The sequence below is a fragment of the Cucumis sativus genome, chromosome 7 (assembly GCF_000004075.3).
Source record: "Cucumis sativus cultivar 9930 chromosome 7, Cucumber_9930_V3, whole genome shotgun sequence".
Classification (NCBI taxonomy): domain Eukaryota; kingdom Viridiplantae; phylum Streptophyta; class Magnoliopsida; order Cucurbitales; family Cucurbitaceae; genus Cucumis; species Cucumis sativus.
This window is the reverse complement of record NC_026661.2, coordinates 5,076,404-5,202,763: the sequence shown is the minus strand read 5'-3', so window position 1 is coordinate 5,202,763 and position 126,360 is coordinate 5,076,404. Positions and strand designations below refer to the sequence as shown.

At 32.1% G+C, this 126,360-nt stretch overlaps 23 protein-coding genes and 1 pseudogene across 33 annotated transcripts in view; 10 read left to right on the top strand and 14 right to left on the bottom strand.

The window, feature by feature from the left end:
• Positions 1-5,818: 5,818 nt before the first annotated feature.
• On the top strand, positions 5,819-8,356 carry LOC101222066 (cyclin-D3-3). Its single transcript, XM_004136917.3, has 4 exons — positions 5,819-6,532; positions 6,626-6,830; positions 6,924-7,057; positions 7,801-8,356. Exons 1-4 carry the CDS (start codon positions 6,035-6,037, stop codon positions 8,092-8,094), a joined length of 1,131 nt encoding a protein of 376 aa, XP_004136965.2. The 5' UTR covers positions 5,819-6,034; the 3' UTR covers positions 8,095-8,356.
• A 12,932-nt stretch (positions 8,357-21,288) lies between these two features.
• LOC101217259 (formin-like protein 20) lies at positions 21,289-23,533 on the bottom strand. Its single transcript, XM_031888497.1, has 2 exons — positions 22,303-23,533; positions 21,289-22,191 (listed from the first exon to the last, which is right to left on the bottom strand). Exons 1-2 carry the CDS (start codon positions 23,486-23,488, stop codon positions 21,473-21,475), a joined length of 1,905 nt encoding a protein of 634 aa, XP_031744357.1. The 5' UTR covers positions 23,489-23,533; the 3' UTR covers positions 21,289-21,472.
• Positions 23,534-25,862: 2,329 nt separating this feature from the next.
• On the bottom strand, positions 25,863-29,658 carry LOC101221830 (cyclase-like protein 2). The gene is made up of 8 exons (XM_011660589.2): positions 29,591-29,658; positions 29,351-29,420; positions 28,133-28,493; positions 27,918-27,962; positions 27,715-27,787; positions 27,087-27,184; positions 26,927-26,997; positions 25,863-26,214 (listed from the first exon to the last, which is right to left on the bottom strand). Exons 2-8 carry the CDS (start codon positions 29,393-29,395, stop codon positions 26,089-26,091), a joined length of 819 nt encoding a protein of 272 aa, XP_011658891.2. The 5' UTR covers positions 29,396-29,420; positions 29,591-29,658; the 3' UTR covers positions 25,863-26,088.
• On the bottom strand, positions 29,078-32,841 carry LOC101221604 (cyclase-like protein 2). Its single transcript, XM_004136915.3, has 7 exons — positions 32,264-32,841; positions 31,972-32,016; positions 31,549-31,621; positions 30,956-31,053; positions 30,204-30,274; positions 29,591-29,726; positions 29,078-29,420 (listed from the first exon to the last, which is right to left on the bottom strand). Exons 1-6 carry the CDS (start codon positions 32,661-32,663, stop codon positions 29,601-29,603), a joined length of 813 nt encoding a protein of 270 aa, XP_004136963.1. The 5' UTR covers positions 32,664-32,841; the 3' UTR covers positions 29,078-29,420; positions 29,591-29,600.
• A 1,566-nt stretch (positions 32,842-34,407) lies between these two features.
• On the top strand, positions 34,408-35,851 carry LOC101221363 (polygalacturonase inhibitor 1). The gene has a single exon (XM_004136914.3). The coding sequence runs from the start codon at positions 34,563-34,565 to the stop codon at positions 35,733-35,735; it is 1,173 nt and encodes a 390-aa protein (XP_004136962.1). The 5' UTR covers positions 34,408-34,562; the 3' UTR covers positions 35,736-35,851.
• A 4,964-nt stretch (positions 35,852-40,815) lies between these two features.
• On the bottom strand, positions 40,816-44,972 carry LOC101217017 (ADP-ribosylation factor 1). Of its 2 annotated transcripts, XM_031889159.1 has the most exons (6): positions 44,749-44,972; positions 44,476-44,613; positions 43,888-43,958; positions 41,587-41,706; positions 41,325-41,443; positions 40,816-41,100 (listed from the first exon to the last, which is right to left on the bottom strand). In XM_031889159.1, the coding sequence occupies exons 2-6, from the start codon at positions 44,558-44,560 to the stop codon at positions 40,998-41,000; spliced, it is 498 nt and encodes a 165-aa protein (XP_031745019.1). In that variant the 5' UTR covers positions 44,561-44,613; positions 44,749-44,972; the 3' UTR covers positions 40,816-40,997. The 2 variants fall into 2 exon arrangements, with proteins under 2 accessions (XP_031745019.1, XP_031745018.1); XM_031889158.1 differs by having other exon boundaries at positions 44,476-44,972.
• Positions 44,973-45,106: 134 nt separating this feature from the next.
• On the bottom strand, positions 45,107-47,072 carry LOC116405220 (stress enhanced protein 1, chloroplastic). Its single transcript, XM_031889160.1, has 4 exons — positions 46,903-47,072; positions 46,694-46,798; positions 46,060-46,235; positions 45,107-45,423 (listed from the first exon to the last, which is right to left on the bottom strand). Exons 1-4 carry the CDS (start codon positions 46,946-46,948, stop codon positions 45,319-45,321), a joined length of 432 nt encoding a protein of 143 aa, XP_031745020.1. The 5' UTR covers positions 46,949-47,072; the 3' UTR covers positions 45,107-45,318.
• A 576-nt stretch (positions 47,073-47,648) lies between these two features.
• On the bottom strand, positions 47,649-48,788 carry LOC101221124 (NtPRp27-like protein). Its single transcript, XM_004136913.2, has 2 exons — positions 48,363-48,788; positions 47,649-48,257 (listed from the first exon to the last, which is right to left on the bottom strand). Exons 1-2 carry the CDS (start codon positions 48,712-48,714, stop codon positions 47,926-47,928), a joined length of 684 nt encoding a protein of 227 aa, XP_004136961.1. The 5' UTR covers positions 48,715-48,788; the 3' UTR covers positions 47,649-47,925.
• A 1,774-nt stretch (positions 48,789-50,562) lies between these two features.
• LOC101216784 lies at positions 50,563-52,352 on the bottom strand (annotated as a pseudogene).
• A 64-nt stretch (positions 52,353-52,416) lies between these two features.
• LOC105434420 lies at positions 52,417-54,350 on the bottom strand. The gene is made up of 2 exons (XM_011660588.2): positions 53,069-54,350; positions 52,417-52,938 (listed from the first exon to the last, which is right to left on the bottom strand). Exons 1-2 carry the CDS (start codon positions 53,418-53,420, stop codon positions 52,538-52,540), a joined length of 753 nt encoding a protein of 250 aa, XP_011658890.1. The 5' UTR covers positions 53,421-54,350; the 3' UTR covers positions 52,417-52,537.
• Positions 53,928-54,248, bottom strand: LOC101216547 (hypothetical protein). The gene has a single exon (XM_004137054.2). It carries the CDS (start codon positions 54,246-54,248, stop codon positions 53,928-53,930), a length of 321 nt encoding a protein of 106 aa, XP_004137102.2.
• A 1,691-nt stretch (positions 54,351-56,041) lies between the features above and the next one.
• Positions 56,042-57,535, bottom strand: LOC101216297. Its single transcript, XM_004137053.3, has 2 exons — positions 57,150-57,535; positions 56,042-56,618 (listed from the first exon to the last, which is right to left on the bottom strand). The coding sequence occupies exons 1-2, from the start codon at positions 57,499-57,501 to the stop codon at positions 56,281-56,283; spliced, it is 690 nt and encodes a 229-aa protein (XP_004137101.1). The 5' UTR covers positions 57,502-57,535; the 3' UTR covers positions 56,042-56,280.
• Positions 57,536-61,379: 3,844 nt separating this feature from the next.
• On the top strand, positions 61,380-62,330 carry LOC101220889 (22.0 kDa heat shock protein). Its single transcript, XM_004136912.3, has 2 exons — positions 61,380-61,559; positions 61,696-62,330. The coding sequence occupies exons 1-2, from the start codon at positions 61,433-61,435 to the stop codon at positions 62,160-62,162; spliced, it is 594 nt and encodes a 197-aa protein (XP_004136960.1). The 5' UTR covers positions 61,380-61,432; the 3' UTR covers positions 62,163-62,330.
• Positions 62,331-62,477: 147 nt separating this feature from the next.
• On the top strand, positions 62,478-67,732 carry LOC101220653 (triacylglycerol lipase 1). The gene is made up of 9 exons (XM_004136911.3): positions 62,478-62,791; positions 63,382-63,492; positions 64,159-64,299; positions 64,720-64,830; positions 64,914-65,057; positions 65,148-65,188; positions 65,294-65,370; positions 66,093-66,188; positions 67,224-67,732. Exons 1-9 carry the CDS (start codon positions 62,612-62,614, stop codon positions 67,544-67,546), a joined length of 1,224 nt encoding a protein of 407 aa, XP_004136959.1. The 5' UTR covers positions 62,478-62,611; the 3' UTR covers positions 67,547-67,732.
• Positions 67,733-69,247: 1,515 nt separating this feature from the next.
• Positions 69,248-71,588, bottom strand: LOC101216061 (gallate 1-beta-glucosyltransferase). The gene is made up of 2 exons (XM_004137052.3): positions 70,579-71,588; positions 69,248-69,778 (listed from the first exon to the last, which is right to left on the bottom strand). The coding sequence occupies exons 1-2, from the start codon at positions 71,578-71,580 to the stop codon at positions 69,323-69,325; spliced, it is 1,458 nt and encodes a 485-aa protein (XP_004137100.3). The 5' UTR covers positions 71,581-71,588; the 3' UTR covers positions 69,248-69,322.
• Positions 71,589-74,374: 2,786 nt separating this feature from the next.
• Positions 74,375-75,793, bottom strand: LOC101215819 (limonoid UDP-glucosyltransferase). Its single transcript, XM_004137051.3, has one exon. The coding sequence runs from the start codon at positions 75,791-75,793 to the stop codon at positions 74,375-74,377; it is 1,419 nt and encodes a 472-aa protein (XP_004137099.1).
• Positions 75,794-80,235: 4,442 nt separating this feature from the next.
• Positions 80,236-82,014, top strand: LOC101215344 (putative UDP-glucose glucosyltransferase). The gene has a single exon (XM_004137049.3). It carries the CDS (start codon positions 80,374-80,376, stop codon positions 81,862-81,864), a length of 1,491 nt encoding a protein of 496 aa, XP_004137097.3. The 5' UTR covers positions 80,236-80,373; the 3' UTR covers positions 81,865-82,014.
• Positions 82,015-89,065: 7,051 nt separating this feature from the next.
• Positions 89,066-90,910, top strand: LOC101215099 (putative UDP-glucose glucosyltransferase). The gene has a single exon (XM_004137048.3). The coding sequence runs from the start codon at positions 89,232-89,234 to the stop codon at positions 90,723-90,725; it is 1,494 nt and encodes a 497-aa protein (XP_004137096.3). The 5' UTR covers positions 89,066-89,231; the 3' UTR covers positions 90,726-90,910.
• A 1,052-nt stretch (positions 90,911-91,962) lies between these two features.
• Positions 91,963-97,120, top strand: LOC101214863 (RNA pseudouridine synthase 4, mitochondrial). Of its 7 annotated transcripts, none has more exons than XR_004218518.1 (12): positions 91,963-92,361; positions 92,572-92,640; positions 92,774-92,911; positions 93,244-93,291; positions 93,383-93,463; positions 93,622-93,735; positions 93,864-93,971; positions 94,126-94,234; positions 94,817-94,863; positions 94,961-95,369; positions 95,457-95,516; positions 96,298-97,120. XR_004218518.1 is itself a non-coding variant. In XM_011660587.2 (10 exons), exons 1-10 carry the CDS (start codon positions 91,999-92,001, stop codon positions 95,297-95,299), a joined length of 1,416 nt encoding a protein of 471 aa, XP_011658889.1. In that variant the 5' UTR covers positions 91,963-91,998; the 3' UTR covers positions 95,300-95,796. The 7 variants fall into 7 exon arrangements, 1 of the variants encoding a protein (XP_011658889.1); XR_004218517.1 differs by having other exon boundaries at positions 96,295-97,120; XR_004218516.1 differs by having other exon boundaries at positions 95,442-95,516.
• Positions 97,121-103,544: 6,424 nt separating this feature from the next.
• On the top strand, positions 103,545-105,703 carry LOC101214622 (cinnamyl alcohol dehydrogenase 1). The gene is made up of 5 exons (XM_004137046.3): positions 103,545-103,782; positions 103,893-104,006; positions 104,153-104,380; positions 104,547-104,986; positions 105,293-105,703. The coding sequence occupies exons 1-5, from the start codon at positions 103,691-103,693 to the stop codon at positions 105,487-105,489; spliced, it is 1,071 nt and encodes a 356-aa protein (XP_004137094.1). The 5' UTR covers positions 103,545-103,690; the 3' UTR covers positions 105,490-105,703.
• A 1,411-nt stretch (positions 105,704-107,114) lies between these two features.
• On the bottom strand, positions 107,115-112,546 carry LOC101220418 (protein unc-50 homolog). Its single transcript, XM_004136910.3, has 10 exons — positions 112,226-112,546; positions 111,545-111,612; positions 111,385-111,410; positions 110,152-110,242; positions 109,673-109,768; positions 108,567-108,635; positions 108,023-108,081; positions 107,817-107,939; positions 107,664-107,735; positions 107,115-107,582 (listed from the first exon to the last, which is right to left on the bottom strand). The coding sequence occupies exons 1-10, from the start codon at positions 112,313-112,315 to the stop codon at positions 107,518-107,520; spliced, it is 759 nt and encodes a 252-aa protein (XP_004136958.1). The 5' UTR covers positions 112,316-112,546; the 3' UTR covers positions 107,115-107,517.
• Positions 112,547-113,213: 667 nt separating this feature from the next.
• On the bottom strand, positions 113,214-118,794 carry LOC101220179 (protein TIC 21, chloroplastic). Its single transcript, XM_004136909.3, has 4 exons — positions 118,356-118,794; positions 115,271-115,528; positions 114,568-114,771; positions 113,214-113,716 (listed from the first exon to the last, which is right to left on the bottom strand). Exons 1-4 carry the CDS (start codon positions 118,656-118,658, stop codon positions 113,603-113,605), a joined length of 879 nt encoding a protein of 292 aa, XP_004136957.1. The 5' UTR covers positions 118,659-118,794; the 3' UTR covers positions 113,214-113,602.
• Positions 118,795-122,020: 3,226 nt separating this feature from the next.
• On the top strand, positions 122,021-123,825 carry LOC101219943 (probable carbohydrate esterase At4g34215). The gene is made up of 2 exons (XM_004136908.3): positions 122,021-122,741; positions 123,506-123,825. The coding sequence occupies exons 1-2, from the start codon at positions 122,187-122,189 to the stop codon at positions 123,731-123,733; spliced, it is 783 nt and encodes a 260-aa protein (XP_004136956.1). The 5' UTR covers positions 122,021-122,186; the 3' UTR covers positions 123,734-123,825.
• Positions 123,826-125,074: 1,249 nt separating this feature from the next.
• LOC101214381 (DNA repair protein REV1) overlaps positions 125,075-126,360 on the top strand; it is a 12,056-nt gene continuing 10,770 nt past the window's right edge. For 2 of the 4 annotated variants that reach the window (XM_011660584.2, XM_011660583.2), the window contains exons 1-4: positions 125,079-125,423; positions 125,680-125,824; positions 126,086-126,201; positions 126,295-126,360. The exon at positions 126,295-126,360 is cut by the window's right edge and continues 11 nt beyond it. In XM_011660584.2, the coding sequence (XP_011658886.1) occupies positions 125,227-125,423; positions 125,680-125,824; positions 126,086-126,201; positions 126,295-126,360 (524 nt within the window). In that variant the 5' untranslated portion in view covers positions 125,079-125,226. Of the gene's footprint in view, positions 125,424-125,679; positions 125,825-126,085; positions 126,202-126,294 lie in introns of all 4 variants that reach the window. The other 2 variants (XM_031888612.1, XM_031888611.1) reach the window with 2 other exon arrangements.

Here is a 126,360-nt window from a genome sequence, read left to right as displayed (position 1 = left end):
ACGTCTAGTTTGTAACTCTTTCGTATTTTGTTCGTAGTAGGACGAACATGGACCATAATAAGAAAGTTTTCTTTTCTTATTCTCTCCTATTTCAATCTCTCCATCCTTACAAGATTTTCCATGTTGAGATTCCCTCTAGAGAGTTTGTAGGAATCAAGTTAGTAAGGAAAAAGAATTCTCGATTGTTTTATTTTATCCCGTTTAACAATTTTTAAAATTTATTCTCTAACCTTAATAAATTTTCATGTGTTCCTATAAATACATATTTATTTGTTTGAATGTTTTTTATATTTTAACAAAATGCACTACGATTTAAACATAGTCAAACAAAAAGGAGAGACGATATATATTATCTTCGAACCAAACATTGTCTAATTGAGAAGAGAGCGCTTATGTATTCAAATAATATGCTACATGATTTCTTAGGGAAGGAAACATAAAACACTAGCACACACGGTAGGAAACTCGTAAACTTGTCATTTTATCGAAAAAACTAGACAACCCAATTAAAAAACATTGTTGAGGAAAGAAGACGCACAAAAGGCAACCCAACTCAAATCAAAATATTTATTCTTTTAAAAATAAATTTTCAAACAAAACCATATGTGAAAATAGTAACATTATCTTTGTGGAAAAATGCAACACATATATCTAAGTTTGATGAAATTGAAAATTGAGAAGGTTTGATATAATTTACTTAACATTTAACAACCTTTGCTGACTTTAATCTCATGTGTTGAGAATAAAGACATATATATTCTCTTTAGATAAACTTTCTAATAACAAATATCCAAATAAAATATATATGTATTTATTTATGAAGAAAAATAACCCCAAGAGAATTAAGAAAGGAGTTGTAAAAGTGGAAGTTTATATTTTTAATTTTCTCCAACTAATATTAAATTATGATGCTTTTAATGCAATGTGTTGGGGAGAAAAAAAGTGAAATATGAAGTTGATGATCGAGAAGGCTTTTTATCTTTGGAATATTTGAGTTTGAATTCGATTTGATTCTTTCATTTTTATTTTGATTCACTTTTTAAAAAGTTTATTTTAGATTTACTTTGAATAAAAAATTGTATTTTTACTTAATAAAGCTAACATTTTACTTCTTGAATTTTAAATTTAACTTAATATAAATTTCAAATTACTAGTAGACCTATGTTTCTCCTCTCTTCACTGCTCCACTTTTTTTAAAAAATAATTACATAACTTTACAAAATATAATACTATAATTATTATTTGTAAATACCAAATAATATTTAAAAGTCTATTAAATATTATTATTTACTACACTATCCATTATTTGTTACCGTTTTGACTATTTAAATAATTTTTTTAAATTATTTTCAACAATATCAAAACGGTCTTTAATAATAACTTAAAACTATAATAATTGTTGTAAAATAACCATGAAAAAGTAGATTATTATAATTAGTTACCATAGTTATTATAATAATAATCTAAAACTATAATAACTCATTTTTTTTTTGTTTTTTTATATCTAATTTTAGAATTTATATGGTCATATATTTTTTAAAAAAAGTTTTAAGAATCTTTAATTAAAAATAAAAATAAAAATCAGACTTTTGAAGAGAAATGATAGAAATTCGAAATAATAAACAATAATAAGGAAAAAGAAAAGAAAAGAAAGTGCCACGTGGGCAAATGAGTTTGGTAGAGTAAATGAGGTGTGGAAAAGTCAAAGATCGCCGGCGCGTCTATTTCACTCTCTTCTATTCCTTTTCTAAACACAATCACATGTGTGGGTCCCTAAGACCATAAGAGAAAAGAAAATATGATTTCATTTTCTCTCTCTCTCTTAAATTAATTTAAGATGCTTCAAAAAAGAAAATTGGAAAGTTAATGTATTTTAACTTTTTTGGAGAATTTTAATTTCATAAATTTAAGTTTTATTTATGTTTAATTCAATTTATTAAAAAAAACTTTTTAATATTTATACATTTCCAAAGGTGAGATAAGAGGTTTCAAGAAAAGGGATTTCGAGATTGCGAAAGAAGTATACTAAGATCGAATTGAGCGAATTAAGCGAGCTTTGATAGCATGTACGAGATTTGATATATAAAGAGTCAGTTTCTTATTCGTCAAGTAAGTAGTATTCTAGTTAGTTGTTGTAGAAGTCGCAATACAATTTTCGTTTGTTTACTTGAAGCATGTCTTATTTAAACGAAAGCACAAATGACTATCGATAGTAAGAAACGAAAATCCCTAATTTGAAAGGATTTTTTTTTTTTTTTGAGTAGTTTTCAAATAAAAGTTATTTGAATACTTTAGCATGTGTAAATGAAAAATAATATAATTATGTATTAAAATCTTTAGAACTAGCCTTTTAAATTAAATTCAAGATATGAAAATGATGGATTGTATTGAAAATTGAGAATGGCATTAGTCCTTTACCAATATAGTATCATTCAAACTATTAGTCCAATGTATGACAGTAGGCTAAATACATGCCATATATATATATATATATATTAAAGTTATATACATTTTTTTTTATTACATCAATTCTAATTTTATATATTTTAATTATTAAAAAGTAAGAGTTTCAAGTTCTATACATTAAATTAAATAGTTTGAAATCCATGTGTGAACTCTTCAATGAGATACTTATTCTTTGAAGTAATAAAATGATGGTGTGAGTGAGATATAGATTTTGGTTGAAATGGCATTCCAAAAAATAACATTCATAAACATAAATATAAAGTCGGTTTGACCTTATAATTTACTTTCTTAATTTTGATCTTCTTGTTGAAATTAAATGTGAACTATGGCTCACATTATTAGCCATAAGATGTTAAGATACCTATAACATATGAGGGAAGGTAGCTAGCTCCATGACTTTCTACGTAGATGAAGATTAAAATTATAATTATGTATTTAGTGATCTTAAAACATTTAATCTTTTGGGAAAAGATAATGTATAAATCAATTGACCTATAACATCATTAATAATGTAATAATGAGAGTTATTTTTCTAACACAGTAGCGAAGAGTGTCTTCCCATTTTATATGATATTGATGTTATATTTATATAATTATTAGTGTGTTTGGTTTTTGAAAGAAAAAGTTATTTTTGCAAAAGGTTGGAGTTTCTGTTCGACAACCATTCAAAATAGTTTTCGATGGAGTTTATGAAATAAGTTGGTTAAACATTAACAAATGAAATTTAACTTTTAGAAAAAATGATTTTAAATATTTTGATAGTTAAATCCTTAATTTCTTAATTTGTATAAATACTTCAAATTTTACAAAATATCATAACTTTCTCTATGGTTGTCGTCGGTTACTATTGTTGTCAACTCTGATAACCATTTTCGGTGATCAACTATAGTGGCCAGCTCTAATGACTAACTTTGATATATAATCAATTCCATACATTACTAGCAACCAACTACAACCAACTCCTACGACTAGTCACTCAACGACCAACTTCGACCCCTTCTTATGCAATGGTCAACTTTGCTAGCCACCCCTTATAACCAACTTGAGTTCGCTCACCACTAGTAGCCAACTTTCCTATATGACCAACTACATCCATTATCTTAGATAACTAATTAACTCTAATGACCAATTAGATCAATCTATAAGCTAAAAAAGTTTGATTGATAAAAGTGTTTTTATTTAATTCATAGTGTTTAATAACCATACTTTATAGTAGTATATACACTATTGAAGTCAACAAAAATATTGAAGTCTTAACTACTATAGAACTATCAATAAAATGTCAATGGTGACGAATATATTCACATTACTGATATTTCATTGCTTTTTTTTTTTCTTTATCTTTTGTATTTTTTTCTATGATATAATAAAAATATTTACTCTTCATGTTAATGTCAAACCAATGAAAATATCAAATATGATGATAAACACGTGAACAACGTATAGTCAAATACATACATATTTTGATTCTAAAATAGTACTGATTAAAAATGTTTAAATAAAATTAATATCTTTTTAAAACATTTTTTTTTCTTATTGCATTATTTTGTTTCTTATTATCCATATTTTGAATAGAAGACACACACACAACTCCATTTAAATTAAAGTTATTTAAAAAAGAACTCACATTTTAAAAAAGAATAATGCAAAAAATGAAAAAATTATTTTCGTTTGAAACAAAACAAAATAGAGTCATCAACATATCTTCTCCTAAAGAACAATTTCTTTCTATTATATATATATATATATATATATTCAAATGGTCACTTTTGCAAAAGGTAGATTTAAATTCAAATAATAATAACATGACTTGACTCATAATAATGTGTTACAAGCTAGCTTCTCAAAACCATATTGTATATCTCATTTTCTTGAATGGTTGAAAGTTATATACATATATATACTCCACATCACCTAATATTAAAAATCCAACTAGTATTTTCATGTCGGTTCCAAGCCAGAAGAGATGGGGTCACTCTAATAGACTTTTTAAGTAAATTTCAAAAATGAATTTCATATTTTTATTTCCCTAAACAAAAATAGCTACATGAGTATCATTAACCCAAAAAGAAAAAAAATGAATTTGGCAAACAAATCTAAAAAAATAATGGTAGTCGTGTCGGTATGTTTCAATTATAAAAAAAATAAATTCTAATCACGGACATGTTGAGAATCTCATTACTTATAAGATAGATAAAGTTAAGAGTAAATATAAATAAATGATTATTTTAACGAAGGAAATATAATTTTAAATTAGAAAAAAGAGATGGAGTGGAAATTAGCATTGAAGTAAAAAAGATGTTTGTCATATTATTAATTATTAGTCCATTATTTCTTTATTAATTTCAACGACAAATTTGAATATAAGAACAAAGAAAAGGAGTGATATATATTCAAACATCAAAGTATGTATTTAAAAGCTATCACAAAGATGTATTGATGTATCTAATAAACTAAATTTACTTTTGCTTTTTGAAAAAAAAGGAATTTATATAACACAAATATAAAGGTTTGAATATTCAGTACATTTACCCATTGTAAAAAGAAGTTCTTCAAAGAATATACTTTAATACACAAAACAAAATCCCATGCAGAAAAAGTAGTCTTCCACTAAGAAAAAAAGAGCCCTCTTTTATTTTATTTGGCTACCATAACAACAACAAATCGCTTCAGCTTCTATGTATCCTTGAACTTGGTGCTTCTGCCAATTGTCAACACAATCACACCCAAACCACAAACCCCATTATTGTTATTATTATCATTTCTCCCTCTCTTTCAATTCAAAAACAAACAATAACTTTACTTTTACCCCATGCGAGGATCTTCTAACCTGACTAACCTTCCTCGAGAACCTATCCTCCTCCTCCTGCACTTCTCTGCATTCAATTTATGCAACCATATAGAGTAGTACATGGCTAGAGTAAGAGATTTTTAAATTTTCAATTTCAAGAGAACTTTCTTTGAAGGAGATGAACATCATCACTATGTGACTAACAATGTTTTACATTATTGTTGGATGCATGGAAGATAAATTGTGAGAGATATTTTGAATTTTATGCAAACAATTTTAATTCTTTTGTTATGATTCTTAATTCATTGAATTATGCTAAATTTTGTTTAGAAACACAAGTTGAATTATATTTTGGAATTTAATGTATCAAAGTTTTGAAATTTAAACTTTAAAAACACGTCAAAATTTAAAATGATTATTTTTTTTTTATAAATATTATAAAAATTAATGACTAATAATATGTATAGTCAACCTAAAAGAAGTATTGAAAGGTTCATAAATACAAATTTAAAAGAATTATTTAAGTTTTGATTCCACAATCTATTGTATAAAAAAGACAACCTTGAAACTCACTCTGCTCAAACACTCATCTCTATCAATCTCTCTCTCTTTTCTCTTCTCCATCTCCAATACTCAAAAAGAACAATAGCCCCAAACAGAAAAAGAAAAAAGGAAAAAAGGGGAAAAATGGGGGTTCTCTTCTTCTTCTTCTTCCTATAATGACTCTACACAACTCAATCCTCTTCTTCCAAGAAGAAGAAGGAGAAGAAGAAGAATATGGCTTTACACTCAAACAAACACACAACGACTCAACGCCTCCATAACTCACTCTTCTTCTTCGATTTACTCCATTGCACTGAACAACAACACCATCAAACAGAGCTTCCCATTTTCCTTAACAATGGCGCCACCACCACTACCAACTTCCCCCTTTCCCATTTCCTCATTTCCGAAGACGAAGAGCTCGCTTATTTGTTATCCAAAGAAAAAGACCAGAATCTCCAACACCATGCTGTTTTGGAAACCTTGATTCAAACAGATAATGCTCTGTCTCTCGCTAGAACGGAGGTTATCGACTGGTTGCTTAAAGTTAATGCCTTTTATGGCTTCTCATCTCTTACAGCTCTTTTAGCTATTAATTACCTTGATAGAATCCTCTCTGGGCCTCATTTTCAAAGAGATAAGCCATGGATGCTTCAGCTTCTTGCTGTAACTTGCATCTCTTTAGCTGCTAAAATCGAAGAAATTCGTGTCCCTCTTCTTCTAGATCTCCAGGTAAACAACAAAAGAACATAGATTTGTGATTTTTGAAGAGAACCCATTTTAATAAATTGATTTTTAAAGACACCCTATTGATGGTTTTTGTAGGTGGAAGATTCCAAGTACATTTTTGAACCGAAAACGATACAGAGAATGGAGCTTTTGGTTCTTACTGCTCTACAATGGAAGATGCATCCAGTGACCCCTGTTTCATTTCTTGGTATCATAACAAAAGAGTTTGTAATGAAGAATCAATACATTCAAAAAGAGTTCCTTAGACGTTGCGAGCGTGTTCTTCTCTCTATCGTCTCAGGTAAATTGAAAATAAAAACTGCCATTTTTGTTTTCTGTAAGAATGAAAAATATTTCTGTTTTTGTTAAGTCTTGTGGGGTTTACTTTGAACAGATTCAAGATCGGTGGGGATTCTTCCTTCCGTAATGGCAGTTTCAGCAATGGTTAGTGTTGTTGAAGAGATGGGAAACTGTAATCCCTTAGAGGAGTTTCAAGATCACCTTCTTAATGCCCTCAAAATAAACAAGGTTTCTATAATTTCACCCTCTCTTTCTTTTGTGTGTATGTGTGTGTTTATGAGAAAGACCCAAAATCTCTTTCTTTTATCTCATCTTGGAGAGGAAGAAAATAAGGAAATGTTTTGTATTTTTGTATTTTGTATTTTATTTCATTTAAAACGTATAAATTTTTTGTCCTACGTTAGATAATTATATTAAGTGTTCAATGAGAATGCTACACGTGTACTTTCTTAAAATTAAAAAAAAAAAGTTCAATGCAAAAGGTTAAACTTATATATATACTTATTATAGCAATTTTAACTTTGTGTTACACAAAGATAGATACCATTTATAATGCATTTTAAGTATTTTTAATATAGTTTTTATTTCATAAATGTTTGGATTTGGTTTATTTTGGTTCTATAACTTTTAAAATATATCTTTTGGTAGCTGAGTTTTAAAAAAGTGAATATTTTGGATTCAAGAATTTCAAAATGTATTTTTGTTATGGACTTTTATAAAGTAGTAGTTTTGGCTTTTGCTATTACTTTGTCATATGTGACATTTTATTTTTGTTGTTCATACAAAAATGATAATGAACTCTTTGATATCTTTAAGCTTGGGTGATTCCTTTAAATACATATAATTGAAATGTAAACAAAACATTAAAAGAATGAAGATATGATATTGAAACTTGAGATTGGTATGTAAGTAACATCACATTATACTTTGGTTAAAGAGGAGAGATAATGTGAAAATTGGATGGAAAACAGGGGAGAGTGAAGGAGTGTTGTAAAGTGATAATGGAGGCAAAAGCAAAAGGGTCAATGAAGAGGAAGCATGTGGAGGAGAAAGCAGAAACTGGAGAATCATCAGAAGTAGAAACAGAAGAAGAAGAAGAAGCAGAAGTAGGGAGTCCAAATGGAGTAATAGAGGCAAATTTCAGCTGTGAAAGCTCCAACGATTCGTGGGATATGGGGACGATTGTGTCAGCATCAACATTATATTCACATTTTTCTTCTTCTTCTTCTTCTAATTCTTCCAAAAGAATCAGACCCACTCGATGATGAAACCAAATTTGTTGAGATCCAATACCCATGTGGGTGGCCTTCCCCCCCTGTTTTTGAAATCGCATGCAACACACAAAACAAGAGACAAAAAGAGAAGAAAAAGATAATGAGAGATATGAAATGACGACGAATGATGATGATGATGATGATGAGAGAGGTTGTCCTTCTCTTTCTGTTATGCAGTTGATTAATTATGTTGTATATGATGAAAATTCTTGAATATTTGCTTCTATTATATATTCTCTCCCTTTTCTCTTCATTTCCCTTCTAATCTTCTTTATTTTAATTTTAAGTAATGCTTAGGTTTCATGCCATCAATTTTTATGCATTATTATTTCTTTTCCTTGCACAAAAATATCAACGTTAAAATGTTTTATTATAGTATAGTATACGATCGTGTCAATAAAATTGAAAAAATTGGTCTTTGCATTTAGTTGTTTGGTTTGGTTGGTGATATATTTTTTTCTTTTATAATTAAAGAGACATTGATAATCAATGAAAACATATTTCAACATGCATCATCTTTTATACTAAAATAAATAGTAAACAACTTAAACATATCTCAATTCTTGAAGATATGAAAGGATTTATTTGAATGGTTTCTTATTTCAAAAGATTAAATGGATTGTGATGGAAGGGAAGATAAATTTAATAGGAAGATAAATTTAATAGGATAGATATATAGATAAAAGATTAATGATGTTGGTGAGTGACATTAATTAGAATGGAAAGGGAAGGTTAGATTGGGGCCATGAGGCTTGGGAGTGTGTTTGTTTTTTTCGTCAGCATGTGAGAGGAGGGACCCCGTGTCAGCCATACCCATTTCTTATCAACCATTAATACATTAATATTATTCATGTTGACTAATACATCATATCATTTTCATATTCATATTCATATATATATATATATATATATATATATATTGGTGGTTTTAGGAATTTGTGTTGGAGACCAATTTTGGATACTTTCTCTCTCCCGCCATAGCAATCAAAATTTTGTAGTTAATTTCGAGGTCAAAAGTAAGAACAAAACTATGCTCTCTATTGTTCAACTAAATCCATCCTTCCTATATATATAATTGTTTACATTTACATTTCCTAAATATGCTGATTGATTGGTTCAAATTATCTCTCCTCCCGTGGCCAACTTACTCTTATTTTTAAAATGGGGTGATTTTGATTAAGAACTCTTTGGATTAGGTCAATATTTCTTCTACATCTAGAAGAAAAGTTTTGTTATAGTACAATTGAGAACATAGGGAATTCGAATGAATCATAAACAACTATATATGTAGTTACTATTCGGTTCAACAATGCTTACTTTCACAAATAAAAGAGAGGTTAGAAAAAAAAAAAAAATATTCAGAGAGAAAATGTGTAGGGGCCAATATATGTATATGTAGGGGGTTTGTCTCTGTAGAAAAAGAGAGATTAAATTGGGTGGCAGAATGGGGAATGGTTGTGGTTGTGGTTGTAGAGGGAGAGAACAGAAACACCATTTTCTCACTTTATGATAACCTAATCTCTCTCTGACCTTTTTCTGAAGCAACCTCCCCAACTCTTCATCTTTTCTTCTTCTTCTTCTTCTTTTTTAAATTCCAAAAACACTTTTTTTGGCTTTTGTTTTTTCAGTTTTGGAGAACTTCTTCTGTGTTTCTTTCTTTCTTTACCCATTCTTACTACAAACCCCCCCTCTCTTTTTTGTACACTTTCCCCATACCCCCTCATAAAGTCATTATTCATATTTCCCTCCCATCATATATATATATATATATCTTCCTTTTTCTCTTGTCATGTTCTTGTCTTCTAACTACATTCATCTTTTGAGGAGGTGTGTATTTTGTTATGTCAAATCCTAACTTTGTGTTCTATAATTTGTTTTATATCAAATATAAAACATTATTCATCATGAGCACACGTGATTTATTATTATTACTTTGTCTGCATCTAAATTGATTATCACTAATTGATACAACAATGTCTATAATATGTAAGTTTAATTACAAGTTACAACCTATATATATATATAGAATATGAAAGGGACTTATATATGAATAAATAATTGATGGGTTTTAAGATAAAGAAACTAAAAAAGGTAAACTATTCCTCTTTTTTTTTTTTTTTTGGTTGGTTTTTGTAATTCAGTAAATAAGACGATAAATTCAAACATTAGAATGGTTTATCTGAAAATCACTTTTAATAATTAGAGTGAAATATGAAAAAAATATGTGGTTCCTTAGCTTACACATATTAATATACAAAAGTAAAACAATATCATATATATATATATAGACTTTTCTTATACTATTTAATATAAAAAAATAATATATTCTATGAATAACAATCCTTAATACGTAAGAAAAGAAAAGAAAAAAGGACAGTGGGAATTGCATTTGTAATATTAGGGCAATAGGTAATGGGATATAGAGAAAAATGCACTCAACAAAAATTATTGATCAAAAACTCACTTTTGCTTTTGGATCTCTCACTTTTTATTATTTTCTCAATGCCCTAGACATTGCCCTTTGCCTTTTCTAATTCACGTGCTTCAATGCCTTCACTAAATAATTCATATATATCAATTTCAAGTGAGGTCAATTTTTATTATTTCAAAAAAGAAAAGAAAAAAAGAAGAGGTCAATTTTTATTTTGGTTAAATTTTTATTGGGACGACTCATCTTTTTATTTCTCCCCCCAAAAAGGTATACTTTGTTTATTTATTTATTCAATGTCGTTTGAAAACATGAGTTCCTTTAGTGGTAAGAGTGTCTTTCTTTTGTTTTGGATCAAACTTTAAATTTGGTATGAATATTTTATTTTTTACTACATTTTCAAATTCAAAGAGAGATATAGTTCACCTCTATACACACCAACTAATTTTTACCAATATAGAATAAGCAAGTGGTAAAAAAAAAATGAATCAACACCTAAGACAAAAGCACTAGAGCTTAATAAGGGAATACCAAAAATGGAAAATTTGGCACCAAATAGACTATCAAATTCAATAATAGACAGTGTGTTTGTTCCTTTTTGTTTTTTTTTTTTGTTTTTAATTAAGTATATTAATTAACCTCATTAATACAAAAAAAAAAGGCTAATTAAGTAAGAAAAAATGGTGACATCTACCTCCAAACCAAAACCCAAAAACCCAAATGTATAAATCATAGGAAAAAGGGTTTTTGGAATTATGTCCCTTATTGTCAATTCATTATGCAAAATTTCTAGTGGGTTCTCAATGGCTGATTCCCTTTTGGTTTTGTTCTATTTGCTTTTTCTGTTTCATTTCTTTTAGCAATAAATTAAAAAAAAAAAAAGGAAAAGAAAAACCCTTTGTCTTTCTTTTTGCATATTCTATAGTAACAACAACAACAATAATAAATAATAATGATAATAAGATATTGGGTTTTTGTTAAAATGGATATATAGCAGAATGAGAAAGAGAGAAGAAGAAGGGAAAGGATTAATTTTGGGATATCAAAGTGTTGAAAAGCCAAAAAGGTGGGAAATTTTGAATTTGGGAGACAAAATCTTTGATAGTGTGGGGAAGATCAAATTTTGGCCCTCCTTTTTTATATTTTGTTTTTTTTCTTGTTCTTTACTTTAGAGATGGTTGGTATATAGTTTTATACAAATGCATATGCTATTCTCATTATGATTCATGAAAGAGAATAAACAAAAAAGTAAATAAATTGTGATTTTGGTAAAAGGAACACAGCTTGCTCCCAAGAAGAAGCAAAGATTATATGGGTCACATTGTGTTCCCTCTCTCACTCCAATAATTGTAGAATAATATTTTATAGAGTTTTTTCTTGTGTTAATTCTATTTTATTTGAGAAAAAAATATCCATCTCACAATACATATTCATCTTATTGTTTCTGTGTGTCAACTATTTTTTACCTTGAGGACATACTCGTGGATGGATCGATATAAGAAAGCTTAAAGGGAAGAAATGAATGTAAAAGGAAGAACAAAAAAGTGTATATATATATATATATATATATATATATATATTTAAAAAAAAATACTATTTTTCATCCTTAGATTTTAAGTTTAGATTTCATATAGGGTTTAGATTTGAGAACATTATATATTTAACACCAACTATCCAAAGTGAGAATCTAGTCAAAATGAAAGGTTAAATTTTGAAGTCTAGGAAGACCAATGGTAATAAAATTGAAAATTCAAATTAATTAAGGTAGAAACTTAATATTTGATACTTAGAGAGAAAGAAATTAAGGTGAAATTTTTAGATAGAATCTATCGTGTCAAATATCACTCTAAGTACATCAATTTTAAGAATTAAACATGAAGTAAAAAAGTATATATTTTAGTTTGAGCATCAAATAAAATACGGTAAAAATTAAAGAATGATTAGATTGGTAGGTTTAACAATGATACATAGTAATATTTAAAACAAATAAAACCTTTGATATTTCTTTTAGCTTTGACTTGGTCTCAGTGATTTCACAAATGAAATGATTTGAACTTAAAAATGTTTCACAATACAAATATTTTTCCCTCTCTCTTTCCTTTGTCTTTCTTTTAGCTCTTTCACCCAACAGGCTGTAAAGCTCAAAGGACAGCAGAAGTAAGATCATATATATATGCACACACACACACACACACACAGGACCATTTGCCTTTCTATATACTATAAGGTGGGCCTTTCTCTCTCTCTCTCTCTAAGAACTCAGCTAATTTTCAAACCCAATGAGAGAGAAAACCCATCCATATATAAAGAATTCCAATATATATAATAATATTACACAATTTATTTATATATGAGCAACAGCACAAACACATACATACACAGTTCACACTTTCCTAGTCTCTGCCATGTTTGGGCTCTACCTATCACAAAACTAGTGGTCCTCTTTGATATTATAAATACACACTACTATACACATTAACACACATCATCTCGTTTTTCATCTTAATTAATCTTTCCAATTAACATGTCTTTTCAACCTGTAATGAATCACAAAGCACAATACCTTAAAAACTATGATAGAGAGAGTATTCAAACATTGATATACAATTAAAAACATTTACTGTACGTCATGTAACTCACGATCAACTTAAACTATCTCATACAAACATAGTCTAAACATTTGGTAATTTTAACTAATTAACCCTAGTTTCCATATATCACATGTTTCATTTGTTCTAAATTTGTAAACTAATGATGCTTTCAAATGATGTAGAAACGGGTGTGTGTGTGAGAATAATGTTGAGCTACCTAGATAGATAGCAGTACAATGATTTAAAAGTGTTAGCTAACAAATTTTTACAACATGAGGTGAAAAAGTGGGGAAAAGGAGAAAAAAAAAAGGTTGAAAGAAACTTGACACAAACTAAATATGAATACAATGGACATAGGGAAATGGCCTTTCGCAAGTTTTAGTGAAAGCTGCCCTTCTACTTCTCATGTCCTTCCTGTATTCATCATACCATTTAAAATATATATATATATATATATATATATAAAGCTGTATTAGGGTTTTATTTCATAAATATATTTCAAATTCTGATAAATGGGACCCCTTTTTAGAAGAGATTTCAATTTTTCACAAAAGGCAAAGCATAACATATTTAACATTTACTAGGGAGGGGAAAAAAGGTATGGTGGTTGGCAAAGTGTTATTGTCTCTACTTTGTTTTTACTTCTCTACACTTTACTTGTATATATTGTTTTGTTTATTTAATCTTTAATTTCTTTTTTGTATATATATAAAACTAATTCAATATTTGTGGATCATCATTTAATTAACACAAAACTCTTACCAAATATTGAATCTTGAGACTTTGAGTGCTTGTGTTATTACTAACTATATGGATAGGAAACTATATGATAATAACAAAATAATAAAGTAGCATACTCATGATGATAATAATAACAAATTGTGTTTATGAATTACAAATCTAGTGTTTGAACTTCTTAATACGTTTGAAAAACAAATATAGAGCTCAATTGACATATGATTATGGCTTAAATCATTATACTCTCATTTGTATGGAAAAAAACATTTTCAAATGATAACTCATTTTTAAATTTTAGTATTTTATCTTTATACTTATTTTAATTTGATATATTTTATATCTCAAACTTTTTAAAATTTATAAATTTTAAAAAATCAACCAAACATTTTCTGTTTTTATATTCATCATAGATAAATCGATAAGTATTAGACCTGTTTTACTATTTTATTATTTGGTTAATCAAAATAATTCGGTTGGAATATTATAAATCATTCATTCAAATAATTATTATTTATAAATAAAGTGTACTCTAATGGTAATTATTTTATTATTTTGTTAATCACAATCCAACTGAAATAGGAAAATCTTAAATCTAAGACTTAATTAGTAAAAGTGTTGTTATTCTAATATTTTTTTAAAAAAATATTTAGCTAATCTTGATTTCTCAAATTAGCTAATATATCATAATAATAACCATCAATTAAAAAGAGCAAACGGGGAAATAAGAAATTTCTCCTCCAACACTCCTCTTAGATATAATATAGATAGCCATGGATAGAGATATATATATATAGATGATCTTGAAGCTCAATATCTTGACAGAAAGAAAGTCTCAAATTACAAAAAGATTAGTAGAACCAAATGTGATAACAGGGTCGAACCTTTGCTTTAAAATTGTAAGAAATAACGTGGTTGAGTTTCTGTCTTGCACTCACATTTTGTAAAAATTGTTTGAACAGTTTTTAACATCGACCACCCATGCTAATTGCCATCAGAGAGGAAGTTTACTTTTGCCTTTTAGATTAGTATTACAATGTTGTAATTTCTCATTTTCAATACCGACAATTCCCTATGATTGGGAAGATCGAGATCGAATATTATTATTATTTATTTTTCTAGAGTATATGGTATACATATCTGTGTGCTATCATTATTTCGTTATTGTTCATCATGAAGAGTTTAGTCAAAGAGGCCAAAGTCTCAAGAACTTTAGTCTATTTTAATTAATGTGGATGGCAAGAATGTCAAAAAACAAAAATATCCCATCACTTAATTATATCAGTTTTAATTGAAACACTTTGAAATTTTTGCTAGCTCTTATATTAAATAATTATTATACACACACACACACACATATATATCAACACAAAAACAACAATTCATTTATTTTTTAAAATAATAGCAAAGACTAATTTTCTCTCTAGAAGTTCTTCCATTCTATATAATGAAATCTCTCAATTCCAAAACTTTTTAGTTTTTTTTAGAAATGAAACTATTTTTTTGAATTTCAGTGTTATTTGATAGAGACACAGTGCCTAAATTCAAACCACCATACTACATTTTCTTCCCTTTGTTACCTGCCATACATTGACCTTTAGCTCAACATTTCATCAAATTATTTTTCTCTAAATAAATTCTTAAAAGTATATTTTCACTGCATTGTCTTTGGTCAAAATAATTGTATAAGGAATGAATTTGATTATAAAGTCATATTATTTTGACCAAAAAACAATGCAATATAATAAAACTTGAAGAGAATGAGTTGGTGAATCTAGAAACTCTTTGAACCTAACTTCAATACGAAAGAAAGATAAGTTTAATCAAAATTATTTAAGTTTTTTATATATCTTTCTCTCGTTAATCACACCATTAAAGAATAACGTATTTTTTAAGACTATTATGGCCCTCTCTTGTCCTCTCTTTTGATCTCAGAAGTACTGTGTGTGTGTTGAGATGTTGATTTTGTTTAACATTGACTTCTGAAGTATGGGTTTAGATGAACTCTGTGTGTTTTCATTATTATTTATATAGAGGGGACTCCAAGAAAGGCTGTTTATTGGCACTGCAACTTCAAACATGGCCTTTGTACCAAAATCTTTTGGTCTTCTTTCTTTCTTTGGCCCTTCTCTGCATTGCATAGTTAGTGATTTCATGATTGACAAAAATGGCATCCAATGCTTTCTCCATAATACAAAAGGCCTTCTCAAATTCAAATCGTGCCAAATATATTGAACCCAAAATGAACAAATCAAACAAGAGAGACTAGAAAGCATTATGAATACTATATGTATTAAATTTTTATTGACATATGGAAGATAAATTTTTAAATTTTGATATGTTAACATCAGCATTTTATCACTATTTTCAAACAAACCCTTCCATCTAAATCAACATTTTAAACTTTGATTACTTCCAAAAATAAAAGGAATGATCCTACGATTTTATTTCAAAAACTAATTAGCTAGTAATAAGTGAAGTAATAAATGTAGCTTATAAAGATTATGAGTTCTCTTGAAATTGTGAGATCTCTTCATCTACCATCTACAACATGTCCCATCAAAACGGTCTTCATTAGGGTTCACCGTTGTTAGGGCCGATGCCAAAGTTGTTTTTCTTCTTTGATACAATACTCTCATTTGGATGCTTAATTACCTGATAATCCTAGGAGACCAGAAGAATCTTATATCTTCATGAAACTTTTGAAAAAGTTGGTTTCGTTTTTCTATTATTTATTATTCTTAAAATCTGTTTTTCTTTTTATCATTTAATTCGATTTCAAAGCTAAACATCATTTAAAAAAACAAAAAACCCTCATTTTCCATGTTGAAAAATTGTCAAACATATAAGCCTGCCAACTGGAGAAATAAATACTGAAACTTTCTATGATAGCTTCAATATCGTAGCATGGCTCAACCAAACTTTATAACTATTGTTATTTAATACTTATAACATTTGAATATATAAGAGGAAAGAAGGTTGATATAGAGTAATTAAAAGCAAGAGAAGAACATGCATAAATTAATGAAGTTGAGAAAAACAAAGGGTACAATTACAGCTTAGTATTTGAAAAAATATATACATATAAAGAAGACTTTATAATTTTTCAGAAAAGACATTTAATTTTTCTGATACCCAATTGAAAAGATCTTATGTTTTTGTCCTTTGGGCCTCTCCCACGTTCATAAATCTCTGTCATATTTACAACCAAATGTGAAAAGCAAAGATAAGGCATTAAATATTCAATGTTTTTCTAAATTGTTGAAAAAAGATATTGAATGTCATAAACTTCATTCTCAGAAGAATTTAATTTGGCTATAGCTACAAAGCTGTGTGTCGTTGTTAGGAATAATAATGTATGCTTCATTTTAGGACACAGTTGTTTTGTTTAGCACTGTTTTTATATTTATGTGTGTGTTAATAAAAGAAAAGAAAACAACTATTGTTGGTTATTCCATCTATATTATTTATTCCTCATAAACAAAGGTTTCTTACTTTTAATCTTTTTCAAAAATACATTTCCAATGTTTATTTTTGTTAGGTTTACCATTAGCTTTCAGAAAACCTAAGTATACTGTTATGAAGTAAATAAGTTTGGTAAAGTTCAAATCTATCTTTTAGAGAAAATAAAAAAGGGATTATGAGTGTTTAAGGGTCAATCTCTTCTCTTCACTTCATGTGTATTAATTTTTTCAAAATTTCCTAAGATGTTCTTACTTGTCTTCTACCTTACTTTCGCGTCTCTTATTGGTGAGAGATTACCTAAAGAGAAGGACAAGAGATCAATAAGGAAGATAATCCATTTTAGCACGTCGAGATGTTCCTACAAAATAAAATAGAAAGATTTCACAATTTTGATAAGATACATGAGTTACTCAACGATAATATTTCATGTTTTTATATATATAAAAAAAAAGATCCTACTTTACCTCGTAAAACTTTAAAATTTATTAAATAGTGAGTTTTGATCCTATGAGAGTTTGATTTTAAAAGCTAGTAGAGAGCAGAATTTTAAAAAGTAACCATAAGCCTTAAAAAATAATTTAAATGGATTAATTTACGACCAGTTTCTTTTCAAATAAAAAGTGATTTAAGATTAATATTCTTTCGTTATTATCACTTTCAACCTTCCCAAAATTTACTTCAAGTGCAACCCAAAACTATATTCGAGAGGTGTTCTTGCCATATGGTTCTCTTTTGTCCTTCCAAAATCAATCCTATTCATGTCAAATCTGTGTTAAAATGTGTAAATTAAACATATATATTAAATCGATCGGAATAATTAAATCAACATTTCATAGTGATGTTGAACACATGATCATATTGTGTATGTATACGTAACTTACATTATTTGAAGGACTGCATAACCTTTAGAAAATAGATGCATACTCTTCTCATCTATTGGTAATAGAGAACTTGGACGTTAGCCTACCTGCATGATAGTACATGCACACACACTAGTGTGATGTTGAGATGAATATATATATATATACATTCTAATATATCTAAATTAGTACTACAAGAAATATTATTAGTTCGGTTTCTGTCTCTCTTTTTGGACCTAAAAACACTATGTTATCTAATATTATAATATAAAACAAAAGTGGTTTTTGAAAAGGAGAATAGAAAAACAAAAAACGTGTCTCACTATTATTCTTTCCTCCAAACATTATTCCTAAAAGATATCATAATCAAGAGTTCATTTTGAAGGGTATAAGATTTGTAAACCCAAATTATTGCCAAGAGAATATGATATGGTTACTGTTTCAATTTGGACCTCAAAAGGAGGAATCCTCCTTTTAAAGAGTCAAAATGTTATAAGAGGAAGCATGTCCCTGTTGCCATATACACACACACACATACATATATATGTATATATATCTGACTTCCTCAGACAAAATTTGGGCATCATTTTGACAGCCACAGAATGACCCTTTAAACCCCGCCATTCATTATTTGTTCAGACATATTCATTCAAAAGCATGTAAGACTATTTTGGTGTTAAGAAGGAATCAAATTTTATTAATTACCTCAAAAGCTGATTCTAAAGAAGAAAAGAAAAGAAAGCATAGGCATGCAGAGTTATTATAGGTAATAAAAATGCATTTTTGTACAGAAAAAAAAATAATGAGAACTGTTGTTGGAAGAAAAAAGTACAAAGATTCAGAGCCTGCCATGACATGTAAAAAAGAAAATGAAAGGTACATAAATTTTAAAAAGGGACTTTATGATATTTGATAGCAAATGAGATTATATGGAGGGGGCTTGGCCAATATTATTATTCATTTATTTGGAGGCATTATGGATGATTACAACATCATGGAGCTTAGTGTTAAGGGTACCACTCGAATTCATTGCTCATCAGTTTGAATAACTTTCTCCTTTCCTTTTCAAAAATTGCTTTCCAATGAGTTACGTTGTTGGTCACTTCTCAGCTGCTTCGATTCTAATGGTGAAGTTTATTATACATTCTTTTGATAACGTTTCTCATCTTTCATCATGATCAATCTTTTTCTTTTAGGTTTGACTATTTGATTATTGGACGTTGATAGAAAAGTTGCAAATATAGCAATCATTGCCGTAAAATTTAGATCTAGCTATCAAAGACATCGATAGATATAGATTATTATTAGTTTGTAATTATCTTAAAAATTTTAGATTAGTGTTATCTTTTAATCTTAAAAGTTGGAAGCTTGAAAGAGATGTTTATGTATACCGACGTATATATAGTTAATTAATTGGGCACCGAACCGGGCGGGGAATATTCTCGATCTTCGTCTAGACATTAGATAGAAAAGTTTTTCCACTCCCTATTTTTCAATTAACTGTAGATTATTCCCTATCTTGTTCGAGATGGATTTCTGGAAGAGTGAAAAATGGAGATTAGAATATTATTTTGAAAGAGAAACAGTTATGTTATACAATAATCAATCAAAATACTTGTTTGATCTCTAGAAAAAATGAATTTAGAGATGCAACCACACAATGGGAAGGGCATCAATCCAACCAAGTCCCCTACCCACAAATAATATGGTGAAAATACAAGATGGGCACGAATATAGCTAATTTATGGGCTGGCCCATTGTACAAAAGTGCTTCACATCAGAAAAAAAGGGAAAGATACAAACTACGAACTTGGTAGTTAACTCTAGCACAAGCAAAGATTGAACTACTCTTACTTTTAACAGAAAACAACAAAAAAACAGCAGCATTTTAATATATACAAAAGCCCTAAATTGATTATTAAAATGTTGAGTGAATTTGATAAATTAAAAGTGGAGTAACCAAGAAGAGAATTAGAAGAGATTTGAGCCAAAGTTCAAGAAGGAGGCATATGTATATATCAATGTTATTCTCCGATCCAAAAACAATTGATTCGTAGTGACTTAACTTTGGTAAAACCATCTCTACTGTATGTCTCACAAAGTGTACTGTATATAGTGACGGATTTTTTTGGAGGAAAAAGTTGACGCACTTCACATTTTTACCAAATTGGAGAGGGTAAAGAGACCCCATCGATAATCTATAATCTACTTTACAACATTATATATTATATATTACATTAAAACTTGAGCTTGTGGTAATCATTTTTGTGTTCATCACTAGCCACGTAGTTCAACAAGATCTTAGCCTTTCTTCTAAAACCCCATCTAGAGAACTATGACATCAAACTGGTTGCGTTCATACTAGCAGTAATACACCAATCCTATCAAACCTCCACAGTTAAACGTGCTTGGGAGTTGGGGAGTTAGTAAAGTTGAGTGACCATGCATTTAAAAAGTTCTCTTATTGCACCCCTATAGAAAGAGAACTATAACAAACCCTAATCTCGTTTAAAATGAAGGTCCACCCTCTGTAAGCAAGTTAAAGAACAATGCAAGAATTAAATGGTTGTTTAATTATATGACCATGGCAGTAAATTAAGGGGCAAAAATGTTTTTTTAGAACGATAATGAGTAGAAGATTTGAAGCATAGACTTCTTAGTCATATATAAGTATGAAAGCTAAACAACTATATTTGCTTTGGCAAAACTGGTCATTTCTATATTAGAGATCACACGTTTGTTGGAGCATAAGACATGACATAGTTACCAAGCTTAAGACATAGTTTTTGATCTACTTGCATAGTTATTATAAGTCCTTTAATTTTGATATATTATCAACCACATGGTATTATAAAAACTAAAGTTTAGATGAAGAAATACCTTTATCTAATTTGATCAAACTGTTGATTAACTTAGATCTCATGCCAAATCATTATAATCCAAGTTAAGTTAAGATGTCTATTGTTTATATTGTTGCTTTTTTTCTTTTTTTTTCTCACGTTCCAATAGAAATATTGATTCCCTTCTTATGACAAAACCGAACCTTGAAAATATCGGCATGTCATAATAGTTTTTGCTCATTAGAATCAAAATGCAGAAGAGAAAATTTAAGGAAAGAAAAAGTTATATAGTATTATTATGTATTACTTATAGTAGTAATTAGAATGATATTTCCATCGGAGATCTTTAAACAAGTTTCCTTCCAATGCATTTTTATTATTCTTACAAATCATATAAAATTCCTTTGTTCAATATAATTCCCAATGTTTATGTCTTCAAAACCCAAAACTTCATATAGTCTCATCTCTACCGCCAACAATGCCGTCGCCGCCAAATCTAGAGACAGCGCAATCTGCCGCAAACAAGCTAGAAGTTTCGAACTCCTTCCCTCTCCCCATGACTGCCATAGCTGCCTTCACATTGATACTACTCACATACCCAGCTCCATAAGTCTGCCCCAAAACCCCATTCACGTCCTCACTCAACTCAAAAAACTTAAACCCTACATCCAAATGTGCAAACGAATCCCCTTCCTCTATTCCATAGTTATGAATCCTTGAATCCTCTTTTGTTATTGGCACCACCTTGGCTGTGATTCTAAACAGTCCTTTGGCTTCCACCATCACGTGGTTTGTTGCCGCTAGTCGAACGATGATGACAGTGGGGTTTTCGGTTGGGTGTTGTACTTGGCTGCCTTCCGATATTGGGAGGGCCATTGGGTGGTCGTCGAGGACAATATTGAGGCGGTCGATGGAATCGTCCCAAACATCAGTCTTTTGGGCGGCGATCAAAAGACGGTGGTTGTTGAAGAGGATAGCTAGGGATTCTATCCAAGTGAAGTCTCGTTTCAAGGAAGGGTTTCGTTTTCCAATGAAATGGGCGTTGATGTGGAGGTTGGGGTCGGAAACGAGACAGAAATCTTTGTCCTTTTTGCCGTGGAAGTAGAAGGTTATACCGTCGCCGCCGACAAAACGTGGGTCTTGGCATACAGCTCCTGGTCTGTCACAATCTGATATTTTCAACCAAAAATTTAAAATTCATCATTTTAAAAGAAAAAAGAAGAAGTTAGGCATCAAAATATAATTTTTTTAGGCGTTGTTTGATTAATATATATACTTACGGCAGACAGGTTTGCAAGTAACACAATCAACTTGACATCCATTAGGGCAAGCGCTAGGACAATTGTGAATCATGTTGTAACATTGAGGATATTTTGCATTTTTGCATCTAACTCTCTTTGTTGCACCAGCCGATGAAGATGGTGGAGTTGAAGCTGGAGGAGATGGTGTTTGAGGAGCCGGCGAAGGAGTGTTAATAGGTGGGGAGTTGGGAGTTTCAGATGGTGGTGTCGACGGAGTGTTGGGGTTTGTTGGAGGTGTTGATGGAGGGTTGGAATTTTCAGGAGGGGTGGGATTTTCTGGAGGTGTTGATGGAGGGTGGTTTGTCGGAGGCGATGCCGGAGGATTAGGATTTTCAGAAGGTGGTGTTGAAGTAACTGGAGGAGGCGGTGATACAGTGGGAGGGGTGGGGTTTGATGGAGGGTTGGTATGCGTTGGAGGCGGTGGTGATGAAGGTTGGTTTGTCGGTGGAGATTTCGGAGGATTGGGATTTGCAGGAGGTGGTGTTGAAGTAACAGGAGGAGGCGTCGAAGTAGTCGGAGGGGTGCTTGGAGTTTCAGAGTATGGAGGAGGAGAAGGAGAAGGAGTTACCGGTGGAGGAGGAGAGGGAGAAGGAGTTACCGGTGGAGAAGGAGAAGGAGAAGAAGTTACCGGTGGAGGAGGAGAAGGAGAAGGAGTTACAGGTGGAGGAGGAGAAGGAGAGGGAGTTACTGGTGGAGGAGGAGAAGGAGAAGGAGTTACCGGTGGAGGAGGAGAAGGAGAAGGAGTTACCGGTGGAGGAGGAGAAGGAGAAGGAGTGACCGGTGTTGGTGTCGGTGAAGGTAATGGGGGAGAGTGTGGGGGACTAGGATTTAAAGCAGGAGGGCTCGGGGTTACAGCCACCGGAGGTGGAGGAGAATAATAAGTTTGGGATGGTGGAGTGGGAGTATCCTCCGGTGGAGGATTAGCATCATCACCACCACTACCACAAATAGGCTTACAAGAGGCACATTCTACGTAACATTGATTAGGACAGAACTTTGGACAAACATGCACCAAATTATAACAATGTTTATACTTTTTAATCTTGCACGTCGCATGGCTTGGATTATTAGCGATCCCTGGTGGTGTCGCTTCTACCATCACCACCAACATCACCATAACCACTACCCACCACCCATGAACCCCAAATGTACTAAAATAAGACATCGTTTACTTTTGAAAAAAACAGAAGAATAATCAAGTTTTGAGATATGGCCATTAAAACCCAAAACCCATCCAATTTATACACAACATGATCACTCCTAAATGTTAAAACCCCACATGCCAAACCCAATTGAAAAATCAAAATAACTCTGCAACAATTTAGGTCAACTTTAAAGTATATATCTCATATTATATTTATTGGCTCATTGCCTTTTATATGTTTGCTTCTAAAATGAAAAAAGGAAGCATTATATACTAGTTCCCACTTTGTTGTAGCTTTGCCATTAGAAGAAAATTAATTAGTGAAGATCATCATCAAGAGAGAGTAACTTAAGGCTGATTGAATAATAATTTGCTTTTCTTGAAAATTATATATTCTATTAATCTCATATATGTATGTAACTTGGAAATAAAGGGAAAAGTACTTTTGAATAATTGTATATTGTTTAATAGTTTTTGTATGGTTTGTTTTAATTATTATTCATATACATTGAATAATGTACAGTTCTCAGGGGTTTCTTCTATAAAATGATTTTTGTTGATGATATGAGATTGCTTTGAATAATAGTCAACTTGTAGAAAGTGATTCAACTTTTTTGTTGCGAGAAATGGAAGAATACTATGACTTGATTCCTCAACGCTCTCATAAGTCTTCAAAGGATTGTTTACTTTCTTTTATGTGGTCTATTATTATTGTTATTAACTCATGTAAAGTCAATTTTTTCTTTTTAATATTAAGAATCTACTTTACAGATGATTTCTAACCAAAGTTTCTCCAGGCCGAGTACTATATTTATCCTAATTTAGAGAAAGAATTACTTTGTTCTCAAGTTTAGTTTCATATACTCATATACTTCTATGTTTTGCTATTCATTTTTGTTTGTAGTTGCAAAAATCAAGTCAAGATTTTGAAAATTTGAAAACCATGGAGAAAAAATCAAGCCAAAAACTTGAAAAACTACAGACAAAATCGTTATTAGAAGAAACGAAGGCAGTAAAATAACTTCGCAAAATCACGATTTTCTTAGGCTCTACTTGGAAACCGTTTTTGTTGTTGTGCTTTTCATTTATTACCAAATAAGATCTTAGAGATACAAATTGATTAACTAATGCAAATTCATATAGTTTTCATCCAATTGAACAAGAGAATGAAAGAGAATACAACAAGGATGAAATTATAACTCAAAATTATCTAAAAATTAAATGAGCTAGTAAAATAAAATGAAATAACATACCAATTTCTAGGATTAATAACTAAATGTATAACAATTTTTTAAGAATTACAAATATAGTAAATTTATTAGCGATAAAAGACTCTTAGTCTGATTAGACTCTGAAAACAGAGCAAATTTAAAATTTGCTCTCCTTGTCTCTATATATATAATTAATACTTTGCTTTATCTATCTCTATTATATTAAAAGTACAATAAACATTTACAATAACCTCTTGTGGTGGTTCATATATATTCTCTACGTAGATTCACACATATGAATAAATATTATATAATCAAAAGAAAAAAATTATTATATAACCAAAAGAAAAAATATTTCTTATAGTATAGAAGAAAATACATCTTATTCCAAAACTTTATTGATTGTGTATAAAAAAAATTTAGCTATGCTTTTTATAGAGCAAAGCAATATAAAAAAATAAGGAGCAAATTAATACTAAAAAAATATATGTACACAAACGTATCATATAATTCTAATTTTTTTTTTATTAATTATACATTTAGAAAGAATTAAATATTAAAATAGATAATGCAGGAGCTTTTAAAAAATAAAACAAAACACAACGATATTTACCCCAATATAAAATAAATTGAAAAAAAAAGTCTCCAACCCCATAACTTGAAATAACACAAAAAAAGTCTTAATCGTATTTTATCACTTATCTATATAGGATGCCATCATGTAATGAAAAAAGAGAGAAAATAAGACAGAGAGAACAAACAGAACAAACAGGAAAAAAAAATTATGAAGGAATTAAATACTCGTCTCGAAAAAATAAGACCAACATAGGTAAATCTGAAATTTATGTAAAAGTGACTTTATCGATTTATTATTATTATTATTATTATACCAACCATAAATATTTCACGTTTTGTTCTACATGTAAATTAACCTAATGCGAAAAAAAATATAAAAGCAATTATTGTAAAATACCATAATCAATCCATGCAATAGTGTAATAGTAATCTACTAACATCTATCGTAGATAGAATTTCGACTATATTTGGATTAATTTTATTATATTTGAAAAAAGCGGAGTTGTTGAGATAGATGAAATCTAACAAGAAGAATAGAAAGGATTAAACTGATTTATGGATGGAATTAGTAAAGAGCTCAACACTTTAGGGGCCTTTTGTTAGATGGGTTTGGAAGCTCATGTTTTTGGTTTGATTGCATCATTTTTGTATGTCTTCAACAACATTTTTTAAATAAGAACATCTTGAGCTCTTACCAATTAATTAGATATAACAGTCTTTACATCTAAACTTGATTATTTGAGCATGAAAATATTTCTACTGTGTTTGGAACTAATTATTAACTCTATCAACTAAGAGAAACTTTTATTGTTAACAGAACTCGAAATTACTATACTACTTAATTAGAATGCATCTGATAGGCGACCCCTCCGCACCAAGCAACCTAAGAGGTAAGCAATGGATTGAATATAGACCCGGCTGGACGCCATCAAGCTTTAAACCTTCCACCAGAATGGTTTCCTGAACCAATAAAGGGAATTACTGTGATCTTTGTTCATTTCTCAGTACAGCTCAAAAGGAAACAATAGATGTGTGTAAGCTGTAATCTTTAAGAGCAATTACAATAATTACAAAATATATTATATAACTCATCAAAACATAACAAATGCAAAACTCTCACAATTAAACATGTGATAGGAAAAATTGGTATTTTGTAGAAGACTTCCTGAACTAATTGGGATAAGATAAGGTGGGGGTGACATTATATCCTATCTTTTTCGGTAACTTCCGAGGGAGAAGGGAGAGGGAAGAGGGGAGAGGGGAGAGGGGAGAAGCTTAAGTCATTTGTTTGAATAGGCAACAAGAAATTTCTCCCTTCTCATAACAATTGTTGTCAGAAGACAGAAGAAACCAACGCTCTATTTCATAAAAGAAAGAATTAGATCAAAGGTGACTCAGAGGTGAAAATTTAATGGCCATCAGGAAAACTGTAAAGCAAACATCATGCTATCGACACATTCATTAAAGAAAGTGAATATGCTTCATTTTTCACATAGAAGCTCTATCTCGAAAAATACCATTCCTATTCTCAATCTAGTGAACAGAAAGAAGAAATTCAAGACCCTGTGTAATTGGTTTAAATAATAAAGATACCTAAACAGGTATATATAGAATATATTCTCTAGTAAAGAAAAAAGAAAAAAGAAAAAAGAAAAAAGAAAAAAATCCTTACCCTGCCTCTTAAAAATTCAAGATGAGATGGAATAAGATCTTTAAAGGCAGCAACTGATAAGTAGTCAATTCCTGCGTGATTGAAGAAGACTTCAGTTGAATTATTGGAGTTTCAGAAACTATAAAATTCGACTTCAAATTAAAAGATTAATCTCTCTCACCAACTAGTTTGATATCAGTGTTCTCTACAAGCCATTTTGCCCCATCTTTCATAAATCCTACATAACTTGTGTCAAACTCCTTTTTCCACATGAGACCTCTGCATTGGAATGGATCAAAGGTGAGTAAAGTTTCTTAGTTGAAGTTTGGAAGACTTTCTTCACTACAAGACCATGACTCTACAGTTTACAAAACACATTGCTAAATTGACCTCCCATAAACAAAAACAAACGAGGATTAATGGTCTATTGCATTTGACACTTTTAGACATTAAATCTCAGATAACATAAGATGGCCTTTCCAGTTTAAAGTTGATTTTTAAAATAAGGAAAAAAACAGGGCCAAAAAGGAAGAATTGGCTAATTAGACAGTAACATAGGTATGCCCAATAATAACATTGGAAGTTCAGAAATTCAGAAATTCAGATTTGGGTTGCCCATAATAAGAACAAGACATGTGAAATGAAAACCTAGAAGAACAAATTCCTAAAAATAAAAGTAACAACGATTATATCAAACAGATTGCATCAATACTTAAACAGCTGAAGGATTAAATTCAGATGATTCCTCTTTAAAAGCAAATGAACAAACTGAAAGTTCTTCATCCTGATGACAACTCAAAAATCTTTACCTATCTGTATTTAATGTTCTGAAGAGTACACGACGAACTCCTTTGGGAATATTTAAAGACTTCATCACCTCAGCTGCAACAATAAAGAACCTCAAGATTCATTCAATTCATGAATTGTTAAATATATCCACACACTAACGCAAAGCTAAATTAACGAGAAACATACAAAAGAAAATCAACGAATAATGCTAGTAAACGCGTACCAGTAATGTTCTTATCCCTTGGAACGTCCACCAACAGTCCAGGACCTTACAAAACAGATATATAAGACGATTAAACCAATAATCTAACTCATCATTTAAAGCAATTATAGTTTTCGTACTAAATTGAGGCTTCAATTTAAGATAGATTCAGACCATATCAATACCACAAACACACACAAAAAATAAAAATAAAAAAAGAAATTAAAGAACAATACCATTGAGAACTTCCAAATCGAGTGTGTCAACATCGAAACCAGCGTCGAAGTAGTGATCAAAAACATGACCAGGTGCATCGACGTGGGTACCAGTATGAGCCGGAAGCTTCATTTCAGAATTGTTAGCAAGCGAGCCATTCTTCATGCTCTTAGGAAGCCAGAGGAACTGGCCAAGGCCTTGGTCAGATTCCCAAGCCGGCATATCTGTAGTGAACCGATGACTGATGTCGATGATTCTTCCATTATCGTACACCTCCCGGCGAATAGGAGTGAGGTCGCCGTCGGAAAGTGAGCAATCAGTGGGTCCGGTATCGACGACGGAAGGGTAGGCTGTGGTGGAAGCGGCGGCAAGGAGGAGAGCCTGGAACAAAAGGAAGAGGAGAAAAGAAGACCGGGAATTCATGATCGGCAAAGCCCCGAAGGAATTTGTTATCAAGAGATAAAGGGAAGTTGAATATATTCGGACTCTTCGAAACAATTGATATGGAAAACCACAATATATTTTTGTAAATAAATTCATAGAAATTATTTTAAGTTAATAATTTAATAGAAACATGTATTTAATTTTTGTTTTTATGAGCATAAATATGATTTATTTTAGCCTTGGCAACATATTAATTAATATTAAGCTCTATTATTGTTTTTTTTTATATTAAAAAATTGTTTATTTCCATTAATATATTTTTCTTTCAATCTTAAAAGAAGTAAAATAAAATAAATCATATCTACTTTTTAAAAAAGATTTGAGTAAAATTAATTGAGCAAATTACAATTTAGGTCTTTTCATCCAACCCTTTGAAAAAAATCTTTAAAATATGGATTTTGTACTCACGATGCTTGACTAACTTCTTCTAAATTTCAAATATCTTCGGTATGGACAAGTCTTAAGTATTTATTGATAGAATATCTTCTCTTGTTTGGTGTAGATTTTCGATTCTATTTTGCTTTTTACAATTCTCAAAGGTGTATGTATAGATATATATATAAGTCTTTTACTACATTAAACAATATAGGCTGTCCACATATGCAGAACAACAAAGAAGATCCTTAAAACTATACATATATACATCATTTTGGAACTAACTACTAAATAGTTGCACCCGAGATCCGAATCGAAATTTCGAGTTGATGGTAAATCCAACACGAATTTAATCAACACAACCCAACCATCTTTTATTCGACGTTTTTAATACTCCTATGTACATGCATCACATTCACCTGTTTTGGAGTTTCTCCATGATTTGAAAGCTGAAGGATTCCCATGATGCCTTAATTCAAACTTAAGATTCTGAGACAAAAAGAAATATCATTGATGAATTGGTAAAATAGTGTAGAAATAGAACTCAAGTTTATGGATCATATTAATCACAACCACCAAACTTGAGTATCCAAAAACAACTTAGCACACTTACTAATGGATGATTGATTAAGAATCAATTCTATAAAAATGGGACTTACGAGATAATTTTCATTTGATTAGAATGCATCGTATTGGTGATCCCTCTGCTCCTAACAACCTCAAAGGTAAGCAATGAACCGTATATAATCCAGTCTCAACGTCGTCCAGTTTTAGGCCTTCCACCAGAATGATTTCCTGAACACAAAGAAAATTTGATCTTACACTGTTTACATTACATCAAGCACCAACAAAAGGAAACTAGTTTGTAATTCCAAGTGAAGTTGTAGAATGAGTTTTTACTCATCCTCAGAACAAAGTGGTCATGCACTGAAATTATCTTAAACTCAAGGTTGTCTGTAACTTTCTTAAAATGGCCTTTCCTAATTTATCATCTGCATTGGCTTCATCTTTGAGTGTAACATTACTAGGCAACATAGCAGATCAATAAATGAACTGGCATGGTAGCTATCATTCACAGAAATCCCAGATCATCAGCTCATGTACAGCACACAAAAACAAGAAATGTTTATTTCTAGTAATCACTTTGATTTTTTTTATTTACACACTTGAAGGTACTTTTATCTTGCCCCAAAGATGAATTTTAATGGAGGTTGTTTTAATGAATAGATAGAGCAGTCAGAAAGGTATCGTTAGTAAAATTGAAAATCTTACTCTGCTTTCCAGAAGCTCAAGGTGAGCTGGGATCAGGTCATCATCAGCTGCAACTGATAGGTAATCAAGTCCTGTTGTTAAAAAATATGTCTCATATAAGTCATCATATTCATCCCAGTTTAAAGAATAAAAACAAATACTTTATTAAATAGCATCCAGGGGGAAGAGATTGCATTTAAAGTAGGGGAATTCAAAACAAGAATGGTAATTCTAACTATCTATTATAGTTTCGATGCAAAATAGGAAATCTAATTTGAATAAAAACAAAAAAAAATAATTAATCATTGCCGAATTGCTCAACTAACACCGACCATATCAAGCTTCATGGCAACCACATGATTAAATGTTGGATTCCCCCACCCCATACATTATCAAAACTTCATGGCAACCACATGATTTAAATGTTGGATTCCCCCACCCCATACATTATCAAAAGAAAAAATTACTCATATGATATTTCTGAATCAAATCAGCTAATCCACTTTTCACCTTCCAAGTACACAAAAGACGGAAATCAGCGATGAACAAGTTACAAGAGTGACGTATGTTCTCCAGTTAGCTAACTATAAGAGTGATGAGCGAAAAAACATTCAACATATAATTGATGAATTTTTGTAGTACTTCCAGATAGAACTATTTTACTCTTTACCTTGAGTCGAGTACATTTCATTGTTTATCATATCAAACAATCACCATAGGCATTTTTAGTCGTAAGATTGCAAAAGGAAGGCATTGCCTATCTCAGTTCTCACCAACAAGTTTGATGTCAGTATTCTCCACCAACCATTTAGCTCCATCCTTCATGAATCCAGTATAGCTTGTGTCATATTTCTTTTTATACATGAGCTTCCTGAAATGGCAACTAATTTCACATTAGTACAACTCCATTGGTTTCACATTAGTACAACTCCATTGGTTATAGAAGCTCAAGCTAATACTTATTTTATTAACTTGGGATTTCATTTTACCAACAACTAGTAATCGTAGGAGTAACCTCATCTATCTTATAAAAATTGTTAGATCTCCACATCTTTTCGACGTGGGATCCTCAACAATTCTTGTCATGTCCTATTATCTTCAATGAACAAGATAATTGAACAGTGGTCAATAATTTTGTAATGGTAAGCATAACAATGAGGCCTTTAGATGGGAAGTAAAAACAGAATTTTTTATGTTGCCTATCAGATAAATATAGTCGTTTTATACTGTATACATGTATGCCTTCCCACAAATTAAACAGATAAAAAAACAGTAATTTTGTTAGAGAATTAAAAAACTAATGGATTTTGAACATATTGGATTTTAGTCTAAATCTGAAGACATGTATAAACATCAATGATTTTACCTGTCAGTATTTAGTGTTCTGAACAACACGCGTATTATTCCTTTGGGGATATTTAAGGACTTCATAACTTCAGCTGTAAAAATACATTTTAAAGTTTACAAATATAATAACACAAATTCTTAAGTAATTAATGATCAGAAAGTAAGAATTTATCTTGTTCAAGCCAATCTATTTATCCCAAGTGACTGGCGTTCAAAAGTCCCCATGTCCCAAAATAAATACTAAGATTGGTAATGGATTCTCCTAAAACTAGTTTGGTACAATCCAAACCCACCCAAATTTTTCTTAATTGAAAACTACCTCATATTACTTAATATAAAATAATAAAAGTAGACATATATTCAAATTCTACTTTAGCAAATGATCTCTTTATGAAAATTGGCATTTGGTACTAATCCCAACTCATATTTTAAGAACACACACCTGTTATATTTGCGTCCCTTGGTACATCCACCAACAGTGCAGGACCTAACATACAAACAGACATCATTATCTATTGCTCCAAAATGCAGGTAATTAAGCAAGACAAGACCCAATCCTCCATAACCAAATAGATAACAAAATAACAACTTCCCACATCCAATTTTTGCAAGAATCACATAATCAAACAACAGAAGGGTGGAGTAAAAGATTAAAACTCAGCAGTCTTCAAAAACTTTCATCTCTAATTAGAAAAGGGGGGAAATGATAGAAATATATTCCCCGTATTACCCACCATTGAGCACTCCCAAATCGAGCGTATCGACATCGAATCCAGCGTCGAAGTAATGATCGAACATGTGACCAGGAGCGTCAACGTGCGTGCCGGCATGATTGGGAAGCTTAACCTGGGAGAAATTGGCTTCGGAGCCGTTCTTCATGGTCCTCGTCAACCACACAAACTGGCCGAGCCCATTTTCCTGGAAGTCCCAACAGGGGGTCTCTGGGGAGTATCGGTGAGTGATATCGAAGATTCGGCCATCGCCGTAAACCTCTCTACGGATAGGGAAGAGATTTTCGTTGCTGCTGGACAGCGGAGCTTCAATTTCTTGGGAAACGGAAGGAATCGAGGCGGAGGAAATTGTGAAGAGTAGTGAGTATAGTAGTAGTAGGTGGAGTGGCAGTGAGTGGTTCATGGTTTCAACCGGAAATGGCACCACCGGATGTTCTCGATAATGCCTCACATACAAAAAAGGAATATAATATAAAATAAGAAATTGCCAAGTGCACGACTTCTTCTTCTTCACTTCAATCACATAACATCAATTTTACGTCTTTATCAACTCAACTTTTTAGAGCATTTGGAGCCTTTCCAAAGTGAATGAGTTATTATAATCTATTATCATTATAATTTATATTTGAAAAAGTGAGAGATAAATGAAAGAACAACCAATAGTGATATATAAGAGAGATGAGGATGAGAAACACCGAAAGGATGGAGGAATATGAGAAAAGAAATATAATAGCATGATTTTATTATGATAATCCTAAAAGCAAACATGAACTGGGCTACATTTCACTTCTCCATAACATGAGGGTCAAACAACCGACTTCATAACTCTTTATTCCCCACTATTCTATCTCTTACCACAAATAAACTTAAAAGATTAAAAAACTTTTTAGATGTATTTTAAGTATTGAAATATCGATTACAAACGAAAGTTAAAAGTTTACAATTCTTTCTTCACAAACTCCATAGATACCATTTTAACAATATTTATGAATTATAAGGTTCTTTAAAAGAAAAAAGAAAACATTTTATTCAGCTTTACTACTAATATCATTACTATATGAATTTTTTACTATGACCAATTGTCCCTTAGTGTGGGAGCCATATGACATTGGATGCAATTGGAAGAAACATTTGGCCTTTGTGTATTGACTATAGAACTACTTTGTGTATTGACTATTCTCTAATCAAATACTCTTAAAATCAAATTAGTTTTGATATTTGTACACTATTAGAATAGATTATCATAATCTAGACTCTAATAACAAAATGAATGTCTCAAAAACACACTTATTGGCCCATTGATCATATATTGTCTTTTGGCTTGGAAAGAGTAAAGAGTGCAATTAATGCTCATAGTCACAAATACCTTTCAAAAGTTATTTTGGGTTGCTTTGTGATATTGATTTGATCCCAAAAATATTAAACCTATATATGTTCATTGCCGACATTCTCCTTTTTCATGGATGCTTTCGTACTTTACTTCATTGCTATAACATTAGAGTGATTTGATCTTCACTATTTATGGTGCATATGGCCATCTCTTTCATGGTTTAATTATAAAAAAATTTGGATCAGTTTTTGTTTTTCAATCTTTCTATTTAACTCTGTATTTTGATGTCAAGTCTATTCTTTTTTTTAAAAAAATAAATTTCAATGATAAATGGTAAAAATGAAATCTCTTTAAAAGTTCATAATGTCATGAGGCGTGAAATTACAACATTATCATTTTTTATCAATTTAAGTTGTTCATACATTTCTTCTAGCATTTTCTTTTCCGATAACATCTTTTTCTTCAGTACATTTCTCCAACTTCTTCTTCAACATTGAGTGACACCAATCGAGATTAACTAGCAAGAGCGACACCAACAAACTTGATTGTCAATAGAATTTGCTATACTTGTCATTTTTAAAAAAGATATTGGTATGTATTAGTCTATCATGGACTGTGGAAAGAGAAGAGTTTGTTGTAGTTGATAGCTAGGTTGATGTGGTTGGCATGAGGATGAAATGCATTTAAGTATTAAAATAAGGAAACATGTTAAAAAGTTTGTAAGAAGAGAAGCGAACTTTATAGTTTAAATTATTTAATTTTAGTTTGAGGTCTTTATTAAAGAAGAAGAAAAAGATGTAGAAATGTTTATGTGGAAGTCCCAACTTCTTTTGCGGATCCATCCATCGACACACACATACCAATGCCTAATTAAAAAAATATCTCAACACAAACACACACACACACACACACACCTTCCATCCATTCTTCCATTAAAATCTCTCCCAAAACCCCTTCTCTTCACCATAAATCATGATTCTCCCTTCTTCCTTCCTTTCTCTCCTCCTCCTCCTCTCTCTTTCCTCCTCCGTTCAATCTCTCACCTCCCCTTCTGATGTCTTCGCCCTCAAAGCCTTTAAATCCGCCATTAAACCTTCCTCCATTCCCCCTTGGTCCTGTTTAGCTTCTTGGAATTTCTCCACCGATCCCTGCGCCCTCCCTCGCCGCACCTTCTTCTCTTGCGGCCTCCTCTGCAACTCCGCTGCCACTCGTGTCACCCAACTCACCCTCGACCCTGCTGGCTACTCCGGTACTCTTTCTCCACTTATCTCCAAACTTACTTACTTAACTGTTCTTGATCTCTCTGATAATTCCTTCTCTGGTTTCATCCCCTCTGCAATTTCCTCTCTTTCTAATCTCCAAATCCTCACTCTCCGATCCAATTCCTTTTCTGGATCCATTCCCCCTTCTATTTCCAATCTCAAATCACTTGAATCTTTGGACTTTTCTCATAATTCCCTCACTGGGAATCTCCCCAAATCTCTGCATTTTCTCTCTCTTTTAAGACGTCTCGATCTCAGCTTCAATCAACTCACCGGCTCTCTTCCTAAACTCCCACCTAACTTACTCGAACTCGCCTTAAAACGAAATTCCCTTTCTGGGTATTTGGATAAATCGTCTTTCTCCGACTCCACTCAATTGGAAGTTATCGAACTAAGTGAGAATTACCTCGCCGGAACCTTACCGTCTTGGTTCTTCCTCCTTCCCTCTCTTCAACAGATCAATCTCGCTAATAATAGTTTAACGCATATCGAGATCTCCCCTGCCACCGCTGGTGGTAGCGATCTCGTTGCCATCGATTTGGGGTTCAACAGAATCGAAGGGAACGTGCCGGTGAATTTCGTCACCTATCCGGCGTTGTCGTCGTTGTCGCTACGGTACAATCGGTTACGTGGCGTGATCCCATTAGAGTTCAGTAAGAAGAAAACAATGAAGAGATTATACTTGGATGGGAACTTCTTGACCGGGAAGCCACCGGCGGCATTCTTCTCAGGCGGTGAAGATCCAGTTTTCGGTAGCTTGGGGGATAACTGTCTGCAGGGATGTCCACAGTCATCTCAGCTGTGCGCTCCGTCGCAGAAGCCGAATGCGGTTTGCAAAGAAGCGTACGGAAACGGGAGGGGAAGAGGAAAACCGATGACTTGAAACCGACATGTCGGTCAATTATATTAATTATATCGGTTCCTTTTTCTTTTGAATTTTACGATGCATCGGCCTTTGTATAGTTTGGGTTTTTTTTTTTTTTTTTTTTAATGTACTTTAGAAATTAATTATCAAGGCAGATAATTGTTTAAAATTATAAATTAGAGGCATAAGAAATAATCTATTTATTTAGAATTTGAACTTTTCAAATTTTAATAAATAAATTATAAGTTTGAACTCTCAAAATATTATGTGTAATGTAATAAATAGCTCAGTCTTTAGTTTTTCTATTATATATATATATCATTTGAAGAAAAAAAAAGAGTATATGTTACATTAAATTTTAAAATGTTGAGATGTAAATCTCAAAATGAGAATATAATTAACTTTATATTAAAGTGACATATGTAGATAAATATGTGACATTTTAATAATTAACAAATAATTACTATATATATATATATGTTAGACGAAGATTTAGTGATATTTTGTTATATTTTATAAATGTTTTTATTCATCTTTTTCATATTTGAGTTTTTTTTATAAATATTTTGATACATGTAAATCAAATTTTTAAGAATTGAGTTACTATTATAATTAATATGAACCATTTTTCTAAATATGGATGGTTAGATTTTTTGTTTTTTTTTTTAAATTGTATTTTAATATATTATTCTAATATCTTAAGAATAATTGAAAAGAAAAAAAAGATTATTTAGAGAAAGGAACATTAAAAGATAAATTTTGTGGAAAGTTTGTCATTAAAGAAGCTAAAAGAGGAGCATTTAATTCTAATAACAAACAATATACTTGTCTATACATAAAATAGTAAAAGTTTTTGTTTAACTTTTGATTTTTTAAATAAGGTAAAATATATTGTTTTCTCGACAAGAAATAAATATTTTTTTTTATTTGAGAAGTAATTTCGTGAGGGATAACATTGTAGTGATGCTTAACAAATAGAAACCTTGAATAATAATACACATTGACATGTAAATCACACAGAAAATCTGTTGAATCTCGTTTGATTATTGAGACATTGTAAAAAAGCTCTATAAAGTCAACGAATCAATTTTCGTCAAATTCTAAGATCTTTGAAATGACCTCATAGCGATTAGTTAAAGCTTCAACAAGCATCGTAAAACCACAATGAAAGGTTAGAACTTTCCCGTGACCATGAGAGTCACTATTAGAATATTTTCGGAGATATCGAAGGATAGTAGTTCAAGTAGTTTTTCACAGAGGGATTGGAAAGATCGATCTTCGAATCGACAATGCCCAACAAGCAAGAAATGTTGGGTTGACTATCAAACGATTCCATAGTAGAAAATGCCTAAACAACGTGATCTTGAGTTAAATGAATATTCCACCATTTAACAACAATGAATCGGGACGATGCAAATAGATATACATAATCAATGTAAATCACACACAAAAATCCACAAATCCTTAGAATTGAGAGCCTTAATTTTCCCTACAATAGAGTGACTAAGACCAAATATATTTTTTACTTTTCTTACAAAATCACATATCATAAATATCAAATTCAAACGGGGATGACATAAGGATTAAATTAAGATTTTATAAGTTGTAAACTAAGATTAAGTACTCAGCAAAGATATGAAAGAAGGTGGTATGTAATGTGGTATTGTGATGTGTACCACCACACACACACACACACACACACACATACATTAATGTGAATGAATGAATGATTGAAAGAAAGCTAAGGTGTGTGAACACAAAGCCAAAGCTCCATTGGAGGAGGAGAGTAGTGTAAGTAAAATCATTACCCTTATTTACTTTTTATATTTTGCTTTGGATCTTTCAACAATGTCAGAACTTCACAAGACTTTCCTCCCCCACACACTAACACTTTTAAGTACAATATACATTCCTACCACCATCACAACCACTTCAACTCCTCCTCATCCTTACATTTCTCTTCCACATATTTCATCATACAAAACCATTACAATTACAATAAAAGATTTGTAATTCTATCAAAGATTGATCCTAAACGGAAAAAAGTATCGTGTACGTGTGTATTAATTATAAGGTTATTTTATATTATATTTATGATGGTTTTTATTGGGGGGTACATAGTGGGGAAGAGGGAAGATCATGAGAATGATATTATTATATGGTGAGTTGGTCATTAAGGACCTTCCAAAGTGCCTCTTTGTGGCTGCTCTCAACCTCAGTGCAACTTTCATTTCTTTTTTCTTCTTTCAAAGTAAAATAATGTATAGGTATGAAATTTTAAATTTGACGATCATACTCATGTACTTAAATTAAATTAGCATAAATTAGAAAGTTGGGTGTTATAACAATTTGTGAGGTGATAAGATGGTTCTCAAATCATGTTATTAGACATAATTCATAGCATAATAAGGATACAATAATGTTGAAAACAAATGTCAATCATTATTGTGACGTGAAAACTCTCTTTCTTGAAAATAAAATCGGACACGACCTTAGTGCTAAATCATATATACTAGTTGTTCACCAAAGTTGACACTTTTCAATTCAAGTATACACTCATCGGAGACTAAAGAATGGAATCGAGGAAAATATTGCTCATAGAGGTTTGAAAAGAAGAAGAAGTACGTACAACCAAAACCAAAATGATCTTTTTTCTCAAATATATACAAAAAAAAATAATGGTTTTAGATCGATCTAAGTTTTTTCTTAAATTTGTGTATTGAAACAAAACATTGCACAGTTTAGAAATTGAGAGAAGAATTTGGAATATGTTGATTTTCAATTTTGGAAATTAAGGGTTAAATAAGTTGATTTTTGGAAAGAATTATTTTGTAATTTAAGATGAAAAAAAAAAAGATATATCCACCAAATTTCGCCAAACTTATTGAAACACGTTTAAATAAGATCCATCGATATTGTTGAGATGTACGTTGAAAGTTTGATCCTAGAAAAATCAAATAGATCATGTGTTACTCTTTTCATTGTTAAATAATTTTGCAATGGAACCCTAACCGAGAAAAGGAAAATTACCTCCAATATCACTATGTATGAGGATTTTTTGAAAGTTGTAGTTGTGTGAAAGGCATTGAAGGGTTATTAGATTAGTCAAAATCATTGAAGACCCTTTTATTTTTCTACTTTTTTTTATATCTAAAATCTAAAAAAATATATAGAAGAAAATAAGTAAAAGGAATAAATTGAACTTTTTAAAAAGATGGAATTTTCCAGCTGGAGCTTTGAATTTGATTGCTTTGTGAAAGGTTGAAATTGAAGGAATTATTTAACTTACTTTTTCAAGTAGTTATATATATTATGGATAAGCCATACAATTCATTCATTATATTTTTGTTATTAATTATTATAAGCTATTGGATGGTCAATTCGATAATAAGTATTGTTTTGAAAAAAGAAATATTAGCAACATTCCATTTAAATTTAGAGAATTTATTTTTGTCGTTTTAAAAATTATTAGATTAGTCAAAAATAAATTCTAACCTATAGAATTGATTATCACCATCATCATTATCATTATACATATATATATACACACACTTGAAGAATAGAAATTGTTGGAAGAATATTTGGTGTACCAAATAACTTTGTAAACATTATTAAGAGAATAATACAATAATCTTCATTTGTATAAATAAAAGTAAAACTTAGCTCCCACATATTACAACTGTTTCCCAATCAATACTTCGTTCATATACTTACTTTTAAAAATAATAATAATTGCTCCAACAATAGAATATATATATATATATATATATATATATGAAAGGGAACCAAACATATTCAAATATGCATTGAACAAATACACAATTAATTTGTTGAACATTATTAATTTTTATATTAGTTGTTGTTATATTGATCATAAAGTTTTATTTCCAAATAATAATAATCTCTATCTTATACACCTAATAGTGGTTACCATGCATATGTATATAATTGATATAGACCAAATCTTATTAAATGCTAATTAATAATTTATTATTTTAGTGTTTTAAGTACATCTTGTTTTTGTATTCTATTTGTAATTAAATGACTAAAAGACAAAACCACATTAGGTGTAGATATTTAGAATATAGTTTAGAAATGTTGGATAAAAGTGAGGTCTTAATTGAGCTTAAATTATGATCATTGGTGTATAAAAGAATTGCTCGTCTATATTAATTAACACATTTAATGAAACTGAATTACATTATAATTAGCTCAAATTATGATCATTGGTGTACGTTGTTAATTAGCATAAGAGGACAAAATACAAAATACTACCAAATTTAAAATTTGGATTTAAGAATTAATTAGTTACTCCAAATTAAGAATGAATATGAATATTGGGATGAAAAAAGAGATAATAATAATAATAATAATTGAATTAAATAAAAAGAGACATTAAATAGAAAGGGTTGGTGAGGACCAAATTATTATATATATATGTTTTGGTAAGAAGGGGTTCTTATGGACAAAAATGAGAGAGAGATTTGCTGAGATTACAACCCACATGCTTCTGTCCACCACTTTCTTTTGGTCTCAAATAAAAATTTAAAAAAAAGTCTCATAACAAAAATATAAAACTATTATTAGAATAATAGATCGAACAATTATTTATAAAACTGTTGAAAATATTTAGTTAGGAAGAGATAAAAGTATCTATGAATTTGTAACGTTGTATATGAAGATTATTGTGTGAATTTGAAAGAAATTGAAAGAGTAAATTGATAATTGTGTTTTAAAGGTATAGAATTGTGAAAATTTGAGGTTCAAATTGATATATCATCGGATCAAATCCTTTAAGATAATTGTTATACTAATATATGCTCAAATTTTCCCATTTTAAATGTGATGCCAATTAAAAATCAACATCTTAGTCACTAGAAGTTCAATATCTATTCTTTTATTTATCCAATTTAATTTATAGCATGAAAGAGACTTAAAAAGTGGTGATCATATATTAATCAAATATTTGATAATGGTATCATCTATCTTGTCTACTAATTTATAATGGGATTGAGAAGTACAAAAGATACCTAACCCCCTTTAACATACTATAAATAATATTACAAATCTCACGTAATATCATATAATACATTAATGATAACGTGAAATCAATTAGCTGCAAAAATATCAAACTTTCATTCATTAAATTTACAAATATTGATCAATTTCTATGATTTTTTAACTTGATCTTCTCTAAATATTCATTGACAAATTGGTATTTTGACATAACAAATGAGTGTGTGTGTGTGTGTGTGTGTGTAATAATAATGATGAAGAGTATCATGGATTAGTAATGCTGTTACATAGCCAAATGTTGTTACATAGCCAATCAAAACCCTCGTAAAGCCCTTGCCCAGAAGTTGCTGAAGTACCTTGTATGTACCTTTATATATATATGACACACCAAAGAAATTTCTAAGAGGCATTTCTTTCTAATTATAAGTTTACTCTTTAAATTTTATATGAAGTTTGATTTTTAGAGAAGGTAAGATGAGATTAGTCAAAATAGGAGGACTAAACAAAAGTTAATTCAGGGCTATGTTTAGAAAATTGTTGTAAAACATGAGATTTTAACAGATGAGAAAAGGTAAAAGAAAATTTACATACCATCTTCTTTGAGAAAGTGTGTGGAGGCCAAGCTTAGTTGTGATTTCAGAGACAGTCATTGAATGAGGAAGATCTTGCTTGTTTGCAAATACAAGCACTGCTGCATTCCTTAGCTCTGCCTGTCAATTCTTTTTTTCCTTTATTATTACTATTTACATCTTTAGAAAAAATCATCATAACAAGTGCATTTTATCTTATGATTATTATTATCACACAACTAAGCAAAAGCATAGTGAAAATAAAAATTCAGTGTAGAGTATACCTCACTGAGAATACGATGCAACTCATTACGGGCTTCACAAATTCTCCCTCTGTCAACGCTATCCACAACAAATACAAGTCCTTGGGTGTTCTGGAAGTAATGTCTCCATAATGGCCTTATCTGTAAAACAAATTCAAGTTTTCATTTATTTAACTATTTTGTTCTCTAATTAAATAAATCAAAAACACACTTATACACCCTATAAAACAAATCAGACTCAAGTAAAGTCAGTAAAAGTTTCATTACAAAAACATGGCCAAAACTACTTTTGTATGTCGTTAATGTTTTGGTCACTTTGGCTATGTTTTAAAACATTTGGCCTTAAAATTTATTTAGTAGCTAGATTTTATCATTTAACTTTTATGGTCGAATCCAAATTTTGACAGGCCAAGTGACAAATTTGAGAGGAACTGACTACAGATCAGATGTAGAAACAAACATTGTAACCTTAAATGAGAGGAAGTTGATACTTCAACCATGAACTAGTTCGTCAAACTTTAGAGAATGTCGGTTTCACCAAGCTTATGTTTCCTACTTTAGAACAGAGGTTTGTACAATGATGTTTAGCTCGATCAATCTTAAAAGTTGTTGAACGTACTCAGACAACTACTTGTATAGATTCAGTTATATATCTACATACTAGCACACAATCAATACATCAACATTTTGGAATTTGATGTAGAGTGTGTACTCATACAACTGATCCACTTGATGAAGTTTCTTAGGTGTAATACTTGTCTATTAAGGAATTTCAAGCTCTTGGAGCATGCTTCAACCCATAATGACTTTTTTATCTTCAAAAGCTCGTCTTGTTTTTCCTCAACTTCATAACCTTGTGGTTGTTCAACGTAGACTGCTTCCTCAAGAAGTTAATTAAGAAAAAGTAAACTTTACATTGATTTGAAAGATACTCCAACTTTTTTGAGTTGCTAATGAAATTATTATTTCTAGTTAAGCAACAAGAGTAAACATCCCATCATAGTGGATGTCGCGACTAATTTTATATAACCTTTTGTCACTGATCTTGGTTTATATCTTTCAACTTATCCTCTGGCATACTTTTTGATTTTGAAAACCCACTTGACAACAATGGTTTTATGCTATTTTGGAAGTGAGACTTGATCCCATTAGTCATTCTTCTTCATCTCTTCATCCATAACGCATTTCCTTTATGTTCTCCATTAGCTCCTAAAAAGTTCATACGCTCATGGTTGGCAAAAAGACGAGAGTGAAGACTATTGATTTGCAGATACTTCATAAAGTTCCTGAAAGTTTTGGAAGTGCAAAACTCTTTCTCGTGAGCTTTTGTCTACCTGAAAGATTGAGGTCTTGAAGTTGGTGGGGATGGAGGCGTACCTTTTTCATTTGCTCTCTATTCTTATTTCCTCCAGGGCCACCTTCTTTGAAGTATGGAAATAAGTTTTAGTCTCAATCAACTTGTCCTAACCTCATTCTCCTTATGTCATCTATACTATATCTCGAGGAATGATTTTCCTTTGTGTATCAAGATTGTAGAGTTTGTAGTCTTTGGTACTGAAATCGTAACCAATAAAGATTCCAACTTCTCTTAACTTTTGAATATGCACACGAGCAACGTTTCCAAATGGAAAATCTAGCTTTCTAATAGAACACCAATATGTGTTCGTATATATTGATATAATATGAAAATTACAGAAAGGACTTGATGACTCAATCCTTGAACAACCATTACAAACAGACTAATGAACTTGCAGAAATCAAGAACAACCAAAAGGAAACCTACCTCTCTGCCTCTCCTTTCTTTGATTTCTTTCAAGGAAGTTTGCATACTTCTTCACTCAAAATGAACCCCCCTCCCTCTTTTCCATTTGCCCTCTTATACAAACATATTTCTAACTAACTCTGGCCCCACTGTGATCCCCTTTCTCACTGCAAAAGTTTTCCTTCACACGTGCTTCCCCTTTCTTAACCGTTCTACTATATTGTAGAATAATAGGAGGTCTACCAAAATCCTTTGGCCGGGAGATGAGTAATCATCTCAATTTTACAATTTAAATTAATTGGAAATATATTTAGATAAATTGTCTTGCCTTATTTATTGTTTTCATTTAAAGCCATGATCTTATTAACAATAACAGTGTACTTTGAAGTGTTATGTTTTAGTTTTAATCGTAGAACTTACACAAACAAATGTTTTAAGTTTTGACCATTATTGTTTCAGTTCCATTAACATACATTTTAAAGCATCTGTTCTTTACTTTTTCAGATTGTAATCAAAGAATAGTATTTGCAGAAGCAGAGTAAGAGGGTGTGATTTAAAACCTTATCTTGTCCTCCAACATCCCAGACACTGCAGCTCATATTTTTGTATTCTACTGTTTCCACATTGAACCCTGAATCATAAAATGCAATTATAGAACTGTTTAAGAATTATTTCATTCTTTTGCATTATCTCAGGTTGATCAGCATAGCAAAACAATGGATTAATGGTCCAAAAAAATTAATAGAAAAGCTATTATGGGTAATATCAAAGCAATCCCTACTACCAAAATGACCTTGCGTAACCTGTTCTTTAAGAAAATTAGTGACTAACATAAAAGGTAAACAGAAAATACTTCATAAATTGTAATATGTAACCAAAGTAAACAAACAAATAGATGTAGCTAATCTCCATTTGGTCTAAGCCGTGCAAATTACCCAACAAAATTTCAAAAGATGAAAAACAGGATCAAAATGTTCTAATAAAGATATTCTTGAATATAGTTTTAAAAAATATACCAAATAATAACACGAGGTGATATCCATTTTATCTCAAAACAATTTTGTCTTTCCAAAAATTGAGCCAAAACTAGAGATGGATTTTCAAAGTACAATCTCATCCAAATGTAAATGAATAATCAAAGTACGTACCAATAGTTGGCACGGTCATAACTATTTCACCAAGTTTTAGTTTGTACAAAATGGTTGTCTTCCCTGACGCATCAAGACCGAGCATCAGGATTCTCACTTCACGGTTCTGAAAAAGTCTCTTCCTCAACCTAGATATCACTGCACCCATGTCCGAAATCAAGGAATATAATGAAGATGACAAAATTTTCAAACCAGCACCACCAGTGCTTAGTTCTTAGTTCAAACGATGCAAAATAATCAATTTACAGGGAAATGACATAATAGATGAGAAACCTTGTGTTCCAAGTGAATATTAGACCAAAAACTTCTACAGGAAAAGGCTGAAAGAGAATTGATTCTTTGGGACAGAAGGCAATAAAGGCCCTTGTCTCCCCTTCCAATGTATTTGTTTGCCAAAGTGAATGAACTTACTTGGGCTGATAGAGATGCTTTCATCATATCATAAAAGAATATATTGCACTACTTTAGAAAGCAGTATAAATCACTTATCTTCGACTGAAACACAAACTGTGGCCCAGCTCTTTAAAAGAAGACACTTTATAGATTGATCTTAGGCACCAAAGCGTCTCCTCCAAGTAGCCCGAAACACGAATATACAATATTATGCACAATCATGATGATGGTCTTTCAATACAGGAAATCTGACAACAAAGTCATTGACTCATTGATGTTGATGGGGGAGATTTTTGTGAAAAAAGTTTCTATTAGTCATTGTACATTCAAACTTGATTGGCCATTGTTCGCACTCGAGAATATTACAATGAATGAAAATGAATATCAAGGAAAACATATTTTAGTATTACAAACTTTACAGAAAAACGTATAAAAGCAATCTAGATGGCTTCAATTTTTGGTAGCTGATTGGAAGATGAAAACTGCAGTCAGTACGCCAACCAATGCAGTAACGGCCAAGGCCACACTAGGCAGGGGAGACGTTACTCCAAAGTTCTGCATCATGAAAACAGTGATTCTAGTAAGGTTTTAATTAATTTAATGTCTGTATCTCCTATGAAACTTGTATGACACGTCACTAGGAATTCCTCTTCACTGGACAAAATAAACAAATGGGAAGTGCAAGCACAATCAACGACCAGCCAAGAATAATTAGACTGTGACTTCTATATCAGGCTAAAATCAATCAGGCAGATGCTGCACATCCAATGATCAGCCCAGAATAATTTAATGGTCCCTTATATAAGCCAAAATTAGCAAGACAAGTGTCTAGAAAAAAGAATGCCAGAGTAACAAAAAAAGCCATTGGAATACATTCTAGATGCACTTTAAGACCCATATTTAGAACAAACTCAACACTTCAAATGGAATACTCCAAGTGGTATAAAAGGATACTTTTGTATAAATAATTAAGGATAATATAATTTCCTGAACAGAAAATATCATATCCGTGTATTGTGTCAAATGAACGCAGCCAAACCTCACATTGGAGGTAGAATCTTATTAACACTGACAATTAGGTCTTCACCACAAGATAAGACAAATTTAAAATTCGAAAAGCTAAAGAAATCCTTTAACAATTTCTTATCAACTAGCTGAAATATAAGTACCAATGACTTAGAAAGGTCATACCTCTAAAAGTCCCTTGCCCGTTGCAATTTCAACACTAATTGCAATTGCAAATCCTACCATTGCAAACCGCCCAAGCCAAACATCCAGATTACTCTGTTGGGTGCTTTGCTCACATCTTATAGAAACAGAATTTTGTTTCAAAGCGTGCTTCTTTTGACCAGTTGGCTTGCTTAACACTGAGATCAAGAATAACCCTTAGCTGATACCTAATAAAATGAAGCTGAATCTTTGCCAAAATCCGCAACAAACTCAAAAATTCCAACTACTATGTTATTTTCTAAACAGCTCCAGCAACAATTTCTTAATATTCCAATAACAGTCAAGAGCAATCATAAAACTCTTTAACGTTAGAGTGGAAGTCGCATTAGATCACTTAGACTGAAACTTATGCAATATGCAATATTTCTTTCTTAAAACTGTAACAATTAGCAACACATACGTAACATCCAGATTTTATTTAGAAATTAGGGTAGTTTCAATGTTCACTACTATAATTCACAATATATCACATTGAATACTAAAAGAAAAAAATAACCCCAAAATAAAATTGAAAAGAAGAACTCGTCAAATCATAAAACTCATCAAGAAGAAACACTGAAATTAGACGGGTAATAGACATAAAAAGAATCAGTACCGAGTGGAGAGCCAGTAGCGAAGGTGGTTCCAATTCGAAATAAATTCGGCAGGGGACTTCTATGAAGCGGAAAAGCTTTTGGTGCTGTTCTTGCGAAGGAAACATCTGGAACATTGTATTCGGTTTTATGAATGGTTTGGATATTCAACAGTGAGAGAACAGAAAGAGAGAGATGGAGATGGTGTGATAGAGAGATAAAGAGAGCATACCGCGTGTGGCGAGGGAGAGAGAAGCGGACGCATGAAGAAGGGCCATTTGAGGAGGAGCTGGATTTGGCGCCGGAAAATGCTTTGTTGAAGCTCCTTATCCCTTCTTCCCCAATAACCCAAATACACCAATACCACTGGTTCACGATGACCGTTTTCTTCCACATTTTGCATTTTGAGGAAACCCACTCTGCCACGTGTCCTCCTCTCTATCACTATAATCCAAATTCTCCGTTTCTATTTAATCATTTACAATACTCTTACATATATTTACATGTAAATATATGCTATAAGTTTGATTGTACTGGTTCATCTCAAAATAAATTGAAATTGAAAGGAGTAATTTATCTATATTATATAGAATATAAATCTTTTGATTTTTACAACATAAGACTCAACATCTCCAACATGTACCTCAAGATGTTACTTACTATTATAGCATGGTTCTATCTCAAAGCTAATTAAGAGAAGAAAAAAAATTAAGATGAATTGAAGTCTCCTGATACGAAAATAAGAGATGGAAGAGAAGAGAATTTGATAAGAGAAAACTTTAGTTTTAATTGATATTGTTAGTATTCTACCGATCTCAATATATAAAAAGAAATTACGACTAAAAACTCTTACCTCTAAGCACTCATCCTATGATGGCCAGGAAAAAGAAAATATGAACAATTAGTGAGTTATGTTAACGGTGAATAGCTAGAGTCAACTAGCTCCAACTCTAACAATACTTATTATAAATAAGAGTGTCAGCAAATTTGTTGTGGTGTGTAATTACTATATTTTGGAAAAACAAATTGACACGACTTGGATCATAATCTTCTCATATTGGTTGCTCTTCAAAGTCATATGAAGAAACGGTTGACACTAATCAGAAAACAATTGGAATGAAGAAAATCTTCGCTCCGAAAAACATAACAACAAAAGAAAAAGAAGCATAAATCGAGAAAATATGTATCGATGAAGATCGGACACCTCCATTACATAATGGATATTATATGTGTAAAAGCAATAATTAATCAAGTCCTAGTTTCCGTAAGCTGCCTTGTAATCTGCCCAAAGCTGATCCACCGGCTTCCCCAGCAATTGCACGAAGTAATTGGCGGAGTAGCCATTTCTGAGCCTCCGGTTCAGCTCCGCCACGAATCCACTTCTCAGCCCCTCTAAATAATCCAAAAATCTCGCTGTCACGTCGTACCCTTGGTCCCATGAACTCCCGCCGCCCGGTCCCACCCAATGCCCCGGAATATACCCCGACTTTAGCCGTACGTAATCGGCGATCCCTTCGATCAGCCCGCCTGGTGCATTCGGGATCCCGTTCCATTGCCAGATATGAGTCATTTCGTGGTATAGGACACCTATGATTAAGAACATGAATAAAAGATTAAACAATACGTAAAAAGCAAGTATAACAACGGTATAGTGAAAGGAAAATATTTAGATGCATGTCACTTATACTTTACCTGTTATCTCCCTCTTCACGTCCCCACCATAGTTTGCAATATAGCCAGCACTAACATGAATTTCGTTGTTGCTAGCAAAGGCCACACCGTCGTAGTCAGTGACGATGAATAGTTTAACCTTGTGCACATTCTTCCGATTAGCAACGGAGCTTTGCTGGAAAATGTTCCATATAAAATCAGTGGAAGCTACCATTATCTGTCTGCTGCAGTCCACACCGATTTCATTGTCAAAGCGCACGCCACCAGGAGTTCCAACGGCCTTGTTGGTGACCGTGAACTTAACAGCGGAAACCATTTGTAAAAGAAGGAGAGAGGAAAAAAGGAAGAAGGTGATCTTGTTGGAATAAGCCATGGTTGTTGTGAAGCTGAGCTTGGCTGGTTTATATAAGGGATTGAAAAATGATAAAGTGTTGACCTATTTGCCATAATGGCACCAAATTGAGAAGGCTATATCTTTTTATAACATGTGGGGTTTGAAATTAAAAAAAGAAAAAAAAACTTTTTTTTTTGTTTATTATTAAACTTTTTGTATTAAACATCTTTAATTTAAATAGTAGATTTTGAAAATCAAAGTACTATGAAAAAGAGTAGGTCAAAATAATGGTTTTCTTTTTGGTTTGATAATTGAATTAGAACACATATTAAATATACTTGAAGATGTTAAATGCATCTGTATATCAATGTGAATGCTGGTGACAGAGATTTTCATATCGATATATGAATTTTCTTTATCTTATAGACTCATACCCATAAGAAAAGGTTAGGAAACATCTAAAGATTTCTTGTTTATTGAACGAAACATATATTTTATTATAGTAATTATTGTATTTATTGACTTTTTCAAATTAACTTATACATCAATAAAAGTATATATTGAATGTTTTCATCAAATTGAATATTGGACAAGAGAGTGATTTCTTCCACTACTATATAATACATGTTTTTATCAAATTAGTTATTTAGTTATTTAAAAATAGTAGATCATTAATGGTATATTTACAAATTTTTAATTAGATTTTTTACAAAGTAATGAAAAAGAAATATGCAAAAGAAATGAGTAAGGGAAAACTCCACCCTCCCTAAATAGGGAAGATTTCCACTTTTAATTACCTTAATTCTTTTTCATTAACAAATTAAATAAAGTAAGGGAGAATAAACAAATCATGCATCTTGATCTCATGTCAATAAAACAAGAAAAAAAGAAAAAACCTAAGCATAATAGAACCCCATGAAGAAATGGAAATCAAAAGAAAGAAAAAGAAAAACCCACCATGAAGAAATACTTTACAATTCAAATTTATGTTTTGAATTTAGTCCTTGGAATGTTATTTTCTGTCCTATTTCTTTGGCTTTTCTTGATTGTTCACTTCCCCCCTCATTTCATTTCATGACACTTGATTGATATATATAAAATTGCATCGTTAGAAAAGGAAATATATCTTATTTAAAAAAAACTGGTAGGGTTGTTGGTTGTTTGTCTCAATACTATTTTGAGTCACATTATTGACGGAATATTTTTTGAAAAAATTGTTTTCGAAGTCTATAGTATCCATTTCTGTAAATCTAATGTGGTAATTTTCAAGTTAAACTAGTAAAATAGAGAGGGGGAAAACACTTTTTCTATAGTTGAATGAGAAATTTTGATTAAGCACACAACAAAAGTTCAAACCCACATTGTCAAAATTATAAATGAGATTAATAGAGTAAGTAAAAGATTTGAATGACATGATTCGATGTCTCACACCCTCCCCATATACTAATATCTATGATCAACAACAAATATGGATTATTGCTTTAGGTTGCCATGAAGTCTTGAATGGGTGGCTCTGTTATTTAGTTGGCAGCAAGCTCAACATAATGTGTCCTATTTTGTGATATACACCTTAACAAGTTGGTCATTTGTTTCCATGGTTATTATTCCAAATCCCCTCTTCCTCATCCATGATCATTTTCCTCTTTGTCTATTGAGAAGGTCGATTGTTAAATTGCTTAAAATTTGGACATTCTGAACAACTTATTCTGATACTATATTAAATATTCATAATTCAATACAAAAGTTTTAAGTCAACAAGTGAAAGTAAACTTAATATAATATCTAAGTTTAGAGGGTGGATCAAAGCACTTTGTATTCGTCTTTTTCGATTGTAACTACCATTATTGGATTGTACTCATCAAGCATTACAAGGTCCAAAGTAAACTGTGGAAACAAGCAAAAAGGCGTTTGGATAAACTTGGTTGTAACCCACATTGATGTTTCAATGATAAACACTAGCAAAATTTTCCAGATTCATTTGTCAATAAAAATGGGTTTAGATGACTGTACTATTGATCATAGGTCAAGGATTCCAGATATAGATTGTGTCATCGAACTAAGTTAACCATGCATGTGTTTCGCTAGTTGTTATTTCTACTTATAGTTCTTTCGTCAATTATTAACTGAGTTATCTTTTCAAACTTTTTAATTTCTTCACAGCTGTAGAGCAAAATCCCCACTAGCTTCAATTTCAAAAGTACTGCATATGTTATCAAGATTCCCAAGCTTGGCCTGACTCTTATACTCCGCCCGAAGCTCAGCTACTGTCTTTCCTTGCAGCTGCACAAAGTAATCCGGAGAGTAGCCGACTTTGAGTCTCTGATTCAGCTTTCCCACGAACCCCTACCTCCGCTTCTCCAAATAGTCTATAAATCTTGCTGTCTTAGCGTAACCTTCCGTCCAACTTGACCCGCCTCCGGGCGCCACCCAATTCCCCGGAATGTACCTGCTTTCAGTCGTCTGTAATCTGCAAAACCTTCGATCAACCACCCCGGTGCCATCCCGTTTCCATTCCATTGCCACACATGTGTCATTTCATGGTACAACATTCCTGAAAATTAATTAAATTTACCCTTAATCTCCATTACATTTTAGATTTTGATCATTCCATTTCATTAACCCACACATATTATTTTTTCAGTAATTCTTTAATTAATATCATATATATAATCTTTTTATTGCGTATAAAAATACCCATTTCTAGGTAGATCATAATTTCTTAATTAAATTCTTGAATTTCGAAATTTATATCTATTTATATTCTCTAACTTTCGAAAATATTTAATAAATTCTATATAAGATAATACATCGAGAACTTAATATATACATATTTATTTGAGCGTTAGATTGGGACAGTACTCAAATGTTAACCTTAGGATGAAACTTGGTTGGAGTACTTGGATTGACTTTGAACTTTAAACTCATTGATCAAGTTGAACTTTGGATGAGTAACTCAACTCAATCTCTCAAACATTTCTAATATAATTATTGAATGTTATGATTTAAAAGAGAAAAAAATTAAGTTTAGTTCAATTAATGTACCTGCAATTTCCCACTTCACATCTCCATTGTAGGCGGCGATGTAGCTCGCACTAACGTGAATCCAGTTGTTGCTTGTCAACGCCACACCATCAAAGGCTCTATCGATCAACAGGGTGACACTCCGCACATTCCTCCGGCCGGCAGAGGTGTTTTGCCGAAAAATGCTCCAGATAAAACCATTGCCTTCTATCAATGTTTGACGGCAGTACTCCAATCCGATTTGGGCTGTCGAAGCGGTTGCCACCAGGAGTGCCTCCGATAACGGTGTACTCAACACCGGAAACTGTGTGTAAGAGAGCTAGAGAGGTGATGAAGAAGAAGATTACGGTGTTGGAAGCCGTTGATGTTTGTGAGGTTGAAGGAATACTGAGCTTTCGTTGCTTTAAATAAGGAGAATGGACAATTAAATAAGCCTTGAACTTGAAGCAGCCCCGAACCAATGGACAATTAAAGGCAACAAGAGGGAAAAAAACGTCGAGAAAATCGAACCGACCTAAACCGACTAGCAGTTTGGCCAGTTTGGCCGATCTATATTTAAGCTGTTGGGCACGGCCGATAGTCGATTTCTCTCCTTGTAAGTCGGTTTTCGAGGGCAGTTTTTGTACAAAACCATCCTCATCGCCGATGATCACTCCCTAAACATTACAAAGTCAAAGTAAACTGTGGAAACAAGCAAATATATAAGGAAAGAAAAGGTAATTCTTCAAAAGGGAGTCAAGTCAATATTTTATTTTTGGTCTCTAATGTAATGAATTGATTACATGAATGACACCGTTGAAATTAGAATTTGAATACCAATTAATAGAACTTTATAGTTTGTTTACAGCTGTAGAGCAAAAACCCCACTGACTTCAATTTCAAAACTATTGCATTTGTTATCAACATTCCCAAACTTGGCCTTCGTCTTGTACTCAGCCCACAGCTCATCCACCGGCTTCCCCATCAACTGCCGGAAGTAATCATCGGAGTATCCATTTCTCATCTTCCTGTTCAGTTCCGCCACCAACCCACTTCTCACTGATCTCTCCAAATAATCCAAAAACCTTGCCGTCACGTCGTAGCCTTCGTCCCACCAGTTCCCCCCACCCGGCTCCACCCACGTCCCCGGTATATACCCTGACTTCAGTCGTACGTAATCTGCGATCCCTTCGATCAACCCGCTCGGCGCCTTCAAGTTCCCGTTCCATTGCCAGATATTAGTCATTTCGTGGTACAACAATCCTGCAATTATTAAAGACAAAAATCAAATACTTATCCAAACAAGCGTGGACGGTGTTTAATAATCCAAAAATACAACAAATGAAAGTATAGAAAGTTGATGCTTTGTGTATAGTTGAAAGCATGCACGTACCTGTGATCTCCCTTTTCAAATCTCCACTGTAGCTTGAGATATAGTTTGCGCTAACATGAATCTCGTTGTTCATATTGAGCGCTACTCCATCCAAGTTTTTATCAATAAACAGACTGATCTTCTCCACGTGTTTCCGATCGGCCGCGGTACTTTGCTGGAAAATGTTCCATATCAAGGCAGTCGCAGCTACCAGGGTCTGCCGACTGTAATTCGCTCCGATTATGCTGTCGAAGCGGGCACCGCCGGGTGTGCCACTGGCGTTGTTGGTGACGGTGTACTCGACGGCAGAGATGGATCTTAGGAGAGCGAGAAAGATCAGTAAGAGGAAGAAGATTAAATTGTTGGAAACCATGGATCGATGTGTGTGTGTGAATATGGAGATGGTGAAGCTTTTAATTTGGCCGTTGATTTTTCAACTTAGGAAGGAAGGAAAATGGAAGAATTGTCAAATTCTTGCTTTGACTGTCCAAATTCTGGAAACTACTCTATAAGCTAAGTCTTGGGTCTCAAAGTTTGGGTCTCAAAGTTTTGACGAAGTCTTGGCTTTTATTTGAATCGAAATTTCAAATTTTAATTTGTGAGTATAGTTTTCATTTAGTCCATTTGACATAGGGTATCATACACGACCTTATCCTTCAAGAATTTTAGGTATATATCAATGCAACAAAAACTATCAGCAAATCCAATTTCTGCCTACACATTTGCTACGTGTTGGCACAAACACAACTTCATTGATATTGATAACATTTATCAATTAAATAGAAAAGTTGATGGAAAACCTTTACAATAACAGTACACACATACTGGATCAATACCTATTAAGGACAAACAGAAGACGAGCCTTTGTTTATAATGATACTCAATCACGATTCCCAAACGCTGCCTTGTACTCCGCCCACAGTTCATCCACTGTCTTTCCCTGCAGCTCCACAAAGTAATCTAGAGAGAAGCCGTCTCTGAGCTTTTGATTCAGCTTTGACACGAACCCACTCGTCCTCTTCTCCAAATAGTCCATAAATCTTGCTGTCTTGTCGTAACTATCTGTATAATTTGACCCACCTCCAGGCGGCACCCAGTGGCTCGGAATGTACCCTGATTGCAGTCGTATGTAATCTGCAAAACCTTCGATCAACCACCCCGGCGCCGCCCCCTTTCCGTTCCATTGCCAGATATGTGTCATTTCATGGTACAAGATTCCTGAAAATTAATTAAATTTATCCTTAATCTCTATTACATTTTAGATTTTGATCATTTCTTTTCATCAACTATCACATGTTATTAATTCTTGAATTAATATCATATATATAATCTTAGTGAAAAAGCTTTCGACTCCCTAACTTCTGATCGTGTATACAAGTTTAAAAGAAACAAGTAGATTTTGTTTAAAAAATATTTCCTCAAACAGTTTGGTAACTCATAATTTCTTAGTTAAATTATTGAATTGTGAAATTTATATCCATTTATATTTCTAACTTTTGAAAGTATTTATTAAATTCTAAACTTGTTGAAATAAATTTCTGAAATTTGAAAAGTCTCTAGTAATTATTATCAAACTTTTAATTTTGTCTTTAATAGATGACTTGACTTTTAATCATATGAGTCAATTTCATTCAGTATATTCTAAAAATGTATGGATCAAAAACTAATTTTTTATTTTTTTTTTATTATGTGGAGAGCCTAACGTAACTCTTTATTAGAACAAATTGAAAATTGAAAACATGTATTAAATACTTGAAATCAACAAAGTTCAAAATTTGTATTAATTATGTATAAGTTTAAAAGCTTAGATACAAAGTAGAAAATTTTCAAAGGGAACTTATTATTTAACCTAATTTTCTTACCATAATATTCACTTTTTTTTAGTTCACAAACCAAATTATAAAGAAGAAGAAAAACTAAACTAAAATTAAATAAACTAAAAATTGAATAGAAGTCCACACATAAAACTAATATTTACGGTTTGTCTAACAAAAACAAAAAGCTCGTTAAGTGGATACAATATTTTTATAATTTTTAGATTTATCATTGAATATTACTATTAACGATTTGTCACTTTTTTCTTTTCTTTTTTATTTTTGTCATTTATTCCTTTTCTCTTCCTAGATTTCTTCTTCTCATCTTCCAGATTTTATTTCTTCTATTTTAAAACTATTTATTCCTTCGGTTTAAATTTTCTATTTCATTTTCAACATTTTCGAAGTTACTTCCTATTTCTCATACTTGAGAATATATTATTTTGACATGATCTAAACGATGGTTTACTTACCCTACCATTGTTAACATGATCGTGTTGACCATGTTAAACAAGTGTAAAATTTGAAACCTTTTTCTCATCCATATATAAAAGGAAATGCACAATTGTGTATCATAACCTAAACGACTCTATATAATTCGTTTAATTATTGTAGTTAAAATTTGATCAAGAATTATGCAAACATTTTAAAGGAATGTTTAAGCTAAAGTACCTATTGAACGAAACGAATTAGATAATAACGAAATTCGACCAAGTCAAACGTCATCCTTTTGATCGTTAATGTCCATTGCAAACAGATATTATCAAGAACATTATGCTGTTTTTTCAAGAACAATGTCACATGACAGAATTCAGATTCTGCATAATATATTTTTCATATCTGATAGCGTGATATTCAAAAGATCACACAATGATCTACAGGACTCGTGATATAGATCTAAGTACCTCAAATACTTACTTCATCTATTTCATTTTTGTTATTTTTTGCAGTTCAATATATATTCGGGTCCTACCAGAAGACCAATGATCTGTAGGAGGCTCTCGTGATAGCAAACAAAAGTTGTACCAAGTCGAGAGGGTTTGACAAGTATAACATAAGTTGATTTTTTGTTAGGGTCTTCTCCACACAAAGTTAATTTAGATATTTCAAACTCCTAACTCAATAAAACTTAAACATGAAGAAACAAGGATGAAGTTCAAAGAGATGGAGAGAAAAGATGTGCAAAACAACCCTGACTTTCTTTAATTTATTATTTGATATTGATAACAGTCTGCCATTAAATAGAAAAACAGTGATGAAAAACTATTACAATACACACTGAATCAATATCTGATAAGCACAAGAGAACACTTAATGGGGTTGTGTTAAGAAACACAGTAGAGGCAAAAACCTTTTTATTTTGACTTAGTTTCTATTTAAAAAAGCTTTAACATACATTCCTTATTATTCTAATTATACTCAACCACGGTTCCCAAACGCCGCCTTGTACTCCGCCCACAGCTCAGCCACTGTCTTTCCCTGCAGCTGCACAAAGTATTCCGGAGAGTAGCCGACTCTTAGCATCCGGTTCAGCGCTGACACGAACCCGCTCCTCCGCCCCTCCAAATAGTCCATAAATCTTGCAGTCTTGTCGTAACCTTCCATCCAACTTGACCCGCCTCCCGGCGCCACCCAATGCCCCGGAATGTACCCTGCTTTCAGTCGTACGTAATCTGCATAGCCTTCGATCAACCACCCCGGCGCTGCCCCGTTTCCGTTCCATTGCCAGACATGTACCATTTCATGGTACAAGATCCCTGAAAATTAATTAAAATTTTCCTTAATCTCTATTACATTTTAGATTTTGATCATTCCTTTTCATTAACTATCACATGTTATTATTTTTTCATTGATTATTTAATTAATATCATATATATTCTTGTGAGAAATTCCATTCTCTAACCTTTTATCGTGTATACAAGTTTAAAAAAACCTACTCTTATTTAGTTTACATAAGTAGATTTTGTTTAAAATATATTTCCTCCAGGTTTGTTAACTCATAATTTCTTAATTAAAGAGCATGATTATTGTTTTTTTAATATATATATATATAATATAACACATCAATAACTTGATATATATGCATATTTGTTTGTGTTAAATTGGACTCTACTCAAATGTTAACTTTAGGACGGAAACTGGGTTGGACTTGAATTAACTTTGAGCTTTAGACCCATTGATTAAGTTGAGCTCTGGACAAGAAACTCAACTCGGTGTCCCAAATGATTTAATTATTGAAAGCTATGATATAAAAGAGAAAATTTTAAGTTTAGTTCAATTAAATGTACCTGTAACTGCCATCCTCACATCTCCATTGTAGCGGGCGATGTAGCTCGCACTAACGTGAATCCGGTTGTTGCTTGCAAACGCCGGATATTGGTGTAAGTCCCTGTCGATCAACAGGATGACACTCTGCACATTCCTCCGGTCGGCAGGGGTGTTTTGCCGAAAAATACTCCAGATAAAACCACTGGCTTCTATCATCGTTTGACGACAGTAGTCCGCTCCGATTTGGGTGTCGAAGCGGTTGCCACCGGGAGTGCCTCCAGCGTTGCTGGTGATGATGTACTCAACAGCGGAAACTGTGTGTAAAAGAAATAGAGAGGCGATGAAGAAGAATATTATGGTGTTGGAAGCCATAATTGATGCTTGTGAGGTTGAAGGAATGCTGAGCTTTCGTTGCTTTAAATAAGGAAGGATGGAAGAATGGTCATGAATATTACCGATGTCCATAGAGAAATTTCAAACCCTCACTAATGATAATATTTTTTCTTTTAACAACAATGTCTTTATTATTAAAATTTGATTAAGAATTATGCAAATCATTTTTCAAAAAATGTTTAAGCTAAAGTAATTATTCAATGGAATTAGATAGTAGCTACGTATGTATATAAGTTTGAGATCCGTATGTATATAAGTTTGAGTTGGGTCGGATCCGATAAAATTATGGATCAATCCAAATTAAATATATATATATAAATTCAAAGTCTACAATGTTCATTCAAGTTAAAGTTTACTTTTAGGTTGTAAGTTTTAGGTCTATAATATATAATCTGGTTGGATCGGAACAACACCACCATTTACTTGCAGTACGCACGACTCAACTTTTTTTCTTTCAATTTTCTAATCTAATCCAACCTAATACAAAATTTAACCCAATCCAACCGTAATAATTTAGGTTGGATCATTGGTAGTTCGTTTTTAACATATGTTATTATAACCAAATACGATCCATCAAATAACTCTTTTGATCATTAATGTCCATTGCACAAATATGAGGCTCAAAATTCTCTTTTATTTATTATGTATTCGTCTTTCGGATTTTAGAAAAAGTTAGGTTTGAAAAGTATGTTGAAATAGTGCTACTTTAATTTTGATATTCTTTTTTAAAAATATCTTTTTAAGTATAATATGGATGAGAAATTCGAACTCAGAACTTCCCGTCCTCAAAAACAAACCGAAGTTGTAAATATGGAGGAAATTTCAAATTATGACCTTTCTTCTCTTCATTTATATTGGTTTTAATAATTAGTTAGGAGACAGAGCAAAATTCCTATTTTTCTTCTTCGTCTATTATGATCAAGTCGCCATCTCCTTCCCTCGTCTCTCTCTCCTCTCCTCAATCTCCTTTTTTCTCTAAGGACTTTGGACATCATTTTGTTATTTAGTCCTTGACTGATGATTTTGATTTTTAAACTTTTAGTTTAAGATTTTTAATGTAGTTCTGGACTTTGTTTAAAGGTTTTTGTTACATTTTTCTCACTAAATTTTCAAGAGATCTTTTATCTCCTTTGTCCTCATAACATCTACGAGAAAATTCAATATTTCAGATTTTTAGTATTTGGTAGACTCTATTATCGTTTTGCCTCTTAATTTACTATAAACTTTGCTATTTAAAAAAAATTGATGCTCTACTTTTGTTTATGCAACAACTGATAATTTGAACAATAACCAATCATATGATATCTGCATTAAGACTCTCCTTTCCAATCCATCTCCATTCATAGTTTTAATTTCTTCTTGCATCATGCATGTTATTGGCACAATAATTCACTTCTCTAGAATTACTAATTCTAAGGACATCAAGTTGACGGAGTAGTTCTCTTCTAAATGCAAATATGTGGCTTAAGCTTCTTTACCATCTCATTTGGTTTGAAATTTTTGAATGCTTTAGAAAGATGTATACTGACGATGATATTGATATATACTTTTAGTTTAGTATACAATGTCCCTACCTATTACTTAAAAGATAAATAAGTGATATATACTTAGATGTTATTGACAATTAGTATAAAAATGATAATAGATAACTAACAAAATTAACAATATGTATCATTAGCAATCAAGTTTACATTCAGTATCTAATAATAATTACACAACAACTAGATAGTATAGATCAATGTATCATTAGTAATCAATGTGAGGTAACAATAAGATAGTAATTAGATAACAATCGGTATCAAAGAATAGTCAGTACCACATTAACTTGTAGAAATATATAAGTTATTATAGTCTTTTAGATAGAATAATGAAGCAAAAATGCATAATAAAAGTACAAAAACACGTAGTTTATGTTGTAAATTCATTAATATTTAGAAACACACTTTAAATAAGCATTCATATCTGTTTCTGGTCGTTTTTAATGTCTTAACCTAGGATTAATAACAAAAGAAGAAGTTAGCGAATCGCAGAAGAACTTGCGTGAAGGCTAGGCGAGAAGACCACATAAAAATGCAAGAAGAGCTTTGCTAGAAGATAAAAGTGGTAGATGGAGTTTATGTGACTTGATACATGCTCAGAAGGATAGAAATTTTCTGCCAAAGCTGTCTATAAAATGACTTCATCTTCACCAAGCAAATCGTGTTTGAATAGGCCAAACCTTAAAGAGTGGTGAAAAGGAATAGTCTTTTCACCGTCTGTAAATGCTTTTCTTTCTCTTCTCCAGTCAGTTAGTGAGTAAAAGCTTAAGGTCTGAGTAGAGAAGAATCCATAATCCATCTCCTCTAACTTGTACTCATTTCCATTATCTTTTCCTTCCATTTTTGTATTTATGTATGTAATATATGTTGTTCAAATTGTACAATGGCCGAAGGTCTATATTCTTCAATATATTACATGTTTATATCTTTTCAATCCATCATATATTTACTTTTCATCTGTCGATGTGTTATTCATAGTTTAGGTTGTGATAAGTTCTTGATAAGAAGCTTAGCTTATAATTTTTATCGTGTTAGCTGAGCTATATATTCATCAGTTGGCTAGTGTATGTCACGTCAACTATCCAAGAGGGCAAGTAGCAAGGATATGGCTAACGCTCGCAATGAAGAAGTTTGGAGATAAACTATACCTTGGCGAGATAGCTTCCATCATTTGTGTCTAGAAAGGAGAACCAGTGCGGGTATTAGGCGTTGAGAGCTGGTTGCCACCCCTTAAATGCGAAACTCTATAAGTCTTGTAGGTGAACACTTTTAGATATATCTTGTCTAGCTAGATTTAGTCATTTGGATCCCGAGAGGTGAGCAAGTATGACGTTTAAAGACACAAAAAGGTGCTCGCCTTAATCATAAGCTAGTTAAGTAAGCTATATTGCATCGGAGCTAACGCACAGCTTAATCGCCTAGTACTGCAAAGACCTTCCTTCACCCCTTTCTTACATACAAGTTAGTTCACGCTTTTACCTCATTCAACCCAAACCACCTTTATAGAGAGATATAATTCAAGTTTACACTTTGTCATACTGTATAAAATTCTTTTATACCGCCTAATTGAATAGTAGACCTTAGAACTAAGATTTGATATCAACTCCTTGTGTTCGACCCTGAATTACCCGAGAAAACTTAATGTTTCACTTATACTTGAGCAAGAAGTAGGGAAACTTGTACTCAACGAGTACTTAGTTATTATGCGATGAAGAAATACATAGCAAGTATTTTGCATGCAATGATACCATGACCAATGACTTACTGAATTAATTATGCACATACACAACACTACAATACAACCCTAAGTCCAACTCCTTCAGTATCAAGCAACCCACAAGTTTTCTGTTTTTTTTTTTTTAAGATAATACACACTTTTTAGTTTTTTAAAAACGTAATTAAAAAGATAGAAAAAGAAAAAAACAAGAAATTGAAATAGTTGAAGTCTTAAAAATCTGTTTTTGGTTTTCATTTTTGATCATCCATAAGAGTCTTCACCACTTGAGCAAGACATGCTAATGTTGTTTAAAAAACGAATACCCGTTTTCTTTTCATTTTAAAAAAACTCCTTCCGCAAGTTTAGAAAACGTTTTTAAATTTGAAAAAACAAAAAACTTTGTATAATTCTTTAACCTAAAATGAACAAAAAGGGAAAGAAAAAGAAAAAGTCAAAAAAGGGAAAGCCACGTGTGATGTGGTGCTTTGATTGTTAAAGCTCTAGAAATCAGTAGTTTAGTCTAGAGAGATCTACATTTGCGTGGAATCAAAACTATATCCCTAAAGTATTGGCCTTTCACCATTCTCTACTATATAAACCCCTTCTTGTTGTAGTGTTGCGTTGTGTTGTGTGTTTGAAATTTTAATTAAGAACTATGGCGATGATGGGGTTACCCAGAAATTCCTTGTTCCTAATTCTTGGACTTGCATTCTACTTTTTCGCAACTCAGCAAGCTAATGCTTTGATGCCTTATCGCTCCATATGGGATATCATGCAGCCGGGTATAATTCTTTTTTCTTCATTATAATTGGGTTTTGTTTATATCAGAAAATCATATTACAAAGCTGTAAAGAAAAACATAATTTTTTCCCCTTGTCAATTGGGTTTTGTTATCAAACATATGGTTTAAATAAACAGGTGGCTACTCGGAGGACCCGTTTAGGATCCTGGAACAGAGTCCACTAAGCGTACCGAAGTCGGCGGTGGACACGCTAGCAGTGGCACGAGCAGACTGGAAAGAAACGGAGACGGAGCACGTGATATGGATGGACATTCCGGGAATAAAGAGGGAGGACTTAAAGATCGAAGTAGAGGAGAATCGAGTGTTGAGGATAAGTGGAGAGATGAAGGGGGAAGCTGAGGTGGCAGGGGAGAGATGGCACCGGGCAGAGAGGATGAGTTCATCGGGCAAGTTTTGGAGGCAATTCAGGCTTCCAGGAAATGCTGACATGGAAGGGATAAAGGCACACTTGGAGAATGGAGTGTTGAAAGTAATCGTGCCAAAGTTGCCTCAAGAGAAGAAGAAAGAAGCTAAGGTTGTGAAGATTGAGGAAGGAGCGAAATCTGGTGGAGAGGATCTTAAGGCTACTAAGGCTGCAATGTAGAAATGTTAATGGGTTTTGCAATAAAAGTGTTCTCTTTTTTTTGTTTTGGTAATTACCTATTAATGTAGAGAAGTTGAAGAAGGATGTTAACTAGTGGGGTTTTGTCTTCTGTTTGATATATAATAACGTAAGCTTTGCATATAATTCAATGGATATCTTTTTCTGTTTTCTTCTTCTCTCTCTCTATCTCAAAGCCATACTTTGGTGAAGAAATGGGTTTTTTGTATTAAAATGAAGCCATTCTCAAGCAACGAATATGCCACGCGCGCCTTATTAGCGGGCGCGGGCGTGGACACAACCACCAACCGATTCGACTAGTTGAATGGCATCTTCTCTTAGTTTCCTCTTTCCCCAAATAATATATATATATATACAGTGAACAGTTTTTATTATCAATTTGTTAACTAATTCTCCTCGCCCTGACTTCAAGGTTAATCTTTGTTACGGATATGGCGATGCCATTGCTTGCTTTCATATTTCTTCTCTTCTTCTTCCCTCTCCATTCCGCCGGTGATTCCTCCTTCCCTTCTGTCGTTGACTACTCGATTCTCCCTCACGCTTTGTCCGACAACAAGTCCTTGTGCTCCCAACTCGTTCTTCCTGCTGGCTATCCTTGTGCTGAGCATAAGGTTCTCTATTTCTCTCATTTCGCTTCCAATTTTTTGGTTGATTAATTAGAGGAAGGTGTGGACAATTATGTGAAATGAGACTGTAATATTAGAGTTCATCGCTCTGTTTCGACTGGAGATACTTGGATGGATTTTAGTCAACTAATTGCCTCTAATGCTTCTTGTTTGAGATTTCCTTTGAGTTTCTTGTTTATTTTCTTTTCTGAGGTGAGACAGATGGAATTAATTTCTTTGTATTTTTAGATTCGATGCCCGACGTGGTTTTGATTTGTTTCTGTCGATTTTCTGGATAATCCGATGTATATGTATCGTTCTCGAAAGTGTGATATGCGAAGAAATATGATTGAATTTGATTTTTATGTAGATCTCTGATTTTATCAATTTCTCATTAACCATTTGGAGCTTAATGCATCTCTACTGTGTAAATTTGTTACTATAAATGATGTTGTTCTTTGATCATGCTCGAGTTTTGAGGAATGTTATCCATTATTGCAGACTGGGCTGATGAATTGTGCTTTTAGTAATGCACTTGAGTACGGTTTTGCAGTACTGAGTCACTGACGGACGTGATTTTCTCATAAATTTCTTAGATTCAAACAAAGGATGGGTTTTTATTGGGTCTGCAACGTGTATCTTCACGTGATGGAGAATTGGAAAAGCAAAAAGGTCCTCCAATTTTGCTTCTCCATGGATTGTTTATGGTAAGTGTTCTGACAGTTTTGCAATATTGTAACTGTATCTGTTAGGTCTTTTTACTCTTTTTTTGGTCTAACTCTATTAGCAATAGCTAGGGTATTGACATTGCTGCCTGATATCTTTTATACTACCGAGACTTATCTCCTTTTGTTGTAATTTTCAACTGCTCCCATCTCTTCATATTCCAGTGGTATTTAATGTTCTCGATTAGGTCGATATTTACCTTAAACTTCTACACTACAGTCCAATAGTGTAACCATGCTTTCCAGTTATCTCTCAAGGAATTGGTACTAGAAGATGAATGGCATATAGCCTCAAGGCAGATTTTACCCAAGGCCCTATCTTTTATATATATATGTCTCTCTCTTTTTAATCTTCTGGCCTCTGTTTTCTTGTCTCTCCAAGTGAGATTCTTTTCAAATTCTTTTTATTCTCATCCCAAAGTGTACTGAATTGTCTTCTTTAGTTTCATTCGTTGGTACAACATTTCTATGCTTGGGAAGATCCAATTATCCATAAATTTCTTTTTGTCTAGGAGGTTAGTAACTGCGTATTTTGAAACATGGATGGTGAATTTTGAATAAGTTTGTAGTCTGGGATCATTCTCACAGTAAGGGGTTCCAACCACTAGTTTTTCGTACCTTTCATTGTCTGAGCTGGTGCATGTGCAGGCTGGCGATGGATGGTTTTTGAATTCTGCAAGACAATCTTTAGGCTTTATTCTTCCAGATAATGGATTTGATGTGTGGATAGGAAATGTGCGTGGAACACGGTGGAGTTATGGGCATTCATCCCTATCAGAGGATGAGAAGGTATTCTTAGTGTACTTTATCACAAAATTTTAAGATGTGTAAGATGTTAATTAAATGCAGAGAAAGAACATAGTTTCCCCTATTGTGTTGTGGATGTATTGCATGTATCTAGGAAGTTAAATAATGATACAAACATGGTGTAGCTCATGCAGGCAATTTTGACGCTTCAAACTTCAAACAAATTTACATGACGTTTTATGGAGTTAAGCAGTCGCATGACAGATTATCTTCAAGGATCATTTGATTTCATGCTAATTGTGTTGATTTGCTAAAGTTTATTTTATCTCAGAATTCTGCACTTTATTGTATGGTGGATTCTTGGTCCACAAGTATGATAGGACAATCTTGAAAGTACTCTAACATAAATTTCATTTGTTTAGTTCTATTTATGTCTTTGACTCTAGTATATTATGATTGTAGGAATTTTGGAATTGGAGTTGGGAAGAGTTGGCCCTGTACGATCTTGCAGAAATGATTAACTACATAAATTCCTTGACAAACAAGAAAATTTATATTGTGGGACACTCACAGGTCTCATATCTCTTCTTCTACGAGATTGTTGCTCTGAAATGATATATTTCTGGTATGGTGTCATCTTTTATCTTTGTTCGCAGGGAACAATTATGTCTTTTGCTGCTCTTACCCAGCCAGACATAGCCAAGAAAGTTGGAGCAGCTGCTCTTTTAAGTCCTATATCGTACTTGGAACATATCACTGCTCCATTAGTACGTCTAATGGTTGACACACATCTTGATACGGTATTCTTGGCTTGTTATTGTGCAATTAGCATTGTTAAGTGATTGTATTATTAATAGCAATAAGCTTATTTTTTATATTTTTTTCGACAGATAATTCTTGCCTCAGGATTTCATGAACTCAACTTTAAAAGGTTGTCATGCTATGCTGTGCCCATCTCTAACTTTGTAATGGATTGCATTTTTAGCTTCACCATAGTTCATGGTACTCATGCCTATGTTTTTGTATGCTATTTCAGTGATTGGGGAACAGTCCTTTTAGATAATCTTTGTGATCGGCTAGTTAACTGCATCAATATTCTAAGTTCAATAACAGGTTCTCTCAATGCAACCTGCTTCACGTTTCTCTCTTTTCTTTTTATTTATTATTTTTGTGAAACCTTGACTTTGGAATCCTTATCCAACATACTTGGATGATCCTTTCTTTAACCGAATACGAATCTTTCGATTCATTTGGATCTCCTCTCACGCTTATTTATTGCTTTTTACTTTTGGGAAATAATTGAACACTAATCCAAGACTCTAATATTCAGAGGGCTCTATAATTGTCAGCAAAGTTGTTTTCCTTTTCTTGAAATCCAAAAACAAAAATTCTTACTTTATACATAACATAGGTCATCCATTCAACATGGGATAAAAAAGAAACAAATGAGGGTGAAATCTTGCTAATTTCTTTTAATTACTATATCTTATACTGACATCAATCATATTGGTTCATAATTTTGTGTGGTTAGTGGGTATCTCTCTTAAAACTGAAGGGCTTGGGTTGGAAAATATGACTAAAATTTACCTCGTGATGGAATTGGGAAAAATATTACTGATATTTACCAAGTTCCCCATTTTTTACATGATATTGCTGCCAGCAAGCTTCTATTAGACATATTGCAATTCAAGAAATGGACTACCAGCTTCCATTTTTTGCTCTGATGCATATCTGCATTTTCATCCATTTTATTGAACCTTAACTTCATTTGCTATTATGAAGTTTGGATGTTCAACACTAAATTTCCTAAGGATGCCTTCTTTTAAATGCTGCAGGCGAAAATTGCTGCCTGAATCGCTCACGTTTTGACTTATTTTTCAAATATGAACCACATCCATCATCAGCAAAAAACCTGCACCATCTTTTCCAGAGTATGCTCTGCAATATCTTCTCTCTACTTCAACTTCTATCATACTATGACTATGATTTCGATGAATCTTTGAATGTTTTACCTGCATGTATTTCTTGGAAAGTTAATCATAGTGTTCTCTTGTGAAGTCTAATATAAATCTTTAAACATTTGATCGTGAAGCTTTGCATCATACATTCTAAACTCTTTCAAGACTTAGAAGATAATTTGATCTTCCTCACATGACATTTTTCTAGAAACCTTTTAAAGATATCAAAATTAACCCAACCTCAACCTAAAGGATACTCAGCTTTCCACAAACAGATTTTCATTCAGACACCAAATTTGCTAATACTCTGCAACCTTAAGCAGTTTTTCTTCCTTTGGCTTCCTTCTTTTAATTTGCTTCCCACTTTCCCGATTTTTCAAATAATCGAGGAGGCTATAAAGGATTTTTTTTTCATATGCTCATTAACTTCTTTCGCTCAATCTCTTTCCTGAGTGACTTTTCATCATCCCTCAAATCCCTCGCTTTCCATTAACTTTATCTATAATTAAAGCCAGCCCTCTATTTCCATAGTATTTTTATCAATTACCGAACTCGTTTCCTCTTTTCACTCCCTTGTCCTTACCTTCGCTTTCCACCTATTCCTTTCAATCAAAGCTTCAATTTCCGCTTGCGCCACCAGAACTTTTCTGTTCTCTTTAACATTAGGCACAAACAACATAATCGAACTTTGCTTATTATTACCAAGCCGCTTGCTCTTTAGCAGTTCATTTTTCTCCATCTTGTACTTCCAAGTCCGAACATTAGTGATGGTTTAGGATCAATTTTTCTGTTGTTAGTTCTATTAATTTTATTAGGAGAGTGTATACTCGACTTCAACACATGGCAACAATTTACTACACTGAAGTTGAATTATTGGTTTTAGGAAGTGTTATAGTCTACAAATCAGTTGCTTGGTTAAGACTTAAGCAGTATGTTTTCTCCTCCTGACGGGGATACGACGTGGTTCGACTCCACGGACTTAACTTCCTTTTCCTTTTCTTCCACCAGTGATCCGCAAAGGTAGTTTTTCCAAGTATGACTATGGATTGTTAAAGAATCTGAGAGTTTATGGTCAAAGGGTGCCACCTGAATTTGATCTCAGCCGCATTCCTGAATCCTTGCCGCTGTGGATGGCATACGGCGGGAACGATGAGTTGTCAGATTGGACAGATCTGGAGAACACTATAAAGAAGGTGAAGTCGGTACCAGAATTAGTTTACCTTGAGAATTATGGTCATGTGGATTTCATTTTGAGCATGAAAGCGAAGGAAGATGTGTATGATCCTATGATCAAGTTCTTTAAATCCTTGGGAAAGTCAAGTAGTTTGTAAAGTGAATTGTGGTTAATGTGGTTGTAAATGTGTGCTGGTGTTGATATAAATGTGTGTTGTGGTAGTAGCCAAATCCTTCGTTGTTATGGAGGGCTAATTATTGTTCTATTTGTTTGATATTGAATTCCTTTAACTTAATAAAAATACCAAATAAATGAAATAATAAAAGAAGAATTATTTGTACAATAGTTGAGTGATTTTATGTGATATATACAGGGGTCTCTTAAAAAATATAAAAGACTTGTAAAATAATTATTGAACAATTTTGAAAACGAAGGTCTAAAATAAAAAATACCAAAATTAAATATAAAATATGTGATTAATTGGTTCCCAACTATCAGTATATTTGTTAAACTATTTTTGGCTATCTTTTTTCAAGACTCTTTGCTTTCTAGGTTTGTTTAAATTTTGGTACCTAAATCAACTTGATTATTTTTTTTTTCATTTGATTATTCAATATTTTAACTATTTGACCTCTTGTCTAACCAAAACGAATTAAATCTCTTTAAAAAAGAAAAGACATTGATAAAATTTGTTGTCACTTGGAAAGGACGAAAGGAGCCGTCAAACTTAGAAACTAAAATCATAGACAGGTTAGTCTCTATCAGTTTTAGCATGGCCTTAGTTACTACATTCCATATCAAATAGAAACCAATACCATTGTAAGGTTAACCACCAGTCGAAAGGGAGGGAAAAAAAGAAAATGCAATATGAATCAAAGGTAAATTTTGGTAAGCATCTTCTTGTTGTTAATTGATTCTAACTATCTTATCAGTACATTCTTTCACACTATTACTTTTATCTTTGTCAAAATACCCAAAAAGATAAAAGAAAAATACATACAAATAACTTTTTTTTTAAAAAAAAATTGTTTAGATTTGGATAGCCAAATTAGGTAAAAGAAAAAAAGTAAAATTTAAAAAAGTGTCCAAATAATCATGGACCATTTTTTGTATTTTTAGTGTGGATCGATGAACTTTCTCCATTTTCAAAATTGTTATATATAAATATTTTGCTTGTATCTTTTAAAAGATGTTTAACAAATTTTTAAAAAGAAAATTGTATTAGATGACAAAAAAATTTAGGGAAAAAACACTCATTAACACCTTGTTTTCTTCGTATTGCAAATTTGACAAGTATGACTAGTAATTGATAATAATAAGATATAATAATACATTAATCTGCTTTTAAATTTGTCATTTTTGTAATTAAAGAAAATAGCTATACAGACTCTATCGTAAATATTTTTGCAAACTCCGCCACCACACTCCCAAACGACACATAAACCACTAAACTTTTTGGCTTTGAGTTTAGCCACTCTCCATACATTCATCAATTTTCAAGCAATATTCCTAAACGCTCTCTCGTTTTAATTTCACTTTCAACGTTTGAACAACGACTCCACTGGCTTAATCGAAACTTTTTTGAGATGAAGTCCACTATCTCACCCTCGACGATTAATATACGATAAGGGGTTTCAAGAGGTTCCTAAAATGGGTTTCTCTAAGGCGTTAAGAGGGTTATGTCAGGAGGCAAGAAGCTTGGAATGATTTCATCATTTTGGAGATGAATTACGTAAACATTAATTTGAAATATCCGTCGACCCAAAATTAAAAAAATAACAAAACTAAAGAGTTAAAAATGATGTTAATATATTGGTTTGATTCCGATTAAAATGCTCTTAAATAAAAACAAGAAAGAAAGAACAAACAAAAAAACAGATGATGATATGATGAAAGAAAGTTTGTAAGTTTCTAAGTATAGTAGAAGAACAAGTTAAACTTGGAGATTACTACCACAAACAAGAGAACGTTTCCCTATCTCATCAATAAAGTATTTGATATTTCTGTCTGAAGATCCACCGTCGGCCACCGCCTTCTCCGCCGCTATTTTCCTCTCCAAAGCATTCTGTCTTATCTGCACCGCCTTCGGTCCTTCCATGGATTCTTTAAGGCACTTCTTGATTTCATCTCTTTTGATTAGCTTGTCTTCTGGTGTGCCGCCATGTGGCAAGCGGATGCCGACGCCTAAGACATCGACAAGAAACTTGGCATTTGTGAGCTGATCACCCCACTGCGGAAACGCCACCATTGGCACCCCAGAGCTGATCGCCTCCACCGTGGAGTTCCACCCACAATGTGTCATGAAACATCCCACCGATGGGTGTGAGAGTATTTGTTCTTGTGGACTCCATTGAACAATCTTCCCTCTTTTGCTGGCCTCTTCCATGATCTATACCAAGAAAAAAAGAATCTCAATAAAAACAAAACAAAAACTGTTGAATCTATGATGATTTAAAGGTTTTTAATATTGTTCGTTTTCGTTTATGTTGTTATTCATATGATCTAATATTTTAATTTCTCTAAGTTTGTATTTTAACAAATATTGATAATGACTATGTACTTAGTACTTATTTAAACATATTCTAAGCATAATATTGATAATGACTATGTACCAAGTATTAAGCATATTCCAAACATAAGTTGATTTTTCATCTTCATCCTTTATTTCCTATTTGGGAAGTCGTGGTCCGGATTGAAAAATTCAAGTTGGGGATTGGATTCCTAAAGAGAAAAAAATTATGTTAAGCTAAAGATTCTAACATTTTTTTTCATTTTCTAAGTTGGTACTGAAATTTTTGCTTTATTTTATAATTATTATTTTTTAAAAATAATTTTAATTATTTTGTTAGTATGTGTGACGAGAGGGAGAAGCATATAGAGATGGGTGATCCCAAGTACTTCCCTTTAACCCTTTCTTATATACATGGTGGAAAATATATTTTCCAAAAAGATGAGTGTAGCATAAAAATGCATGTAATTTTTTTAAAAAAAAGGTATCCTTAAATAGATATATATGATAATCAAAATATTCTTTTATAAATCATCATCACAACATTTCCTATAAACAAATTTTTCTAACTAAATTTCCACACTCCAACAATATTTTTGAAACTCTATAGAAGTTTGGGGATCAATATAGCTTTTTAAATGAACAACAATATATATATATGTGTTTGTGGATTTACAAACCTGATTAGGAAGAATATGGCGCTTGACCCCGAAACTTGAAGCAGGTGGTTTCAAGACCCACAAGAAGTAGAAGCCAGAATCTACAAGTCCATAAGCAATCTCATCAACTTGTTCTTGTTTCAAATACACCACACTCCCAAACGACACATAAATTACTGACCCTTTTGGCTTTGAGTCTAGCCACTCCATACAATCATCAATTTTCAAGCAATCTCCTGAAATTTTCGTTTTAATTTCACCACAATGCTTGAACAACGGCCCCACTGTCTTTATCGGGAACTTTTTCGACATGAAGTCAACGATCTCGCTCTCCAGCTCTTCAAATGTATCGATTAATATACAAAAGGGCTTTGAGAGGTTCCAAAACTGCCCCAAAATGGCTTTCCCAATGACATGAAGAGGCTTGTCAGGAAGCAAGAAGCTTGGGATTTCATCGTGCTTTAAAAGAGGCAAAGAAGGAATTTTAACCTCAACATCTGGTTGGGTTTCAGATGGGAAAGGGATTGAGCCATTAAAATGGTGGTAATAAATTGAGAAAACGGCACATGATTGGACCCAAAACACAGCGGAGGCAATCCCGAGTTCATCGGCCACGTCACACACCCAAGGCACAAAAGGGTTTCCAATAACACAGGAGACGGGTGGTCGGTTTTCTTTAGTTTGGTTTTTCAAGATATGCAATAAGGAAATCGAACCTACACGTTGGAGTTGCGGCATGTATTGGTCAAATGAGAGGGGAGTGGTGGAGCGGGCAGAATCATCGTGGATGCGGCCATCGTCAAAGAATTCAAAGCGGAGGAAGCCACGGCCGAGAGGGGTCGGGGTGTCAGAGATGCTGCCAGCCTTCTTCATGTCCTGGCCGAGATAAGCAGTGGTGGAGAAGGTGACGAGAAGGCCGGAGGCAGCGAGTATTTTTCCAAGACGGAGCATGGGATTTATGTGGCCTTGGCCAGGGAAGCTGACGAGGAAGACATGAGGAAGGGAATCCATGGAGGAGGTCATTGATTTTGTTGTTCTGTTGATGATTTAGAACTTTTGGGTTTGCAAAAATTTGAGGAAGATAGTAATAGTTATAATTATTAGTATTATCATATTATGTGAGATGAAATTGCATATTATTATATTTTGAGTTAAGACAAATATTTTTTCAAGTAGATTACTATGTCATTCCAAGGTTTCCAGACACTAAAATCGATGTGGATGTGGAAGACACAATCTTATAGAATGCAGTAAAAATTAAAAAAGGAAAATACTTTGGGTGCAGTGGGAAGCACCTAAAGTTGTGTGTTGGGATAAACGTTATATTTTTCCAATCAATTATCTATCGCTTACGTGACTAATAGTATTTTATAATCGATTAAAAACACCAATAAATTCCAGTCAAATAAATTACATCACGTCATCACATAAAATATCGTGACAATTATGATTTAACTGAGTTAATTAAGTTTTTTCATACACAACCAAATTCACGTCCTAAATATAAAAATTGGATCAATGAAGGATAGTAAGTCAAAGCTCAAGTTCAATAGCTATATAGACCCAAACTCAAGATAGTAAATGAGCTCAAGCTCAAGCTCAACAAGAAAATGGACTCAAATTTAAGTCTAACAAACAAATTAACCTAATCTACCTAAAAGTTCATGAAAATTCTCTAGATCTTCGTTTGAAGATCAACTGAACCTTTAAAGAATTGAAGACTTAAATAGTTTAACAAATTAATATTGCCTTTAAATGAATGAGTGTTTCCAACCAACACTTAATTAAACAAGATTACCTTTAAATACAATGAAGATACACGAATTAGAACCAATTTAATAATCAAATGCAAGATTCAAACCTTGAAAAAAAAATGCATGGAATTGCTGACCCTAATATTCTAATTTCTCAATTGTTTACATTGCATACTAAAATTATTAATCTTGAATTCTAAAGATTAATTTGGACAAAATTAAATCTAAAATAAACATTGATTGGAGAAATATAGAAAATGATTGAAGTAACCGTCGGCTGGATTCGAACTCTTGACTTCACGGACGAAAAAGCCGGAAAGTTAGCCAAATATTTACAGAATTGATTTGGGCGCAGCTGAGTTTCGAACATGCGACCTCGGTGTGGATTGAGCGCCCGTGTTTGACGTAAATTTTCGGAGAGTTCAAATTATTTACAACTTTGCGGCTTAGCCCCAACACTCACCAAGATGAGGTTCAAGTGATCATCATCGATATGATTGTCTAAATGGCTTCCCTACTATGTTGGCCTCGCCGGGGACACTCAAATTACTTATATGCCTCCCATCTATACCTATCTTTATACAACTCTTCACCAATAAATAAATTTTAATATGAAAATTCTGCACATCATTACAATAAAAAACTCTTAAATTAACGTGTAATCACAACTTTATGAAGTTCGAACACCAAAAAATTATAAATTTTAATGTGTATTCGAGAAAAAGTTTCATCCACTATATAAATCAATAAACTTGTTATGTGTGTATAAATCGTAAAAGACCTCTTGAAAAATATATTTAAAAAAAATCGTAAGTAAATAAATATATTTTTATCAAATAAAATGAAAAATTAATGTATATATGTGTGTTTTTTTCTATTTGAAAAGCAAGCTAAGAAGTATACAAATCTAACTTGTATACCAAAATGCCTCCAAAAAGGAATTTTCGTATAGAGACGAAAGTTTTGGACAAAATAAAACTATGTGTAGAGATTTGGACATAATTAAAGAAAGACGTTTGAACTACAACATCTTTTTATGTGTTTTCCAATCTGCTTTCAATCAAATTACGTCAATAATTGTTTCAATTCTTTTCATCAAATGTATAAACTTTAACCTTTAACTTTGTTGTGTTTTTATGGATATTAGTTGTTAGCTTATCAAGATCAACCTCTATCTCGTCGATGGACTTGTATCTCAATCTCTAATTTGTTGATCGCATTAGATTATCCTTTGGAGTTTCTGACTTCTGCTAATCTATATCACCTTTAAATTTTCTGACATCAAGAGCTTATGAAAATTTAATTTGGTGAGTTTAAAAGCTTCGGTCTTTAGAACGACTTGGGAGCTTTAGAGTTATATGCATGGGCTAAAAGCAAAAACATATTACCCCCGCGCTATCTTCTCTCGAATCTAACAAAACCTTTGGAATGAAATAACAAATAGTTACTCTTTATATAGACTAACAACTTACCAACTCTTCAAAATAAAATTTTAAAACTATCAAATCAATAAACACAAAATTAAAGTAAGTAATCGATCAATTGAGACTTTACTTAATTCATTATGAAAGTTTGATAAACAAAACAATAAATGGATATGCATGTTAAAATTAAATTTATTTAATATGCTTCAATTATACCACGAAATTCATACAACATATATAATGTACAACGAGATTATATATGCAAGTTAAAATTAATTGTTCACAACATTGTAAAATAAATGAATATGCATGCATGTTAAAATTTATTTAATGCTTCACTTACACAAGAAGGTTCACATCACATTATAAAATATGCAAAAAGAACAAGGTAGATACCAAATGTTCATAGTTATAAGTATCATGTCCAACCATTACCGACGTTATTATCGTAATAACATAACCACAAACGTCTCCTAACCATTTGAAAATTGTTTATATTAAAACTTTGGTATAATAAAGTACATTTTATTGGTAACAAAACTACAAGTCTAAAGTGGTTTATTGAGGTAAATCATACCTATAGTTTCAACATAGATGTAAATTGATACTTATGGTAAAGAGAGAATGTGACGGGTGATTTCATTTCTGTCTAATATTATCAACAAAATCTTGGAAGTTTCGGGCGGAGGAGCCGCCGTCCGCCACCGCTGCCGCAGCCATCTTCTTCCATTTCAAAGCATTTTGCCTGAATACATTATCTCCAGTACTGCCGCCGGTCATGACGTCCGACAAGCACCTCTCAATCTCATCCCTCGTAATCAACTCATTTACTTCTGCTCCTCGCGACAGACTCACTCCAACTCCATACTCCTCCACCAAAAACTTGGCGTTGGTCACTTGATCCCCCCACTGCGGGAACGCCACCACCGGAACGCCGTTGGCAACGGCTTCCACTGACGAATTCCACCCACAGTGCGTCACAAAACACCCAACTGATTCGTGCGACAAAACCCGTTCTTGTGAGCTCCATTGCACTATTTTCCCCCTCTCCCCTATTTTTTCCGCAACCTCTTCCGGCAAACTATGGCGTTGTTTCCCAAAAAATTCAGACGGTGGTTTCAGAACCCATAAAAATGAGAATCCTGAATTGCAAAGCCCATAAGCAATCTCGTCAATTTGTTCTTGTTTCAAGAACACGACGCTTCCAAATGAAACGTAGACGACGGATTGTGGGGGCTTTGAGTTTAGCCAATCCATGCAATCCTCTGCTTTTAGGCAGTCAAGAGAGACCTCTGTTTCTAATTTTTGGGAGATTAAGAACAATGGACCGATGGGTTTCAAGGGAATGATTTTTGACATGTAATTAATGATTTCCTTTTCCAGTTCTTCAAAAGTATCTATCAAAACACAAAAGGCTAGCGATAGTTTACCGAATTGGGATAACATAGCTTTTCCCAAAATGCCATAGGTTTTCTTCGGATGCAAGAAGCTTGGGATTTCGTCGTTCTTCAAACGTGGCAAGATCGGGAGCTGAACATCGACTGTGGGATCAATTTCAGTAGGAAACGGGACGGATTTGTGGAAGTAATGATAATAAATTGAGAACACAGCACAAGATTGAACCCAAAGAACGGCATAGGGGATTTGAAGCTCCTCTGCAACATCGTAAGTCCACGGAAAAAAAGGGTTCAAGACCATAAAAGAAACCGGGCGGTTTTCGGCGGTTTGCTTCTTTATCAGGTCGACGAGCGATAGCCGGCCAGAGAGCTCGAGCTGGGCAATGAAACGGTCTAAGCTCATATCTTTGGGATTAATCTCTATGATCCCATCTTCGAAAAATTCAAATCTGATGAAGCCATTACCGACGGGAGTGAGTTGGTCGCCGCCGCGAATACTTCCGGCTTTCTGCAGTGTTTCGCGAAAATGCGCCGCTGTGCAAAGGGTGACAAGAAGGCCCTCGACGGCGAGTTTCTTGGCTAGTCTTAGAGTGGGATTGATGTGTCCTTGGCCGGGATAGCAAACTAGGAAGACATGGGAAGGAAATTGTTTAGAAGCCATTATTGATGGTTTCTGTCAATGCACCTCGAGGCTTTGATGGATAGTTGTGTGTACTATATTAATATTTATTGGGTGAACTATATCACATTGACCAAATCATTAGGATAAAGCTGCTAACCATTTATATCCAAAAATTTAGACATTCAATCCATCCATAAAACTCATCAATTAAATCATTATTTCTGCTCAAAACCAGCATGGATGAAAACTCACCTACTACTAATTGAAGAATGAAGCTAGAATTTAGTTCCATCAACTTATAGTTCATAACAAATAACTATGTACACTTGAAATCAAATTCTATGAACATTACTTGGAATGATGAATTCATGAAACTCGTGAGCTTGTACGAAGAGTTTTAAATTAATGTATTCTAAAAGCATGAAAAATTCATACTTCATTTAATCACTTCAGACAACCATAAACTTTAGTCCAAAAAAAACGTGTATTAAGACTAAGATAAATTCTAAATCACATCCTCAAAAACTACAAACTTTATATAACGTATCTAATAATTTCTTACTTTTCTATGTTACTTCGTTCTTGACATAAATATTAAAGTCCTCTTTTTTCTTAAATTAAGTCATTTTTTTTTCTTAAATTACATACTAATTGTTGTGGCCACACAGAGGTCATACACATTTTTCTTTTAGTAAAATTTGGCATCAACATACACCGACCACAAGATGACCTTGATTACAAAGGTCGTGGATTGTTAATTTTCTTACTATGTTTTTCATTTTTCTAAGAAAATATTTGGATTCTTACCCAAATTCCAAATATAAATTCTATTTAAATAAAAATTTAACTTCAATCCAAATTATGGACTTTTTCAACATTTTCAATGTTGACGAAGAGGTTGCATGCAATCTTTTTCCAAAAATTAACATTTTTTAAGCAAAAACCACTCACCAAAGATTCCATTTTCATCCATAGGCTACCACACAAAATTCATAAATCCCTTTGAAAAATTAGAAAAATACAATAACATACGATCTCGATTAATCTTTATCTTAGTTGAGATTCCATCAAGAAAGCACAAAAAACCGATTATATAAATGTACCACCAAATCAATGAAGTTAAGTTTGTATCAAAATCGTGGATTATAATAAGATAATTTCGAGCAATCCTACATCCCAAATAGGAAACACTTATGTGGGAAAATTAGAAAGAGAAATAAAAGCATGTAATAGTGGTAGGTAACCTCTCTTGTTCATCATCAAGCAAATCAAATATTAAAAATTTTGAATTGGCCATATTACAATCATGATGTCATCCATGACAACTCTGTTTTTTGTTCCTACTATTACCAAAACACCATGGAAATCGAAAAAAAATAAATTATAACTCAAACTTTATATATATATATTAATTGTTTTCATTATTGAAATTTGAAAAGAAAGAAAGTAATAAAAATAATTCAAACTTTGAACCTTATGGCCATTTAGTAATAAAATAACAAAAAAGCAAAGCAAAAGCTTCCAACAGTAGGGGTAGTTTGGTTTGTTCGTAATGACCCCAAATTTGAGTTATAAAATAAGAGACGTTATCAAAATTTGACTCGTTATAACGATTTTATTAATCTTTTTGTACTTTAAAAGAATATCAACAATATGACAACATAACGATATTCGTTATAAATATAATAAAACTAATATTAAAACTTTAAATTTTCTTAATGAAAACCAAAATAATTGTTAACACAAAAGATCATTTGATTTTTAAGGGGTGTCGAAATTAATTTTATGAACATTATTCTTATACACAATGTAAACTTTTTGTATTTTCGAATTAAAATAAACACTTGATTTAGTTTAAATTTAGGAACAATTTAGTTTAAATAAACACTTAATTCAAAAGTAAAATTTGAAAGGAAAGATTTGATACAAACATGATATTTGAAAAGATATTACATCTAATTTTTTAAAGAAAAAAATCAAAACTTTATAATTTATGAGAAAATCAAAATTTTGATATGACAAAATTAGTTAATCAAATAACTTTTTTCTAAAACATCAAGTTGATATTAATTTTAATAAGAAAACATACTTTTAGAATTGAAATATTTAATAAATATATATAAAAGAAAAAGAAAGTGTGAAATCTATAGTTAATATATATAAATAATAAAAAGTAAGATATCATATTTTTATCAATAGTTTTGTACCAATTTATTAAAAAAAAGTTTGGTGAATCAAAATCAAATAAATGTTTTCATTTATGATTATTTTATTTTGAGATTAGTTGTAGACTTTTATTATGAGTCTTAATTAATGAAGGTAGAGTTTTTATGGTAATTATATTCATCGATGAGTGGGAAAAATAAATGAAAGATGGTGTTTGAGAATTTTACAATTAATAGCATAATTGGGCTGTTTGGAGGCCCAAGTTGAGATAATTGGGCTTTTTTGCTAATTCGATTAATCAAAATATAACCATTTGATTTCGTTTTATCTTACGACTACACTCAACTTCAAGCTAAGAAACAAAACTCTCTTTGAAAAGCCAATGTAACCATTTTCATTTCAAAACAATATTTTTAAATAGAAAATTCATTGAATAATTACTACTACTCTTATCAAAGTAAAGAAGGTAGTTGATGAAATTATTGAATTAGTGATGTTAAATATTACATTAAATGTGCTTTTACCTTATCATCTTACAATTTTGGATCAATCAAATGATTTAAGATGGTATTAGAGTTTGTGGTATGAAGAGTTGATGTTGAGTCAATTGGTAATTTAAGAGACAGTGAGGATATAAAAATTAACGTCTCTTTCTTTTTTTATTATCCCATAAAAAAATGAATTACTCACTACGCAGTTTGCAAGAAGTTTCATTTGAGTTATTTTGTCACTGAGGGTTTGAGACTCTTGGTGGTTTTTGAGTGTGATTAACGTAGGTTTGTGTTAACATTTGTTTCTTTCAACTTGGGGGTTTATGAGTTATCTTGGGATGACGGTTGGAAACTCGACAACCCCAGACGTCAGGATTTGGACCTTTTCATGCCGCAGTTTGAGATCACCAGTAAGACGGCTTTTGTCTCAAATGATTGGAAACCGCGCCAGTGAGAATCGACCTGTTTCTTGTCTCATTAGAAACCTCTTTGTTTCTAGGGTTTGTGATGTGGCTAAAGATATCAGAATCCCCTGTTCTCTGGGTTCAGTCTTGCTCCGTTTTCTCTACTTATTATCATTACTCACGTGAATTTGTGGATTTTCCTTTTGAATTTGATCCTTATTGTGATGTTCAATTTCCATCGCTTCCATTACTGAAGAATGACGAAATTTCAAGCTTCTTGCACCCTCATGGGGTGTATAAGGCGATTGGATGGTCGATTTTGCAGCAGTTTCATAACGTGTCGATACCATTTTGTTTTTTAAAGGATACATTTGAGGAACTTGAGAGAGATGTTATTAAGAATATGTCGACGATTTGTCCTATTAAGCCGATTGGTCCTCTTTTCAAGACGCTAAAAATTTCCAACAACAACAAAAAGGCGAATGTCTCCGGCGATTTCTTGAAAGAGCTATGATGATTGCTTCAAGTGGCTTGATTCGAAGCCACCAAGTTCAAAGTATGTGTAGAAACAATCTAACTATTAATTTACATAAGTTTTTAGACTTACAAAAAATATATATGGATATCGATATCAATATATTTATTAGGTATACTCATAAACATGAAAATTTTATATCAAAGAATTCTAACATTGATATTAAATATTAGTGAATATGTACAACATCTAATAATGTTATGAAGCAATGGCATCCATGTGGCCAATATAAACAATTAAAATACTAACAATCAAACTCTCATTGAATATATATATATAGGCAGTGATGATGACATGGTATAAATCCGAGGAGTCTGTATGCCTAGATAGAACGCCTTCTTTAGTCAGCATGTGTACTGGTCAACTCGTCTACTGATCAAAACACCTAATGATCAATTTACGTATTGGTCAATTCGCCTACTACAAAATTAAAACAAGTTAGAACAAAAGAGCTGAGTTGCGGATCTAGCTTTCTTTAAGATGTTTCGCGGTTGTAAATAGATTTGTATCGTTCAGTTGTTTTCGAGAAAAAACAGTCTTATTCTTCAATTAGAATTGTACCAAAACTGATTGGAATTCTAACAATTAAATAGACACTCTAATGTTCGGGAAAACAAAGAACAAAAAATTGGCTAATAAAGAGGTAGAGTTTGGATAGAATGTAAGAGGGGGAAATGTTTGTTGTGAAGGAAGGTAGAATGTGTGTATATATATATATATAGTGGATGGGAAAATCAACGGTTCAAAGAGTTTTATGAAGAAAAAAAAGGATCCAACGGTTCATGTATGAGTTAAGATAGAGTGCATATTTAGAGTAAAATAATAATATATAATGATTACTCTCTTTTTTTTTCATTTAACATGTAAACTTTAGTATGGACGTACGAAGTAATAGTGACCCCAAACTAACTCCAAATTTTGTCATAAAATCCCCCATGAAACGTCCCTTTTCATCACATCTTCACTCTACAATTCGCCATTTTTAAGAGCTTAGCAGCGAAACAGAGAAAAAAAGGGTGTAAAATGTCGCCTGTGTCCGAAACTCCTTGCCATGTCTTCCTCGTCACATTTCCTGGCCAAGGTCACATGAACCCCACCATCCGCCTCGGCAAAAAGCTCGCTTCCAAAGGTGTTTACATCACCATCTCCACCACACTCGAATTCGGCCTCAGCCTCAAAAACGCCGGCAGCATCGGCGACCACCCTTCCCCTGTCGGCTCTGGTTTCATCGACTTCGAGTTTTGGGACGACGGCTGGGAACTTGACGACCCCAAACGTCGGGATTTGGACCTTTACATGCCGCAGCTTCAGATTACCGGTAAGCCGGCGTTGTCTCAGATGCTTAGAAACCGCGCCAGTGAGAATCGGCCGGTTTCTTGTGTCATTGGAAACCCCTTTGTTCCTTGGGTTTGTGATGTGGCTAACGATATTGGAATCCCCTGTTCTGTTCTCTGGGTTCAGTCTTGCTCCGTTTTCTCTATTTATTATCATTTCTCTCGTAAATCTGTGGAATTCCCTTCTGAATCCGATCCTTATTGTGATGTTCAATTGCCATCGCTTCCATCACTGAAGTACGACGAAATCCCAAGCTTCTTGCACCCTCATGGGGTGTATAAGGCGATTGGACGGTCGATTTCGCAGCAGTTTCATAACGTGTCGATACCATTTTGTATTTTAATGGATACATTTGAGGAACTTGAGAGAGATGTTATTAAGCATATGTCGACGATTTGCCCTGTTAAGCCGATTGGTCCTCTATTCAAGACGTTGAAAATTTCCGACGATAACAAAAAGGCGGATCTCTCCGGCGATTTCTTGAAAGCGGATGATTGCTTCGAGTGGCTTGATTCGAAGCCACCGAATTCGGTGGTTTATATTTCGTTTGGAAGCATTGTTCATTTGAGTCAGAAACAAGTCGAGGAAATGGCTCACGCACTATGTAATTCTGGGTTTTCGTTCTTGTGGGTGATGAAGCCTTTGCCTAAAGACATGGAGGAATGTTTAGGATTGAAACAGCATGTTCTTCCTGATGGGTTTTTAGAGAAAGCAGGGGAAAGAGCTAAGATTGTAAAATGGAGTCCACAACAGAAGGTTCTGTCTCACCCTTCCATTGCTTGCTTTATTACTCACTGTGGATGGAACTCATCTGTGGAAGCTCTAAGCTCCGGCGTGCCGGTGCTGGTGCTTCCGCAGTGGGGGGATCAGGTCACCAACGCCAAGTTTTTGGTGGAGGAATACGGGGTTGGGATCCGGCTAGGCCGCGGTGATTTCGAAAAGAGATTGGTGGAGAGGGATGAGTTAGAGCAATATCTGAGGGACGCCATTGTTGGACCGAAGGCAAAGGAGCTTAGAGAAAATGCTTTGAAATGGAAAATTGCGGCAGAGAAAGCAGCGGCAGACGATGGCCGATCGGAGTCTAATATAGAAGAGTTTATGGAGGAGATCAGGAAGAAATGGTGTGGTGAGATGAGTGATATCCATAATTTAGTGGTAAATAATGTGGAGAAGGCTTGAAAAACATGAAACTCTTGAATTTGGGTAGGAATTCTCGTTGAAGATGTTAGCATTGAAATCTTCTCCCAATTATGATGATGGATGGGTATTAAATATTATTTCTTCTGATTTAAATATTTGATGTAATGAATCTCAAAAGAAATTTGGAAATCCTTATAGCGTAACATATCAATTATTATAGATCTAAAATCACGTCAAATTAGTTACCAAAATGAGTTACAAATATGGTATCTTTAATTACATAAATTAATTTCCCAATGCTTCCACATCTTAATATCTTATTATTATTATATTTTTCTTTAACAACAAAAAAATACTATTAGTATTACTATTAAGTACAAAGTGTCATATTATCCATAACTTTTGAGGAGTTTCCATATAATATATGTCAAAGCTTTTATTTATGAAATGGGTTCAAATAATTTGATCCCACCTGACCATTTAATTAAATCAAATTTGTCATATCCATATTAATTTAGGTTTGGAATGAATAATTCAAAATTAAACTCTATACCATATGTAAAGACTAATATACCTTAAAATAAAAAATAAAGGAAATTTTGTGATTAATATTATACTTAGAAGTTTTATAGATGCTTCAATAACATTCACTGTATTTGTAGCAATAAAAAAATACCGTCAATTTTCACGTGATTTTTTGTAATGTAAATATGTGAATTTAAAAATAAAGAAAAATGAAAGAATAATATATTTTTCATGCAATATGGTTGAGATAGTGAAAGTTTAAAAGATTATCTTCCTTTAGGAATCAAACTCTTTTTAAAATACAAAATTAATATTAAAATATAAAATCTGATAATGTGAGTGACATGTCTTCCTGATTTCTTAATAAATTTATCGCTATTTTAATGAAACGTGTGACAAGACGTTAAAGTTCTAATATTATTATTGGTGTTGTACCTATTTCAGTCTTAACTTTTTCTTCGTTTTTTTTTTCTTTTTTTGGACATTCCTACTAAACTTTTTTTTAATGAGTACAACAAAAGTCAAATGTGGAAGTTTTCAATATACCCCTTCTTTTGTATAGAGTGAAAATCAAATAAATATTTTTCTTTTCTTTTACTCTTTTTTCTATTAATAATTATTAGGGTTAATGAGACTAGAAAAATAAATTTTAGTACTATGTACTATTTATTAATTACTTCCTACCAATGACTATTTAATAAATACTTCAATGGTTTGATTTAAATTTATTTAGTTGGACATTGAAGTGTCTAAATTTTGGATGATTGCTATTTAATCTTATGTAATGGTATAGTAATTTCTATTAAGAAATTGTTAAATTAAAATAGAAGTTAATTACAATGTGAATAGAATAACAATCCCATCACACTTATAAACTACTAATTAAATTGATTTTAAAAAATGTCATGCATTTTGATCACGATAGTCGTTCACGTAGACTTTCGTTCATGTACTTACGAGCAATCAATATAATCAACTTTTAATTCTCTTCCATTGATTAGTTTTTGTAGTAGGATTTCATTTATTTTTTAGCTAAAAGTAATTACTACCCTTAATCCTTAATTATTGCCTCTCTCTCTCTTTAAACCTCCCATTTTTTTCATTTACAATGATATGATATTATCTAGTATGGTTTTGCTTTTCGTATCATTCAAAATTAAAGTTTTGATACTATTTTTATGGAATGAATCTCTATTTCATTAATAAAATTTAGCAGTGGTACAAGAATATGCACAACATTGTAAGAATAACATCAAAATAATATATCATAAAATTATTGTAATTACGATAATACACTTATATATAAACGATCATGAACTATTGTGAGACATTTTATGTCGCAATTTTTTCAACTATGTTCTTATTTATAACCCAACCCTTGTTTGGGGGAAGGGTTATCATAACCCCAGTTTTACCCCTAACCCCTTTCCTCAAACCTTTCTTAATCCTTCCTCAGCCCTTCTCCAACCCCTTCTCAACACTTCTTCATTTATAATTAATTCATTTATTTTAAATACTATTTTTTTCTCATTTATAGTTTCTATATATATTATTAAAATTTTAATTTCTTCGTTTACTATTGAATTAGATAATTTATTGTAAATTACACAATTAAAATTTTAATTTAATTACCTTCAATCAACTTTATGTTAGAATTCACGTCAATATATTTGTGAAATTAAGATTTTGATATCAATATCGACTTTATTGTAGTTTGTTAATTAGCTTAAATATCTAAAGAATATCAATTCAATAAAAAAAAAATGGTACAATTTTAACAAATTACCATAAATCGATTACAACAACTAACGAACTATAAGAACTATTTGATTAAATTAAAAATTAGTGAGGGTCGTAAGTTGAACAAACCTAGAGGTGGTTGGTCTATATTTCGTCACTTTCATAATGTTATTTTGGTTATTATATTAAGTTTTGTTAAATTAACATAACAAATCTTTTGTTATAGAGATGGTAGATTCCTGATTTTTTGCCTAATCATTATTGCAGAATGACTAAAATAAATATTTTGAAAGTATATAAACCACCGTTAAAAATAATAAAAATTAAAGTTGATATTTTAAAAATAGTCTAAAATAAATTGAAGAGAAACCTAAAACTAGATTTATTGTAATTTTTCACGAGAAAACAAAACTAGAGTTGGTAAAAGCCTTGATTGTTATTTTCTATTTTCAGGACCTCGTAATTTGGATAGTTATTTGCTTTTATTTGCATGTTTATGGGTCATATGTCACATTCATAAAAACCAATTTATTGAAACGTAACGTTACTTACAAAATGTTGAAAATGAACGTTGTAGTTAAATAAATCAAGACAACTTATTTTACAAAATCCAGGACAATTTGGTAAATTAAATAAATGAAATTTGTGTTATTGAATTTAGAATATGAATTAAAAAAGAAAATTATTCGCACCTAACGACTACTTAAAAAAGATTGAAAATGAACGTGGTATTTAAAGAAATTAAGGAATTTTTTTACGAAAACTAGGATGATTTGGTAAATTAAATATACGAAATTCGTGTAATTGATTTAGAATATGATTTTTAAAAAAAATTGCACAAAGATTGAAAAGCATTGTATTTAAAGAAATTAAGGTAAATTATTTTACGAAAACTATGACAATTTGATAAAGTAAATATACAAAATTTATGTATTAGATTTAGAATATGAATTTTTTTATAAAAAAATTTATCCCCAAGTAAGATTATTAAAAAAAAATGTTGAAAATGAGTGTTGTATTTAAAGAAATTTAGTCAAATTATGTTATGAAAACTAAGATGATTGAATAAATCAAGTATAGAAATTTGTGCATGGGATCTATAATATAAATTAAATAATAAAAAATTTCATAACATATTTTATTATAACACTATTATAACTCTACCCACGTAACTCTTCCCTCAAACACATTTTATCATAACATTTTTTCTTTAACCATTCCCTCAAACACATCTTATCATAATCTTAGGTTTATCATAACACTAGGTTTATCATAACTCTAACCCTCCATAACTAAACTCTTCCCCTAAACGCACTCTTAATGTTTAAAGTAACCCTAAATGGCTTGAATGGTTGGAACCTAATTTGGAGATCGAAGGATTCTCGGTCACATCCCATAATTAAATAAGACAAAAACTAGGGTTTGAATGGGTATGATATGAAGTGTTGTTAGAACATGTGGAGGAGAATGGATGATGGGATGTGGCTTCATTTGTAGCCATTCACTATACCAAACTACTTACTTCATTCTTCCTTTCTCTCTTTATACATCATATAATAACCTCCCACCTACTTCTTCCCTATTTATCCATTGCATTTAAACATTTCCATTCTTTTTACTTTCTTCGTTGCTTGGGGTTTGTTGTAGGACACATGCATCCTTTAATTCATTCCTGTTCTTTTTCTATTTAGTAATTAAGGTTATGATTATAATAGTCTTTACTATTTGATTGTGTTTTTATGTTAGTTTTTCTTTAGCTCATCTCTATGAGATTAGGGTTTCAATTTAATAGTTCATATCTCTTATTTTAAACCTATATAATGTATATTCGAATATTTAGCTGTTATTTTAAGTTAATTTTGGAATATGTTCTTTGATTTTTTACGTGGCTCTCAATAAATCTAATTATAATGTAAAGGAAACCAAGAAAAAGAACAAAAAAAAATCTATGATAAGCAATCAAACACAGAATGGGAAAATCTCCACCCACATGACATGAAAGTGTTGTAGCCAAGAACTTAATCGATTCATAGGAACAAAGTATTATCTTTCTTTGTTGTTTGGTGAAGAAATAAAAACATTAAACAAAATAGTTTATTTAAATTAAAAAAACTAATAATTATTTCTGTTAAAAATCTCAAAATTATTGTATACTTTTAAATGCAATAATTAACATAAATCTTAGAGTAAAAAATAAAATGAAATGAAAGGTGGTGGTTTTTCAATATTAACCATAATCAACCGTGATCATCATGGGTTAATTATTTTATATGTATTTTCTTAATCTATTGTTGTATCGGTAACTTTTTTTAAATTAATATTTTTATAGATCACATTAAAAACTACAAAATAAAAAAAGAATTTCATCTAAAACCATATTAAACTGTTCACGTGTGTCGATTCGAACCGCATTCATTTAGTTTCGATTCGATTGTGGTTCAATTTTTAACAAATTGACCACTAGTTGATATAACAAAACCTAAAATATTATCAAATTTTTTTTGTTCTCAATTATATTATAATCTTATATGTTAAACTCGAAAGATGTGATCAATGTCGATGTTATTTACAAAAAAAAATATCAATATCTCAATTTTACAAATATATATATATATATCAATAAAATGTTGACATGAATGAAATTATTTATAACATTTTTTCGTTTATTATTTTTCATAAATTCTTCTAAAGTTGAAAATGTCAAATAGTGTTATTTACTTTGGTACTACATTAATTGCAGCCTACCTCTCTTTAATGTTTAGAGACTCAAATGGCAATTTAGGAATAGGTTGATAAATATGAATAATCACAACATGCAACGTATGTATTTATTACTCTATGTCTTCTTAACATATGTGTATAGTCTATTACTCAACTTTTTAACTAAGAAAGAAAATCAACGTAGATGAAAATTTGAACCTATAATTCTTTTTCAGAATTATTAACGATATTTTATGTTAGTATTTTTTTTTAATATTCATTAACATCTTTTATTTTAAATGTTTTTCTTTTTTAACTAAAAGAAGAACCTGCATACAAATGATATCACCATTTCTAAATTTTGTTTGTCAATTATAAAGAAAAAAAAAAGAGATAATAATGGTAAAACTTTAGGTAAATTGTAAAAAAAATGAAAAAGATATTTACATTTCATAAAAATAAATTTTGTATGTTTAATTATTGGATTAACTTAACTAATTATGTATATTGTTTTTTTTTCTTGTTCTATTTATAAAAATAGAGATTTTAGGAGAAAAAAAGTGGATTAAAAGAAAATGTAAAAAATGGAAAAGTTTTTCATCATAACAAAAAGAAGTCACTCTTGATTGTTAATTAAATTCCTAAAAAAAAATGGTGTTATTATTAGAAAAACTAAAATGAAGCATTTTTTTTCCTACAATATTAAAGACTTTGATTGCCTAATTTTGAAACGTAGACACTAAACTGACAATATCTCATCTAAAAGATCCCAAAAAATAATTTACCTAAAAGTTAAATGATTTTAAGAAGAAAAAAAAAAGCTATAAATACATTTACTAGATTATATATACCTACATACATATATATATTAATAAGAATTTTTTGAAACCATGTGACAGAAGATTAAAAGAAAATGATGGATTGTCAATGCATCCATAGAGCTGTATCATTCTTTTATTTATTTTCTCTTACATTTGTCATTGGAAATCTGAAAGGTCCGGCATCCATATTAATTAATTTTAATATTTGTAGGGTTTATAATAATCAACACATTAATTCTAACATAAATACTTCTATTTTATTGATATTTACTATATTCCTCTTAGTTAAATCAATTTATATCTCAAAAATAAACTCATGCATCTTTATTGTTTGTTTTTAAAAAATGATTTTTCACTCGTGGGAAAAAACAAACCTTAGCATGTTTATAACTCGTGTAATAATAATTTTTTTTTGAATATTTGTAAAAAAAAAAAAAGGCAATAACGTTAAAAAAGGAAAGAAAAGAAAAAGAACAGCTATTTTTAAGAGTTAATTTGTTTTCAAAATTTGGTTAAGATTAATGGTTGAAAAGAAGAAAATAGAAGAATTAAAAAACGATAGTATCTAAAATTTGAGTTTAATTTCTATTTTGATGTTAAGTTTATCAAAATATTGTTTTTTTTTTTTTTAAGTTTTTAATTTGATTTCATTTTCGTTTTAAAACTTGAATGATGGTGAAGTTTTGTTAATTTGATTAGTTCCGTGACCATCCAATTTCTCTTTTTCTCTCTTTCTCTCTTCTTTTGTTTTGTCTTCCTTTTTAGAGATATCTTGACGATTAAATTATTGTGTTGGGTCAATTATTATTGGTGATTTAACTGACAACGAGAAGAAGAAATGTCTCTTTCTTTTTCTATTATTCCATAAGAAATTGAATCATTAATTGTGTGGTTAATTTGCAAGTTTTATTTGAGTTATTTTGTCATTGGGTTTAATTTGAGGCTCATGGTTTACAATTAACATGAATTTGTGTCAACATTTGCTTGTTTGAACTCGGGGTTTTATGAAGCAGGTGCTTAAAATAAATAAACAAACACTACTAATTGTTTGTAATCTACACTTTGTTCTCTAATGGATAATGATAATGTTTGTAAAACAACATCATCAATCTAGTTTATTATGGACAATAAAAATTGTAACGACTAAATCTGTAACTTTGTAAAAACAACTAAATTATTAAAATAAATAAATTAGTAGAAATATTGATGGATATCAAACTTAATTATTATTTACGACTTATGGAAATTATTTGTGGATATAAACAGATATATATATATATATATAAATATCTATTTGTAAAATTGAAATGTAGAGGTGGAAGTTGATTGAAATCAAAATTTAAATTATGAATTATTTGCTAGCATGCAAATTCTTTCAAATAAAATATATATATGTTTAAGAGGTGACGTTGACATCATATTAATCTGAGGCGCCGATACTCTTTAGTATCAGTTGCTGCGTGGACGAACGAAGTAACACCAACCCCAAACTAAGTCCCAAACCCACACGAAATTTTATCATAAAATTGCCCATAAAAAGGCCCTTTTCATCACATCTTCACTCTACAATTCGCCATTTTTAAGAACTCAGCAGCGAAGCAGAGGGAAATAGGGTGAAAAATGCCGGCTGTGTCCGAAACTCCTTGCCATGTCTTCCTTGTCACGTTTCCTGGCCAAGGTCACATGAACCCCACCATCCGCCTCGGCAAAAAGCTCGCTTCCAAAGGTGTTTACATCACCATCTCCACCACACTCGAATTCGGCCTCAGCCTCAAAAACGCCGGCAGCATCGGCGACCACCCTTCCCCTGTCGGCTCTGGTTTCATCGACTTCGAGTTTTGGGACGACGGCTGGGAACTCGACGACCCCAGACGTCGGGATTTGGACCTTTACATGCCGCAGCTTCAGATTACCGGTAAGCCGGCGTTGTCTCAGATGCTTAGAAACCGCGCCAGTGAGAATCGGCCGGTTTCTTGTGTCATTGGAAACCCCTTTGTTCCTTGGGTTTGTGATGTGGCTAACGATATTGGAATCCCCTGTTCTGTTCTCTGGGTTCAGTCTTGCTCCGTTTTCTCTATTTATTATCATTTCTCTCGTAAATCTGTGGATTTCCCTTCTGAATCCGATCCTTATTGTGATGTTCAATTGCCATCGCTTCCATCACTGAAGCACGACGAAATCCCAAGCTTCTTGCACCCTCATGGGATGTATAAGGCGATTGGAAGGTCGATTTTGCAACAGTTTCGTAACGTGTCGATACCATTTTGTATATTAATGGATACATTTGAGGAACTTGAGAGAGATGTTATTAAGCATATGTCGACGATTTGCCCTGTTAAGCCGATTGGTCCTCTATTCAAGACGTTGAAAATTTCCGACGATAACAAAAAGGCGGATCTCTCCGGAGATTTCTTGAAAGCGGATGATTGCTTCGAGTGGCTCGATTCCAAGCCACCGAATTCGGTGGTTTATATTTCGTTTGGAAGCATTGTTCATTTGAGTCAGAAACAAATCGAGGAAATGGCTCACGCACTATGTAATTCTGGGTTTTCGTTCTTGTGGGTGATGAAGCCTTTGCCTAAAGACATGGAGGAATGTTTAGGATTGAAACAGCATGTTCTTCCTGATGGGTTTTTAGAGAAAGCAGGGGAAAGAGCTAAGATTGTGAAATGGAGTCCACAACAGAAGGTTCTGTCTCACCCTTCCATTGCTTGCTTTGTTACTCACTGTGGATGGAACTCATCGGTGGAGGCTCTAAGCTCCGGCGTGCCAGTGCTGGTGCTTCCGCAGTGGGGAGATCAGGTCACCAACGCCAAGTTTTTAGTGGAGGAATACGGGGTTGGGATCAGGCTGGGCCGCGGTGAGTCGGAAAAGAGATTAGTGGAGAGGGATGAGTTTGAGCAATATCTGAGGGACGCCATTGTTGGACAGAAGGCGAAAGAGCTTAGAGAAAATGCTTTGAAATGGAAAATTGCGGCGGAGAAAGCGGCGGCGGACGACGGGCCATCGGAGTCTAATATTGAAGAGTTCGTGGAGGAGATCAAGAAGAAGAAGCCGTGTGGTCAGATGAGTGATATCCATAATTTAGGGGTCAATAATGTGGAAAAGGCTTGAAATTTTTTAGTGTGAAGGGTATTTTTTAGAATGGTAAATGTAGATGAAAATCATTAAACTTTTGAATTTGGGTTGAAGATGTTACCATTCAAGTCTACTCCCAACTATGATGGGCATTGGGTAATATTATATCTTCTTCTTCTTTTGTTTTCTTTTGGAAATATCAAAATTATTATTTCTATTTACATTGGGTAAAATGGTTAATTTTTTCTTTATTAGAATAAATTTGAATGACCCCCAGTTGCATTTAATATAGTTTTCACCCACTTCATGGGTTAAAAAAGGAAGATTGCACACTGGTTTAATTTCTTTTTTCTTTTTCCTTTTTCCTTTAATATTATTAAAAAAATGCAATTGAAATATCAATTATTAATTTTTTTTTCAAAAATAATACTTATTTGCCGTAGAAATAAACGAATTCAATTATTAAAATGGCCTTCACATGAATCAAATCATTAAAATATCCAAATTGTGGGTTTTAAATTACTGTAGTCTAATAATCAAGATATTGAATCAAAATATATTATACTTCATACACTTCTTTTAATGTCCAAATCTAGCTTTTATGTTGTCAACAAATATAAATTTTAAATTAAGTAGTTGATTATGAAAAAAAGGAAAAAAAAAAAAACATTTCCTTATAAAAAATTTCAATAACTAAAATAAAATAATGTGCAAAGTGTTGAGTGTCAATTCACTTTTGATCACTATGCTATTTCTAAGAGATGTATTCTAATAAACACAAAGAAAAAAGCCTTTCTACCCAAAGAATTTCAGAAGTTTCTGTGTTTAACTAATTGGACCTAAGTTTTTTTTAGCTTTAAAGTTATATTTTCAATCTAAGATTTAATTGGACCTAAGTTGTTTTTAGGGGCAACTTATCAACTTTCCATTGCTTTATTATCTCTTTTTTTAAAAAAAGTTACTTTGTATATGTTAATGGGAAGTTAATTTGTATGTGTTACACATGGGATTGTTTTATATAAACGGTTGATTTGACTATCTTTAACTTCACAATTGTTAAAAACATATGAAAACGAAAATGGTTACATTATTAAAACACACACTTAATTCTCAAATTTTAAATAAAAATTATAAGAACTTCATATTTATTTATACATGAAATGAAATGAATTATGACCTAACTTTTCAAAATAATGCAATCCTTACATAGAACAAAGATGGGCCGTTGGCCCATTTCCTTGTTTTCGGTCTAAATACAAAACCCCTCAATTTCGTAGTTAATTTCCTCCACCTTTAGGCGCCACCCACCATGGGACTCCGGGCACTCTTCCGTCCGTCCGTCATTCTCCGTACTTCACCGTCTTGCACTGATCCCAGCGGCGAAATTCTCTATTTCTCCATTTTTCATGTGCTGAAGTCCACTTTAGCCTTGAGTAACGCCTCCGAACCCGTATCCCAACAGAAGAATGAGAAGGGAAGCAATAGATGGTTCACGCTGCCCCCATACACTGCGACTGTAAACGGTTCGATTTTAGGTAATCGCATAATGAACGGAGGAGGTCAAGCCGAATTAGGAGCTTCCACCGCTGCAATAACTGCTCTGAAATGGGTGATTCGTTGCTGCCCGGAATTGCCGAGGAGCCTCGTGCAAAAGCTGTTTCGACTAAGAAAGGTTCCGTCCTCAATCTCACTTAATACTATGTTGAATTATCGCAATTGAATGATCAGTTAAGCTAACTGAAATGATGTCTTGAGATCTTTTTTCAATTGGTTGCCGTAGCAATAGCAGGCAATTGAATGTTGGTTGTGGCAATTCGCATCGTGTTGTTAAATTTAAGCATCTTCTTCAGTTTATAAACGTTTTCCTTTTGATGTCTTTCAGGTTCGAAGAGGTTCTTCTATGATTGAAAATTCTGAATATAATTTGGAAGCGCGAGACCAACTTAAAAGAGTGAGCCTTTATCTTCTATACCTACACTGATATTAATTTATCTATTTATATTTAGATAACATTTGATTATCATTTTTTCCACATTGAAAGGAAACTTCCTTACACCTTACTAACATGTTTAAGTTATTGCAAGGTGGCAGCCAAGGACATTCTGAACGTAGGTGATCAAATTTTTCTCCCTATGTCCGTTCAAGTATTCTCCACAGAGAAAACTCGGGATTATTGCAATAAAGAGGAAGAGACATTCATGCATAGTCTAGTATTACACAAGGTTTTCACTTTTCCCTGTTCTTTTTTGTTGCCTGAGAGGAAGGTGGGGTTATACTTATGAACACTTAGAGGTACAGGTAATTGGGGCAGTAAGTTGATTATTATAGTTTGTGGGTTATAACTGCCTAATTTTGAGATTCAACCTATTTTAGTTTGTATTTTAATTTTCTCTGTTTGGAGTGCAATCTATTTCAATTTGAGTAGGAAATGGTATACATGGTAACAAAGACAGAGAGAGAGGATGACATAATAGACACTGTAACAATCATGAAACACCCCTTATGTTCCTCTTGCTGCTAGTGACACATTTCTTTTCTCTTTTTTTGGTATAAGGATCCAGCAATACTTGTTATCAATAAACCTCCCGGCTTGCCTGTACAGGTATTGTATTCAACTTATACTATTGATCGATCCTTTTGAATGTTCATGGTCTTAGTTTCCAAAATTCCAGTAAATAAAAGTGTTTCTGCAGGGTGGTATTGGTGTCAAAAGAAGTTTAGATGAATTAGCTGCAAGTTGTTTAAGTTATGGCTACTCAGAACCACCTCGACTAGTAAGTTTTTCTTTAATTGATACCTCTGACTTTGTGAGTTTGTTTAACTACATTAAATAGCATGCCATATAATGATTCAAAAAAAGGCTGTCTTTTTTCCTTTTATGATGAGTATGTATTGCAATCTTTATCTTGTTATGGGCTTTGCTTATTGCTAGGTACACAGGCTAGACAGGGACAGCAGTGGCATCTTGATAATGGGCAGGACTTCCACAAGTACTTCACTTCTTCATTCTGTCTTCCGTGAGAAAACTTTTGAGGCATCAAAACATGTAGTTTTCTCTGTACTCGTATTGTCTCTTAAGCAAAATGAAAATCTGATAGAAATAAAAACGCATTTAAAGCATTGTTATTGTTCTAACTGACATGATTAATTCTTTTATTGTTCATTGCATTGAAGGCAAACCATGTTGATAGTGAGAAAAAGATTTTGCTAAAGAGGTACTGGGCACTTGTAATTGGTTCTCCTAGACGTTCAAAGGGGTTAATTACAGCTCCACTAGGAAAGGTTAGTGGATAATTTCTTTCAAGCAACTATCTTGGAAGTTTTATCCTATTCTGATCTGATTAACCATACATTTGCATTGGTTTCTTTATGAGTTAATAATCTGTTTTTTTTCCCTTATATTTTCTCTTGTAATTTCGTGTGCTTATGATTTTAGATTGTCTTGGATGATGGAAGATCTGAGCAAATTATGGTCATTGATAATGCCGAACCTATGCCCTTTCAGCAAGCAATTACTCAATATAAAGTGATCAAATCTCATCATGGTTTGGATTTCACCCTTTCTAAATGAAGCATTTAACGTTTCATGTTGATTTTTCAAGCACTAGACATAATTTTAATTCAAATATTGAAAGCACATTGGAACATCGTAGGAGCATGCATTAAATTGTTTACTTTGGAGGTTTTTCATTCTTTACATTACTTGGGCAGCTTGTATTAGCCGTTAGGCACATGAGATCATCTCTTTATCTTGTTTCTAATAAAGCTTGCATCTGATCATTCGATTAGGAGGGGACTTTTTTTAATTGAGAGACTAGAATATAACTCAGAACTTGTATACATTGTTATTCTTCCTTTTTAGTTCAGAATGAGAAAATTTGAATGCCTCCTAATAGCTAGAATGCTTTATTTTCTAGTAGTTGTATATAATTCTACTTGCTTGACGTTTGATAGAAAGTCTGACAAGTAAAGGAAAGAGCACTTTGCATGCCGAGAATTTACCGTTTTAAAATAAAGCATTTTGGTTAAAATTGATTAATTCATTTATAACTTCAAAGCGCCTATCTTATCTGTGCGACAAGATTAAATATCAGATTCTGTTCACTTATTGCATGGCAATTGTTCAGGATACACTTGGTTGGAGTTGTGTCCCCTCACTGGAAGAAAACATCAGGTACCATCCAGCATCCCATGGCTCCAACCACTACAAGTATCCATCTCGTTTTCTACAGATTTTTGGCTGAACCTTTCCTTGTATGTGTTTAATGCAGCTTCGTGTACACTGTGCCGAGGTATTAGGAACGCCTATAGTTGGAGACTACAAATATGGATGGCAAGCTCATAAAAATTGGAAACCATTTTGTTCTAATTTCCACAAGAATCAAGGAAAGAAACAATTCCTCCCTTTTGGTCTTGACTTTGAAAGTGGAAGTATTGCAGAAAATAATCCTCGTCTACACCTTCATTGTAAGCAACTGACTTTACCAGATGTTTCTTTTGCGCTGCATAATGATTCTCTAGATCGTGACTGCTCAAGATTGGAATGTCTGGAGTTGGATGCTCCTTTGCCTTCATACATGCAAAAAAGTTGGGATATCATAAATAGTTAGACCGCCATCAAAATTTCAGGACCAACCACTCAACTTTTTGATCTTCATTTTTCCAAATGGAAGTATTGTGGTAAACAACCCTGCCCAAACTTTCAACTCTAGAATTTTTTTTATCTGATCTCTGAAAAATTATTCTCTCTAGATCATGGCTTCTCAGGGACGGAATGGCTTGGGTTGGGTGCTCCTTCGCCCTCCTAAATGCAAAGAGATTGATATTGTAAGTCATCAAATTGTCATTCATGGTAGACACTTTTATAGATTAAATATTTATTAGGGGTGTTTGATACAGAGTTGGATTGAGTTGAGTTTGTAATAATTGTTTTTGTTGATATTGTTTGGAGTACAAAGTTCAGTTTAGTTAGCTTAGAAAATCTATGGTTGGGGTTTTGAGTTGAGTTACGAGTATCTGGTGCAGTTTTGTGTAACCTAAAAAGTATGTAACTTTATAGATTGTTTTTCCATCAATCAACCACACATGTTTCCCCAATTAAGTCAAACGCTCCCTTAGTTCCAATACGGCCATGGTTTAGTTTCCTTTGTGGGGATTTTTCCCCCATCAACATCTCCAAAATGCTATTACCTTTTCAAATTGAAAAGCATAGGAGAAAGCTGTTTCATAATGTATTAGACTATTGCTTTGCTGATTACAAACGGAACAAAATGTAAATTTGCCTTGTGTTAGGTTGACAAGTACTTGCATTCTTCATTAGACTAAACATGTGATATCGATCACTTTGTCTTATTATAATTGTCTAATGTCGTAATAAAGTTATTCATTTCACCAATGTCATATCAAACTCTTTTTCTCTTCCCAATGTTCCACCATCTCTCCTAAAAGTAAAGTCAAAATTAGAGTCGAAAGACAAAAAAAAGAAAAAAAACTCATAGGCTCTGAAGCTATTATAAAGAAATTGAAGAAAGTGTTGAATCTTAATTTTGTTTTAGTTTTGGCTTTGCAAAAGGAATAATTTCATTTGTATGGTTTACATTTTCAGTAGAGAAGATATCGTCACGGTGATGGTTGCAGGACACATTTGTCCACTTCTCAACCTTTGCAACGTATGGTAATGAAAAGTCTTCATATCAATTTTAATTTGTATCCACAACATTGACAAAAATAATTTAAGGTTTTCTTTTCCAACTTCTCAAATAGTTGAATTCAAAAAGTTTTTTTTTAAGAAAGTACAAATGTAACGATAAAAATGAAGACTGAGTGCAAGATAAAGTACAAATCTCAAAATCAGTTTGTTTGAAGTTATTTTATAAAACGTAGTAAATTAAACAGAATATTATAAAAGATATCATTTGAATATTTTCTAAAATGTGGTGGAAAAGTTAAAAGTTAAACTTTTACCGAATAAAAATTAACATCCACTACTAGATAACAATTGAAAATACACTTTGATGTTTTGATATTTTTCATTATTTGTTATTTCGTTCATAATTTTCACATTTTCGATCTACTTGATATATCATCATTTCGTGTTCATAGTCTTCAACTCACTGTTTTTATGTTTGATTCTTTACCCTTTATAAGTATTTATTGCTTTATTTGCTATGAATAAATAGAAAAGGTATAAATAATGTGCCAAAGATAATGCAGGGGAGTATGCAATTCATCTCAGTAAAGTTTAGTTTAGATCTTCCTCTCATTTAAAGTTGTGAACGATCGATCGACTCTTTATAAGACTTTTATTCCCCGGAAGATCTTTGGAGTTATAACCGCTAAAATTCATCCGAGTTTATCAAGTTCGTTCTTGTTTAATATTTTCTCCTCTCGGTACTTTTCCTTTTATATTTCAAGATATCCACCTCTACCTACGTTCTTTTATTTAATTAGAAATATCCATAGCTTGATATAATCGAAATTGGTTACTCAAATGTTCAAACATGAAAACGTTTAACATATATGGTTGGTCAAACAAAACAGATATAAAACAAATAATTAGGGTTTAATCATTCTCATACCCTACTCATCTCCTTTCTTCTTTCCCTTTATTTTATTTTGTTGTTCCTGTCTCTTGCAAATAATTATCATTACTTTTTCTCAAAAAAGAAAAAAAAATTGTGTACTAAAAAAAGAATTGTTAAATAGCTTTGTTTATTTATGTCAAAATAAAACTATTTGAATTCAAGTATGTACTATTGAACTCGAGATTAAAAAAATGATTACCATGTAACGTCACGTATTATTATAAATAGTTATAAAGTTATACGTGTTGATGATATCAATATTATCATAGTCTAAAAATTGATCCGAAAAACAAAGAGAATTGTAAAAATATTAATAATTTCAATAGTGCGTCATCTTTGATGTCATGCTTATACTTATAAACTTTTATTCTAAAGGTTCTGAGAACCAAAGATCTTGATTGATTTCTTTTGTTTTTTTATGTTATGTAAATTGGACTATATTGTCAAAAATAAAAAGTATTATACATTACAAAAAAGATCATATTATATTCTATTCTAAGTTGTATCAATCAAAACTGTGCTAATTATCGTTCTAGACGAATAACTTAAACTTAGAACTCGATTAATTGTGTCCATTTATGCTCTCTTCCAAATTCCGTTCATTATCTTTAAAAATCATCTATAAATTACTTCTCAAACACATGCTGACTTATTCAAATATTGATGGTACAAAATAGACTATAAGAGTAAATGCATGCACAGTTCTAAAAGAAAATTTTGACAAAAATTAAAGTTTAACTCGATTCATATATTCACGAAACTTTAAAAGTTTAGAGTTTAATCCGATAAAATTATTAGTTCTTGATTCAAATCAATATGATCTCTAAAGTTATTAAACTAAAATATAAATTCATATTTTCATATTTTCATACTAAGATTACACACTATATGATTAAACTTTCGGTATAGACTATAAGTTAAAATATTTGCCATTGACTTAGAATTTTAGTATTCCTAACATATCAAATTCAAAAGGGCATTACCAAATTCACAAAAAAAATGAAGAATTTAGCCCCTAAGTCATTTTCTCATTAATTAAGTCAAAGTTAATACTTTAAAACCCAAACTCCAAATTCACCCCCCAACCCCAAAAGCCATCTTATATACCTAACTTCCATATTATCAAACCAAAACATTATTATCATTAAGAAAAAAGCTAATCACAAATGACCAAAAACTATAAACAAAATTCACTCTTGATCTCAAAATAAAATAGAAATTACTTTGTTTATAATAGGTTGAAGAATGATGAATAATTTATTGGCATAATCTTAGTTAAAAGATGATAAAAGATTCAACAAAACACACACCAAAAATTAAAATTGTTTGGTAAGGCCAACTTCAACATTTCATGGAAAAGGAAAGAAAAGCAGAAAAGTTGGAGGGAAAATTATGAATGTCGACGTGGACCACTCATTTCATTTCAATGTAGTCGTCAAAAGGGTAGCTAAGTAATTTGGTCATTGCTGAGATATTCCATGACGCATTCATTACTATCGATGGAACCGTGTTGTTTCTCACGTGCCTTGTATTTATTTCTAGGAGTGGGGGTATAAAAGTAAAACACCTCATTTTCAAATTATTAGTATTTAAGTTTGTTTTTATATTTATTTTTAGTAATTTAAATTGTAGATTTAATGAATTCAATTGCCATAAATTAAATATAATTAGATTATATTTTATCATGTTTACTTACAATTATAAATTTAATAACGGTATTTATCACATAATCTTTAACGGACAATATAATATGTTTTCAGTTAGATTATGTATTTTGATTACAAATTTGACAGGAAATCTGATAGTTCACACCAATTAGAGAAAATATTCTTAATTACATTAATTTAGTATTTTGTGAATAAAAACTATATATAATTATTTATTTATTATAGATAAATTCTTGTGGAAAGCAAAAAAAAATTAAAACTATATACAAAATATAACACAAATAAATAAATAAATAAATGTGCTATATAGAGAATTTTAATTGATTTTGCTATATTTTCTAAATAGTTTTAATTTTTGCAATTTATTTAAGTTACATAATTAACTAAATTTTAATTATAAAATATATAAGTGAAAAATAAAATATAATATAATATTTTAAATAATGAAAGTTAAAATAAATGTTAGATTTTATTTTTAAAAATATAATTATGATATGTGATTACAAACACAAACATAAATTTCTATCTATGTTGCAAGAAATTTTCTATATTTAATTGACGTGAAGGTAGAAAAATCTAATATCTACTTTTGAAATCGAAAATTATATTAATTGAGTTGAGGATACGTTAATATGGATATATAATTATGAGATAATAATGAGAGAATGGTTAAGTTAAGTTCATTTGAATTAACTTGCATGGGTTTGACACGTACTTATACATGAAGTGAATAAATTATAAAATTTACCAACTTTAAACAATACAAAAAATATGTAAACTTGAGCTTTATAGATATCTATATATATAGAGAAGATTATGATTTAAAATATAATTTTGTCCTTTATATTAAATTAAAATTATAAAAAAATTAAAAAATAACTTAAAGAATGGACAACATACTTAAAGTATAGATTAAAACAGTTAGCAAGTGTAATGATGATATATGTCATATTATTTGTTTATGAGAAATCAATATTCGATTCGCTTAATTAAAATTTAAATGAAATATGGTAATTAAGTCTAACTTGACATAGAGAACATACGAAGAAAATGAAGATGATACGTATCTATTCTTTCTTTAACAAACAAAATCGTATATATATATATATATATGAGAAATTGAGAAAGGTCCAACTATAGTTTGTAGTAATGAGCAGAAACAATCTACAATTCTAGAATTTTGAATTACTCTATCTTCATTTTTTTTTCCAAGAATTTTTTTTGTCAAAAGATGAATCTATTGGTTGAAAAGTGATTGTTCATTAATTATATATATATATTGAAATAAATAAAAGAAAAGAAAAGCCTTAAATTTGTTAATTATTATCACTACTTTATCATTTTTTTTCAAAAAAAAGTTTATTTTTTATACATGTGTTGTTGTTATTGTTGTTATTAAATCTACATATTGTTGTCAATAAAAAGATATTAAAAGTAATTCAACTTATTATATTCTTAAATCTAACTTTATAAAAAAAATGTGACTCAAACGGTAGAATTGCAATCCTAAACCCTACACACATAAATAGTAAATTCACTAAAACAATTTGCTTCAAACTCATACTATTATAAACTTATATATAATATAACTAAAATCTTGATCACACTTTGTTTAAAAAAGTCGTTCGATTAGATTTTTAAATGGCGCGGGTTGGAAGCATCAAAGTTTCAATAAGATTCCAACCAAAAATTTCAAACATAGAAATTTCCATAAACCAAAAATTTCAAACCATATCATAATTACCAAGAAAAGAAATTAAGAACAAGAGTAAAATAATTATTATATATTATAGTTTTATAATATATATGTGTGTACAATATTTCATTGCCCACATGTAGCCTTAATAAAGGTTGAAAATATTTAAAATAATGTTTTTGTAGGTTATGCTAATTTGAGACCTTTTATGTATTATTAGTTTATGCACTTTCAATTGTATAAATTTAGCAAATACTTTCAATCAAATTTAGATTGTTTTAATTAATTTAGTAGCACCTTCTATCAATATTAAATTTAATCTCTAGAGCTAATATTAATTTTAAAAATTGGTTAAATAATAAATAAATAAAACACCACTCATTTTCTTACGGTGTTTTGATATAAAATTATATTAATGTCTATCATGCTTCATACAAATAATAGGTTTAAAATCCGAGCATCCATTGAGTAAATGGAAAGTTGGGATTTCAAATGAATTGGTAGGTCCAAAACCCAAACACTAACAATTCATTGTAAATCATAAGACGATGATTTGGGTGAACACATGCAATCTCTCTCGATGTTGGGCTGAGTTTTAAATGGGAATTCAAGATTCTGTATTAGTGCACCTTCAACGCTCATCTTTTGAATTATCATGTTTGTAGCAATTGACTGGCATTCATTTAACTTGAAAAACGTCCTTCATGAGTGGACCATCATTTAAACATTGATAGTTGTTATTGATAATATTTTTAGTACAACAATTGTGAGGATGAAGATCGAATCTTCCACTTTAGAATGAACAATCACATCAATTATTAATCTTATATCTTATGTATTAAATTAAATTTAAAACTTTTAACAGTTCTTATTATTCCAAATGAAATATCACCAAAATAACAATGCTAACAAAATCGAATTACCCACATATTCATTACTCAACATTGACGCAATAATAATGGGAAAACAATAAATATAATGTTCTATTAATTTTTCAAATAAATACAACATTACAAATAAAAGGTACAAATTTATTTATTTATCAATGTCTTATCAATTTCTTATTCATAATTGGTGGATTGAGTCAATAATGGAGAGAGATGAAAAAAAAAAATGATTGATAGAATACTTTGAGGCTTTTTGATTGAATATTAACGGAAAGGTTGCAATAAATTCCACAAATTTAGAAAAAAGTCTTTAAGCATTTACCAAATTAATTAGATATATATAATATATATATATATATATATATATATATATATATATATATATATATAAACAATTAATCATCTTTAAATGATAATTAAAATTAGAGTTTGATTTTTTTTTCTGCTAAACAAGAGTTATAATAACAATTTTTTTCTAAAATATTGTATAATATTTTTTTTTCAGATGCAATAATTAAACCAATTACTAATTTTGACATACACTTGAAAAATTGAATGAAATTAAAAAAATAATATTAATATATCAATTATCACTTGTAAAATTGTTAGTCCATAGTTTAGTGCAATCATTACCTTGGATTATCATTATTTATTATAATTAACTTTATTTGTATTCAAGTTTATTGATATCTATTATAATATATGATACAATTTTATCACTAGTAAAAATAATTATGACTTTTAAAAGACTAATAAACAAAGTTATCCAAATACTTTTTTTTTAAGAAAAAAGAAACTAAATTGTAATTTTTTTTATTGAAAATATTTGTTAGAAAAAAATCTTTAAACAACCATTAAATCTAATTTTAAAAAGCCAAATTATATGTTTCATTTTTACCCCTCTCCTATGGGATGGGAAAAAGGAGAAATATACATATATATATATATATATATACAAAGTCATTAATTGTGCACTGGTAAAGTGCAAATTTTCTGATGAGAAAAATTATTTCTAACCTAACCCAAATTGCAAGAGACTACAGAATTAATAAATATAAATGATACTCTAAAATCCAAAAAAATAGGACAATTATATATTAATATTTGCCTTTCTTAGTAATCAAAATCAAATTATTTTCTATTTTCCCAAATAGGAATTTAGGAAATTTATTTCTAGAATGTGAAGGCCAATTTTTGTTTTGTTCTTATTCTTTTAAACAAAAAATAATAGAGACGGCTGCTTCAAAAAATAATCTGAAAATTTACAACGTGGCCTTAATCCCCTTTTCTCCTTTCTCTATAAACTTTATTAATTAATCAAACTTTATATATATATATATATTAATTTTTTAGTATGGGAAATTTAAAAAAAAGAAAGAAAATTCAAAAGAATTCAGATTCGTTTTCTCCACTCTCCGCCGTACGATCTGGCACATCAGAGTTCCGCCAACTGGTGTTTCCACCTACTACCCTTCTTCCTTGCTCCTCATCACTTCATTTATCAACCTAATGGAGTAGATCGGGCTTCTTTCTCTTTTACGTCGAGATATGAAAATCATGGAGAATGCCCCTCGTTTTCTTATGGCCTTAGGCTTTCTCTTTCACTCTCTTTTAAGCCGACCCTCTCACTCTCCTTTATTTGACCCTTGGAGGTGAAGGAGGTCCTCGTTTCCGACTAGAACACTTCGGTTGTACATACAATGTCTTCAAATATTAACTATGTGGAAGTTGCTGTTAATAACTAATTCATTACTACACTAATATAACTTAAAACCTTACTTTTATAAAAACAACAAGTTAAGATGTATATTTGAATCTTTTGTAGAATTTTCGAATATAAAATAGAAAAAGAAAATACACAATGTTCATAAGGTGAATAAATAAATAAACATGTGGAGTGAAGCAAAATTATTAAAATTATTTTTGAAGCTAAATAGATTGGGTTTTGTTAAGAGAAGAAAGTATTAATTTGGAGAACTTTTTCTTCTTCTTCTTATTATTATTATTTATAAAGAATTCTCTCATGAAAGTAAAATCGTGAGCGCCATCTCCACTACTTCCTCCCTATTTATAGCTTCATCCATTGCCATTTTCTTCCTAAAAAATTCTCTCTTCTCCATATCTCTGTTTCTCTTTGTTCTCTCGATAATTGTATCAAATCTCTGTAATGGGTAGCGTTGAAAGAGAGAGAAGAATAACCACAGGCTTTGCTGCAAGAGACCCATCTGGGTTTCTCTCTCCTTACACTTACGAACTCAGGTTAGGAGGACATTGAAACGGAGCTCAAATTCGTGCTCTGGTTTTTATTTCTCTCTGTAATATCTTCATTGAATAATAAGTAAAAAAACAAATGAATTGTGAAATTGCAGGGAAACAGGGCCAGAAGATGTTTACATAAGAGTTATATGCTGTGGGCTTTGTCATACTGATGTTCATCAAATCAAAAATGATCTTGGAGTGTCCAATTACCCCATGGTTCCAGGGTAAGAAACAAACAAATAAACAAACCCATTTCTTTTTAATTTACTCTGTTTCTCGAGATTAATAACAATGGTGTTTTTGTTTTTTTGTTTTTTTGTTTTTTTGTTTTTTTGTTTTTTTGTTTTTTTGTTTTTTTTGGATTTTAAAGGCATGAAGTGGTTGGTGAAGTGATGGAAATTGGGGAGAATGTGAAGAAATTTAAAGTGAAGGATATTGTGGGAGTTGGATGCATAGTTGGATCTTGTAAAACTTGTGAGAGATGTGAAACTGATAGGGAACAATATTGCAATAACAAGATTTGGACTAATAATGATGTCTATACCGACGGCCGCCCTACGCAAGGCGGCTTCGCCACCGCTATGGTCGTCGACCAAAGGTAAGCTCTCTTCCTTACAGTTTTCTGATCAAATTCAATCAACTCAATCCAAATGTTTTTGTATTTTTTTTGTCGTTGGATTAGCTTGAGTTCATCGTTTAAAGAATTGGTTTCATGTTAATTACATCATTATATTAAACTAAAAAACTTAACCCTATGTATGCAGGTTTGTGGTGAAAGTACCCGATGGCATGGCACCGGAGCAGGCAGCGGGGCTGCTATGCGCAGGCGTGACAGCGTACAGTCCTCTGAACCATTTTGGCCTAAACAAAAGTGGGCTAAGAGGAGGGATCTTAGGGCTTGGAGGAATAGGGCACATGGGGGTGAAATTGGCAAAGGCATTGGGTCACCATGTCACAGTCATAAGCTCCTCCAACAAGAAGAGGGAAGAAGCTCTAGAGCATCTCGGTGCCGACGACTACCTGGTTAGCTCCGACGAAGCTCGGATGAAACAGGCCGTCGACTCTCTTGACTACATCATCGACACCGTCCCAGCCTTTCACCCTATTGAGCTTTATCTTTCGTTGCTCAAGCTCGATGGCAAGTTGATCTTGTTGGGCGTTATTAATAAACCTCTCCAGTTCGTCTCTCCCATGGTCATCCTTGGTGAGACTTTCTTAATTGTTATCTTCAACAACTCCATACCTTTTACTCTAAATTTGATATTCCATCATCCATTATATATATATATTCTATCTTTATAATAACGAAAATCGTAATTATGATTAGATATGGATTAAAAAATTTGCATGTCTTCAAATAGATAACAAATACTTTTCATTCTTTGTTATATCGTAAATCTAATAATATAAAACTGTCAGTCACATTGTAGCGGCTCTCTATATAAAGAAATGTATATAAATTTAATCTTTTATTTGTATTCTTAACACACATGTGATTGGTCGAATATAGGAAGGAAGACGATCACGGGAAGTTTCATCGGGAGCATGAAGGAAACAGAGGAGATTTTGGAACTTTTCAAAGAGAGAGAATTGAGTTCAACGGTGGAAGTGGTGAAGATGGATTACATAAACAAAGCCATTGAAAGGTTGGAGAAGAATGACGTTAGATATAGGTTTGTGGTGGATGTTGAGGGAAGCAAGTTCTAAATTAAAGAGAGAATTAAAACAATAATCTTGGGGCTGCTTTTTATTTCTTAATGATTATAATATCCCTACTTTTTTGGTGATAATTATAGAAATTTGAAATGTATTAATGTTGGTGTATGAACTTAGATATGTGTTCTTTAAAAGTTTTGAAGTTATGGAATATACCTTTTTATAAAAGCCAACTTTAAAAGGCTATATATTATTGGGTCCTTAATCTTGGTTGCATAATTGATTGGCATTTCCACACCAGACAAATTGGTCAAAAAGGGTCTAAAAACATAATAAATTAATGTGTCATTTCTTAAGATTTTATCATAAACTCATGCTTGAAACATATGTAAAAGTTTCCACATGATTTAGCCTAATTGGTGCTAATGTAATTGAGCACCATTTTAGATCAATCGTAATAAGCTGATTTGATCAATGTAATCGCTTTTTATCTAAAATTAATAATTTTGTCAAATTTAAATTATTGTCACTGTTTTGATTACTTTTATATTTAAAGATCAAGTTGTAGCCGTTAATGGATTAAACGCTTATTAGAATTTTTTTTTAATTACATTTTTTAGTCTAAAATATTTGATATTCATGTGTAATTAATTTCTTAACTTTTAGAACTATCTAATGTGTTTCTAAACTTTAATTTCATTACTAATAATTCTTAAGATTATTTTACACTTAACTTATTCTTGCCTAAGTAATATTTTTCTTAAAATTCACTAATCTATTGAACGTTAAATATTTTACTAGACATAGAATTTAAATCAGTTAGTTTTTATAAAAAAGATATATGAGATAAAAAAATTGAAAGTTAAAAAAATCTACTCGACATTTTTAACATTTAGATACCAGCTTTTAGAAACTTTTGAAAGGTTAAAAATAGAAAAAAAAAATGATAGAAAGTTGGATTTGAAGATAGCCAAACTTGTAATGTAACTTGCTAAATAATAATTAAAAGTAAGGTGTGGAGTACTCAATGACTCAAGTAGTCACATATGAATGGCATTGGGACCTTAAAAGTAATGTGGGACTGGTAAAGAATGGTAGCAGTTGATGAATAACAACATGGAAATCAGTAAAGTAATAAAGTAGTAAGCCAAGTGGGTCAATTTGGAAGATTAAATAATGAATAATTTAAACTTTTTGATCATATATAACATTACTATACCATTATAAGGAAGGTTCTCAATTGATTGGGTATCTACATGTACCTTCTTGCTATCTCAAAAAGTAATATCAAATACTCAAATATGATTATTAACTATTTAAAATATGATAGCTTATATATTTTTAAAAAATATTATTAGAAACTTTGATTGAATCTTAGTGATAGTAGAGAAAGTAGACAAATATATAAAGAGAGGAGTTAGTGAAGGACAAAAATATTGTCAACTCTATAGATCCAAAATAAGTTATTCTTTTAGGAAATTTAGGCTGAATAGCTGCTATTGTTAAGGACAGTTTTGAGATATCATCATATTGCATTGAAAAGTTTAGTTAGGACCTAATGGAAGGTGTTCAAATAATCAAGGAATAATAAGGGATATTTCATGTTTTTAGTGATCATTTTTTAAAATTGGGGATGATCCCACTCAAGCAGTATAACAAAGGAATCTGCAGATACATATTGAGAAAGGCTGATGGAATTAAATTTCTTTTTCAAAGTATATATATTTAAACTGCAGAAACAAAATGTATATTGTAAAAATCATTACATTCAAACAGATCTATTTCATCAAAAATTCAGCCGCATCACCTCACTTGCAGCCGTGACGCACAACAAGATACCAAGATCCTACCCTACTATTCCTGATGATATCTCTGTTCAAAGGTCTGAAAAATTAGCCACTGAGGCTTTAACGACCCGGACCGACGGGCGGACGGACGGACGGACGGCCTCATTTTCTTTCAAGATGCAAGTGAAAATAAATGCAGTCATTAGTAACTTTGTGTGGATGAAATCTCTTTTGATCTATCAAATTTCCTGCCTCAAGATAAGCAAGCTGCAGTCGGATCCGTAAGTCGAGATTATAAGTTCTGACTAAAGTACATGTTCATGAAATATCTTGAAGGGTTGAAGCCGATCAGTATAACTGCGGGGAAAAGAGGGTAAACCAAATTTAATTTAAACACGAGCATTGAAAGAGGGAGTTGTAGGTTTCATGATGACTTACAGATTGGAGTAAGGACAAAGACCACACCAATTGGATAAAGGAAGAATGTAGTTTTCTCCAAAAATGGCAGTACTGCATCATTAAGGCATTCCGGAAGTTACAACAAAAAAGTATACAGACCAGATAGGAACATGGAAAGAAAATGCAGCTTACCGTCATAACCTAAAAAGTTGACATAATGGTAATACGAAGCTCCAATCATGAAAAGCAAATTTGATAGCAATAATGGAATGAAGCCATGGGCTACCAGAAGCGGTGATATAAAGTAATGAATCACTGCAACGAAACCAAGACTTCAGACTAATAGCATAATTGATGCTGGAAAACAAAACACAAATAGAAGCCCTTATCATACTTACCGTAAAGCAAAACAAACATTGGGAAGAAAGAATTGCAGTGCACATCAAATGCGTAGAGCCTAGAACCAGTGAATAATAAATAAACCATATATCAATCCACTAGTTTAGAAGGCTCCAACAGAAGACATTGTGTATATATAATACAATATTAAAACCCAAAAGTCTACTAAAATGCTAATGTTTGAGTTTTCTGTTTTTCAAATTTATGCTTGATTCTTTCCAATTTTTCTATTAGTTTCCACCTCTCTAGAAAACTCTTGAATTCCTAATCAAATTCCAAAAACAAAACAAAATGTTTCCGAAAACTACTTCCTTAAGTTTTCAAAAGTTGGCTTGGTTTTTGAAAACATGAGTAGAGAATGTAAAACATAGAAAGTTGTGAGTGGAGATAGAGTGTTTCTAAACTTAATTTGAAAAAACCAAAAACAAAATATTTATCAAACCAAGCCTAAAAAATTGTAAAAATGCAGTTTAGTTTGGAAATTGATGCTCAACAGAAGTTTAATTGAAGATATAAAACTAAAATGAGAGTTGTAGATCTTGCCATTCAACCCGTTGCTCAACTACATGACTGCCTGGTGTCTCTTCTCGAAGGTAAGCATTGGTTAGTAACCTGAAAATATGTTCAAGTAATATAAATGTTCACTATAAATTACATCAGCAAACAGCATACTTATATTACCGAAAAGAATTATATCAGCATACTGAAAAAGTATTTCAACAATAAAAATTGAGGAAGTGTTTGAACTTCATACAAATGCTGAAGTGGTCAACGGAGATAACAATTCAGCATCAACAGGTTGTTAACAAAGGTTAAGAACCATAAAGAAATTGTATCGGAGTACAGAGGACCTCAACAACGAAAAGGGAAACAGCGAGATTCCCTATTCTAAGCCACATTTCTTTGGCTGATAATAAAATGCACAAGTTTTTATTTATTAACTTTCTGTTTTTTGTGAGAAAACTTGATTTTTATTAAGAAAAGATGAAAGAATACACAAGCAAAAATAGTCCACAAAAAGACCAACGAATTACAAAAAAATCCCTAGAAATCGCAGCCTAGAGGGAAATAGAGAATCTAACAGTGGACCAAAAGTCATTAGAAGAACTCTCCAACCCTCTGAGATTCTGTTGTTTCTCTCACTCATAAAATAGTACACACACCCTAAAAGAATGCATAATTGTACAAATTCATGCCCAACATGCGATAACAGGAAAGTAATAGATTTACTGTACAACGTCAAATTAGGGCCCATACCCTCAGTGCAATCACTCGTTGTCGAAGAGATACGATCCACCAAAATACATGAAAAGTGAAAATTCCTTCTGAGAATGATATTATTATGCAGTCAAACTAACTGATCACCCTTAATATAACTTTCACATTCATATTATTCATATGTCTATTCCACTGAGTGCAGAAACAAATATATGAAATTAAACTCAGGAGAGCCTTAGATAAGGCACATCTTATAAGGACGGTTCAAGTCCTAAGAGCAGATCAGGACAGACAAGAGAACAATCAGTCAATATGTAGAACATAAGCATTTGAGATGATAGCAAAAGATTAATAACTTTTGTGTAGATAGAAAACAAATTTGTTTGTAAAATCATGTAGTAACATGCACATACAACAGAGAAATAACTTACCAACAACAAGTTGCCAAAATCGCTCCAGTTATTAGCAAATGGAAGAGCAGTACAGAAATAACTACAAAAGAGGCATGTGCAGCACTATGATCATATCTGAAATATTAACAAAATTTGACAATCAGAAAACACAACTTAGCCATAAGTTAGCTTAATTTCTTAATAGAGAACGTCATACAAAGAAATTTATATGGAGAAAGAAAGGTCCAATTATACCCATCAAGAGAAAAGATTTCAATTATCACCTTAAGTGTACAGGTTACATATTTCTTTCATTTTACTTCTTGTTTCAGTCATTTTGAGAGTATGTGTCTATTTATTCTTGGTGAGAGAGAGGGAGAGCCCAAACCACCATCTCAAGACTTTCAGTGACTCTCTCACGACAAATATTTTGGGAAGGCCCTACCATAACGGATGTGTGCTTTTATAATAAAATAAACCAACAAAGTGCTACTGCATAGAACCATGGCTACACTTACGCAGCACAGTAAGCCAGGGTTGCAACAGCCAAAAGAAGACTGCAGATCACAATAAAAGCAGGATCGTCACGAGCCCACTGATTCTTAGTTTCTGACACAAGAAAAAAGCAAAGAACTTTTCATTTGAGTTTTAATACATGGAAAACCTTTATACTACACATATTACATCTATTGTTAAAAATAAATATATTCTTCTTATTCTTTTCCTTTCAGAAAGTGAAACAAATCTCATTAACGCAATGAAATACACGAAAGGGAGGAGACGTCCAAGGCTAATGTGGGTTGCAAAAATCCCCTCCAAAAAAATGTTTCTAGCTTACACAATTGAAAATCCTAACAAAACAGAAAGAGGATATGAGAAATACCCAACACAAAGGGGAAAGGAAAGGCCTAAAAACAAATAGGAACTAGGAATAAAATCCTCAGCATAAAAGGTCCATCTCTATCACTTTACAAATCTCTTAAACACAAAGTTCAATGACTGGTTCTTCCAATAAGCATCAATTCAACAGAACACAAGTCAAGCCCACACCAATACCTCCCAAAAAGTCTCAATATAATTAGAAACCAATATATCAATAAGAAAATAATTAGATTTTAACTGTCAATACTACTTTCAGAGCTTCTGCTTTTCAATTGATCATAATTTCTCCCCTCTACATCAACAGAAGACATGCAAAGGCCACACCCACATCTCTCAACAAGTCTCAATGTGATTAACAGACAATTATTATGAGAAACACCCCAACAGAACAAAGAAGGGGAATCCTAACCAGCAAGAACTGAGACCTAAGATAAGCACACAAAACATCAAGAGTCAAAAACCTAAGAATCAGTCTGCGAAAATTTAATGGTCACCTCCATGGCTCCATCGCCTATTTCACCACCAACTTATGTAAAAATTTATACTATAGAAATAAGATTCCCCTATGTAACAACCTTAATATAAAACCCTGCATTTTTAAGAAAAAATTATGTCTTGAATTTAAGTATATATTCACTACCTTCATCTAGTAACATGTTACAATGGCAGTGATAATCTATGAGAGGAACTAACAATAAAGTTAAAGTGTACAGTATATAGGAAAAGATCTAAACAACTTGTAAACTGGATTACATATAAGCATAAATCCCTCGAGTATAATAACAGATTCTTCAGCACCACTACAATCAGCACACACACGCACACAAAAAGTGTAAATAAATAAACTATTTGATGTTAGATGTACTTACGCTTGTGATACTTGGTATGCTGATAGCTGCGCCCATAGTAAAATTTCAAAAAAAAATTCCAAATAACAACGATTAGGAAAGGGATAAAAATTAAACTTGAAATAAAGTTTGCTTCAGCTCCTACTGAGTGACAACAGGCAAATAAGAACCAATTACTTACACAACTTTTGGTGACGTGCAGAGATGAAGCATTTGCCAGAATGTATATTCGATGTCCATTTGTTGCCACTACAAGCAGCCAGATAAAGGGATAACTTGTTAAATTCAAGCTACATCAGATGAGAAGATAATTGAAAGAAAATTCGTTTCATTTCGAGGCCAATTCCCAAAAATTTATTTTGTAACCAAGAATATGACAAAATTTCAAGGACAGAACTATCCAAAGCATGTTGAGGAAGCAATAAATTATGTAACAAATCCAGAAAACAACTGAAACTTGTTCTCATCACAACCAAGCTCGAACTATCCAACTAATACTGCTTGAATTCACAAGATCGAAGACTCCACGTGGCACCACGCCGAATACATCAAAGAATCAAACAGAAATCACGAATAACAGAACAACAAATGATCTAACCAAAAAGAAGCAGGTAAAAATAAATCGCGACTAAAATACAAAATAAGAACAAAAATTCAATAAGAACTATGACAACACTACTCCAATGTTTACATTGAAGGCATAAAACATCCTCAAACAACAATAACACGAAATCAGATAACCTCATACCGCCTGAAGATGAATAGTTTAACAAATTGGATACGAAAAGTAGGAGTCCGATTAAGAAAAGAAACGGATCTGCTAGAGAATGAAAATAGAGATAATCTGAGAGAGTGAGCGAACCTTGACAATTCGACGAAGGTATTGTAGATACATAGGATTAGCTCGAGATGTAGAGGACGAGGAGCGCCCTCTGGAAGCTGTGGGCAACATCTCTGTGTTGGTACAAATTGGGCGTTCTAGTTTCACCGGCGAAAGTTGAATTGTTGTATAGCCAGTTATTTTGGTCTGAGATCTGAGAATTCTCCGAACAAACAATCTCTCCTCTTCTCCGTCGACGAGTTTCAGAAAACGGGCGAAGAAGGTGGGAAATGACCCCTCTCTCTCTCCCCTCTACACTCTTCTCTCTCTCCTCAAATGTTACTATAAAAAATTGATTTTGGCCCAAGTTTATAAGCATACTCTCAAATTATTATCTTTTTCTATACAACTATGGGTAAAGCATTGTAATGAACTATGGGTAAAGCATTGTAATGGCAATCATGTTAACACCATTTGCTACAGAAGTAACGTCCATTCATATCATATTTTGTAAATATTTTGATTGAATATGTTATAATTGAAACTTTTTACTATGAAACCGTGATTTGGGTTTATTTTTTATAACCTTTATCTTATCTAGTTTTAATAGTTTGCACGTTTGATCAAGGTGAATTCTTTTCATCTTCATCTGTCCATGTTAACGTGACAATTTTAGATGAATTGACTTGCAAATCTAGAAATAGTACACATACAACGTAGAAACAAAAAACTAACTACAACTATTTGATGTTTAAGTTAGAAAACTATTAGTAAAAATTAAATTTAAATTTAGCGTTTGGTTAGAATTATGAGAAGTGCACTCCAAAACTTATTTTGTTTCATCTATCGTAAATATTTTCAACAATTTTCACCAACTTCACTATTTACAGTAATTTTTTTTGTTATTTTAAATTAGGTAAATAAAACATAAGAAAACAACTACAATTTTGAATAACATAAGATTAAAACGAAATAATAAAAAAATCATTTAGTAAAAGATTGAAATTAAATTTCATAAACCAAGTACAGGAAACACCAAAGATTCATGTAATTATTTTTCACTAAAGAAAGAAAAGAAAGGTACATAGTAAAATGAATGAGATTTAAAACTCATAGACAGAACCATATTTGAATCTATACTTGATAAATAGAAGAGTTTGAAATGGCCTGCCTTCTAGTCTTCTAATACAATACATTAAACTTCCATTTAAGCTACCCGCATCAAAACATCTTTAAGGACCTCTGCAACTATTCAATGTCTCATACAAGAGTACCCCAAGGAGATGAGCGAAACAAACATTCAAATGCCTTTTGATCACGCTTGAAAATGGATACTAAACTCGCAAGCTATTCACATCGTGTCACCTCTGATGTCGAATTGATTGCTGTATTAACTCACTAGAAGGGTGATGGTGGAGGTTATGCCATTCGAGGTATAGGAATACTATCTGTAGCAGGTAATGTCACTGAGCGGAGTAGCTCTAAGGAGAAAACGAGCCCCAGGAAATGAGAGAGAATAGTGTTTGCAGAAGCCTGCAAATATGAAAGTTAGAAAAAGTTGTTCGATGGCATCAAGAATCAATGTACATTTTGATATGCCTTGTACAAGTTTGATTCATTGGTTCTTTTCAACATGGCTCTTCTGGTTCTTTTCAAGAGAACACATATTTCTTTATACTCTCATGACTGCCATTAGTTAAAGAAGAAGTAGAATGATATGTTCTAGCAATCAATAAAGCATACATAACATTCACCGTTGCCATTATTAAAACTCCTATAAACCATTGCTAAAAGATAGCAATGAATTGTCAATTGAGATGATATTGATAGCATGTTTGCTGTGACTCTAAAATGGTTAAAATCGCTTGTCATTTTCAAAATCACTCTAAAACATTTTTTTAAATCATTCAAAATCAATTTTGATGATATAAAAATTGCAGCTTCTTTTAAACGAAAATGAGACTTTTCATTGAAATAATGGATTGAGTCCAAAGCTCGTGTATATGGGGTGAAACGAAATAAAAACAGCATACTTCCCCAAACAAGGCTAGAACCCTAATATAAAACATAGACTAAACTTCTAAAGACACGGTAATATTTTAATATAAACAAATAACTTGAGTTGAATAATCAGCAGAGTATTTAAATAAGAGAAAAATCACAATTAAAAGAGTAACATTAAATGCTAAATAAATTTTGATTGATTAAAGTCGTGTTTAAGAGTGATTAGAAACATGATGAAAGTGATTTTTACAATTTCAAAATCATTCCCAAACATTGTTTAAGCATGGCAGTTCAACCAATTTTCACCTTAAGTTTAACAGCGTTCGTCATCTGAAAATTTTGTTCTCCAGCAAACTAACAATTGAGGGAAAAATACATACCTGTACTAGGAATACATCCAAAGCAAGAACAGGGCTATTCCCAGGGGAGGCAGCCTGGTAATATGGAATTGCTGAGGAAGTAAGAGCCTTAGCAACTAACAATCCCACCGTTGCTTGCATCCCCAGAATGGCAGCACCCATGCCTAACAGGTTTACTACTATTCCATTTCTGAGGCTGTTCACAACATCGGCTCGAGGAGGAGCCTGAAATTGGGATCAATAAATAAGAAGAGGAAGCTTGAGTTCAGTCAAGTTGCTACTTTATTTTGCACGTGCTCATATTTAGCAGATAAAATTATATCAAAATAGGTACTCCAATTAGAAATAGTGCAAAAATAAATGAGGAGAAGAAAGATGCTAAAAGCTGGATGTATAAACAAGTTACGTTTCTCAAGTAAAAAAAAAAGGATTTGTAACATAAAGGAAATCCGCTGGAGATGAAGTGCCTTGCCCATATAGATACCAATCTCTCGGCAAGGTGCCAATTTAATGTCAGCCTAAAGTTTGTCATGTTTATGTATAGATAGAAGAAAGGTAAGAAAATTGATAAAGCCTTTTGAAATCTTTGCTAGAGTAAAGACGAAATAATTCAAGTTGTAATGTAAAGGTTATCTTGTTTCAATTTTCAAATAGATAAATGCCATAACTTTTACAGCAAAGAAATCATGTTTATTAGCAGATAGAAACACAACAATTATAATACCTTGGAGGGTTGATTTGCAGTCCGTTGAAGTTTGTCAGAAAGCCGAATGTATCCAAATGACCAAAATACAGAAATGAAAGCTGCCACAATACCACCAGCAGTAGCATAAAAAGTGGCCGGTGATGTAATTTTCCCAGTGATAACAACAGAGAATGAGAGAATAACAGCAGCGACAATTGTGCACACCAACTGTCCCCAAAATCCGAGACTACCCAACCTCTTGAAATACTTCGATGTCTTCTCTAATCTCTTTGCCACCTAGACCATCAAAGTGATTTAGTTCATTATATGATTAGTAATAATGATAGAGATGCAGTAGTCTAGGAACCTCTCGATAGAAATCATAATTTAAAAGTAGTAAGTACAAAAGTATAGAACTTAACTAAATAAGCTGCCAAGTAACCAAAAATTACACAGTAAACTACTTAACTAACCACAGACCAACTCAACTAACAGTATCAGCAAATAACAGTCAGAAGCGAGGTGAACCAACTTACCACATGGGAGATACAATATTAGCCTAGATGACATGATCAGATAGTTTCTGTTTGTAAGAGTTGTAAAGAATGTGGTAGTTTTGAAGTTTATAATTTGGTGGTAGTATTTAGTCTATTCTAGTCTACTTTGATCTTAATAGTATACATATTTTTTAAGATTATAGGGCTTATTATAATTTCCAGTCTATAGTTTCCAATGGAAAAGCTTTATTGCAATACATCTCTTGGCGTTCTTGAGATTTCTCTCCCCATTTCATTTATTAATGAAATCATTTAGTTAAAAATAAATAAATAATTTTTTTTTAAATATATATATATGTAACACTCTGTTAGGTACTTAAGCATCTTGGAGAGCCACACCCCAAAAGCCAGCTATTGGAGTGGGAGAGCCAAACCACTTAAGTACCACATTGGTCTTCCCATTCTAACCAATGTAGGACAGAGGCATCTCAAACTACCTTGGTTTCTAACAATAACCCATCCTTGGAAAACTGACGTCCCGGTAGCTACTTTGACGGTACTTCACTCGACCACACCCGATCAGAGCCTTCATTGGTTTCACTTTGAAACGGGGTATCGGTACTTCAGCACCTTGGAGAACCACACCCCAAAAGTTGACTTTTGGGGTGGAAGAGCCAAGCCACTTAAGTACCACATTGGTCATCCTATTCTAACCAATGTGGGATAAAGGCATCCCAAACTACCTTGGTTCCTCACACACCTCTTCACTACTTGGACTAATGCTAATTTGCCCTGCAATATGTTAAATGCCCAGACCATTTTCCACAGCTTACAGAAGTTGATAAGAGCTAGCCTTCAAGATGAGATGGTACAAGGCAGGTATTGAACTGATATTGATCCTATGCTAGCCATCTGGCCCATGTTGTGGTATTCGTAAGGTCTCCTCGCCCATGTGTGGTATTTGTAAGGTCTGCACAGAGCATGATACTTTCCTATCAATTTCATACACAGTGTCAGGATGATTGAGACCATCAAATTGAGCATATTTCCATACTAAGTACATTACATCATACTCGGGACTTCTTGATGAAGTCCATAATAAAATTATCCCATGCCAACAGTCCGATAGGTTGTGGCCACAGACTATAGTACATTTGGAAATTTTCATTAACACACCTGAATGTCCCCCTCAAACTACAACAGTACTGTTTTGGCGGAAATAAACGAGAAGGGACCCTTGGTTACTACCAAATACAAATGCCCTTTAGCCGATCATTTATCCAACTCCATAATACAGTGTGCGGGAGAGAGCTGGCCTTCCATAATAGACCGCTGGACTCAGTTTTGGGCTAGGTAGAAGTTTCCTTTTACATGCTCCTTCACTGCTTTAATATATCCTCTTTTGTCTAAAAAAAAATTATCCTCCTCGCGATAGAGAGAGATGTTAAAATTACCTCTGAAGGTAAATATGAAGGGGCACCAACTGCTTTATTCTCTATTTCATGCCAGTACTGAATTTAGAAATCATAATCCCATAAACTTTGTCAACCACATGTGAGGCTCATATTCACTAGCTTTGTTCTATCAAATATTCAGTCTTATTCGATGTGGGCAACAAACCTCCATCTAATTGAGTAGGTCATAAGTTCTAAAGTAATGATAGTTTAAAAACCATCCTCGAAGCCCATCAAAACGCTAAAAATTGAAAATTGAAAAAAAAGAAAAACCATTTGTTTTCAGCATTCTTAAGTTCAAAAGAGTAAAAAATAGTCCTAGTTTAAACTGCCATAGCTCAAACCTCGATATTTCTGAAGAATTGTTCAAATCAATATTATTTTTCTAATCACTAGTCGAGGCATAGAGATTTTAAGCCTCAGTGCATTTTCGCAAAGGCATAAGTCCCGAGGCTAAAACTTAGAGCCTTGCCTCAATAGCTTTTTAAAACATTGACCTTACCAAAGCCCAAACCCCTCCCAATGACTTTCCTTATCATTAAAGTAAAGACTCGTAGTTCTCTCAAGCCAGATTTTCCATAAGGACGGAAAGAAACAGTCTACCATAAACTTGCCCCTCTATCACAAAAAGGGGGAGGAATAACACCTCTTCCATCATAGCCCTACACAACCTTTTGCAGATCATCTGAAGACCAAAAGACTGCAGGAATCTATCCCAAGTCACTGCACCATATATACCAACAATCCCATAAAACAAGGTCCAGAATCTCCACAACCTCCTTACATACTCTACACCACTAAGGACCGACCATATCAGAAGAACATTATTTAACACAATCTATAGTGTTACTGCTCCCATGGGGAACTGCCAGGCAAAATGTCTGACCTTCTTGGAAATTCAAAGCTTCACAGCAAGAAGAACAAGGACGAGTGGGAGGGTTAGACCCACACAAGAGAAGAGTTAAATAGTAAACAGCTAAAACCTTCGGTAGGAATTGCCATCCATAGTTAGAAAAGATCACGAAAATAGTAAACACAAAGGTTCGCCTATGATTAAGCATTTCACCAAAGAAATTAAAGCAAGGGCAGCCTAATTTTCAATACTACATTTCCTGGTCAATTAAACATCAGAATCAAAAGGGTTGAACCCAAAAGCATTAGAAGAAAGAGAACCTGAGCCAGTTTTGCCTTTTCAGCCTCATCATTTGGGGAAACAGTCGGGGAAATGGGACTAGAAGAAGCGCGTGTTTCCGAGCAAAGCTGTCCTCTACTATGCTTCAGAGTACCAAAAGTCTTCAAAAGCAACAACGAAGAAGAAGAAGATGGAATGGCACTAAATGGAGGGAGGGAATTGAAGGAGTGGCGGACAGAGATGGGCCGGCGATGGAAGCGGCTAAGGTGTAAATCCGATGAATAAACTGCGGCAGTGGCCGGGAAGGGACCGGTGCGAGCCACCGGGGAGAGTAGGGACTGCATGATTGAGGATCAAATGCAATTTTGATAGCGCTGCAGGCAGAGAGCCCACAGTGGATGTTAGAGGAGTTAGCGTTTTGCTGTGCTTTGGGGATGGCTTCTAAATATTTACCTTAATTGCTTTTTCTTCTCTCTTTCTTTCTGTTTTATTTTTATTTATCTCAAATTTCATATTTATCTTAGGTCTAAGTAGGGATGAACCTGAAAGACCGAAAACTGTAATCGACCGAATTGAGAGTGATCAGAGATAAGACGGCTTAAACTGACCTTGATCTATAGATCTTCCGACTAATAATCTACTACTTTTTTTTTGCAAATGTATTGTAATAAATGCTAAGGTGAGAATTTGAATAGGGACATTTTGTCCACAGGAACATAAATGTGCCAGTTGGCTAATCTAATCTAATCTACAACTTTTGGTCGAAATTAGTTTGAAGGTTTAGAATATGCTTTAAGCCATGGACCTATATAATTATGGTCATTTCCAATAAAAAAAAAATTGTATGCTAAAAGATGGAGAACAAATAATTAAAGATGACTTAACTTCAAAGAAAAATTAAAAAATAAATGTGAATCCTCGCAGCATTGCAAATGAAATACAATCAACAATATCTAAATACGGAACTCGAAATTCAGCTACTCATCATGACTTTGCGACCATAAACTCGACTTGGATTTGATTGATTATGATATAAGAGGTGAAAATGAAGAGAGATAAGTATCTAAAATCTAGCTTAAAAGTGCACAAAAGATTGAAGATGAGATGCTCTAAAAATGGACACAAAAATAAACAATGTACAAGTTTGTTCTATAATTATTTCAAACTTGCACACAAAAAGTGTTGTCAATCTTTACAGCATCAAGACGTTGTAAACTGCATTTCTCTACCTTAAGGGTTGTATGAGATGATGTTGATGTTCCCAAGTCCTTTTAACTCCAATGGTTCATGATCCTCGACCAAATTAACTTTTCAACTTTGAATTGCTTAAAACTACAAAACAACCGTATAAAAATGTGAAAACATGAGAATGAGTTTCAAAACTAGCGAGAACAGTCACTATGCTTAAGGACAACACTTACCATATACTATTATAGATCTTATAGAAATTTATCAACTCCATCAATAAGCGGACTAAATAATAGATTTTTAAAAAATTATCTAAAAACTCAACACCTCATTCAATTCTTATAATTTTTATAATATTATAACTCATATCTTAAGTTAAAAATATACACACAACTCTCTTGTTTAAGATGGGTTTTTGTTTCTTGATTTTCAAGAAAACTAACCTACTTTGTTCACTTTCACACTTTTCTTTTTCTTTTCTTCTTTTCTCTATTTCCTAAACAAAAGTAACATTCTATCACTTTTTTCGCTATATAGTACAAGAGAAGACATTCAACACAAAATAATTTTGGGTTTCTTCTTTTAAAAAAGATATTCCAAACACACATTTAGGGTTAAAGTTTTATTCTCACTCTTTGATTTACAAAAAAGAAAAAAAACTTACACTTTTAAACAATTTAGAGGTTAATTGATTTTGAAAAATTGCATAAAAATCTATAAATTTGAGAAAAAAAATTACGGATATTCCAAAAATTGAGCCGATTTTTAAAAGAAGCGTCTTTGGTTGATGTTACTAACATGTGAAGTTATAAATTTGTCATTTTTTAATCTTTTTTCTTATACGGAGCGATTTACTTTTATTTTATTTTTTGGCTCTAACACGTTTTTCTTCGTTAGCAAATTTTCACCATTTTGCTTAACAATTGAGCACAATCTCCATTTGATGAATCCCACAATTAATCTTTTGTTCCATCCGTCAAATGAGATACTCAAAATTGACGACACTTGTATGTTCCATGCCCAAGTCTAGTTGAAATTGATGTCCCTCTTCCATTCTATTTCTCAACTAGGGTGAGATATATGGGAAGATATGGTATTTGATTCTAAGAGCAAGACCGAGAGAGTGGAATATATTGTATCCATGGTGTTTAATTTACAGATGGATCGTCACCAAGAACAAGATAAGTTTTTCTATGTATAGAAGTTTATTTTGATAATTTCACTCGAATTTGATATCAACAAGGAGTCATTTGACATTTGTTTAAAAAATTTGGATTCGATTCACATTCTAAGTCCATTTCATATATCTTCAATGCAAGTTTTCAAGTTAGTGGGCTCATTTGGGAACCCTTAACTTTTTTAAGATGAGACATTTTTAAAATAATAAACTATTAAAACTATTTATAAAATCTAGTAAAATTCATCCAAACCCACCATAGTTTATTTAATACTTTTTTCATTATTTTGTAAACAATTTCAATTTTTGTGCTATTGTTAACTATTCTCTTTTAATTAATTTTATTTTGCATTATATCAAAAGTCACTTTTATTTTTTTAATTATTTTAATTTCTAATTCGTTATTGATAAGAAACATTTTAAACTCTAACAAAATAAATCAAAAAGTTTGTAAATTATAGCGAAATTTAAGATTTCGTCAATTACTAGATTTAACATTTTTTAAAGTATGAGGTTACATGATCTTTGTTATTTCAACTCAATCGAGAGGAGGAGGAGGTGCTCACCTCAACGACGATCAAAAGACATAAATGATAGAAGTTATCTTAGACACATCAATATTATTACTTTTAAAGCTACAACACAAAAACTACGTTTTGAAATATTTAATCTTGATAGCTTATTTCTCACATGCTAACTTAATTTAAATCTAGCATGGTATATTTTCTAATATTAACACCAACAACAAAAACAAACAAATATATTGTTTATTATTTTGTCTCGTGTTAAACTATATTAATTATATTAAATACATACTCTTTTGGAAATTTTTAAATATTAAAAAAAACTAATACTACTAATAAGTAGTCTTGAGAACTCCTCTTATTTTAGGTGACCCCACAAGAACGGTAATAATAATAAAGTCAATTAAACAAATAACTAAAAATCTCAATCGGATTTTGGTTTGGAAAAGACTGATCAACGAAAAGAAATGAAAACTTGATTGATCAAAACTATAATGAAATTCCTAAACATGCATTCAAACACAATAATACACAGAAAAACATAAATTTGGAGAGAACACTATGTTAAAATTTTATTCAAATTCAAGTTGTCGAAAACTTTAACTCTATTCATACTAATTAAAAATGTCATGTAAAATGTCACACCATTAAATAAATTTGTATTTTAAATTCATATTAAAAATGTGATTAAATCTGAAAATGTAAATGAATCTTAATTTTTAGAATCATTATATATTAAGTAACTCTTGAAGTTCGAACATCGAGTTAATATGTAGCTTAAAAATCAATATCAATTATTTGCGAATACCATCGGTTTAATATGTGTGCGTGTTAAGCTAGATAACAAAAGGGAGTAAACAAACGGTCAGCTTATTTTTATCATCCACGCGCAGAAAAAGCCAAAACACACGAGTCCTTTCGACAAACTCATCCATCATTTAACACCCAGCCCATCACCACCACCACATTCTATCATCAAAATCATGGCAACGACGACCGATACAGATCCCATCCACACAGATCCACCTCCAAACAAGCAGATCTTCATCCTCTCCGGACAAAGCAACATGGCGGGACGCGGCGGCGTCTTAAAGAAGCTCCGCCGATGGGACGGCGTGGTTCCACCCGAAGCACACCCGCACCCATCGATATTCCGGCTGAGCGCGAAGAAGCATTGGGAGGCGGCGTGTGAGCCACTACACGCCGACATCGACACAAAGAAGACATGTGGGGTGGGGCCGGGGATGGTGTTCGCGAACGGAGTGAGAGAGCGGGTGGGGACAGTGGCGCTAGTGCCGTGCGCCGTCGGAGGAACGGCGATCAGAGAGTGGGCGCGCGGGGAGAAGCTGTACGAGGAGATGGTGAAGAGGGCGAGAGACAGCGTGAAGGGGGGTGGGGAAATTAAGGCGATCTTGTGGTTTCAAGGCGAAAGTGACACCTCTACTGAACATGACGCTGATGCGTATCAGGGGAATATGGAAGCCCTTGTTGCTAATGTGCGCCGGGACTTGGCTTTGCCTTCTCTCCCAATCATTCAGGTTAGTCTTATTATTACTAATAATAATTGAAGTATATAGTAATGTATTTTTAAAATTAACCAAATAAATCAAAATATTTATAAACTAATAAATTAAAATATTTATACACCAATAAATTTTTATCATTATCTATGAACGTTACTATAAAAGTATATCATTTATCATTTTATTGGTGTCTATTAAAAGGGTTATTTTTTACTATTCCAATCTTTTAAAGTATAGTATTTTTTTTTGTCTTTCGTATTTATTTTCTTGTAAATTTTCAGAACTTTTTTAATGTTTATTTACAGGAGATAATGGTCACCCTCATATAGGTTATCTTCCTACAAGTTCAAAATTTCTCATTTCTTAATTAGAATCACTTTTAGGATAACGTGTATTTAAAGCACGATTCTTTTATATGCTTACAATTTTTAATTGATATTTAGTTTTCAACTTTATACTTTATTCTATATTTTGGGTTGATCGTAGTTTTTCCAATTATAAAATATAAATGTCACAACAAATAAAATTATAATCTAAGTATGATCAATATCACATTGTATGCATGAATTCATAAAATGTATTTGTAAGTACACTCTAAAAAAATGCTACATATGTTTAATCAAGTTGCTCAGTTTTTCCAACTTTACCATATAAAAATGACTTAATTCTGAAATTGGTTAGACCCTAAACCTAAATCCTAAGCTGTAGAAGTATATGTTAATTAAGAAAATGATATCATGGATATAGAATTATGAGATTCTGTGTGAAAATGGGAACAGGTTGCATTGGCATCAGGATTGAAGTACACTGACAAGGTGAGGGAGGCTCAATTGGGGATGAAAATGGAGAATTTGGTGTGTGTTGATGCAATGGGATTGGAACTACAAGAAGACAACCTCCATCTCACAACACATTCTCAGGTTATTTTAGGGCAAATGTTGGTTGATGCTTACTTTACCCACTTTGCTCCACCACTTTCAAATGAGTGTCACTCTAGTTCTCATTGATAACTATTTGGTTCCGTTTACCATTTTGGAGTAATGGTGATGTATCGCACTTTTGAAGTTAGTGATTTCGATCCTTGATAGAGTATGGCGCATATCGACTTCACAAGGGCAAAATTGGATCTAAACTTTGTTATATTTGGAAATTCTTTTGCATTGTGCTATGTTGTTAATAGTTTGCATCTGATTGTTATATTTGCAATTGTGTATTCGTTTTTTGGTTCTTGAAAATTTTCTTATATGTATTACTTTCACGTTTAATGTTTTTTTTTTCTTCCTATTATCCACTATTTATATGTATGTTCAACTTCAAATCAACTCCAGTGGACGGGGTGTTGTCATTTGATGAAGACAAAATATCTACTAGAGAAAGTGGACTTTGAGTTGTTGGACTTTAGTGTTGCGTGGACATGCAATTTTGCATGAAAATTTCTTATAAATAGAGCTATTGAACTATGGGTTGATTTTTTTAGTTGGACTATTTCAACAAACCAAATTCCTATTTCTTCTTAATTTTATCAAAAAAAAAAAAAAAAAAAGAAGAAAGTTTCAAAAGCTCAACTTCACTTTATTTCCATAATTTTCTCTCTCTCGATTCTTTCATCCAACGGATCTCACATCCTGGTTCTGAGTCCGGAGAATAGTAGGTCAACTTTAGTGGTAATTCAAACAAAAACCGAAGCTTCAAATATAAGTATTCTCTAAACCCTAATTTTAATTTATCTACGGTTTATATTTTCGTGTTAATTAAGATAGAATTTTGATTCGTTTTCCACCATGTTGTTTTAGTTCTATCAAATTAAATTTCAATTAAAAAAGGTTCAAACGAAGTTAAAAACAAATATTATTTAGTTTTCTAAAACAAAAGTTTCGGATGACATCACGTCAATTCAATTTTGAAGTTAAACTATACATTTAAATGTGAAACTATATAACTAAGACAAAACTATAAAATTGAAAAAAAAAAAAAAAGAACTTAGGAATATTTTAAAATATAGAAGAAAAAGAACTAAGATATTAAAAAAGACTCAAAATTCTATTGTAAAACTTTTGCCACATTAGTGATCAGAATGAAAGAAAAAAAACAAACTATAACAAGTTCGATCCTATTAAAAGCACATAATTATCTTATTTTTAATATATTATGTTTTAGTCTCGATCTTGGTTTCAAACTCCTCGATACCATACCATAATTAACGTATAAAATCATATAACAAGCTCCAATTATGTGGAGAAGAGTATCAGTTTTTAGTATTTATCACAACACAGTTCCAAATGGTTTACTAGAAAAGTGAGAACCCCCATCAAAGGGTATTAAGCCTTGCAATAACCTTACTTTCTTGAGTACTAAAAACTTTAGGAAATGTGTATTAAAGATTACACTCACCATACCATAAAAGGGTACATATCCACATTCAATTTGCCGCCTCATTTTAAATGCTACGTAGCATAACTCACACTTCCTTCCTCGACACTCTTCGCGCCCCTCAGGAAACATGAATTCTGATTCGTCTCGTTCGGCTAATTCCTCCGCCCAGAAATCCAAGCGAATTCGTGACAATTCATCTCCGTCGAACCCTTCCGGTGGTGGTGGCAACAAGAGGAAACGGAGCAACCAGAAAACCCTAGGTGTCGCATGGGGAGCCAATTCCATTTCATCCTCTCGCAAATCTCCCTTTTCAGATTTTGGAAGGTTTTTTTTTTTCTTCTCTTCTTTTTCATATGTTAAATGGCGGTAATTTGAATTTCACCTTTGCACTTGGGAAGAAAGTCTGGTTAGTTGAATTACCGTTTTTTCCAGTAACTTCAGCTTCTTAATTCTACATGAATTTAAGTGATTTTCTGAGTCTTGAAGGGGCGTTATCAAAGGATTAGCTTCTCAGTTTATAATTGAATTATGTGGTGTCCTTATTGAAATTTCTCCCTCACCTACTTTGATCTGAACGCAGTTATATGGTAGAAAAGAACAGGAAACTGCACAATCAGTTTAATCTTGATGCTTCAAGTGCTTCACATAGTGGTGTGAACTCAGGAAATCAAATATTTCAGGGTGTGTCTATCTTTGTTGACGGTTTCACGATTCCTTCCAGTCAGGTAGGCTAACTAAGAATTTTCAGTTGAGCTGTGAATATAAAGTAAAGCTACTGAAAAGTATGAATTGGAATTTACTATTTTACACTTGTTCTTCCAGTTTTTCAGCAATTTTAGCAATTTCTCTATTCTTCGAGAAGGAATCCTCGTGATTACAAATTATCACCGTTTTAGGATTGTCCACATCTATTATTATTTTCAATTGAATGGCAATATTGTAGAATGTGTTGTGGAAAATTGTTACTGATTACAAGTTAAATTCAGGAATTGCGGGGTTATATGTTGAAGTACGGTGGAAGATTTGAGAATTATTTTTCAAGACGTAGTGTTTCTCATATTATTTGCAGTAATTTACCGGACAGTAAAATAAAGAATCTCAGGTTTGATTCAGAATTTATCTTCATCGAAAAAACTCGCACTAGTCTTAGTTTTTGGTGAAAGTAAGATAGTTTCTTTTGTTGGTTATTTTTCAGGTCATTCAGCCGTGGACTCCCAGTTGTAAAACCCACATGGATCTTGGATTCTGTTGCTTCTAATAA

Excerpts from the sequence above, each read along its gene's own strand:
- LOC101222066 (XM_004136917.3), top strand. The coding sequence starts at position 6,035 with ATGGCTTTACACTCAAACAAACACACAACGACTCAACGCCTCCATAAC. Across the intron at positions 6,533-6,625 it reads CTCTTCTTCTAGATCTCCAG|GTGGAAGATTCCAAGTACAT; the intron begins GTAAACAACAAA and ends TGGTTTTTGTAG. Across the intron at positions 6,831-6,923 it reads TCTTCTCTCTATCGTCTCAG|ATTCAAGATCGGTGGGGATT; the intron begins GTAAATTGAAAA and ends TACTTTGAACAG.
- LOC101217259 (XM_031888497.1), bottom strand. The coding sequence starts at position 23,488 with ATGTCTTATTTTAGTACATTTGGGGTTCATGGGTGGTGGGTAGTGGTT. Across the intron at positions 22,192-22,302 it reads TACTTGCAAACCTGTCTGCC|ATTGTGACAGACCAGGAGCT; the intron begins GTAAGTATATAT and ends TGAAAATATCAG.
- LOC101221830 (XM_011660589.2), bottom strand. The coding sequence starts at position 29,395 with ATGGGAATCCTTCAGCTTTCAAATCATGGAGAAACTCCAAAACAG. Across the intron at positions 27,963-28,132 it reads CGATTTGGAAGTTCTCAATG|GTCCTGGACTGTTGGTGGAC; the intron begins GTATTGTTCTTT and ends CTGTTTTGTAAG. Across the intron at positions 26,998-27,086 it reads CACTGATATCAAACTAGTTG|GAATTGACTACTTATCAGTT; the intron begins GTGAGAGAGATT and ends TCAATCACGCAG.
- LOC101221604 (XM_004136915.3), bottom strand. The coding sequence starts at position 32,663 with ATGAACCACTCACTGCCACTCCACCTACTACTACTATACTCACTACTC. Across the intron at positions 31,054-31,548 it reads AGAACACTAAATACTGACAG|GAAGCTCATGTATAAAAAGA; the intron begins GTAAAATCATTG and ends TTGCCATTTCAG. Across the intron at positions 29,727-30,203 it reads TTGAGCTTCTGGAAAGCAGA|GAAATCATTCTGGTGGAAGG; the intron begins GTAAGATTTTCA and ends CTTTGTGTTCAG.
- LOC101221363 (XM_004136914.3), top strand. The coding sequence starts at position 34,563 with ATGATTCTCCCTTCTTCCTTCCTTTCTCTCCTCCTCCTCCTCTCTCTT.
- LOC101217017 (XM_031889158.1), bottom strand. The coding sequence starts at position 44,623 with ATGGGTGCAGTGATATCTAGGTTGAGGAAGAGACTTTTTCAGAACCGT. Across the intron at positions 41,444-41,586 it reads TGCATCGTATTCTCAGTGAG|GCAGAGCTAAGGAATGCAGC; the intron begins GTATACTCTACA and ends AAGAATTGACAG. Across the intron at positions 41,101-41,324 it reads ACACTTTCTCAAAGAAGATG|GTACATACAAGGTACTTCAG; the intron begins GTATGTAAATTT and ends ATATATATAAAG.
- LOC116405220 (XM_031889160.1), bottom strand. The coding sequence starts at position 46,948 with ATGGCCCTTCTTCATGCGTCCGCTTCTCTCTCCCTCGCCACACGCG. Across the intron at positions 46,236-46,693 it reads CGCTACTGGCTCTCCACTCG|TGTTAAGCAAGCCAACTGGT; the intron begins GTACTGATTCTT and ends TCTTGATCTCAG. Across the intron at positions 45,424-46,059 it reads CGGGCAAGGGACTTTTAGAG|AACTTTGGAGTAACGTCTCC; the intron begins GTATGACCTTTC and ends TTCATGATGCAG.
- LOC101221124 (XM_004136913.2), bottom strand. The coding sequence starts at position 48,714 with ATGGCTTATTCCAACAAGATCACCTTCTTCCTTTTTTCCTCTCTCCTT. Across the intron at positions 48,258-48,362 it reads CGTGAAGAGGGAGATAACAG|GTGTCCTATACCACGAAATG; the intron begins GTAAAGTATAAG and ends TCTTAATCATAG.
- LOC105434420 (XM_011660588.2), bottom strand. The coding sequence starts at position 53,420 with ATGGTTTCCAACAATTTAATCTTCTTCCTCTTACTGATCTTTCTCGCT. Across the intron at positions 52,939-53,068 it reads TTTGAAAAGGGAGATCACAG|GATTGTTGTACCACGAAATG; the intron begins GTACGTGCATGC and ends TAATAATTGCAG.
- LOC101216547 (XM_004137054.2), bottom strand. The coding sequence starts at position 54,248 with ATGACACATATCTGGCAATGGAACGGAAAGGGGGCGGCGCCGGGGTGG.
- LOC101216297 (XM_004137053.3), bottom strand. The coding sequence starts at position 57,501 with ATGGCTTCCAACACCATAATATTCTTCTTCATCGCCTCTCTATTTCTT. Across the intron at positions 56,619-57,149 it reads TGTGAGGATGGCAGTTACAG|GGATCTTGTACCATGAAATG; the intron begins GTACATTTAATT and ends ATTAATTTTCAG.
- LOC101220889 (XM_004136912.3), top strand. The coding sequence starts at position 61,433 with ATGGCGATGATGGGGTTACCCAGAAATTCCTTGTTCCTAATTCTTGGA. Across the intron at positions 61,560-61,695 it reads ATGGGATATCATGCAGCCGG|GTGGCTACTCGGAGGACCCG; the intron begins GTATAATTCTTT and ends TTAAATAAACAG.
- LOC101220653 (XM_004136911.3), top strand. The coding sequence starts at position 62,612 with ATGGCGATGCCATTGCTTGCTTTCATATTTCTTCTCTTCTTCTTCCCT. Across the intron at positions 62,792-63,381 it reads ATCCTTGTGCTGAGCATAAG|ATTCAAACAAAGGATGGGTT; the intron begins GTTCTCTATTTC and ends TAAATTTCTTAG. Across the intron at positions 65,189-65,293 it reads CATGAACTCAACTTTAAAAG|TGATTGGGGAACAGTCCTTT; the intron begins GTTGTCATGCTA and ends ATGCTATTTCAG.
- LOC101216061 (XM_004137052.3), bottom strand. The coding sequence starts at position 71,580 with ATGACCTCCTCCATGGATTCCCTTCCTCATGTCTTCCTCGTCAGCTTC. Across the intron at positions 69,779-70,578 it reads GCCATATTCTTCCTAATCAG|ATCATGGAAGAGGCCAGCAA; the intron begins GTTTGTAAATCC and ends TTCTTGGTATAG.
- LOC101215819 (XM_004137051.3), bottom strand. The coding sequence starts at position 75,793 with ATGGCTTCTAAACAATTTCCTTCCCATGTCTTCCTAGTTTGCTATCCC.
- LOC101215344 (XM_004137049.3), top strand. The coding sequence starts at position 80,374 with ATGTCGCCTGTGTCCGAAACTCCTTGCCATGTCTTCCTCGTCACATTT.
- LOC101215099 (XM_004137048.3), top strand. The coding sequence starts at position 89,232 with ATGCCGGCTGTGTCCGAAACTCCTTGCCATGTCTTCCTTGTCACGTTT.
- LOC101214863 (XM_011660587.2), top strand. The coding sequence starts at position 91,999 with ATGGGACTCCGGGCACTCTTCCGTCCGTCCGTCATTCTCCGTACTTCA. Across the intron at positions 92,362-92,571 it reads AGCTGTTTCGACTAAGAAAG|GTTCGAAGAGGTTCTTCTAT; the intron begins GTTCCGTCCTCA and ends GATGTCTTTCAG. Across the intron at positions 94,864-94,960 it reads TCACTGGAAGAAAACATCAG|CTTCGTGTACACTGTGCCGA; the intron begins GTACCATCCAGC and ends TGTTTAATGCAG.
- LOC101214622 (XM_004137046.3), top strand. The coding sequence starts at position 103,691 with ATGGGTAGCGTTGAAAGAGAGAGAAGAATAACCACAGGCTTTGCTGCA. Across the intron at positions 104,007-104,152 it reads AATTACCCCATGGTTCCAGG|GCATGAAGTGGTTGGTGAAG; the intron begins GTAAGAAACAAA and ends TGGATTTTAAAG. Across the intron at positions 104,987-105,292 it reads CTCTCCCATGGTCATCCTTG|GAAGGAAGACGATCACGGGA; the intron begins GTGAGACTTTCT and ends GGTCGAATATAG.
- LOC101220418 (XM_004136910.3), bottom strand. The coding sequence starts at position 112,315 with ATGTTGCCCACAGCTTCCAGAGGGCGCTCCTCGTCCTCTACATCTCGA. Across the intron at positions 109,769-110,151 it reads ACCCTGGCTTACTGTGCTGC|ATATGATCATAGTGCTGCAC; the intron begins GTAAGTGTAGCC and ends TTAATATTTCAG. Across the intron at positions 107,940-108,022 it reads AATGTTTGTTTTGCTTTACG|TGATTCATTACTTTATATCA; the intron begins GTAAGTATGATA and ends GTTTCGTTGCAG.
- LOC101220179 (XM_004136909.3), bottom strand. The coding sequence starts at position 118,658 with ATGCAGTCCCTACTCTCCCCGGTGGCTCGCACCGGTCCCTTCCCGGCC. Across the intron at positions 115,529-118,355 it reads AAAAGGCAAAACTGGCTCAG|GTGGCAAAGAGATTAGAGAA; the intron begins GTTCTCTTTCTT and ends TTGATGGTCTAG. Across the intron at positions 113,717-114,567 it reads TGGATGTATTCCTAGTACAG|GCTTCTGCAAACACTATTCT; the intron begins GTATGTATTTTT and ends TCATATTTGCAG.
- LOC101219943 (XM_004136908.3), top strand. The coding sequence starts at position 122,187 with ATGGCAACGACGACCGATACAGATCCCATCCACACAGATCCACCTCCA. Across the intron at positions 122,742-123,505 it reads CTTCTCTCCCAATCATTCAG|GTTGCATTGGCATCAGGATT; the intron begins GTTAGTCTTATT and ends AAATGGGAACAG.